Genomic DNA, 122,518 nt, shown 5'->3' on the forward strand with positions numbered 1-122,518 from the left:
AGAAAGAGAGAAAGAGAAAAAGAGAGAAAGAGAAAGAGAGAAAGAGAAAGAGTAAGAGAGAGAGAGAAGTGAGAGAGAAAAGAGAGACAAACAGGAGGAAAAGGAGAAAAAGAGAAAAAGATAGAGTGGAAGAGAGAGAAAGAGAAGAGAAAGGAGGAAGAAGGAGATCAAAAGAAAGAGAAAGAGAAAGAGAGATAGAAAGAGAAAAACAAATACAATGAAAATTAGTGAAACAAGAGATAAAAGAGCAACAAAGAGTACAAGATACAGAAATTGAGAAAAGGAGAGAAAAGCTACACGAACAAGTGAGAGTAAAAAGAGGGTGAGTGAGAGAAAGACAGAGAGAGAGAAAAAAATAGACACAAAGAGAGAGAGAGAAAGAATGAGAAAGAGGGACAAAGCAAGAAATGGACAGAGAAAAGGATGAAAGAGAACGACTTAAATAAAGAAAAAGAAGAAAAGGAAAAGGAATGAATGAAAGAGAGAGAAGTGAGTGACAGAGAGCTATGAGAGAGAGAGAAAATAAAGAAATATAAAGAAATAAGAAAGAGAGAAAAGGGAGATAGTGAAAAAGAGAAGTATAGAAAGAGAAAGCAGAAGATGGACAACGAGAAAGATATAAAGAGAGAAAGAGCAAGAGAGAGCAAGAAAGAGAGAGACAGAGAAAGAGAAAGAGAGAGAGAGATAAAGAGAGAGAGAAAGAGGCAAACAGAAAAAGACCAAGTGATATAAAAAGAGAAAAAGAGAGGAAGTGAGAACAAGAGAGAGAATGATATGGAGAGAAAAAGATAACGAGAGTAAGAGGAAGAGAAAAAGAGAGAGAAAAGAAAGAGAAAGAAAGCTAGAAAAAAGAAAAAAAGAAAGCGGGATTGAGAGGGAAAGACAAAGTAAGAGAAAATAATGGCAAAGAGAAAAAAAATTGAGAGGGAAAGAGTGAAAGAGAGGGAGAGAAATAAAAAGAGAAAGCGTTTGGAAGCGAGCCATTGAGCCACTTCCTCCGCGAGCAGGCAGGTGCAGCCCCACCTCAAATTCCTCCTGACTTTTGCATCTCTCCCTGCCTTCTTTATGCAAAACTTTCAAGTTGTTTTTCTCGCCCAATCTCCTCCGGTTTTCTCTCCGCCCGCTCGCCCCCTCCCCTCATTCCGACCTCCCTCCCCCCTCTCTCCCCTCCCTCGGATGGCAGGTCAGCCAGTGAGCCGTGCGGGCTCGCAGGAGGTAAGGACGCCGCGGCGCACATTAATAATGAAAGGCCTCAGAATCCCCCCCACCCTCCTGCCCCTCTGCCCCTTCCCGCACACTCACGCACACACACACACACGCAAGTGACGCGCTCACGCACACCCAGACACACGCAGACGCACGCACACGCCCGCACACAAGTGACGCACTCTATCCCCCCCCCCCCCCCCCCCCCCCTTGCATCGCCCAGCGCTGTCATCAGTGGAGGTGGGGAGGTAAAGGGGGGGGGGGGGGGATTCTTTGGGCGAGTGAGAGGGGGCTTGCAGCCGTTCTCACTAACTCTGCTCGCCAAGCTGATCACGAGCTCTCGGACGCCATGCTTCAAACCCTCGCTACCTGCACCTGGAAGTAACTGACCAAAAAAATACCCCAAAAACATCCTTTTCTGCACCCTCGCTGGGGGCGCTGGAGCCCATCCCAACTCACTTCAGGCAGTGGGCAGGGGGGACCTCGAAGCAGTCAATGGCAGGACTCCTTAAAAAAGCCTCATATATTTCTGACGTAATTCGATGATTGCAATTCCCTTCTCTACGGCCGACCTTTAAAATCCCTCCATAAACTTCTGCGGGTTGTTAGGAATTAAATATTAAAATGTACCGATTACCAAATTGTTCTAATTAGTTATCTGACTCCATTAACCAAACACAACCTACATTCACCTAACAATGCGCGCTCGTTTCTTGATGGAAAAGACGGACATGAGACCGGCATTTCCACACGGGGGTAGATTTAATTTCTTAAACAATTTTACTACGTGAACTCCATCGAATATGGCCGAATTAGCCGAATGAGTGTCGCTCGAGTCTCTGTCAAGCCTCCTCTCTCGATCTTCTCGCTTTCTTCTCTCGGCCCACGTTTTTCCGCAAGCCGGTGTGCCGGCTCCTCCCATGGACATGCCAGGGAAGCCCCCACGTGGGCTCCACCATCTCGAAAGGAGTGCGTCCCGATGTCTGAAAAACTCAAAACAATGGCTGGCGTCCTGCGTCAGAGTCCTGTTATCAACAGAACTAGACAAAACATTCCGCATTCAGATCAGTGTGACCTGTCATTGAACTTAAGCGTACTCGGTGAAAATCTTCATTGCACTCAATAAATGTAACTTATATTCAATTGTACATAATCTCTTATAGTCAAATGTAGAAAATCCCTTATGGTCCAGAACTGTGCTGCCCGCATCATCTTTAGACAACACCTTCACATTAAGCAAAAATGAAGGTCTATAAGAGGTACATGAGTTTGAGTCCTTGTCTTTCTTGAGAAGAAGATAATTTTGCCTTATGTGAAGGTGGGTGGCAGTGAACCACATTCTAAGGATTTCTTGTACACAAACAAGAGCAGTGGTGCCAATTCCTCACCAAAATTCTGTCTGGTCCCGGAGATTTATTGGATAGCATTGCGCCGATTCCATTATTTTAATTATTCCAGCAAAAGTGGAGAGTCCATTTGTTCCGCAATATACAGATAGTTAGATAGATAGATAGATAGATAGATAGATAGATAGATAGATAGATAGATAGATACTTTATTCATCCCCGTGGGGAAATTCACACTTCCAGCAGTATCCTTTGTTGTTTACAACCAGGATGGCCTCGGGGTGCTGTGTTGTAGTTTAGCCACAGCGGAGTGGAGTCACGTGCTAGGCCAAAAGTTCGACGTCCCTGCAGCAGATGGGAATCTTTGTGCCCAGGGTTACACCACCTCGTGTTCACGAAGATAGCGAGTCCACCTCCTCTCCGCTGCCCGCAGGTTTTTGTGTCTCTGTCTGTCCTAACAGCGCTGAAGCCGAGTAGCTCCGGGTAGCTTCACGTTAGCGTCCTGGATGCTAGACGTGAGCCACGTTTCCGTAAAACCAACCGGTCCATTTTAAAATAATCTTCAGGAAACAAATTTGTATAAAAACAGTAAATTGATTTAAATGTAGTATTCATTCGGAAAGGATTGGTGATGATTACATTAGTGCTGTCTGCATCATCATCAAAATCCCCTCTCGCCCTGTACTTCAAGAACTCCTCCTACAAAGTCCTTCTGGAGACCTTTAAGGCCATCTATAAGCTTGCCCCTCCCGGCTTTTTCCTACCTCCTTAAATCTTCCTCTTCCCTACATGTCATCGTACCTGATGCCTGTCTCAGCTCCATGGAGGGCAGAGCGTTCAGCCGCTCTGCCCCCAAGCTCTGGAACTCATGACTACCTCACCTCTGCAATTCCACCCTGTCCATCTTAAAATTCACACTCCAAATCCACCTCCTCAGACTCGCCTATCCTTGATAATCTGCATTACATACTCACCCCCGCCCCTTCCCCGCCTTTTTAACTATTCCTTGTTTTTATTATTGTTTATTTTATTCTTAATTATTCTTTTATACCCCAGTTCGAGACTGGATGGAAACATATGTTGGCCTAGAGAGGAGGGGTGCGGCACCAGGCTGTACTTGCCCAAGACACACAACAGGAAATGGTGCTCCTACAACCCTAGTGGTTAAGGTGTCCTACCAACCGACCCAACCAACCATTCTATGTACAGTGACCTGGGGTGTCCTGAAAGACACTTTGAAAAAAATGTATTATTATCATTATTATTCTCAGTATCCCCCTATGTTCCTGCTTGAAGTCTCCACTTGGAAAACGCTGGTCTACCAGTGATTCAAAGAGCCAAAAAGAAATCCGCAGGTGCAAGAGCATTCTCCATTCAGGCCCCAGTGCTGTGGAATGCTCTTCCCCCTGAGATTCGCTCTGCAATCTCAGTGGAACTGTTTAAATCTTAGCTTAAAACACGCTTCTATTCTATAAATTTTGAGTGATGTTGACCTCATACTCTTGAAGGGAGAAGGATGAGCACAGTGCATGCGTTTTTATTCATCGTACCAGCACTTGGACCCAATGTACCCCATGATCTAGATTCTAGAACTGTGGTCCTCAAATGGTCTGATTTGAGGACCCACTTTCCCAGCCTAATGACAACCTGCAACCCAAATCAAGAAAAGGATACTATAATGTACTGAAAGAAAGGATTGTGCAGTTTCAAGCAGAGATGGTAAAATATACCTTACAATTTTTCCTTAAACAAACTGACCAGCAAAACCAAAATGACTTCAAGTCATAATATTCCTGTCTGTTATTGCTTTATTAGCTGCATTTTGAATGAAATCAAAAATGTTTGTCTAATCTTTGTCTCATATTCTCATGCTCAACATGCTTTAACAAATGTTAGGGGTCTTTTTCTGTGGTGTCAAATAGCAGGTGTCAACTTGCATCTGCAGGGAATTATTGCCATCTACTGTTAAGAGTGTACTTATGGGGGTTTTCTTAGCATTTTTTTGCTAAGAAATAGACTGAAAACAGGTTTGTGACCCACTTTTGGTTTCCGAGCCATCAGTTGAGAAGCACTGATCTCGAACCTGCTGCATCAGTCAAGGTTTTGGGTTCGGTAGCTATCAACTGGACATTCTGTTATTAGCTATATTTCATGTTGATGATGTTTGTGTATTGTCTGATGATGCCCTTGGAATATCCATTGCAGGCTGGTCATCCTGGAAGCTGGTTTACCTCATGTGCGGTCCCTTCTCAAAGTTTTCTTCATCTCACATTGAGGTTTTTGAGTTTTTCCTTGCTCTCATGTAGGTTTCAGATCAGGGGATGATGTAATAATAGTCTGTAGTTTATCAATAATCTGTGATCTGTGCAGTCCTTTGAGACTCCTTGTGATTAAGGGCTATGCAAATAACAATGAATTGACTCGCTCATTCACGCTTAGGGACAATTTGGACCTGCCAATCAACCTGCCATACATTTTTGTTTTTGTTTTTAAATGTAGGAGGAGTCACAGTGCCCATAAAAACCGACACAAGCATGGGGAGAACATGCAAACTACGCACGTGGAAGCAAGTATCGGAATTGTGGCGCAAACATGTTAACCACTCATCTGCCATGCCGCCATAAAAACATCAGTAGGATATGGAAATTCACTGGAGAGGCGTCACAATTAGACACAACGTTGATTGAGATTGGAAAAATATTCTTGTCCGGAGCCAGATTTGATTTTTTTGGACTCCACTGATAGATCCAGGGTGTTATACTAGTGTTTCTCAGTGTTTTTTTAGCCAAGGCACATCTGTTTTATTAAGAAATTTCTAGGCACACCGTCCAAAACTGTTGATTTCACTGTTTTTATTTGTGTATAACATGCGATTGTGTACAATGTGCACCTTTAATTTTGAATTAATAAACAGTATTAAATCATATTTACTTAATTTTGATTTATTATTTATGTGTGTGTCCATAGAAATGGACAGAGGTTTGTTTATGGACTTAGGTCTCTACTGACTGTGTACTGTTCCTAATTGATTTTAGGTAGGGCATTTTTATTTATTTTTGTACGAATCCACAAAATGTTCAATAAAAGATTATTTAACTTATCTTTTCAACAGTAGGTGACTAACTACTATTAAAATAGTTGTTAGTTGCAGCCCTAGTTGTGACCAATGACATGCTTTTTTCCAAAAGACAAAATTGGTCAATTTCCTGCGGCACGCTTCACAAGATCTCGGGGCACAGTAGTAGACCCCGGCACACAGCTTGAAAAACACTGTGTTAACGCAACACCGTGCTTGGACTTCCACAACATTGTCAAATCGATTGAAAAATGCAATTTTAATTTGTGTGGGTATTTAGAAAGACAAAAGATACACCGCCAATACATGCATGGATCTTTATTCACAAAAGCAGTCTCGTTTTCTAAACCAATACAAAGACGGCTTCTTCTTAAGAGCTGCAGCTACTCGCCAACGTAACCAAAACCATTAAAATCAGAGCAGTCCACAAATACAAAAAAAACAAAGTCTTCTCAGTGCGTTTTCAGTAGACTCGGAGCAAGTGCTGTTCTTCGGCGCTCACGGAGCGATAGCACGCTACTGCGCGGATAGCACGCTATCGGACGGATAATTTGCTGCAGCACGGTTAGCGAGCTATCAGACAGATAGCATACTACGGATAGCGCGTTATGGAATGGATAACTGGCTACCGTACGGTTTCAAGCTACCAGACGAAAAGCGCGCTATTGCATGGATAACATGTTATCGGATGGATAATATGCTACCGCAGGGTTAGCAAGCTATTGGACGGATAGCGCGCAAATGCACGAATAGCATGTTATTGGTCCGATCGCATACTACTGCACGGATAGCGCAATATCCAATGGATAACTTGCTACTGCACATTTAGCAAGCGATCAGACGAACAGCATGCTACCGCACGGATAGCGCGTAATGGAATGGAAAACTTGTACGGTTTTAAGCTGTCAGACGAATAGCGCGCTATCGCATGGATAACATGTTATTCGATGGATGATATGCTACCGTAGGGTTAGCAAGCTATCGGATGGATAGGGCGCTAGCGCAAGGATAATGCATTATCGGATGTATAGCGTGGTGCTGCATGGTAAGCAAGCTATCGGACGGATAGCATGAACAGCATGTTATCGGACAGATAGCATACGACTGCACGGATAGCGTGCTATCAGATGGATAAATAGCTACAGCACGGTTAGCGAATGATCAGACGAATAGCATGCTACTGCAGGGATAGCGCGTTATGGGCTAGATAACTTGCTACCGTACGGCTTCAAGCCATTGGGCGAATAGCGCGTTACCGCGTGGTCCGTCCCGATATGGGACGGATCATGTGCTAGCGCAAGGTTAGCGAGCTATCGGATGACTAGCCCGCTACTGCAAGGATAATGTGTTATCGGATGGATAGCATGGTGCTGCATGGTAAGCAAGCTATCGAACGGATAGCGCGCAAATGCACAAATAGCATGTTATCGCACAGATAGCATACTACTGCACGGATAGCGCGATATCCAATGGATAACTTGCTACGGCACGTTTAGCGAGCGATCAGACGAATTGCATGCTACTGCACCGATGGATAACTTGCTAGCGTACGGCTTCAAGCTATCGGGCTAATAGCGCGCTGACGCATGGATAACACGTTACTGAGCGGATAATGTGCCACTGCAGGGTTAGCGAGCTACGGGATGAATAGCGCGCTACGACAAGGATAATGCGTTGTCAGATGGATAACGTGGTAACTGCATGGTAAGCAAGCTATCGGACGGATAGCGCGCAAATGCACGAATAGCATGTTATCGGTCAGATAGCATGCTACGGCACATTTACCGAGCGATCAGACGAATAGCATGCTACTGCACGGATAGCGTGTTATGGAATGGATAAATTGCTAGCGTACGGCTTCAAGCTATCGGACGAATAGCGCGCTACCGTCTCGATATGGGACGGATAATGTGCTAGCGCAAGGTTAGCGAGCTATCGGATGGATAGCGCGCTATTGCAAGGATAATGCGTTATCGGCTGGATAGCGTGGTACTGCCCGGTTAGCAAGCTATTGGACGAATAGCGTGGTATCAGACAAATAGCCTGCTACTGCATTGTTAGTGAGCTATCGGAGGGATAGCACACTACTGCACGGTTAGCGTGTTATCGGACAGATAGCTAGCTATCGCATGGTAAGCGGGCTATCGGATAGATAGCGTGCTACCTCACGTTTATAGCGCTACCTCGGGAGGGGCATGCTCAGCAAGGCGTTGCCCGACAATCGAAGGGGGTGATTTCATTTTGCGTCTTCCGCTGCTTTCCCAAGCTTATGATCTCCACGCTTGAAGGCGAAAACTTTGAAATGAGCTGATTGTCCGCACGTCGTTCCCGCTTCCGACATTCCACACATCAGTGTTGAGAAATAGAAAGAAAAACAAAAGGCGCTCTATTGTACCAAAACGGAAACATAGAAAAGGGAATGAAAGTTTCTGCAGATGCTTGGTATTTGGTTGGAGGAATGGATGGGCGCATCCGTCCATCCGACGGTCGGTCGGTCCTTTCCCCTTTTTTTTTCTGTCGTTGTTCGACGAGCCAGTGTTTGCTTTCCCGAGAACATCCGAGAGGTGGCATTGCACTTGAAGGCGAAGCTTTGGGCACAGGACGGCACAGGAGGAAGGTTCCTACTGGAACCAGCGGAACGCCGCTCCGGTAGGGAGCATCACCTTCTTGGAAAAACACACACAGTAAAGGGGAAGGGGAAGGATAAGGAGGGGAAAACAAATTACTCAGGAATCTTGTCAACTTTACTTTACAGAGTAGTTTACTTGACAGTCTCAATTTCCTTGCCCCTGCCTTAATATGTAATTAGAGCTTTTCTCAACTTCTTAAACATGCAAAATATAAGGACATAAAGCATGGTTTTTGCATAAAATCTATACATATTTTGTGGGAATGTTCCAATAATTTGTCTGAGATTCTGCATTTTAAAGACAACCCGTCTTTTCTTTGTCATGCTGAGCTGTGACGTCATTGGAGGAACACCAGCACCCTAGCAAGCTAGTCACCATATTGTTTTTGTGAATTAGTGCAAGGATTCCGTTGGACATTTGTTAAAAATCCAAGTAGTGTTTCCCAGTGGTAATTTGTAACAGGAAAAATTCCTGCAACTGAAAATGTAAACTACATATTGCTGTCATTTTTACCCAAAACCTATAAGAGAGGGGGTTTGTAGTCTCAATTTACTCAACATCTAAATATCATGAATTGATAAATGCACACACAAGTTTAAAAATCCCACATGTAAATCGCAGGAATGTTTGCAAGAAATTGTAAAATTGGCTAGAAAATTCCTCAAAAATGACTTGAATTTGGCCATTAACAGTTATACAAACCCTGTTAGATTTAAAGCATTTGATAAACAGCTCTTTTGCCATTTTAGCCTTTGAGCTATTAAACCAGTAAAAGGCTTCACACAAAAAGCAATAGGGCACATTTATTATTTAGCCCCCTTTAAAGATGACGCTGCAAGCTAGAGACGTGTGTTTCACTAACAACAGCCAGAAAATTTAAAGGCAATCCATGCAAAATATGAAAAGGGAAGTAAGGCAAGCAGACCATTTTTTAATGCTTCGTTTGGTAATTTAGCCGTTGTGATGACCAGTGTTTCCCATAGAGTTTTGTGAAACCCTGGAGGTTGGACAGTCTTGGGGTGTCAATGGGCATACCCCAACGAAAGAAATTCCATTCATCCATTCATCATCTGCACAGCTTATCCTTAGTTGGGTCACATGGGTCCTGAAGCCTATCCCAGCTGTCTTCAGGCAGTGGGCAGGGGACACCCTGAACTGGTTGCCGGTCGCAGGGCACACAGGGACAGAGAACTCACTCGCTCATTCACACCTAGGGACAATTTGGACCGGCCAATTAACCTAGCATGCAGGTTTTTGGAATGTGGAAGGAAACCGGAGTGCCTGGGGGAAACCAACGCAAGCACGGGGAGAACCTGCAAACTCCACACGGGGAGGTTGCGGTAGCTGGACTTGAACCCTGAACCTCTGCACCTGGGTGGTTAGCGCGGCGGATGGGTGATTAGCGCACAGCCCCACGAAAGAAAATGTGGTAAATATTTAATTCAAACATATCGATTTTGTGCATTTTCGAGCAAAATTTAAGAACCTAGGTCTATGATAAATGTGTGCCCTTGTATAGTATTGGGTCATAAATACACTAGTTATGAAAGGCAATGACACAGTAAACACAGCCATAAAGAGAGAGTTTAAGGCAAGAATTAGGTGCCCTGTTTATTCACAGTAAAACAGACAATGTAGAATAAAAAACAATAATAAATAAATGTTTGATCTCGGATAATATTTCTACCAGTGACCGAAACGAGCCAGAATAGAGCTGAAATGGGCAAGGTGGGATCAGTCTTCCAAAACACCTTCTTTTTTTTTCTATTACTTTTTCCTGGTACAAAAATTGTTATATGGCGTTCACAATTTGATATATTCAAAAAACTTATAAATTATGGGGAGAACGTATAAGTTGACAGGTTTGTGATTGTAACTTTTAAACAAGCGTCCAGCTCTTTCAGCTCAACTCCGCTTTAACCGATATATTCCCAATAATAATGTAACGTTATGAGATCGTTTTCCAGCTGGGACTCATTTTTTAATTTCATTTCTTTCTTTTTGTCCTCTGGATTGCACTCTACTGTCCTGACCCTTTTCCTGTGCTCACTTGTGCTGTGCCACTGCCCCCCCCCCCCCCCCCCCCCCCTGCTTAGCGTACAAATTAGCGCAGCGACAGAGAAGAAACTACCCATATTAACAATCCACCAATGGACCAAAAGCGAATGAGAGGACACAAAAAAGGGTGCAAGCCAGCACACCATCGCTTGCGTGATCTTCGCTAAAGAAGATTTCTTAGTTATTTTGTTAACGTTTTATATTAAATTTAAAAATGTATTATCCATCCATTGTCTGCACCGCTTATCCTCATTAGGGTCGTGGGAAATTGTATTATATTTTTTCATTAACACAAGATAATGAGAGGGAGGCATGGCGGCTGAGTGGTTGGCGCGTCTGGGGCTCAGTTCTTAGGTCGTGGGATTGAATCCTCCTGTGCGGAGTTTGCATGTTCTCCCTGTGCTTGCGTTGATTTCCTCCCGGTTTCCTCCCACATTCCAAAAGGTTAATTGGCCGGTCCGAATTGTCCCTAGGTGTGAATGAGTTGTATGTCCCTCTGTGCCCTGCGACTGGCTGGCAACCATTTCAGGGTGTCCTTTGCCCACTGACGGAAGCTAGCTGGGATGGGCTCCAGCACCCCCGCGACCCTACTGGGGATAAGGGGTGCAGATAATGGATGGATGGTTGGATGGAAGTTTATGAGACTTTGGTGGGACCAGTTAAACCCTGGTGTACCGCCAGAGACTTTCAATGGTATGGAAGCAATTAGCAGGGAGATACCAAAAACAATTGGCGGCGCCGACGTCAAAAAGCCGCAAACGTTCCGGATTTACGCAGTGGGAAAAACACGTTAATCAGAGGAACTTTAACTGCCGTATTTCCTCATTAAGCACACACAATCGATTGCAAATGACCGCAAATAGGAAAGAGAAAAAGCTGTTTTTTTCGCTGTGCCTGATTACGTCGGTTCAAGTCGACGGCACGTGCCGTTGTGAAGTAGCCAATCACTACAATCGACGTTTTTTTTGTCTCTAAACGAGATGAACACGTTTATCTTAACAATTTGTTGAGCGTATCACATGACAAAGGACGTGATTCTGTATTGGCCGCTTTAATCGCTTTTACTGACATTTGGCTGTCGACTCGCTTTGAAATTCCCAAAAGCCGAAATGAAAGCGGCCATCCGTCGGATTCACGTTGAACGGAAAACATGCAAAACAAATAAGCAAACGAAAAAATTATATTTCGATGACATTTCCCCCAAATCCTTGAGAGTGAAGGAATATTTTTGTCACAATCAAAAAGCCAAACCCGACTTAACTCTTCAATTACGAAAACTTAACAGTTGGGTGAAGTTCGCAAACAAGCGGACTTCTATATTTAAGCATTTAACCAGTCACATGTAAACTATTACTTGTTGCCAGGGTTAGTAATCTGCCCAAAGATGGCATTTACAAATACATTTTTTTACTACTGCACCGAAAGAAAAGGCTAATTGGTGAATGCAGCAGCAACCGACTAGTGTCATTCGTGAACGAAACGGCTCTATGAGATGGCTCTTGGAAGTGAATGAAGGGAGCCGGCTACCTACCAATCAATAGCTTGTTTTGAAAAAATCATTTTTCCTGTTGTTGACTTTATATCTGTTGAGCATACAAAAACCTTAAATATTTTGGTAATTTATTGTTTTTGGTAAATTTATTTTTCCAGTGTTAAAGTGTTTGTATAAAAATTCCAGGTTTATTCTTTTTTGTTCTTTTAGCTTTCCTTTTTCCTTTTGTTATTGAATTTTTCCTTTTCTTTTTTCCTTTTCATTTATTAAACTCACGTTTAAATTGTTACTGCTTATTTTTTTATTATATTGTTTACTGTTTATATTTGCTGCATCTCAAATGTGGAATAAACCTGTTGCTGGTGAGGCACAACTACCTGTTTGTTTCAAATGACTCAAATACTGCTCAAAAATGTTCAAATTCTTTCACATACGACACAATGTTTTTTTAAAGTAACGGAGATAGGTATTTTCCCTGGTAACTAGTTACTTTTACTTTATGGTAATTTAGCTAGCAACTTAGCTATTTTTGGAAGAAGTAGTGAGTAACTGTATCTAATTACTTTTTTAGTTGTAAGTAACGTTCCCAACACGCTTAGGCATTCTGCACAAAAACTTGGCCCACAAAACTTGTGACCTTTTTGACTAATCAACATATAAAACAGAATGGCGGCTGGTTGCTAAGGTGCTGGTGTTCCTCCTATGACATCACAGCTCAGGATGACAAAGTCAAGACATGCTGTCTTCAAGATGAAATAATCGGGATACACTGATGATATATACACAAACGCATGCATTATTTCCTCCCATTTTGCATGTTGAAGACTTTGGGATTACTTTAAAGTCGGATCTCAGCTCCTTCCTACGTTTCTCCTTCAAACGTCGCCTTCTCATAATAAACGTTCCGCGCCAGCCGGCGAGGTGGCGAAGAGAAATCCTGCCAACTCCCCCTCACTCGCCCATTTTCCGAGGCTTCGTCGACAGCCTTTAATGAAGCCTCACTTGCCGGACGCGGCTTGCGTATCGACTAGACCCCCCCTTCCTCCTCCTCCTCAGGGATGTCAGGGTAAAAAACAACCTCAAGCTTAGAAACTAGCATGACATCGGGAAGCCTTTTTCCAGTCTCGGTATTTTACCAGTTAAGATCATCCGCGTCACTTAGGCGAATGCTTATTTTAGCTCGTTTTCCTCCGTTAAAAAAAGTGTATTTGTGAATTAAGGTCTCGGGACCGTTTTTTGATGAGGCAAATCAATGAGTTACGGGTTAGCCTTAAAAAGGACATAATATGGAAATGTGTATTTTAATTGCTTGGCCACTAACAGTTGGCTCTCCGAGGTGCCAGCTCATCCATTAAAGTCTAATGTTAGCGATTCCTACAGTCCGTACTGAAATGACAATAACCACTCGTTTTGTGGATTTTTACAAATAATTTGAATATTATTCGTCCGTGTAAAGGACCATATTTGTCCTTGTGTTTGCTTTGTTTAAGTAAAACTATCTAAATTTGTTTTGTTAAAATGTCTTAAGAAAAAACAGTTTAAATGATTAAATTGTACTCCTATTTTATGCGTGCTTACAGTAATTGCTTTGTGAAGTTGCGAGTATGGACTTGGGTATGGGTTTTGAATTAATTTTGTCCTTGAGTGACACCGTAGCTCTGGAAGAAGGAGACAGGTGCTAGGGTGAACCTGATTCTGCTGCAAGTAAAATAGAGAACACCTTAAGCATCAGTCGAGACTCTCTTTGGGATCCAAGGGCTGCTACAGTCAGTATTACCACCACTTTTTGTCCTTAGCGCACGCTAGAAGTTGTTTGCACCCAGTTTCTTCTCAAAAAGGATTCTGAGTGCCAACATCATGACTCCAATTCAGCACTAGTATGCAACCAACAGGCTGCGGACCGAAACCAGGCTTCCCTTAATTTTGGATTATACCAAATGTATCAGTGAATACACACGTATTTTTTCACTGGACGCTAAAAGTTTGGATCCGTGTTTACCAAGATTTTACGATAGTATATCACGTGAATCGAGAAATCTATGATCAGTCAAATGAAATGAAATGATCTGCATTTCTATAGCGCTTTTCAAGTCAATGACTTCCCAAAGCGCTTTACAGTGTGCTTCACATTTCCCAATAGCGGCCTTGTATTGCAGCCATGTAAGACGCTAACCTGGTTATTGGGGGTATTAGGGGTTCAGTGTCTTACCCAAGAACACTTCAACATGTAACACGGACAAGCCGGGATTCAAACTCGGATCCCTTGATCCCAAGACGAGCGCTCTACCTCCTGAGCTACTGCCGCCCAACAATTGTCACTGAATTTGTTTGCTCAGCAACAGAAGCAACGGGTATCAAACCCAAAGCAGTGAGAGCAAAAAAACTTTTGTTTTTTGAATACTAGGAAAAAATACATAAACTATCATACCTGGGGTAATTTTTATAAAAACGTCATAGGTCGATAAATTTGTATTTCTTTTACATAACGGAATCTCTACCTACAAGTTGCCACCACGTTTGTCTGGCATCTTGCTGCCAGCTGTGCTCTTGGCACTGGTTTTTGTTCGTACACTGTTATCTAATGGTCAAATATTACACTCTGAAATATTAAATATTACACTCTCTGTTATTTCCTTTTATTTCCTCAGTATTATTTCGCCGATGCAAAGGCCTGCGATCCACTGAAAAAGGCTGCGCCAGCCACTTTTGGGTCCTGACCCACCACTTGAGAACCATCGCACTTAAGAATCGTTCTGCTAAGCGATGAAATGAAAAGGCAACATATGCCGGACGGGTGTCGTCCAAGATGATGATAAACGGCATTTCCATGAACGTCCATTTGTGTAATGAAGGAATAAGTGGCCGTCAGTCTGCCAGTTGGGTGACTCGGCGGCGTTATGATATCATTAAAGTGGATTTCGTATCGTCGAAACGAGCTTTCGTGAATATTCAAAAGGGGATTTTTTTTGTTGCTTCGGCGCCTGCAGGGCGGAACCCATGTGTCTTTTATTGGAGTAAACACGTCACTGGGAATGAGGACAGAATCCAGTCAAATAGATGTACGGCACCTATATCATGGTCAAGGCCCGGAAGTTTTCTACAGTCTTTGGGATAATCTTAAGGCATTATCAAAATCAGACCGCAGATCTTATAGACGCATAAATACTACATTACACAGGCACACTGTGAAAAATATACACCGTGTTTTATCTAAAAAATAAGTTAAAGATTGGGTGCGCTTAAACACAATTATCGTATTTGTGCAATGATTGATGTGTCAAAAATATGGCCGACCGCGATGGCAAAGCCAATGGATGCAACAGGAAGCGAACCCGGGTTGCAGAGGCGAGAGTGCCTGATCACAAGGGGATTATTTGTTCAGTTTTTAGAAGGTTCGAATAGCTTTGCAAGTTGCATTCACGGGAATTATGAACTCCATGGCGGATGGTGAAAGCACCTGAGTGGACGGCAGTTAAATATAGTATTTGAATAGGCAGTTGAGTTGAAACAAATATCAATAACCACGGCAGATGAATATAACCCTGACTTTTTACGATGGGGATACCTTTCTGTGTGGTGGGCTGCGCAAAACCAGCAAGGTTCTAAGCCCAATTTGGCATTCTATCGTATTCCTTCAGATTAAGAAAGAAGACGGCGATGGATATCTGAAAAAGGTCGAAAGGACTGGATGCCAGGATTTGCAGCAATACAAGGTCCAATTTTATGTATTTCCAAGCAATTTTATATCAAGAAGTTACAAGTCACGTCAAAGACACTCAATGTAGCTATAAATAAGTTAGCTTGTGCAATTGTAGCTGAGTGTGTCTGCTGTCTGCTGTGTAAAACACATTGGCTGATTCAAAATTACAAACTATTTGATCAGCTTTTGGTTACAATAGATTTAGGGTACCCTGGATAAAACATATTAGCATACACAGCAAACGTTAGTGTCTTACCTTTACCATAATGAGGTACCCCCATGTCAGCGCAGCAACACGTATTGGTAACCCAAACAGCTACGAAGAACTGGTTAGCACCCAGATTTTTAAAAGCTTTTAGATCAGCACCGGTGTATGGGGATACTCCATTAAGGTACAGATCATTTGGACTGAAGTCAGGCAGACTGGACCATTTGGTTAGATGTGTGAATAAGTCAGAAGGAAGAATAAATGGGTCAGTAGCCACCCCTGCTGTCTTTAAATGGCTCTCTCTGTGGAAACCACCCACAAAAGTGAGATTCTGAAACAAAAACGATTCCATTGGAAGGCTTGGGACATATGAGTTGATTCCTGTGAAATGATTTTGATGGTATTGGTGGAAAACTCGTTTGTGTGCTTGCCACAAAACTGAAAACCAGCTCCGTAAAGTGAACAGCCTGTTGAAAAAGAGCTCAATCGCAGAAACTATTGTTAAAAAGAAGTACTTCTAAAATGTTCCTTTCCTGACCAACCACTCTGAAACGTTTGTCCACACATCCAAACTAAGGAACAGGCTACTCTCAATGTTGATATGTCTCTATCCTTTTGCTGTATAACAAAGTAAGACGTCCTCTCATCAAGAGATAGGAGCGTTCATTTTCTCTGGAGATTGGAACATCTGCCAAAATTAATTTCATGATCGCTCATACTGTCACCGCTGCCAAACTAGCTCAAGCCTCGGAGAAAGAAAGAAAAGAGCAGTCGAGGTAAAGGAAGGGCAGCAGCAGTGTTTTTTTTATAATACCGTTTTTTTCAACACTATAAGCCGCGACGGATTATAAGGCGCGTCCTCAAAAATTTGTCTTTGTATAATGCACATTGATTTAAAACTACAGTAAGAGCTAGGGTTGCATTAAAAACAAATAGGTAAAATATTATTGCAGTGATTGAGTGGTTAAAATATATTACTGATCATGATTAAAAATTTTGGATTCAGCAGGAATCAAGACATTGCAGTCCCGGCGAATGTTGGATTTGATCTACTCTATCATGAGGAATACAGACAATGTACAAACGGCATTATGTTAAATGTTGTCATCACACTACAGACGCTGCCCTACTTACGAACGAGATTCCGGACGATTATTCGTAAGTTAAATTTGTTGGTAAGTTGTGTCAGTGAAATATTTGGTATGTTTAAGGCTCGTATAAGTAACCTGTAATGTTTTGTACTTAAAAATAAAGATAAATAGTTAAGTTTAACTTACTTTTGGAAGATAAGCTGCAAGAGGTCCTCCTCTGTGATAAAAAGTGCCCGAAAAAAGCGTTCCGACCATTTTCTCAACCGCATCAAGCTTTCTTATTCCACTTTCATTTCAAATGAAACGGCTCGCCTTTTCTTTACACTTTACGCCAACCATATTGAATGGAGGCACGAGATATGAAACAATAAAAATGTCAAAGATCGCGCGCTGGAGATACAGTATAGAATGTTTACACACGAACTAGGAAGATGAAGCGGATTTCTTCTTTGAGTGGATGCCGGATGACCTTTCACAGCGCCACGCCTCTACTCGGAAAAAGGTGCACAGTACAAAATGTAACTTACAGTAATGTCGGTACATTTTTCGACATCCCGAAAAAAATGTTCGTATCAACCGTTTCCCGCAAGTCGAATGGTCGAAAGTAGGAGAGCGCCTGTATTTTTAGTCATGGTACCATGTTGTTGATGTTGTTATTCGGCCAGGCTGCAAGAATATTGTCATTAAACTAGTTTGTAGTACAGAAGAATCTGGGGACCACTGAAATACAGAACTCGCCAACTCGCACAGTCTTTACACCCAAGATTCTGAATTGAATGAAGAGAGGGGCATCGTGGGAAGAAATTCGGTCGTCCCGAAAGATGTAAATAAACGCATGACTGCTCGTTTTCAACAATTATAACTTACAAAGCTTGGTTTGAGTTACGAAAAGGTAAAACAAAATTTTTATAATTTTTTTTCTGGCAATGACTAAAAAATATTGTGACAATGATAAAAGACTTATTATTTCCTTACATCATCTATGTGTTTAGTGGCATGGTGGATAAGATTATGCGCTTCTGCTATGCAGGTTCAATACCCACTACCACTACGATTGTTATGCGATTATGGTAAATATCAATTGATCAATAAATGCACAAATACAATGTAAACCAGTGGGTCATTTTTAAATTTATTCTGTACATAAAGCATATTGGATCATAAGGTGCACGTTCAGAATTCTGGTAATGGTTATGGAGGTTTTGAGTACGCTTTGTCATCCATAAAATGGTGTATTTTCTGTTTTGGGCTTTTCAGATGAGTGCGAATGTCACCAGAGAGAAGGACAAGGGCCAGCGAAAGGGGGTGAAGGGGGGGGATCGGTGTGCCACGCTGACACCTGGTGCCCCAGATGACGGCGCCAAGGCCAGATGGAACGTATTACGTGTGCACGCAAACGCGCCCACGCATAAAAACGTCCTGTACACAATCCCCATCACGCTGCCAAGGAAGCCCACCGCTTTTTTTAATTCTTCAAGATATTAGCGTGCTGGAAATGAGGGCAGCCTGTTTTTCAGCCACTCTGTGAATAATTGAGGAGATGTCACAGTTCTGACCTCAAGATGACGTCACCCTAAGTTCTGCTTTGGATTGGTGATGCACGAATGCCGGTGATAAGATCATTCTGTTTTTGATATTTGAGATTTCACTTCTGTATTTTGACTGTATTTTTTTTAGGGGGATTTCCCCCTGATTTTTAGTGAGAAGATGACCAAACCCCGCAATTCAAACCCCTAATGCCGAACTCTAAGCAGGAAGGCTATTGGTACCAATGTTGCAATTCTGACTTTGCTGGGGCTTGAACCTGTGACCCCACAGTACCAGGGCAGGCACTCAACACTGAGACCACAGAGCCAGTTTATTTTGACTATTATTGCGCTCTGCTGTTCTTTTCACATCATTGGCGCTATCAGCCATTCTTGTATCTGTTCTATGATTTCCACACTCTTTAGGGCTGATCTTGTTTTTGTAACCTTAGATATTTATTAAAAAGAGGAAGCTCATGGGCGGGCATCTAAAGTGGGGAGTGGAATGCTCTTATCTGAAGGCTTCTCTCCCTGGTTCCTTGCAAATTCAAAATCCATTGATGTCTTCTCTCCTTAGTTTGAGTGTCTACTAAAGTTTAAACTTGACAGCCCTTGTCACTAAAATACGTCAAAAAATGAAAATCCCTTCAAACGATATATTTTTACATTCATTCTGAAATCTTTGGAGTTTTAGATCACATTTTGTGTAGCAAAGTTTATAAAGAATAATTGAGAACAGTGAAATGTTTTCATATGCGCTTTTCTTCAAGAAAACCAGTTTTGGCCCAGCGATCTGTTTGTTGGACCCCAAGTAAATGGAGTTTGAGACCCTTGCTCCAAACAAAATGACCAATACTGTTTTGTGGAATGACCCAATTTACAAAATTTGAAAATATATATTTTTTCAGGAATATCTTGTGCAAAAAAAAAACCTGAAACATTACACCAAATTTATGTGGCGGTTGTTTCTACAAAACCACACAGAACGCTAGGACAAATCAACCTGAGAATACGGTTGGTCTGTTTTTGAGACAATCTTGGGCTATTTTAACACATTTATGTGCGTGCCAAATACCTTTGAATACGTCAAAAAGTTGAAGATCTTGAAGCTCAGCACCTTAAAACAATAATTTTTTTAGAAGACTTTCTACCTTCGTCTGACATTTTTCTACACCCGAGAACTATTCCGTCTGCCGTTTTCTCAAACAAAAATTTTGTTCCGTGGAGTCGAGCGAGGACGCGACCTTTCTTACCTCCAAAGCAGCAGAGGGCTTCTTCTTGAGTTCCTCACATTTGCGAAACTTGCAGATCTGATGTCCCGTCTTACGATTGCGGCAACTGCTGCACTGTTCGCAGTTAATCCGCCGCCGGCAGGGCTGGCACATGCCGCAACGCTTGCGTTTCTTCTTCCCCGAGTGGATTGCGGACGCCAGTTCGTTGTGCGCCGGGTACTCGCCCAAACCGGCCATGTGCAGGGCGCTGTCGGCCAGGAAAACACCGGCCGGCGTCATGATGAACAGACCAGGGTTGAAGGGGAAGCCGGCCCCCAGTCCGTACGGGAAGTCCGTGGCGGCCCCGGCAGCGTCCGTGACCGAAGCTACCTCCGGGTCGCCCCCGTCCCCGACGCTCGCCGCCACCCCGGGCAAGAGCATGTGCTCCATCCCGGCCCGCTTCAACAAGGCGGCGGCCTGGGCAAAATGCAGCAGGCCGTTCTGTCCCTCCAGAACCTGCTCCAGGGTCCTGTCCAACTTGGCCGAGACGGCGGGCTGGGGTTGAGCCGGGGTCGGCGGCGGGGGCTTGGCCGCCTTGGCCTGCCCCCCATCTTTGAGTCCGGTGCCGGAGGAAACGGCCGTGTACTGCGAAAGCGTGCGCGAGTTTTTCAGGCTCCGGTTCAACGGCGCGCTGATGATGCCGCTGCGGTTCCGGCGCTCGGCGGACGGAGTCTCTGGTCGGCAGCTGCCCCGGTCCGGGTCCTCCGTCCGGGACGGCCTGACGGACATGGTCCCGGCGGATGAAGGGGGGACGAGCTTCTCGGGGTCCGGTCCGTGCCCACCCACCACGGGACGCCTTCTCCCAGCGCGCCGGCTAAGCCCTCATCCGCCTTCTTGCGTCGACCATCTGGAACCTGAACACAGGGACAGAAGAACGCTTGTTAATCTCGATTGTTAAACCAGCACCACATTAACACGTCGCTAGCGACTGACATTTTCAACGCTTTGGTTTTTGAGGTCTTTTTATCCTTTTTGAAGTCTGAATAGTTGCCGTATTATTCGTGTAGAAGCATAATTGCCCGGCGTTGCCAGACCCTCTACTAGTTGTTGGGGCTTGGGTTTGTTGAAACGTGTACACGAGAAACATTTGCATCAATCAAGGTGTTAGTTCCGATAGAATATTGGATTCAACTGCTTGGAGTGGTCGTGTTCAGGAGCTGCAATACCCAATTCAGCCGCCAGTGAGTGGTAGAGACCCCGATAAAGCAGACCACACGAAAGTAGATGTTTATCCATTTTCTTGGCATTTATTAGGGGTACATACCTAGCTAATGACAATTGTGAAGGCCTAAATCAATAGGAATTAAAAATATGACTGGATGGCTTGACTTGCTGTTAGCACAGTAATATGTTAGATATTTTTCTTATTCATAATGTTCTGAATATCATGTGAAAATTCAGCAATTAGCTTACTGTTAGCTTGCTAATGCTATCGCTAACTCTATGGGTGGGCTTAGGTGTAGGCCAGATCAGAATCCTCGCTCTCGCTATCGCGGAGGAGGAAGGCACCTAACTCTTTCAAAAGTAAGTTTAACTTAACTTTATTTATCTTTAACGAGCATATTATTTTTTTTAATTTTTATTTTTTAGTACAAAACAATGTAGGTTACTTATACAAGCCTTAAACATACATATACAAACCTTCAACATACAAAATATAGCACTGAAGCAACTTACAAACAATCATTCGGAACGTAACTCATTCGTGAGTCGGGTAGTCTGTACTCAATATTGAATATCGATAATAACGAGGCATGAAAATGGATCAGGGTTTGAAAATACGAGAAAGGTGAAGAGGAAATACCGTATTCATTTGTGTATAACGTGCACATTTTTTTATTAAGAATCGGGATAAAATTTTGTCCGACTTCTCCTCGGCTCAAACTAAGCATTGAACGTGACAAACATTGAATACAAGCGGCCATGATTCAAATGATTTATTGACAACTATGAACCCAATACCAACACAAAATTGACAATGGATTTATTTCATGTCCTTCAAAGTCCGATTCATCATCAGATACACAAAAGAGTCGTTCCCCTCGTCGTGCTTTTTTTGTGTTTGTATCTCTCAGGACGACTTTCTGTTTTTTTTTCCACTTTTGAACATTTGTCTCTGGTAGCGTGAATAAAAATGGTGGGACAATGAGATCAAATCGAATGTGCGATAGACACAGATGAACACAGTACTCCTGCCCGTGCAAACTACACAGATTCATTCAAACGCACCACCTAAAAAGCCCGATTGACTCTGGGAAATCTCACAGTAGCCCCCTATTCACCTCAAAATATTGTCTCATCTCATCTGTAGAAAGTGATGGATTTTCATGCCCGAATAATCAAAGTTTTTGCAGCGTTCCTATCCTCTAAACGGGATTAGCCGGCAGTTTGCAGGGCAGGCTACGCAACAGCGCCTTTGAGATTCCTGCGGCCGCCGGTCTGCCAGAAGACAAAGTAGGACGCTCGCAGCCTGACCTGTCCGCACTCACAAACAAGCGCGCCGCCTCCCACAGAAAAGCCGAGGAAATGGCCGGGCTATTCCTTATAAGGGAAACAAAAGGAGAAGGAGGGCGAGCGGATGAGGAGGGGGTTCGTCTGTGCAGCGTGTGGAAATTGGAAGGCCAGAATTAGTGGGAGGTAAAGCTTCAAAGGCGAGAGCGCAGCCCCCACATTCTCGCCGGCTCAGGGGGACGTGGCGCCAGCGCTTGCGGCCCCTCGCCTTTCGCTTTCTCCCAGCGCGACCGAGAACGAATTCCCGACAGCGTCCCGCACTAATCGCACCAGAGAAAACACAAATTGAGCCGCCGTTTCCCAAGACTTTGCCTTCATTGAAGGCAAAGAAGTGCTTGGTGAATTTCCCACACTGTCGAGGTGGTAGTCGACCGGAGTTCTTGATAAACCGAGGCCCGGTGTTCTGCAAAAACGTCCTACCCTCTTGAGACGTCCTACCGTAGGCTAGCAGCAAATGTGTTTTCTTGGTAATCAAGTTGGTGTGGAAGTCCAGGGTTCAATCCCAGCTGCTGAGCCTCCCCCGTACGGAGTTTGCATGTTCTCCCTGAGCCTGCGTGGGTTTCCTGCCTCCCACATTCCAAAAACATGCATGTCAGGTTAATTGGCCGGTCCATATTGTCCCTAGGTATGAATGAGAGAGTGAGTTGTCTTTCCCCATGCCCTGCAACTGGCTGGTGACCAGTTCAAGGTTTCCTATGCCCACTCCCAGAAGATAGTTGGGATGGGCTCCAGCACCCCCACGACTTTACTGAGGATAAGCGGTGCAAATAATGGATGGATGGACGTAATCAAGTAAAGCCAGCAACAAAACAAGGGTTGGCAAGCATACATACGCTGCGTGATTACCGTGGTCAATAAACACCATGCGAGAAATCTACTGGAGAAAATAAAACAAGGCTTAAAAGCTACGTCAGAAAACAGTATTTTGAAGCAGTAAAATACTTCAAGACCGGTGGAAACATTTATTGGAGATGGATGGGGGCCACCAGGCTGTACTTGCCCAAGAAAGACCACAGGAAATGGTCCCCCAAGACCCTAGTGGTTAAGGGATCCAACCAACCAACCAACCAACAACATAGTCAAATAAGAATGAATACAAACGAAAATCATAAGTGGTAGAATGACTCCAGGGATAGGAAATAATTTCACTACACCGACACAACATCTGACTCCGGTCCAGCCACTGCTTGGAAATAGATCAGAGAATGAGCATGACATAGTTCTTTTCTAAGGCTGGAACGATTAGTCGACGATGTCAAAATTTTGTCGATAAAGGATCCATTGACGACCATTGTCGACAGACACGTTCTTCCATCAGAGTGAGGCATCTCTACATGGATATCATCTCTGCTGAGAGTCGTGCATGCGCAATAGCATCTCTGTCTGGAGCGGTAACAAAAACATACAGAAATGGCAGCGTAAACATCAACTACGCATACGAAAAACCTCTAAAGTTTTAGAGCATTTTAGCCTGGATAAAGAAGACCATGCGTATCATGGCGGTAGCTCGGTGACACATGAACATTTAAAGAGCACGTAGGACAGTTGAACAAAATGGAGTCTGAATCGCCTTATCAGGATTCAGGTTATGTTCACAAGAGGATTTCTTCTTCTTATGTGGCAGAAAATAATTGAGAAGCTCTGGTTTTCAGGGGAATTTTGTTTTTACTTTATTCTAATTAATTATTTATTGTCATGTCCCTAAAAAATGGACAACGGTTTATATATATGTCTACTTACTGACACATATGCCAAAAAGATTTTGGATAGTGCATGCTTATTTAACTTTTGTACCAATCTGCAGCATGTTCAAGAATGCAATTTTCATTGTACCCATTTTTCTTGTGTTTATTATCATTTGCCACATAATGAAATAAACTTCATTTTAGAAAAAAATAACTAAAACTGGTTATTATATATATAATTTGAACAGTCGGTGACTAGTCGACTGTCAAAATAGTATTTAGTTGCAGCCATATTTTTTTTATGAGTATCGGTACATCAGGCTCGGAGATAATATGACAGGCTGCTAATTTTTTACTATATCTTCAAGTTTTAGTGGATGTAAAGCCAAAGCAGATTCAATTATATTATATTATATTATATTATATTATATGATATTATATATATATGGTAGGGTCACCCATGGCAAACAGGTCCTAGGTGAGTGGCCAGACAAAACGCAGATCAGAAGACCCCTAATGATGAGAGAAAACTTTGGTCCTCGATTTCCCTCGCCCGGACGCGGGTTACCGGGGCCCCCTTCTGGAGCCAGGCCTGGAGGTGGGGTCCGCTGGCGAGCGCCTGGTGGCCGGACCCTTACCCACGGGGGCCGGCCGGGCACAGCCCGAAGGGACGACGTGGGACCCTCTTCCCATGGGCTCACCACCTGTAGGAGGGGCCAAAGGGGTCGGGTGCGCAGAGAGCTGGGTAGCAGCCAAGGGAGGGGTCCTTGGCGCGACGATCCCCGGCTACAGAAACTGGCTTTTGGGACATGGAACGTTACCTCTCTGGCAGGGAAGGAGCCCGAGTTGGTGCGTGAGGTTGAGAAATTCCGACTAGATATAGTCGGACTCACCTCTACGCACGGCTTGGGCTCTGGTACCAGTCCTCTCGAGAGGGGTTGGACTCTCTTCCACTCTGGAGTTGCCCGTGGTGAGAGGCGCAGAGCCGGTGTGGGCATATTAATTGCTCCACGGCTCGGCGCCTGTACGTTGGGGTTCACCCCGGTAGACGAGAGGGTAGCCTCCCTCCGCCTTCGGGTGGGGGGACGGGTCCTGACTGTTATTTGTGCTTATGCACCAAATAGCAGTTCGGAGTACCCACCCTTCTTGGGGTCCTTAGAGGGTGTGCTTGAGAGCGCTCCCCCTGGGGACTCCCTCGTACTGCTGGGAGACTTCAACGCTCACGTGGGCAATGACAGTGAGACCTGGAGGGGCGTGATTGGGAAGAACGGCCCCCCTGACCTGAACCCGAGTGGTGTTTCGTTATTGGACTTCTGTGCTCGTCATGGTCTGTCCATAATGAACACCATTTTCAGACATAAGGGTGTCCATATGTGCACTTGGCACCAGGACACCCTAGGCCGTAGTTCGATGATCGACTTTGTCATCGTTTCGTCGGACCTGCGGCCGCATGTTCTGGACACTCGGGTGAAGAGAGGGGCGGAGCTGTCAACTGATCACCACCTGGTGGTGAGTTGGCTTCGATGGTGGGGGAAGATGCCGGCCCGACCCGGCAGACCCAAGCGTGTTGTGAGGGTCTGTTGGGAACGGCTGGCAGAATCTCCTGTCAGAAGAAGTTTCAATTCACACCTCCGGCAGAACTTCGCCCATGTCCCGAGGGAGGCGGGGGACATTGAGTCCGAGTGGACCATGTTCCGCGCCTCCATTGTCGAGGCGGCTGATCGGAGCTGTGGTCGCAAGGTAGTCGGTGCCTGCCGCGGTGGCAACCCTCAGACCCGTTGGTGGTCACCGGCGGTGAGGGATGCCGTCAAGCTGAAGAAGGAGTCTTATCGGGCCTTCCTGGCCTGTGGGACTCTGGAAGCAGCTGGCAGGTATCGGCTGGCCAAGCGAAATGCGGCTTTGGCGGTTGCCGAGGCAAAAACTCGGGCATGGGAGGAGTTTGGCGAGGCCATGGAAGCCGACTTCCGAACGGCTTCGAGGAAATTCTGGTCCACCATCCGACGTCTTAGGGGGAGGAAGCGGTGTGCCATCGACACTGTGTATAGTGCCGATGGGGCGCTGCTGACCTCGACCCGGGACGTTGTGAATCGGTGGGCGGAGTACTTCGAAGACCTCCTCAATTCCACCGGCACGTCTTCCTCTGGGGAAGCAGAGCCTGAGGACTCTGGGTTGGGCTCTCGTATCACTGGGGTTGAAGTCACCGAGGTTGTCAAAAAACTCCTCGGTGGCAGGGCCCCGGGGGTCGATGAGATCCGCCCAGACTTCATTAAGGTTCTGGATGTTGTGGGCGTGTCATGGTTGACGCGCCTCTGCAACATCGCGTGGACATCGGGGACAGTGCCTCTGGACTGGCAGACTGGGGTGGTGGTTCCCGTCTTTAAGAAGGGGGACCGGAGAGTGTGTTCCAACTACAGGGGAATCACACTTCTCAGCCTCCCTGGTAAGGTCTATTCAGGGGTACTGGAGAGGAGGGTCCGCCAGGAAGTCGAATCTCGGATTCAGGAGGAACAGTGTGGTTTTCGTCCTGGCCGTGGAACACTGGACCAGCTCTATACACTCTTCAGGGTCTTTGAGGGTGCATGGGAGTTTGCCTGTCCGGTCTACATGTGTTTTGTGGACTTGGAGAAGGCATTCGACCGTGTTCCTCGGGAGGCCCTGTGGGGGGTGCTTCGGGAGTATGGGGTACCGCACAGTCTTATCCGGGCTGTGCGGTCCCTGTATGCCCGGTGCCAGAGTCTGGTCCGCATTGCCGGCAATAAGTCGGATTCGTTCCCGGTGAGGGTTGGGCTCCGCCAGGGCTGCCCTTTGTCACCGATTCTGTTCATAACTTTTATGGACAGAATTTCTAGGCGCAGCCTTGGCGGGGATGGAGTCCGGTTTGGGGGCCTCAGCATTGCGTCACTGCTATTTGCAGATGACGTGGTGCTGTTGGCTTCCTCAGCCCGTGATCTTCAGCTCTCGCTGGAGCGATTCGCAACCGAGTGTGAAGCGGCCGGGATGGGGATCAGCACCTCCAAGTCCGAGGCCATGGTTCTCAGTCGGAAAAGGGTGGTATGCTCCCTCCGTGTCGGGGAGGAGGTCTTGCCCCAAGTGGAGGAGTTCAAGTATCTTGGGGTCTTGTTCACGAGTGAGGGTAGGATGGAACGGGAGATCGACAGACGGGTCGGTGCAGTGTCTGCCGTCATTCGGACCCTGTACCGGTCTGTCGTGGTGAAGAGGGAGCTGAGCCGAAAGGCAAAGCTGTCGATCTACCGGTCGATCTACGTTCCTACCCTCACCTATGGTCATGAACTTTGGGTCATGACCGAAAGAACTCGATCCCGGATACAAGCGGCCGAAATGAGTTTCCTCCGCAGGGTGGCTGGGTTCTCCCTTAGAGATAGGGTGAGAAGCTCAGTCATCCGGGAGGGACTCGGAGTAGAGCCACTGCTCCTCCGCGTTGAGAGGAGCCAGTTGAGGTGGCTCGGGCATCTAATAAGGATGCCTCCTGGACGCCTCCCTCGGGAGGTGTTCCGGGCATGTCCCACCGGCAGGAGGCCCCGGGGGCGGCCCAGGACACGCTGGAGAGACTATGTCTCTCGGCTGGCTTGGGAACGCCTCGGGGTCCCGTTGGATGAGCTGGAGGAAGTGGCTGGGGATAGGGACGTCTGGGCTTCCCTTTTAACGCTGCTGCCCCCGCGACCCGACCTCGGATAAGCGGAAGACAATGGATGGATGGATGGATATTATATAATATTATATTATATTATATTATATTATATTATATTATATTATATTATATTATATTATATTATCTCTCATTTCATCTCATTAGCTGCACCGCTTATCATCAGTAGGGTCGCGGGGATGCTGGAGCCCATCCCAGCAATCATCGGGCAGTGGGCAGGGGACACCCTGGACTGGTTGCCAGCCAATCGCAGGGCACACGGGGACAGACAACTTACTCACTCAGTCACACCTAGGGACAATTTGGACCGGCCAATTCACCTGAAATGCATGTTTTTGGAATGTGGGAGGTAACCGGAGTGCCCGGAGGAAACCCACGCAAGCACGGGGAGAACATACAAACTCCGCACAGGATGTCTGGAAGTGGATTAAGCTCATTAAACAATGTATGTTCATTGTTGAGACAGTTTATGACGAAAACCCACACAACAAACTGTAAACACCCGAATAGGCCAGCCAAGCACCCAGAGCAAATGATTGCGTGAGCTGTAGGAGTGGGATGGATCTCTGCACTAATAGCGCACTCCCCTTTATTTTTCACCTAGCGCCCTCTGCGCCAGGTATAGCTTTTTTTAAAACAATTGTGCTGAACTTTGGAGTTGAGTTAGGGGTCGCTAGAGCTAGGGTCTGAGTGAGGGTGGGCCGATAAAAAGCACTGATAAATACATTCTCCTGTTCTTAAATGGCTTTTAAAATAATTCCATACAAAATAAGTTATAATATTTAAAACTTTAAAAATCAATTCACAAATCAATCAGTAATAAATGAATCCATAATCCATCAAGCTGCACTTAAAGAGACAGTGTGTATCATTTAGTGCCTCCTATTTGTCCAAAGCATTTACTCATTAAAAAATAACACCTTTGTCTCTTAAAGGTTGAAGAGAAACTAGTTACAATATCTTCAAATAAGTAACAAAATTGACAATTTAAAAATTGCCTTGTTAAAATGATCATCCATCATGTTTTCTGGTCCAGAAGGATCCGTCATAGGTTACACTGCCAACTAGTGGCCTGGTGCGCGTACTACAACATTCACCTCATCAATTAAAATTGTGACCTCGTATGAAAAATGTATTTGAGTGGGTTTTTTATTAATTGCAGACGACAGTGACGAGCCGTCAAGGCCTGCAAGGCTTTCTCTGCTGGCCTTAATAATATCTGAATTCTGTGATTGTTTACAAGTTGTTCATGAATACATATGAAATAATTCCAAATTGTCTGCTAACTTCCGTTTTGTTCCTTTTAATCTGGTTGTGCTTTCTTATTTAACATTTAACTAATCACATTTCAGCCATTACGTGTTGTTCGGTTCAGAAATCTACCCGGAGACCCTCATAATCCTTTCTGCCCTGAGACATAAAATAAGTGTTGGGTTAGCCAATCAGATGTCATGTGTGCAGGCCAGGGCCTTCTAGCAGGCGTAAGGAAAAAATTAACAGTTTCACAACGAAAAGGTGAAGAAAAATATCCCCGTGTCCACTGCTTCTGTTAAAAGGTAGAAAATAACTTTTTGATGGAATTTAGACCCACGCATAATCTGTACGACAGACTAATTGAAATCTTCTTGATGAAAGAAAGGTGGATTGATTTTTTTTGCTGAGTAAATAGTGTTTATATTCCTAAATAATATTGTACTTTCCGAGTTATTATCAATGTTTTTTAATACACGTGTCACAGCTTTAGCTGCAGTAAATGTTTTATAGCCATAAAATATTAATCGAAGGTTGGACTGATTCCAAAGTAGCACCACTGAAGGCCTAGGTGTAAAATGCACAGCCCGCCACTAGCAGATGACTGCAATTGTTATAACGTTGAGCATGTTCGGACGCACTTCTTTGCTAATTCTGCATGAAAACCTCCGACCGAGCACGGTAACTCCGCCTACCAGCCTGGGAGACTCCATTATCCCTTAGCCGAGGACAGACGCGTCCGTTTTTTGTGTGCCAACACATTTTAGTTGCCGTGCAACCGCCGACGGCTCCCGGAACTTCCTGCTGGGCCGAGAAATTCTTTGCTCCGGTCGATTCAAAAAGCAAGGCCGCCATCTTGGAGTGTCCCAGAAGAGTGATATATATAAATCCATTTTGATTAGTTTCACAGGGTCAGACTTAGCTTGTTACATCTAGGTTATTACTATGTTGTTACTATGTTATTGCCAGGTTGTGAGATTCAAGTTTCAAGTGTTTATTGTCATATGAACAGTAAAGAACCACGTTTCCCTGCTCAATGAAATTCTACGAATATTAGAAGATAAAAATACAAGATTAACTCAAGATGAGTTCAGGCAATAAAGATAAAAAAATAAAGATAAAACACATAGTTCCAGGAAAATCACAATAACCACTCACGGGTTTCAGAACCTGTCCGCGGCCTACTCCCATGTTGTGGAGGGATACCCGGTACCCACGGGCACTACATTGGAGACCCCTGCACTGGAAACACTTGTGATAAAATTAAGAGCAACCCAATAGTTGTTCCAGGTTGTTTTGTTTAAGCCAATCAATTTTTTCTCATTTGCATTTAACTGCACAAGTTGTATATTATTGTCTATTTGTTTATAAAGGGACCAATTGTTTTTGAAACACAAAAAAACATAAGAATTATTATATTGATTCAAGAATAAAAACTTTAAGATTAATAGCAAGTTGTTATCTCCTTTCTACTAAATTTATTATCATTTGCATTTCGGCGCCGTCACGAATGGCAGCCACTCCAGCAGCTCCCGTGTTATTTTCGATTGTTCTCAGCTCAGGGATGCTGCTGGAAAAGTGAATTTCCCTTCGGGGATGAATAAAGTATCTATCTATCTATCTATCTATCTATCTATCTATCTATCTATCTAAAAATTAGGGCTACTTCAAGAGTTTTATTACATGCTTTGGCGACATACAGTGGACATATTAAAAACTGCACGTCAGTGTTTGACTGGAGGCAACTCTTTTTTTCTCTTATGCTTCTCTGAGCATCATCTCGCGGGCCCGATTAAACCGGTTGGTTAGCCTGACACGGCCCGCAGGACATCATTTGGTGATCTATGGTTTAAAGGGACAGTGTCTATTATTCAAAAATATCATTAAAACAAATGGATTTAGAAAAAAATAAACATAAATAGTTGAACTTTGATTGTTTTTGAACTACTTGTAGGTCGAGAAATTTCCATTTTTTTGACCATAACACGGCTAGTTGTCTGCCATGTTGCTGCTGAAGGAACCCTAAGAAAACAAAAACGTTTTTTTCTGCTTTTACTTTTTCCGTTTTTCTTTCTTTCTCTTTTTGTTGTGTTTTTTTCTTTTTTTTTTGATGTTCTTTTCATTTTCTTTTTTAATTTTCCCCTTTCTCTTCTTCTTCTTTTCTTTTCTTTATTTTTTTTCCTTTTCATGTTTTTATTTTTTGTGAAAGGCTAGGCAAAGGAATGAGAAAAGAAATGCTGCGTTTTGGTTACTTTAAGTCTCCATAGGTTGTTTTTATCCTTGTGCTTTTTAGCACTCGTTTTTGACTGCATGACACAATACGACGTCTGAGTGGTTAAAAAATACACACTGTACATTTGATGTTAGTGCAGCCCACGACCCCCAAAAACTTATTCCTATGTTACTGATTGAAGTTTTTGGGTTTTGTTTTTTTTTAGACCCTAATTAGTGTCACATTTTTTTTCAGAGGTTTTCTTATGGAAAAACTCGATTCGCCCCATTGTCATCCAGACCTTTGCTCTGGCGTCCCCCCAACTAAACTAAGTTCAGGACCCCTGTTCTAAATCAAATGACCCATGCAGTTCTGTATAAAATGACCCAATCTGAAAAAAAAACTATGGTTTTTGCAGATATCCCTAACTAAAACATGACACCATTTTTGTGGCTGTTGTTTCTACAAAACAATAAAGAACGTTGGAGAGAATCAGCCCCAGAATTGGGTTCGTCTTGGGTTTGTCCAATTAGTAATCCAATTTTGAGCCAATATTGGATGATTTAAACCTATGACGAATCTTTTTGAGCGTTGGTCTGCAACCACCGGGCTGCGGACCAATACCCGGCCTTGGGTCAATTGGTACCAAGTCACACGGAAAGAAAAATAAGCCTTAATTTTTGCTGATACCGCATTTATTCGTGTGCACACACAATATTTACTCACCAGAATAAAAACTAGAAATTTGGGTGCACGTTATACTGAGGTATTACGGTAGTATATCACAGTTAGGGAGCAATGATCAGTCAACAAAAATCAATGACCTCATAGCCTCAGCATTGCAGAGTATAAAGGAAACGGCAACAGATTTGATCTCATCATTACACTATTTTAACTCCTTGTGCCACATTGCACAACAATTTAATGGAGCATTATGGGAAAGAGTTCAACCTAAACAAATTTTTACAATGTGGGTGGATCCCTTAACCACTAGGGTTGTAGGGGCACTATTTCCTGTGGTGTGTCATGGCCAAGTACAGCCTGGTGGAGCCCATCCCTGTCCAGGCCAGAATGGTTTCCTCACGGTCTCGAACCAGGGACCTTTAGCATGTTAGGCGAATGTGCTAACCGCTGCACTACGGAAATATAAAATATGTGGGTGGGGGCTTCCTTTAACCACTAGGGTCCTAGAAGCACTATTTCCTGTGGTTTGCTTCGGTTAGTACAACCTGGCAGTGCCCATCCCTCTCCAGGCCAACAAATGCGTCCACCCGGGAGTAAAAATAGTGCATGCCTTTTCCTATGTCATCAAGATGTCAAGTAGTCTAGTATTTTCATAGTGAACGTGGGCTTTTTTAATGGCCAGCAAATGTTTTTCTTTAATAAATGAGTTACTGTGTATCACAAGGCCAGAAACTGATGTACAGTAAGTTCATTAGGAAGTGTTCTACATAAACATTTTGTGTTTTATCTTTCGGTTGAAAAGAATAGCAAATTAATGCTACTTTCATGTCGCCACAAGTTCTGCAATCTGGTTGTCATCAGTAGTCTTTCACAATAGCTGACGGGACGGTTGCATGTCCAATCAATCTCCATCCATGTTGAAAGATTAACAAGGCAATGCAGAACGTTTCTAAAAGTGTTTATATCATATATAAACAATTATACCTTGTCATTGTTCGGACAGAAGGAAAGATTATGCACTTTATTTTTCTTAACTTTTCGGCACATGGTCTTAATACTTTGATGCATGAGTGGGGTCAAATGTGACCCCATGGGTTGTTATTCTTCAAAATCTTTAAAAAATACAAGTTGTTATCATATTATTATCATATCCCATGTATTCCTCATAAAAATGTTTCTGAGCATATAGCATGAGTATTTTTTCATTTTCACTATTTTTAAGAAATTGCAGTTTTTCCAAGAGTAACATCAAAAATGACCCCAAGCATTTCCAATGGAATATCCTATGATATTTTGTAGCTTAGCAACAGTACCTGTCAACCAAATATGCACTGTCCCACATACACCCCAGATTGCAGTTTCACAACCTAGGAGGTCATTTTTACACAAAAACAGGCATGTAAGTGTTATCTCTACTGCGTTTACGATCCAAATTATGTTATGAATTCTTATGATCAAGAGTATAATGTGTTATCAAATTGGCCTACTTTCTTGTTAGCCAAAAGTATGTTAAGCTAATACAAACACACATACATATCAGTGTCATGATTACCCAATTGCCCTCATGCTCACTCGTTCAGCCCCAGCTACCACTCGTTCCCTAATGGTCCTCCTCCTATTTAAACATGTCATTCTCGTTCACTCCTTGTCAGTCCATCTGCGAACTTTAGCGCATGCAAGGCACTTTTGACTCTGGCTCCCGTTTTGATCCCGACCTGTTTCCTGTATCGATCCTCGATCCAAGCTCAGTTCTCCTGTCCCGACTACCTGTATACTGATTCTGTTTCCTGTATCGATCCCCGATCAAAGCTCCGTTCTCTTGTCCTGGCTACCCGTGTTCTGATTCTGTTTCCTGTATCGATCCCCGATCCCTGGCTTCCCGCTCGTCCCGGCTATCCGACTTGTTCCGATCTCCGACCACGCGTCGTTCGCGAGGGCTTCCCAGATCCCTTAATAAAGCATTGTGTGAAACGTTACACATTTGGGTTCTCTGCTTCTACTGGTTGTGACAATCAGGAACAAAGTAAGCCCTACTTAGCTATCTCCAAAGATGGCTAATGTTATATTAGCTGGTTTAGCAAGGTGAATTTCCCTTCGGGGATGAACAAAGTATCTATCTATCTATCTATCTATCTATCTACTATTTATTTTTGTGGACTTATCCAGTGTGCCTATTGCACTGGATCTCCTGGAGAAGGGTCCGACCATTGTGGAAATCTGGCGATGGAATAAGTCAGACATCTCTCCAGTCGTTAAAGCTAACAAGTCCAAGCAGGTCCACAGTACTGAATTTGGGTTCAGTGGCACCATTACCAGGATCAGCATTTTGATAAACAAATGAAAGGGGTTTTTTGCTCTTTTGCACAATGCACCACAACAGGATGGTGGATGCAAATAGCTAAAAAATATAGAAAGGATCCTTTTCTACAACCATACCGAAGGAGGAGGATCCTGTAGACCAGATGGTTGGTGCCACCACCTGCAAGCGCCAGACACAGAGGTGGCCCATGGTGCAAGATGATTGATAATGCCACTATGAATGCCGACTCATTATTCAGGGGCTGAGCACCCTAAATTCTACACAGGTAGAACCAATGGACAACAACACTTTCTTACAGAGCTCTCAAAGGAGCTGGCGACTGACCGCAAATGAACCCGATACTACCAACTGAAGTAATGGGAGGGTGTGGAGTGACAAAAACTGCAGCAATCCAACCACCGGGGAACACAGGACCAGCAGAAGAAGAAGAGGTGTCAAACCAAGAGCGTGAAGCCAACAATTGCTGAAATGGAGTAATGCATTTTGTGCAATGGCTAAAAGCCAGAAGCAAATAATTTATGACAGCTGCATACATTGAAGGAGGGAAGATGTTTTGTATGTGTACATATGTATGGACTGTGTTATGGTCCCTGAACCTACTCAATGTCAAGAGGCAATGGCCCACCTGATTGATTGTTATTTGGTAAAATGTGAATAAAAAGTTACAAACGAACAGGTCAAAAATTAAATGACACTCTCGTTGATCAAAATATACTATCTTTACCTGAGATAAAAGAAATGTCTCAAGTTAACTGCAAAAATAAATTGATTTCATGGAAGAGTGGAGATACTGGTGGCATCCAATAATTAATGCATTGTAATGTACTTTTGCTGTTTTCACCATCCAGAGAAGGAAATTAGAGTGTTTATAACACATCTACTGTGGTCAGGGTCCTTTGGTGGTTTAGCTCGGTGTCATATTATGGACACTACAATCATTATTGTTATTATTATTATTATTATTATTAACGTTATTAATGGGCCATACTGCATTAAACCGGTCCGTGGTACAGAATTAGGTTAGCGGACAATTGCTTATGAAAATGACAAAAAGTTAAAGATCTTAAAGCTCAGCAGCTCACAACGTCGCTCATAATCACGATAGACTTTTCGGAAGATGTTCTACCTTTGTGTGACATCTTCCTATTTTGTTTAAATCCTCGATTTCCATTATCCCCCTCCCCCAATATTGACAACCCCAGCTGGCGTGGGCGTTCGCTCGATGACATGCTCGACTGATCAATAAGCCACGAAAGGACACGCTTGCGTTTTTATCTTCCTCCTTTTTGGGCGACAGACGCTCAAACGATTTCACGGCGAGCATCAAATTCATCGCTGAAGATAACAGCACTCGCCTTTAAAGGGACACTGTGTAACATTTGTGTAATATTGTGTCATGCAACCAAAAATCGCAAGGTAATCCTGTCAAATCACAGTAATCCCTAGCTATATCGAGGTTCACTTTTCATGGTTTCGCTGCTTTGCAGATTTTCATCTTGGATTGTGTTCTGCATTCTGATTGGCTGAATAGTCTCTGGACTTATTGTTTTTTGAACAGTATTTTATTGTTTAAAAAAAAAAAAAAAAAAAAAACTAAACAAATTCTTGAGCTTGTCAAAAGGGTTTGTTCTTTGGTTTTGTCTATAAGTAGTATTTAATTGACTAATAATGTAGATCTACTTCAATCATTTGGCATATCTAGGCATCTTTTTGGAGCATAACATAATTATAAATAAATAATAAATGAGACTCTTGTACTTTTTTTTTTTTTTCTCTCCTAGAGTACAAAAAAAAACTTCAAAATTTGACCACGATATGTCTCTGTATTGAGTCATGCAACCAAACCAAAGTGCCACAAAGCACAAGGAAGAATACAAACAACGGAGACTTACATTAACAGGACTGCAACATTTTTCTTCTCATTTTCTTTGCCTTTCACAAGCTTTTCTGTATTTAGGGGTACCCGTAGCAGCACGATGGTCGATAATGATGTCAGCTTCTTCTATGTGAGTCGCATGTTATGTCAAAGAAATACAAATTTCTCGACCTATGAGTATCTACTAAACTGGTAACCATTCAAACCAGCACAATTTGTTTCACGTAGTGGAGCAATGCCATACCCAAAAAAGCCCCAGCCTGAGGAGGAATGGGCGCCACCGGGCTGTATTTGCCCAAGACACACCACAGGGAGTAGGTTATCCTACTGGCAGTTAAGGGATCCGTGAACTCGGAATATAGAAGATCCTAATATTGACTGCTGGGGGTCATCTATTATGACTTAAAAGGACATTATGTATTTTTTAGCGCCTCCTAGTGGTAATTAGAAATATTATTGATTTGAATAAAAAGCAAAAATAAACAAACTATCATGTAAACGAGTATCTTCGTTCTATGGGTACCCTCAAATCCCTAAAACCTTGTGAAAGGGAAAAGAAAAAATGTGCTTGTTTTGGTCTCTTTGAGTCTTCGTGCTTTGTCATACTCATTTTTTGGTAGCAATATAGCGACATCTAGTGGTCAAGTATTACTAATGTCCCTTTAATAAAGACGATAGAATGGTACTCTATTTATCAATATATTTGAATATTCAGCCCTGCGACTGGCTGGCAAACAGTTCAGGGTGTCCCCTGCCCACTACCCGAAGATAACTGGGATGGGCTCCAGCACCCCCGTGACCCTACTGAGGATAAGCGGTGCAGATAATGGATAGACTGATGAATATTCATCCAACTAGTGGCCAATAAAGCTCCTCCATGGCTCCAGTCTCTTGAGCATTGAGCCGTAAATGGGAGAGTGATGTCATTACGGGCGCAGGTGGCTATTTTTCGCAGTCAGCGTTTCAAAACAAAATAACCCTTGTGCAAGGCAGTAGATTTTCGGATTATAAGGCGTACCCCAAAACAATAGTCTTTTGTGATATTTTTTCATATATAAGACATCCGGACTGTAAGGTCCATGGCATGGGCTAGGATGGCACTATAATTGAATAAATATGAGAGATTTGTCCATTGATTGATCAGTGGAACCAGAGGCATAAGCAAACTAAGCGGCTGCATAGGGCCCCGCAACCACTAGGGGGCTCTAAAGATCGGTTAACTTTTTTGGTGCCAACTTCGTCCCCATTGTCACTTTCGTGTGTCTACAAACAAAAAAACTTCTACAGAAATACTACAATACTATTTTGCTTTCATTCGGAAAAGAAAAAATAGTATAGAAATACTACAAAAATAATATGATACAAATACTACAGAAATGTTACCCCAGAATGACTACAAAAACACAACTAAAGTAATATTACAAAAATACAAAGAAATATGACAAAAAAATACTATGAAAATACTACAAAGAAATTACAAAAATATTACAATAATACTGCTTTGGAAATACATTAAAAATACGTCTAGAGAAATACCACTTCATAATATAGTACTATAATACAAAACACTACCAGAAAAATATTCCTACAGAAATACTACTACAGAAGTATTTCAACAGAAATACTGCAAAAATACACCTACAGCGATACTACAAAAATTATACAATGGAAATACGACAAAAATACTACTAAAATAATACCACAGTAATATTTTACCACAGAAATACTACAGATATACATAACATTTTGTACTATGGAAATACTACCAAATACAACAGAAATATTACAAAAATAATAATAGAATATTACTACAAAAATAACACTTCATAATTCTATAATACAAAACACTACCAGAAAAATATTACTACAGAAATACTGCTACAGAAGTATTACAACAATAATGCTGCAAAAATATACCTTCAGTGATACTACAAAAATTATACAATGGAAATGTGACAAAAATACTACTAAAATAATGCTACAGTAATATTTTACTACAGAAATACTACAGATACACAGAACATATTCTACCATGGAAATACTACAAAATGCATCAGAAATAGTACAAAAAATAAAAAATAAATATTAATAGAGTATTACTACAAAAACACTAAATCATAAAAGTACTGTAAAACTACAGACCCACAATTAAGAATCTACTATCGTAATACAAAAAAATACGACAGAAATACTACTATAGAAAACTTACAAAAAAACTACTGCAGGAATAAAACTAGAGTAATACCACAAAAGAAATACTGAACTTCAACAAAAATCCGAATCCAGAAATACTAAACAATACTTTTAAAAAGTACAACTACCGTAACGCTGAAAACTAAATATCAAATGAAGTGCTTAAAATAGGGACCTTATATATTATTTTGCTTTAATTGGGATCGTTTCAAAACGAATTTGATGAGACTAATCTAGTTCCCATGTAAATGTCTGCATGTACATTTCTTCCTAGATTATTAAACTGGATCTATTTCCAAGATCGGCCCCTTGGCCAAAACTTTTGTACCCGATGCGGCCCCTAACTCCAAATTATGGAGTGAGTTCTAGTAGGTATGCAAATAATAAGGTAATAAGGGGCCCAAAATCAATTTTGCTTAGGACCCCATGAAAGCTCGGGCCAAGCCTGAGTGGTACTATATCGCAACTTACAATTGCATAACATTGGATGCAATGGGAATTGAACCTGGATTGCGGCAGGGAGAGCAACCCTGTTAAACTCCTTTCATATAGACCCATACTAAAAGAAATTTAAAATGTGAATAAAGCGGAGCCGGCTCCCCACCAAAGAAAGCCGGTTCCCTTCGGGGCGCTTCTTACTTGTTTACTTTAAATTTGTTGTTTAAATTGACCAGGAAACTGTCAAAATGTCACAAGAAACAACCCCCCAAAAAAAATTTTTTTAAAATTGAAATAAAGATTGACCAAAAAAAAATACAAAATACAACAAGACCAGGAAACGAAAACAAAACGACCTAATAAGTGACCAAAAAACTCAAAGAAAATGACAGGAAATGAGAAAAAAATGACAAGAAACAACCTAAAAGTAAAAGTAAAAAAAAAAGACCAGAAAAAAATACAAAATACAAAATACAACAAAACCACTAAACGAACAAAAAAACGACCAAATAAATGACAAAAAAAACGCAAAAATTGACCATGAAACAACAAAAATATGACAAGAAACAACCCCCAAAAAAGGAAAAAATTAACTAGAAAAAATACAAAATAAAACAAGACAAGTATACGAATAAAAAAAAACGACCAAATAAATGACTCAAAAATGCACAAAAATTGACTAGGAAACAACAAAAATATGACAAAAAATAACCTCCCAAAAAAGAAAAAAAGAAAAATTGACCAGGAAAAAATACCAAGTATGACAAGTCCGGGAAACAAACAAAAAAAACGACCAAAAATGACCAAAAAACACACAAAGATTGATCAGGAAACAACAAAAACATGAAAAGAAACGACCCCAAAAAAGTCACCAAAAAATCAAAAATAAAAAAATTACAAAATACAACAAGACCTAGAAACGAACATAAAAACGACCAAATAAATGACCCAAAAAATAAAAAATACGAAAAAAAAAACCCAAGTAGTGACTAGGAAACAAGAAAAATATGACAAGAAGACAACAAAAATAATTGTTTGCTTAAAAACGTTCCAAAAATGAAAAACAAATGGACCACCTAACGACTTGAATATGACTCAAAAAATACATTAACCAAAAGACCAAAAACCAACAAAAAAATTTTACCCAAAAAACAAACGAAAAACCTGCCTCAAAAACAAAAATTGACCCCCAAAAAAAAATTAAAAAAAAAAAAAATATTAAAAAAAAAAAATATATATATATATATATATATATATATATATATATATATATATATATATATATATATCAGGAAAAAAATCAAATATGACAAGAAACGACCAAAAAAGTGTACTTGAACACCATTTATTTATCTATTCAGTTAATTAAGATTAAGATGAACAGAAAATGGTTTACCAGTATTTTTACCAGTATAAAAAGTAACTTGGGAGCCATTGTTATGGGCAGAAAAGGGAAATAAAACCAACAAAATCAAAACAAAATGAGATGTGTCCCTCTCAAAAGCGCTAATTGACTTAACATTTATTAAGGAGTGTAGTTTACCCTTGGTTTGTTCTTCTGAGTATTATTTTGACGGGGAAAAGTCCGACGAGCCACTAAAAACGGGTCTGCGACCCACTTTCGGTACCGACCCACCAATTGAGAAACAGTGCACTATACCCACAGGGATACAGGAAACACATGAGAAGGCGTTGGGTTTTATCTCATCCTCACAGTATTTTTAGTCGCACTGTTGACGCTATTATTGGACAGGCCCGCGAGAATATTTTCAGGCATTAGATCGGTCCGTGGTACAAAAAGGTTGAGGACCACTAAAAACCGTGAATACTCAAGTATTGTATCGCCAACTTGCAAAGTCTTTACGGATTCTGAACTGAATGAAGGGAAGGCCATCGTGAGAAGTAATTTGGTTGTCCTGAAATATATACATAAAGCCATGGCTGCAGCATCTGTAAGGTTAGTTTTCGCTGAGAAAGAAAGAGAATCACTTTCTATCTTCTCAATTCTTCGAAATTGGTACTGGTACCATGACTAAAAATAATGTAGTTTGTGGTCACCTAATGTCTTTTTTTGTTATATAGTTAACAGTAGTGGCCTGGTGGTTAAGATTTAATGCTCTTACTCCGGCTATTCGGGTTTGAACCCACCATTGTTATGCAATTGCGGTCAGTCACAATAAGATCCCAGTTCACGGATCAAGACATATCACTTCCTGGATGTGGTGTGTCTTGGGCAAGCACAGCCTGGTGGCTGTCATGATCACTGATGTGACTCAGCTGTACCCGCTCATTTGGCGCAAGTTCTGATTGCCTCCCTGTCACTATTTGAACTCGGTCCTGTCAATCCCCTGTTGTCAGTCCGTCTGCGAACATCAGTGAATACTAAGCAAACCTTTTTCGACCCTGACTCCCACCTGTCCCGTTTTTGCTCCTGTCTCCGGTTACGACCCATTTTGATCCTGACCACATCTTCTCTCCCGTCTCGACTTACGACCCGTTTTTGATCCCGACCACGTCTGCTCTCCTGTCCCGACTTAAGACCTGTTTTTGATCCCGACCACATCTGCTCTCCCAGTCCTGGCTTACGACCCGTTTCTGACCCCGACCACGTTTTTGCTCACCTGTCTCAGCTATCGACCTCTTTTTCCGTCCTTGACACCGCCATCGCTCGCTATGAACTGACAAAAGGGGACAGGGTTCAAATGCTGATCGGGAGCCAATCAGAACCAGCAGTGGGCGGCGCCAAATGAGTGGGCACAGCTGAGTCGCATCAGTAATCATGACAGCGGCACCTAAACCTCTTTCGGCTGTTTTTTGTGTAGGGGTTTGCTCCCCCACATGAAACAGATAGTTCTGGTTTCTTTGGCTAAAAAGCAAGAGAAGCCAACCGATCTGACTCAGATACGGCACCTTCATCATCTCGCCGTTGTTTTTTTTTTTTTTCATTTCATTTCACTCTTTAGAGATGAGAACAGTGCTATTTGAGTGATAATACTAAATCCTAAATCACTGGGGAAAAAACATTTTGTTCTGAAATTATGAGTATCACATTGTGCATACCTTTTCAATTTTCTCAAAATATAAGGTGCACTGGATTATAAAGTGCATGTTTCAATTTCTGGCCAATTTGGAGATATTGGGTGCGCTTTATAATCCGGAAAGTAGTGTATTTTACGCGTGAGCGGCGCACATCATGCGACCTTATAAGAGCGTGACGTTTTCTATTCCTCTCACCTCCTGCGCGCGCACACGCAGGCAGAGGAAGTTGAAACAGCATGGTGACAAAGATAAGCCGTTTCCAGCATCCATCCGGTAGACCCCTTCCACCAAGCCCCTCCTGCATTTTGCGCAGGCAAAGTTGGAGGCGACCCACTCGGAAGGTGCACGCCGTGGTGCGCGCGCAAGGACACCTGAGAGCTTGGACGAAAGCCCGCTGCCATCTGGAACGCCGAGATCTGCTTTTACGCGTCATTACACTTTGCGTTTCAAGAGGGAGAAGACGACCAACTTGTTTTTTTGTCCGGAGGGGGAGAAAGAGCGAAACGACGCAAAAACGAAAAAACCAAAACAAACAAAAGGACAAAACGAAAAAAAAACTAAAGAAAGAAAAAAACGAAAAAGAGAGAAAACGAAAGAACGAAAAAAATTACGTTTACTTGTACATTTATTTTGAATGGTATTTAATCATACGCACATATTGCAAATAATATATGCATTTTTTTGTTTTCAATGGATGGGAAGAAAGAGCAAGAAAGATAAAGAGAAAGAAAGAAAGAAAGAAAGAAAGAAAGAAAGGAAGGGAGGAAGGAAGGAAGGAAGGAAGGAAGGAAGGAAGGAAGGAAGGAAGGAAGGAAGGAAGGAAGGAAGGAAGGAAGGAAGGAAGGAAGGAAAGAAAGAAAGAAAGAAAGAAAGAAAGAAGAAAGAAAGAAAGAAGAAAGAAAGAAAGAAAGAAAGAAAGAAAGAAAGAAGGAAGAAAGAAAGAAAAAAAGAAGGAAAGAAAGAAAGAAAGAAAGAAAGAAAGAAAGAAAGAAAGAAAGAAAGAAAGAAAGAAAGAAAGAAAGAAGAAAGAAACAAAAAGGAAACAAACAAACAAACAAAAAAGAAACAAACAAACAAAAAAGAAAGAAAGGAAGAAAGAAAGAAAGAAAGAAAGAAAGAAAGAAAGAAAGAAAGAAAGAAAGAAAGAAAGAAAGAAAGAAAGAAAGAAAGAAAGAAAGAAAGAAAGAAAGAAAGAAAGAGGGGAGGGAGGAACAAAAAAAGAAAGAAAGAAAGAAAGAAGGAAGAAAGAAAGAAAGAAAGAAAGAAAGAAAGAAAGAAAGAAAGAAAGAAAGAAAGAAAGAAAGAAAGAAAGAAAGAAAGAAGAATCAAACAAAAAAGAAACAAACAAAAAAGAAACAAACAAACAAACAAAAAAAGAAAGAAAGAAAGAGAAAGAAAGAAAGAAAGAAAGAAAGGAGGGGAGGGAGGAAGAAAAATAAGAAAGAAAGAAAGAAAGAAAGAGAGAAAGAGAGAAAGAAAGAAAGGAAGAAAGGAAAAAAGAAAGAAAGGGAAAAAAGGAAGGAAGGAAGGCAGAAAGAAGGAGAATGATGGAAAGAAAGAGAATGAAGGAATGAAGGAAAAACTGACAACATTGAAGAAAGAAAGGAAGATAAAAGAAGAAAAACTCAGAAAAACAAGGAGAAAGGAAAAACAAAGGGAAAGAAAGCAAAAAGAAAGAGAAAGGAAGAGAAAGAAAGGGAAAGGTTGAAAAGGAAAGAAAAAGAAATAAACACAGAGAAAGAGAGAGGAAAAAAAGAGAATTAATAAGAAAGAAAAAGAAAGAAAGAGAAGTGAAGAAAGAGCAAAGTGCGCGCAGCACCTTGACAACGCACCGGGAGTCGTTGGCTAATGAGCGCGCTTTTGTCTGGAGCGGCGCCGGACCCCTGACGGACCCCTGACGGACCCCTGACGGACCCCTGACGGACCCCTAGGAAACCCATCCCTTTCCCGCGGTGCCATCCCGGGACAAAGCTTTTCTTCTGCTTCGGAAGAACCGACGCAGAACTTTTCCTAAATGGAGTAGCAAAGCAGGCTGGCAGCGCACTTGCCGGTTCCTCTTATTTGTAAACACAAAACCCGTTTTTGTTGGCACCTACCAGAACGGATCCGAGAAGAGGACGGGAGGTGAGGAGGGGCGAGGATGGGTGAAGAGGGGTCAGGAGGGGGGGGTGGGAGTCCTCCCACAGTCCGAGTCTTTCGCCTCCTCTCTGCCTTTTCGTGCGTAACGGTGACCAGAAAAACAACCCAAAATCAAGCCAGCCCAAAGCGGGAAGGGAAGGCAGGCGCGTCCTCCCTCCGCCTCCTTCCTTCCACAAGTAGCCTACGGCAAGCGGCGAGATAAATCCACGACTCGTCTGGTAAAGAGGGACTTTTCCACGATCTCGGGACGCGTGGGTTTCCCCCCGAAGCCAGCCTGCCTTCCTGCCCGCCTGCCTTCCTCGTAGCCTCGCAGCCTTCTCCGGTACTGTGTGAGCCCACTCGCCGACCCACGGGAACACGCAAACACGGTTCATGGATTTTGGGTGAGCGCGCCAAATCCTGGAGTGGAATTTCCACGACGCGGAATGCCGAGTGCCCGGTCTTGACCAATCGCTGCCTCAAATTTAGCGAGGTTTCCCTTGAATATATTCTCATTGGGAAACACATCATGTCATTTCCAGTCAACTGAAATGTATTTCATATCATTTTGAAGATAAGTCAGAAAGTGTTTTGAGACTTTCTCTGTAATTAATTAAGGGCTATACTCTTAGGGTCTGGTTCGCCCCCTTCCACCAGGGGGCGCCGATCGAGCATGAAAGTGGACACGGGTGTCAAATATCCACCAATTATCCTCAGCCTTTATAACAAGGGTGTCAAACTCATTTTAACTCGGGGGCCACACGATAGAACAAACATTCTCTCGGGGGCCGGACTAGTATATTAGAGAGAACGAAAAAGAGAGAGAGAAATAAGAGAAAAATAGGGAGAGAAAAAGAGAGGGTGGGACAAAGAAAGATAGGAAGGGAGAAAGAGAGGAAAGAGAGACAGAGAAGGATAGTGAGAAAGAAAAAGAGAGAGAGAGAGAGAAAGGGATAAAGAGAGAGAGAAAAAAAAGAGAGAGAGAGAGAGAACGTGAGAAATAAAAGAAATAAAGAGAGAGCGGGGGTGAGAAAGAAAAAGAGAGAGAGAGAGAGAGAGAGAGAAAGAAATCCGAAGAGAAATAGAATAAGAGAATGAGAGAAAAGAGAAGGGAGATGGGGGAAAGCAAAATAGAAAGAGAGAGAGATAGAGAGGTAAAAGAGGGAGAAAAAGAAAAAAGGTAAAAAGACACAGAGAGAGAAAAGAGACAAAGAGGAACAAAGAAAAAGAGAGACAGGTAGAGTGAAAGAGAGAGAGATAGAGAGTGAGAGAAAAACAGAAGAGGAAGAGAGTGAGAGAGAGAGAGAGACAGAGAGAGAGAGACAGAGAGAGAGAGAGAGAGAGAGAGAGAGAGAGAGAGAGAGAGAGAGAGAGAGAGAGAGAGAGAGAGAGGAGAGAGAGAAAGAAACACAAGTACAGCGTGTGTGAGAGGCACCTAGCTTTGGCAACATCAGGTGGACATATTTCAACCTGCAGCCCGTTTTTCTCTAGCGCTTCTCTCAGGGTTGTCTCGCCGGCCAGATTCAATCCCTTAGCGGGCCCGATCTGGCCCGCAGGCCGCCTTTTTGACAACCCTGCTTTAAATATGGATATTGTAGACAGCACAAGTGGTCAGGTCATTTTCATGCCACTTCCATGCCAGGTCAATTCTCTTTTTTTTTTTTTTTGGACATTTAGTTACTGGTTTAGTGCCCACGTGTTAGTTTGTTACTTTGTTCCTTGCATTTTTCCATTCTTGGATTTTGGGGATTTTTTTCTTCGTTTCTAGTTTGTACTTTGTCAGGTTTTGTTTTTTTGTACATTTAGTCTTTTTGTGAACCTTTGTTTTGTCATTGAATGCAGTACCTCTTTTCAAGCACCCCTGCCTCCAGATCCTGTGATTTCTTAATGGTTTCCAATGCATTCCTTATAACGCTCATATAAAGCTTTTATGTATTTTTACGCCTCCAAAAATGTTTTATTTTTAGGTCCAATATAGCACTTTCAATATTTTGGGTTGCCAACCCTTGGCTTGAACTATGCCTATCCTTCTTTCGAAACCTGAGAGGAAACTGGAGGTCCCAAAGGCACAGGGAGAACATGCAAACTTCACACAAAGAGGCGGGTAGCTAAAATTTGAACCTGGGAACTCTGAAATGTGAGATGGACGTGTTAATAGCAACACACTTTAGTTCGTATTGTAAGAATTAGCAGAAAATGTCACGGCGATCCACGTTGGATAGTGTATAAAGATACAAACTCACCAAATGAACCAATCCTGCAAAAACCTGAAAGGCATGATGTGGTCTCTGTTGTGTTCTCTGCTTAGGGTCCCATGCTTCCTCCAACTTTGCTGCGAATTTTTTTTATGGCAGCACATTTTTTTACGTTCTAGCACGCGTAGTTTAGTATTCTCCATTCCGATTGGCTAAAAGCGGAGGAGTTCGGTTAGATTCATCTTTGACTGTATCTTCGGCAGGCGGATATCCTTGTTTCCAACAAGACTGTAGTACCAAATTTAGGGTTTTAAGTTCCGCCGTAAGGTCTAGAAAATAATGCAGCCAATACACGTGAGCTTAAAGGAGCTGTTCAGAATTTGGAACTTTGCGTTTCTCTGTCGCCATCTCCTGGCCTAAAATCATGATTGCAGCCTGTTCATGATTATTTCTGTGCATTTCTTATTCACGCTCAAGTAAACTCTAGAAACATGGGTTTACTTCCGTTTACTATTATCAAAATAAAACGGTGGAAAGAGATGACATCTGCCACCCATTCCTCGAACCCAATGAGTTCCGCCCCGAACAGCTCAGCTAAAAGCAGATAGGTGTAGGAGAAAATAAAGCATAATGGCTTTTTAAATTTAGTTAAGTATTGTTAATAAGAAAATATTGAAGACTTTAAACCACGCACCCTCCTTTTTTTCTCATCAAGTCTTCCTGTTCGAATCTGTTGTCCTCCTTTCCAGAAACTCCGGTCCAAAGAATCCAATCCGGCTTTTCGGACCACTCTGCACGCTTGGCAGGCGTTCAGCCCAAGTGTGTGGACATGACACCACCAGGGCGGCACACATTTGCTCTCTTTCTTTCTCTTTTTCTCCCTTTTCCCCCTTTCTCTCCTTCCCCATCGCACGCCGCCTGACATTGGCTGGAAAGTGGAGCAGCTCGTCAGGGACAATCGATGAGAATCGATCGATGGAGCGAACCGCGCGGTGGATGGAGGCTCCAACCGGCGCACAAACGCAGCGGCTGACAGGGGGAGGGCAGGCGGTGGGTAGGGGAAGGGGGGCTATGTGCGACGACCGGCCGTGTCCAAGCGCGCTCCCTGCAAACAAATATTTTCTCCGCGTCTCGTAAACATGACACTCACTTGGAACGAGTGAAAGTCAAAGGCCAACCAGTGCGTAATTACGCACGTTGGCGTCGCTTGGCAAACGCCAACCGAGTCGTCTCACCGTCTCTCTTTCCAAAGTCGGGCTGGCTTTTGACTTCCGCGCTCGGCTGCTGCTCTAAAGAAGCGAATCCTCAAAGACGTCTTTCTTTCTTGACTGTTCGTGGACATTAACGCACGTTATTCCAAAAATCCCATACCAGTCCATGTCAGCCAATTGGAATTTCCCTTATTACGCAATAATACACCTTACAAACAGAGCAAGATACCCCATAACTCACATCAGGGCAGACTATGTAGAATATCTTTATTTTATTTCCAAAACGAACAACACAAACAATTATTTCAGCATATTTCTTAGTTCTTATTTCGCAGATGTCATGGGGTTCTTGTCTTGGGGCCGAGAGTTCTGAGAAGCTCCACCGAGTTAAATGTTGAAGTGTCCTTGGGCAAGACACTGAATCCTAATGCAAGATTTAGGCGCTTTGTGTAAGAGTGAAGCACATTGTAAAGCGCTTTGGGGGGGTTGTCTGCTACGCGTGACCGAGACTTTCCTGTTAGGACCAAAACGGAAACAGGACCCAATTGCGATACGTTTCTCACAAGTTTTATTGGAGGAAAGAGAGAGGGCTAAGCCCACGATCCGGTGTTCGCTGGACGCGTGAAGCAAATCGCTCTTGTACTCTGATTGTGCTCCGAACGCGGAAGTGTACCTTCCGTAGCGAGCGATGATGGTCTCAGGGAAGGAAAAACTGCTCGGTAGCCAGGACTGGGAGAGCAAGGCGTGGTCGGGGTCGAAAGCGAGTCGTAAGCCAGAACATGAGAGTAGACGTAGTTGGGGGACAAAGAGAGATCGTAAGCCGGGACGGGAGAACAGACATGGTCAGGAGCAAAACAGGTCGAAGCCGGAGACAGACGCGAGCAAAAATGGGACAGGTAAGAGTCAGGGTCGAAAAAGGCTTGCCTAGTATTCACTGAGGTTCGCAGACGGACTGACAACAGGGAGCAGACAGGGTTCAAATACTGACAGCGAACCAATCAGAACCCGCGGGAGTTGGCGCCAAATGAGCGGGCACAGCTGAGTTGCATCAGTAATCATGACAGATCCAGGTTAGAGCCAAAATTTGGCAAAACGTGATCTGTCGAACAAAAAAAAAATAAGTTAAAAGGAAAAAAAACCCATACAAAAAATGTTATACTGTGTACACAATTTCAAATGATCAAAAAAACCTATACAATTCAGGGAAAACCTATAAGTCAGGGGTCAGCAACAAGCAGCCCTTGAGCTGCATGTGGATCTTTAGCACTCCCTGGTGGCTCACTGGTGTTTTTTCTAAAATGTTTGATAATGGAAAATGATATGGCTTCGATAGTAGGTCAAACATGACTCAAACATGATGCTAACAGTCTTAATGTTTTCCAGTGAATATGAATATATACAGGCGGCACGGCGGATGAGTGGTTAGCGCGTCCGCGGCACAGTTCTGAGGTCATGGGATCGAATCCTCCTGTGCGGAGTTTGTATGTTCTCCCTGTGCTTGCGTGGGTTGACTCCGGGCACTCTGTTCTCCTCCCACATCCCAAAAACATGCATGTCAGGTAATTGGCCAGTCCAAATTCTCCCTAGGTGTGAATGAGTGAGTGAGTTGTCTGTCTCTGTGTGCCCTGCGACTAGCTGGCAACCAGTTCAGGGTGTCCCCTGCCCAGTTCAGGGTGTCCCCAATAAGATGGCTGGGATGGGTTCCAGCACCCCCGCGACCCTATTGAGGATAAGCAGTGCAGAAAATGAATCGAATGGATGATTATATACAGTATGTATTGCCTTCCTTACGAGGCGTATACAAACCTTTTTTTGCTGCTTCAAACACGTTTTTTTATTTTGGTCCAGTATGGCTCGTTCAACATTTTGGGTTGTTCACCCCTGATATAAGTCGACAGGTATTTTTTTTACTCCTTTTTGTTTTTTTATTTGTAGAACTATTCAAAATGATTTCAACTTTCCAATTTCAAATTCTCAACCATTCCCCTGAAAGTGTGAAAACATTGTTTTTTGCTTATTTTTGTCGACCGTAGGAGCAGGTGTAGTGAAAGGCAGACACGCCTATCCACTAGATGGCAGTAGGCATACCAAAAAAAAACTGTATTTATTTTTTGAAACCCAACTTCTCAAGTGCTTTGTATAATGTCTTTTGTAAAATATCAGTTTCATCAACACAACCGATTTACAAACTCAAAAACTCAAAGTCTGGGTGTTGTATTGACAACTAACACTACAGACCTCATTTGCTCAGCATCAGGGAATCGACCCCTAATTACCGCAGTGGGAGTGCTGAATCCTAACCACTGAGCCATTAGAATATTTGTCATCATAGTTAAAAGCACTCGATTTTATTGCATCATCTCAGTATTTTTACTCACGTTGTAACGGAGCATTATGGGAAAGAGTTAGGCCAAAACAACATAATACAATTTGATTGGTTGGATCCCTTGACCACTTGGGTCGTAGGGGCATCATTTCCTGTGGTGTGTCTTGGGCAAGTACATTCTGGTGGCGCCCATCCCTCTCCAGGCCAACAAATGTTTCCACTTGGTCTTGTACTTTGAGTAAGTAATGTTGTGATGAGATCAAATCGAATGCATTTCTTAAGTCATCTAGAACCCTAGTGTCATGATTACTGACGTGACTAAGCTGTGCCCGCTCGTTTGGCGCCAACTGCCGCGCGGCAGTCCTGATTGGCTCCCGGTCAGTATTTGAACCCAGTCCTGTCTGTCCCCTTTTGTCTGTCCCTCTGCGAATCTCCTTGTATACTAGGCAAGCCTTTTTTGACCCTGACTCACGTCTGTCCCGTTTTTTGCTCCTGTTTGACTCCCGCTATAGCCCGTTTTGATCCCGACCACGTCTGCTCTCCCGTCCCAGCTTACAACTCGTTTTTGACCCCGACCACGTCTTGCTCTCCCAGTCCTGGCTACCGACCAGTTTTCCGCCCCTGACACCGCCATCGCCCGCTACGGAAGACTCACTTCCGTGTTCAGAACACAATTTGAGTACGAGAGCGACTTGCTTCCCGCGCCCAGCGAACACCGGATCGTGGGCGCAGCCCTTCCTGTCTCTTTCAATAAAAGTTGTGGTAAACGTCATGCGAGTGGGTCCTGTTTCCGTTCTGGTTCCTGACACCTAGTAGATAAAGAGTGGGGTTTGACTTATTATTATTATTGTTGTTGTTGGTATCGTTATTATTAATAATGTTATAATTGGACCCGGCTGAGAGAGTTTTGTCAGTCACTCTTTTTTTCCCCTAAATCGCCTTCCAAACACTTTTTCAAATATCAACAAAAACATAAAATCGTGATGGGAGACGAATATTTGAGTTTAAGACACCTTTATCTTGAAGCAAACGGTAAAAGTTTGCCACTTCTGGTCCTAAACAAGCATGGTTTTGCTTCTTGTCAAAAAATTCTACAGGAAGCACTGCTTGAAAACATGCTGCGAGACGCAGGCTAGTTTGGGGCAAAAGCTTGCAAAGTATTTCTTTGAAGTTCACTTTCAGTACTTCCTTTGGGACTTTCCAGAGTCCTCCGCTAGGGAATGAGAGCTCGTGAAGGCAAAATGAGGTGACGACAAGCGAGTCGGAGCTGCGAAGCTGGCATGCATTGTGCCGTCGGCCCGGCCACACTCGATCCTTTGTTTTTTTGGGGGGGTGGGCTGCGAAGCGCAGTACTTTCCTGAGCCGGGAAGCGAGATCGCTAAAGCGTGTCCTCGGCTGAACACGAGGATATACCCCAAAGGACGTCTTTTTTGGTGTTTTTAGTGGGTGCTAGGCCTTTGCCTTGACAGAATAATAGGAAGAAAAGAAGTAGGAGAGAGGCAATGACACTCCTTAATGGTAGATGGCGATAATGCCTTGCAAATGTGAGTGGACACCTGCTATTTTACACCACAGACAAATATTGTTTTTTTTGTTTACACAGATTAAGCATGGCTAAACACAGATACAAATACGAGCTATGCATTTTATGATATTGAAATCAGAGCTGCTCAAGTGAAGCGTTTAGGATTTCATTACTTTAGTACATATGGGGGTAAATCTACCACTAGATGTCGCCGTATTGTGTAGTGCAACTGAAAACAAGGAAGCATACAAACTACGGATGTCATGATGACCGATATGCTTCACCTGTGCCCGCCCCCTTGGCTCCAACTTCCCCGGACTCTGATTGGCTCTCTGTCCCTATTTAAACGCACTCCTATCTGTCCCCTTTGGTCAGTCCGTCTGCGAACCTCAGTTATCACTAGGCAAGCTTTTTTCGACCCTGACTCCCACCTGTTTTTTGCTCCTGTGTGTGCCCCGGCTTCGACTTGTTTTTGATACTGACCACGGCTACTCTTCCGTCCCGGCTCTCGGCCTCTTTTGTCCCCGACCACGTCTTCTCTCCTTTCCTGGCTTACGACTCGCTTACGACCCGACCACGTTTTTGCTCTCCTGTCCCTGCTACCGACCCGTTTTTTCGTTCCCGACACCGCCATCGCTCGACACGTAAGATCTACTTCTGCGTTCAGAGCGACCTGCTTCCCGCGTCCAGCAATCACCGGATCGTGGGCGCAACCCTTTCTCTTTTTTCCAATAAAACTTGTGAGAAACGCAACGCAAGTGGGTCCTGTCTCCGTTCTGGTCTTGACAACGGAGACTAAAAGTGACCAAAAAGCAGCTTTTCTGTTTCATCTTTTTGCCCAACATTTCACGGAAGAAAGACCAGGAGGCCAGAAAAAAAGAATGAAAAGAAACGTGAAAAAAAGAGAAAAAAAAGAACAAAGAAAGAAATAAACTAAAGACAGGAGAAAAATAAAAAGAGAAAAAAGGAGGAAAAAAACAAAACAAAAAAAACGGGGGGAAAAAAAGAAAAAAGAAAAAAACAGAAAACAAAGTCAAAGAAGAAAAAGAGAAAGGAAAAAAAGAAAATACATACAAAAAAAGAGTAAAACAAAGAAAAAAGAAGAAAAAAAGCAAAAAAAGTCAGATTTTTATGTACCTGTTGCTCAAGATGCCAGACAATAACGCCAAGTTTATTTTTTTTCTTGATTTTGGTTGCAAACACAATTCCCCGACACATATCCTACTTACACTTACTAAAGCATTTGTCATTCAATTATAAATAAACCAGTTCGCCACAACTTACAATATATGAAATGGACATCACAAACGCGGACATTCCTAATGGTGTCCTCGGTCCAGTCAGTTATTGAACTGGCTTTCAGCCACAGACTGGGAATTGCAAAAAAAATTGTGTTGCCTAAAATTGTGACTTTTGCACCCCTACACACAACAGCTGGGGATGTTTTTTTTTGTACATCATGATTTGCAACTCGGAATACAAATCTTCCCTCGCTCTATGCAAACTCATACTCTCTTGATTCTGTGCTGATGACGTAGACTGGAAAGGGTTCTGTCCAGTAAAGTATTCGTACTTGGGACACAAAATTGGACGCCGAGGTGTCGACAAATCGGCAAAAGCGCGGATCGTGTTTTCCTTTTTATTTTCTTTCTTGTAAAAACCCCAGGGCGCAATTCCGTGCTGGAAAGCGCCAAGGCCGTGCTTGCAAGTCAGACTCCGTTTGTGTCGATTTATGACTCATCCTCGCGCTCGTCACATGTTGGCCTCCCGCAAACTCGGCCACATAGAAGCCAAAGTAGTTTTCCCGAGATGAAGAAGGAGGACAATGGTTGTCTGTGGCTGGTAAGGAATAAAATGGAAAACGGCGCGGTCTACCAAAAGATGGGGGAGCTTAAGGCCTTGAGGCTTCTTCACGTGAGGAGAACAGAGCAAGGGTGACATCAAGCTACAAGTCTGGACAACTGCAGTTTGGGTGCTCACTCCGCCGGCTTTGCTAGCTGGTGCTTGCTTCTCTCATATAAATGTTCAGGGTTGGGTAGGGTTACTTTAACTGGATTACTTTCAATGACTTTTGGATTACTCCAATACCAAATATGCTAATAAAAGACAAAAGAAACTAAATATGAATAAAATGACTCAATTTTGTGCAGGCTTGGGGAGTAACGGCAAAAATGTTGTTGGCAAGCTGTTTGGATTTATTTTCATTTTGTTTCTGTCGCATTTTATGTTAGTTTTGCCGGAGATCAAGGAAATCAAAGCCAGGAGAGAAAGCTTACCGCGTGTTGTGAGTCGTAATTGTATTCCTGGCAGGTAGAAAAATAAGATCCATTATTTTTTACTTCTTGTTATACTGACACTGCTACGTTTCAGACTGAACTTAAACCAGGGCTATCAGGTGGTAGGCTGGATTCAAATCAGTGTAGTTTGCAAGGGCGGGCACAGCGGGAACTGCCACGTTGGAAACAAGGATTATCGCCCAAGATTCAGTAAAGGATGAATCAAACCAAACTTTTGTGCTTAATGTCCTGGCAGGTAGATTATTGTGACGTTTTGCAATAGCAACCAGTGTGTGTTCCTAAAAGAACGTCCGCCTCACAGTTTAGAGGTCTCAAGGTTCAACTTCGGCTCCTTGTGTGGTGTTTGCATGTATTCCTCCAGTTTCCTCCCACATTCTGAATATATGGCTGGGATGGGCCCAGGACCCCCGTGACCCTCGTTAGGATAAGCAGTTCTGAGAATGAACGAAAGGTATTCTGGTGTGATGTTACAAGGACATCTAAATGTTCCACATGATTACACAGTGAGTTTACGATCATTATTAACATTAATGTTATTATTTTTATAAAAATCATCATTGTTGTTTCTGTTATCTTCATTATTATTTTAGAAAAAGTACATGTTTAATGCCGCTTTGCTTTAAAGGGTCAGTGTCTATTATTTGCCCGCTAGATGTTGCTGTTCATTTCATTTTGTAGAGAGAGAGAGAGAGAGAGAGAGAGAGAGAGAGAGAGAGAGAGAGAGAGAGAGAGAGAGAGAGAGAGAGAGAGAGAGAGAGAGAGAGAGAGAGAAATTCAAGTACAGCATTTATGAGAGGCACCTGGCTTTGGCAACATCAAGTGGATATATTTCAACCTGTAGCTATTTTTCTCTTGCGCTTCTCTGAGCGTTGTCTCGCATGCCGGATTCAATCCCTTAGCAGGCCTAATCCGCCCTGTGGCCCAACTGTTTGTCACCCCTGCTGTAAGGTGTGGTAAGACTATAAACATGTGCTACAAAGCACAATAAAGTATTCAAGCTACCGTAATTTCCGCACTATAAGGCGCACCGTGTTATAGGGCGCACCTTCAATGAATGATATATTTTAAAACTTTTTCCATACATAAGGCGCACCGCATTATAAGGCGCTATAAGTGCATGCTGGTTTAAGATCAGGTAATTGTGCAATTTTGTAATTGTAATCCTGTGCAGTCCTTCGAGACATTTTTGTGATTAAGGGCCATATAAATAAATGTGACTTGACTTGGCTACAGTAGAGGATGTAGTTACGTTATGCAACCATTAGATGGTGCCGTGCTAAAGGGAATGTAAACAAAACAGTCAGATAGGCCAGTCAAACTTTATTAATAGATAACAAACAAGCTTTACACAACTTAATTCACTCCCAAAATGAATAAACAGCTGTTTTATTATTTTCTCTGAGGTAAAGCATTTTCTTGACCCATCTCTAACATCTTTGATCAACAGCAAGGCATAACATTTTACTTTTCCTCCATTTAGTCAACACGCAAAAAAACGTCTGATACTGTTATGGTAAATTAAACGTTAGTGCAATCGCAATATAGTGACACTCGTAATGTGCAAAAACAATAACAAGTGCACAACAATAACAATAAAGCAATAACATAATAATTGTAAAATGTAAAACGTAAACAGCTCATCCTCATGCTTCTTCCACTTCCGCAACATCGTTTCCATAACGTTAAACTCTCTTGCTGCTCTATTTCCGTGTTCTACTGCGTGACTGATCGCCTTGAGTTTAAACTCTGCGTTGTAAGCGTGTCTCTTAATAGGAGCAATTTCAGGGTCTTTATACAAACGCACAAATAAAAGAGAATCGTTGTTTAATATTTCCCAGTATGCACAGCATCTTCTACGCGAAAAATGGAGTCGGTGGCTGCTTCTCTTAGTTGCGAGACCTTGCAATTCAATATTGATCCATATATAAGGCGCACTGGATTATAAGGCGCATAGTCAGCTTTCTGAAAAAAATCTGATTTTATGTGCGCCTTATAGTGCGGAAAATACGGTAGTTTGTTTTCTTGCACGATAGTGCTGTTCCAGTGAGTTCTAAGGACAGCTTGTATTATTTGACCACCAGATGTCGCTGCGTTGTGGTGTGTAACTAATAACGAGAGTTAGAAAGCACAAGAAAGAATACAAACAGTGAAGACTCAAAGTGACCCGACCGCACATTTTTCTCCACGTGTTTTTGACAAAACTTTTGCACGGTTTTGGGGGGGAGGGGTCCCAAAAGTGGGTCGTAGAACCTATTTTCAATGGGTCGCAGGACTTTGCCTTGGGAAAATAAAGAAAAAAATAATAACTGAGGGTCAATTAAAAGTAGATGATGATAATGCCCTGCAAATACTAGTTTACGCATGGCCATTTTATAACGAAATACCGGTGAATTTTGTTTTCTTATGTTGAGCATGGCCAAACACAAATACAGCAACGATAATATGAAATATATATTTCATTATCCGGAGGAAAGTATTTTGGGTTAGTAATGTAGCCAATTGAGCGTGAAAGGGGATATTATTGCCGTATTTTCCGCACTATAAGGCGCACCGGGTTATAGGGCGCACCCCCAAAAAATAGGTTTTGGTCTTATATTTTCCATACATAAGGCGCACCAGATTATAATGCGCTACAATGGGAACGTCGACAAAACAGTCAGATAGTTCAGTCAAACTTATTACCCCCTTAAAATTCCGAAAGCTTGCAAAGAAGCAAATACGTGTGTCAGATATGTACGGAAACAGTGTCTGTACGATGTCACCAATCACTCAAATGCATCGTTCCAAATATCATTCGGAAGGTTAAAGTCTTGGGATTCAAGAAATGCCAAACATTTCTTAGTTTCCATTTTATTTTTTGCTGGCAACTGTGTGGACAGCAAAGTAAGAATTTTATTGTGCAGGGAAACGTGGTTCTTTACTGTGCATATGACAATAAATACTTTGAATTGAATTTAGTTTGAAACAGACTCATCACAGAAACATCAAGATCGTTCTAAAACAAGATACCAGGAAAATATAAAGGCGCATAGCTCACCTAAGTTCTCTTGCAGCCATCACGTTCAATAATGATACGTAACCATGGTCTCCTTCCAACCGTGAGTGTCGTAAATCCAGGAGAGTAAAATATTTACAAATACAGAATAGTAAAAAATGTTTTCTCTATGCCGTAGTGCAACCCAACGTGTGATTCACATTCATCTTTTTCGGTCAATTGCAGGCTTTGTTTTGCCCCTTTAGCTTATGCGAGCCTGTAAATGATAAAAAGGATCCGCCCCCTTTACCTCCGAATAACTTTAGCCAATAGTGACTGATTCAAATGATGATTGACACATTGGTTAGGAAATGAAACACCGGTATATAAATCCCAGCATACACCGCGGGACTACTTCGCCTTCGGGGGAAAATCTAGTCGGCGGCTGCTTGCCCTAGTTGCAAGACTTTGCGACTTAATATTGATCCATATATATGGCGCACTGTATTATAAGGCGCATGGTCAGCTTTTGAAAAAAATAAAGGCTTTTAGGTGCGCCTTATACTGCGGAAAATACGGTACTTTAAGTCGTTTTGTTTTATTGGGTCATTTTGTTTGTCAAACAAACGTGAATATATTCTACTATTTCTGGTTCAAACTCCGCAATCCTTTAATTCCACGTATTTGATTTAGGTTGCAGCTTGTACTTAGGTTGGGATGTAGGGTCCTGAAGTTAGACCAGTTTAGAACCACTGGTTTTAGATACTGTTTTAGAACATCAGATGCGTTCAAATGGGGACCTCTAGCGGCGACAGTTGGAAATTACAAGCAGCAGAAAGATTTAAAGGCGCAGTATTGCAGAGTTCGATCAAAACAAACCTTAAAATCATTTCCTTTTTGTTGTTGGTTTTTTAATAAGTATTGTGAACTGCAACACTTGATTATTCATCAATTCCACGTCTAGAAGAAGTGAAATTGAGAAAGTCACATGACGCTGTCTCCCTGATTTCACTGACAGTTTCCACGTTGTGCAAATTTCTTTTTTTTCCATTTTAGAATTGCATACCCTTGAATATTAGGATGTAGTCTCTGAAATGCGCAAAGAGGAGCTGATGCTTGGGGGCAGCCCCTCGCTTGCAAGACGATGGCTGCAAAAAAGCGTGGGAGTTCCCTTCGAAGCCCCCTCCCTCTTCCCCAGCTCGCCCTCCTCCCTTGCTGTACATCCTCCCCCACAGAGGCTGCAGCTTAGCCCGCATCCACTTTTGTCCGCCATCCTTACATCTTTTCCATTTTTGCATCTTTAGCATCCCTTGCGTCCATCCGAGGGAGTCTGAGAAGGAAGGAGGGGGAGCTGTGGAGGAGGAGATGCAAGGGGGGCGCATCCTCTCCGTGCGAGTGATGCAGAGCTGAAAGTTGATCTCCAATTTTAGCGTCTCCGGATCGGCTTCGACGCGCAAGATGTCCGGCGCCGATGCGCTCCAGAACGTCGCCGATCGGGTGGTTAAATGTGAGTAGCAACACCACAAGATATTACATAACATCTTCGCTTCTCGTGCCATGGCGTGAATGTGGCCTGCCTGGAGATTTTTTTTTTCAGTCAGTCGCGCGACCGTCAAGTTGGTGCGCGTTCCATTTTCTTGGATTTCTCATTTCGAAAATTGATTGTGTTTTGGTGCACCAGACAACTCCAATGGGGGGGGAGGTTCAGCCGTATGAATTTTGAAAAGGTATTCATGTATTTTTTATACGTTCTCTCAGCTGTCATCGTTCGAATGTGCCTCAGCTTTGAGCTGGGTAGGGGGTGTGGGGGTTGGGGGGGTTGCTCGGATGCTGAGCTCCTGCTCTAAGACGGGCCAGTGATGCAGCAGGATTCCGAGAAGAAGAAGACTGCTTGCTTAAAACGGCTGTAAGGAATTTGGAACTTTTTTACTCGCAGCCGCCCTCTCCTGGCCTGTGTCATCATTGCAGCCTCTGTCAGCTTGTTCATGATGCGCGTGCAAGTAGGTGCATTTCTTCGACACGCTCGAATAAACTTGACATTTTCAGCTTCCTTGGGGTTTGGATTGGTTGTTGGAGTCTACTTGAAAGAAGGCGTCTTCTTACATTCAACATTTACCTGCTAAACTAACAAATAGAAAAGGCACTTTCCAAGACAGGGCAGCACGGCGGCGCAGTGGTTAGCGCATGTGGGGCACAGTTCATGTCATGGGAACCTCCTGCGTGGGTTCAAATCCAGCTCCAGTGCTTGTGTGGGTTTCCTCCGGGAACTCCGGTTTCCTCCCACATTCCAAAAACATGCATTTCAGGTGCAAAATTGTCCCCTAGGTGTGAATGAGCGTGTGAGTTGTCTGTCCCCGTGTGCCCTGCGATTGGCTGGCAACCAGTTCAGGGTGTCCCCTGCCCACTGGGATGGGCTCCAGCTCCCCGCGACCCTAACGAGGATAAGCGGTACAGCAAATGAGATGAGATGAGATGAGATGAGACTTTCCAAGACTTGGCCCCACCCCCCATTCCTCCTACATAATGTATTCCGCCTCAAACAGCATTCCTAAAACTAAGATAAAAGCCGATAAGACCTTTACAGATGCAGAGCATCATTTAAGGTTTCCTTAAATAGTTGAATGTTAAATATTTTCCCCTTAAGTCTGTGTTTACAATATCCAACTAAGTTCAAAGATATCTTTATTCTCTTGCAGAAAAATACATAAAAAGGAACAAACTATGATTTCTAATGGATATCCAGTTTGATGTAGTGAGTTTTATTATTATTAATTTGTATTATTCTTATTGTTGCAATGGAATCTTACTTTTCTTATACTCTGACGGTTTCTTATTTTACAATTCATAGTGCAACACGTTTTCCTGTATGAGTTAAACCATTTGACCTGATCGAGGTGAAAACAAACTGTGTGAATGGGTAAGTGTGAAGCACATTGTAAAGCGCTTTAGGAAGTCTTCAGTGACTTGTAAAGCTCTATATAAATGCAAAACATTTACCATTTATTTTTAACCACACCTATCGTCTTTTATCCTGCTTTTAGCAAAGCTGTTCGGGTAGAACACTGAAAGAAGTAAGAATGGGGTGGGGCAGGAACAGTAAAGAGTGACTTCTTGCTCGCCCCCTTGTTTTTATTTTTGTTCCTATTTGTTTGTGGAATTTGAAAATGGTAAAAGTCAGAAAAGTCCTGCTTCAATTAAAGTCCAAACACCAACCCAAACACCAGGAAAGATGATTATTCCATTATTTTAAGCATGTCTAAGAAATGCACCTACTTGCTAGATATACTCACTACCGCTTTACGTGTTTGACTATCAATTTTCTCCCCTTAACAATGGTTGCGTCATTTAAAGTGTCCTTAAAAAGTTGAAAGTAGAATATTTTCTTTTTTAAGTATGTGGTAACAATTCCCACCTCTGTTCAAAGAATTCCTTATGCTTTATTTTCCACTGCACCTGTTTTTATTTTACTTTTAGCAAAGCTGTTTGGGGCGGAACACATTATGACAGATTACATATGAGGAATTGGGAATTGCGGAGTGCCTGAAAGTGGCATTATTCCTATTTGACAGTGTAGCAGAAAAATGGTGAAGGTTTTACATAGTGTCTAAACGCCAACCCAAACCACAAGAAAGATGAAAAAAGAAGAGTTTATTTGAGTGTGTCTTACAAATGCACATACTTGCACGCACATTATGCACAAGCTGACTAAGGCATGCAGGACATGTGGCACTTGAGGACCGTAATGCCCAGGTCTGCATTATAAGGACTGGTTGGACTTCATACTGTCATTATCACATTGTTTTCCTGTTTCATCCTTGTTGCTACTGCTCTGTGAGGTTTTTGTTTCTAGTTCAGACGGTCGTGTTGTTGTTTTTGACATTTGTTTGTCCGTTACTTTGTACCTGTGTTTTGCTATTAAACATCATCCTTTTCTGACCATTTGGGTCCACCCGGAAATGTTACAGAGGGGAATTAGCGGATGTTGACAGGTATGAATATAAAGAAGGCTATTCTGCGTTTTTAGGAGGGAGACCAATCTAGTTTTGTGCACTGGTCCAACAGTCAGCTTCTGCTGTTTCCAGGCAGAGTCTGAAACTGCTTTCATCTCTCTTGCGGGTTTATTGCAAGGCCAAATCACACGGAAGTTGTTTTTTATGCACCAATCGCGAGACTTTGTCCAAAAAGTCCACTCAGGATGACTTACGTTTTGCCTTACTAATGTGTAAAAACACACTCTCATTGCCAACTCTGATATTTTGCTGGTGCAGACTTTTACTTTTTTTTAAAGCTTTTTATCAGAGTTCATTATTACAGATCTGTTGAAGGAGCTTTAGATGCTCCAGATACATTTTGGAGGGGCTGAAAGTTGTTCTTCATGCAGGGATCGACTCCGGGTCCAAGAAACGGCCTTTTCCCACGTACCATAAGCATCTCTCCAACCTTTCTGTAGCTCACAGTTTGTTTGCTGGGTGATTTTTGTGCTTTTACCGTAGTCATCTTTTGCTTTAGCTCTGTACAACATTGCTGTTTCCCAGTTTCCGCTGCTGGTGGGCCTGAGCAGGAACAGGATCAATATCCAGATAAGAATCAAGATCAGGTTGAGCATGTGAAGATGAGCAAGTCACCTGCAGTCTGTCGCTCTTTGAAGAATGGTTCTTAATGAATATGAGTTGTGGAAGAAGGACTGTATCAGGTATAGTTGGAAACATGGGCATAGGTTTGGTCTTGCATTGGTGGACACAGCGTATTTTCCATTTATTATCTGCACGGTTTATCCTCAGTAGGGTCGTGAGGGTGCTGGAGCCCATCCCAGCTGTCTTCAGGCAGTGGGCAGGGGAAACCTGAACTGGTTGCCAGCCAGTCACAGACAGAGCACTCACACGTTCATTCACACCTAGGGACAATTCGGACCGGCCAATTAACCTGACATGCATTTTTTTGGAGTATGGGAGGAAACCTGAGTGCCTGGAGGGAACCCACACAAGCACAGGGAGAACATGCAAACTCCGTACAGGAAGGCTGGTAGCTGGATTTGAATCCATGACCTCAGAATTGTTCTGCAGACGCGCTAACCACTGAGTTGCAGTGCCGCCCAACAGCGCATTTTTTAAGTGATTTAATAATATTGGTAGAAACAAAACAATGATTGCCCTTTACTGGTGAGGACACGTCCCCCTTCGTCCATGCCAAAACTACGTCCTTGGTTGTCAGACCAATTTTTGGTGCATTACTGAAAAACAGTAACAGTTACTATTACTAGTTACTACATCTAAAATGTAACTCGGTTACCTTCCGGATTACTGACACAAAAAAGTAGCCCGTTACTTTGAAAGTAACCATCTAGTTACAAATTACCAGGTATACTCGCATAGAAGCCAACCCCCCAAAACTAATAATGGAAAGAAATGGAAGAAAACATGTTAGCCAACCAGTGGAAGCAGTGAAATCTTCTTGTTTCTAGGCTTGTGCAATCTTGAGAGTTTGGGTATATTTTGCTGAAAAACTCCATATCCATTTTGTCACTGGTCTTCAAACCACTCCAAGATCTCCTCCATTTCTGGATTCTGTCTTAAAAGTTTTCATTTATTTTCAAAATTCAAGTGGTTGGGCTTGGGCTTAAGATCCTACCTCTGCAGAGGAGTTAAAAACTTTAAAAATGCATATTAAATTCTAGTAAATTTACTGTGTGCCGGTTATCCATCTGAACAAGGGTATTCAGAGAGCGTCCATCTTGATTGGATTGCGGTGCTGTGTGTCTCCAGCCGTCCCCTTCCCGCTAAGCCACCGTCTCAGCATGAAAGAAGTGTTCGACTGCGAAGGGAAACCTCGCGTGGACCTCCTCAAGGCCCACCTGACCAAGGAGGGCCGCTTGGAAGAAGCTGTAGCCTTGCGGATTATCAACGAAGGGGCGGCCATCTTGCGCCAGGAGAAGACCATCTTAGACATCGAAGCACCCGTCACAGGTAACACTCACGTCTGATGCCTGCAGATGCGTTTTAATCAAAGCAAGGTGTTAAGTTTCAACTTTAGACGAAACTCAAAATAAGGAGAGAAGACATCAATGGATTTGACAAGAGACCAGCGAAAGAAGTCAAGTCAAGTCATTTTTATTTGTATAGCCCTTAATCACAAAGTCTCTCAAAGGGCTGCACAGGTTATTGCAGAGACTATTATTTCAGACTATTATTACACCATCCCCTGATCTGAAACCAATATGAGGGCAAGGGAAAACTCAAAAACCTCAACATGAGGAAAAAGAGAAACCTTGAGAAGGGACTGCACATGTGGTAATCCCCCTTTCAGGATGACCAGGCTGCAATGTATGTTGCAAGTACAAATAGTACAGAGATATTGTCAACAAAAAATATAGGTTATTCATATGCTATAGAGTAGAAGTGTGTTTTAAGCTTAGATTTAAACATTTCCACTGAGGTTGCAGATCGGATCTCAGGGGGAAGAGCATCCCCACAGCACCAGAGCCCGGATGGAGAACGCTCTCGATCCTGCGGAACACTTCTTGGCTCTTGGGATCACCAGTAGACTGGCGCTTTCAGAACGAAGAAGCCTGGAAGAAGCCTTCAAATTTAAGGGATTCGCATTCCCCATTCTGAAGCCCTCTCCTGAGCCACCTGTTTTTAGTAAATCTTCAAGGTTACACAAAACAGATCATCCCCAGGTGGTGTGGATATCAAAGAACAGCAACATGATTGGCCAACAGCAACAATGATGAAATAGTCAAAAAAAAAAAATGACAAAAAGAGCATTAATAGTCAAAATAAGTATCGGGCATCCTAAAAAATCCCTTTGCCGTTGTCCAATATTAAAACCAGAATAAACTTATCACAAAGCAAATGTCTTTTTCTCCCAAATAAAAGTATCAGTACCAGTCAGCAGTACCAATGCAATTTCAAAGCCAACGAAAGGTGTCCTCATCTTTGCCTTTTTAAAATTTTCACAGTTTGCGGGGACATCCATGGTCAGTTCTTTGACCTGATGAAGCTTTTCGAAGTGGGAGGCTCTCCAGCCACCACACGCTACCTGTTCCTGGGGGACTACGTGGACCGCGGCTACTTCAGTATTGAGGTGAATCCGCCGACCATGCACAAGATGGCGCTCAGAGAAAAACCAAGCATTTTTTTCTGTCTCCGCAGTGCGTTTTGTATCTGTGGTCGCTGAAAATCCTCTATCCAAAGACTCTCTTTTTACTGCGGGGGAATCATGAATGTAGACATTTGACGGAGTATTTCACCTTTAAACAGGAATGTGAGTATTTCTCAGTCTTAAGCTTTTTTAATGTAACATACTAATTGCGCGAATGTGAACATGTTTTTCATCATTCAGTTACATTTCCCAGCCTTATCAAAGCATTTCATTTTCAATAAGTTCCATTCGCTTTTTAGTTTAATAACAAATGTCCATATTTCAACACTTTGTGTAATGAACTTGCTTAGGATGGTACAAAAGCACAAGCACAGGGCAGTGTCTGTTGTATGGAAATGCAGGCGGCGAGGCAACAGTGTTCAGAACACCAGATGCAAACAGGCGTTACTGAATAAACAGGCGAAAAGTTCGAAGATCCAGTTCAAGCCGCATGGTCGAAAGTCCAAAAGTTCATCAGGTCGTATTCGAAGTCTCGGAGATCAGCCAGCGATTCGTACTCTGGGGAGATAATACGGCTGTGACATAGGTGCTTGGAATGTGATGAGAAAAGCAATAAACTAGCAAGGAACCCAGAATACAGAGTACTTATAAAGGGAAGAGAAAAAGTCATGATATACAGAAAAAACAAGACCAGTGACAAAAGCTGTGAAGGGAATAATAGAGCCCAGAAGTGAGTAACCAAATTAGGTAACGGATGCAACGTCTTTGCCACAAAGTTGTTTTCTCAAATGGTAAATGTTAGATGGACTGCATTTATATAGCCCTTTTCATGTCACTGAATACCTCCAAAAGCGCTTCACAATGTACTTCACTTTTACCGATTCACACACTCACACCCTGATAGAGAGTCAGCCATGAAGGTGCCTATCTGGTTATCAAGGGCATAAGGGGTTCAGTGTCTTGCCCACGAACACTTCGACATTAAAGTCGGAGGAGCTGAGAATCAAATCCGGTACCTGCAAGCGCTCTGACTCCTGAGTTACTGCCACCCCTAGTATGAAAGCCAAGGGTGATGCAACGCCTACGAAAGAGTTTTTCCTCAGTGATATAAGATTTGGTATTAGTATTGTCACACAATGCCAAGATAACAGGATGACGTTTTACAACAAATAAAAACAGCGACCAGATGATAAAGATGCTGTATCTGAGTCAGATCAGTAGGTTTTGAAATTATGGAAATCGGTTTCTTGTGGGGGAGCAAATCCCTACCCTAAAAAACGGGCTGAAGAGGCTGTATTTGCTCAAGACTCACCACAGGAAGTGGTGGCCCTACTATCGCGGTTTAGGTATTTGTGAACCGTGAACAGGAACTAGCTACAGAGAATGAAAAACATGGACTGAGGCGAAATTTAGAGTGCAAGATCATGACCAATGTTCCCTCTAATCTTCCACGGATTTGAACTTTCACACAAAGTCGGTGAGCAACACTTGAAACAACAGTGAGCAACCATAATCCCAAATGTGGCAAGATAATTAATTATCAAACATGTCCAAAACTTGACATCAAGTTACATTTTGCGGAGTTTCCGGCAATGCAAAATGATTTTTCTCTTTTGAATGAATTGACTCATGTACTATTGCAAAGGTTTACGGCCTACAAACATCGTTTGTTGTTACAATTCTTTCACAAGATATCCATTTCTTTTTATTTCCTGATATATTTTGTCGCATAATATTAACATTTTTGGGGGCTTATTTAGTCGAATGTAAGATACAGAACTGTACTTAATCACATTTTTAGTGGAAGTACAATGTTGGCAACAAGATTCACCTGTCATAATTGGAAATTTGTATTCTTTTTTCGGTGTTTTTTTTCTACTTTTGAAAAAAAATTCTTTTATAAAAATCTCATTCTGTTTATTTTTTCCGAGCTGTTACTTTTTTCTTTTTGTTCTCTATTTACTTTTTTCCTACATTTCTTTCTTTTCTTTTTTTCTGTTTTTTTTTAAATACATTTTTCCTTCTTTTTTTCTCTTCCTTTTGTTTCTTTTTTTCTCAGCTTTTGCCTACTTTTTCATTTCAGTATTTTTTTCTTTTTTGTTCTATTCCCCCCTTCCTTTAAGTCATTTTGTGCATAATTTTACATAATATTTGGTCATGTTGGGATTAAAGAAGCAAAAACAACCAGAAGAGCCGTTTAGGACCCGAAAGAGCCGGTTCCTTTTTAGTGAGCCGAGCCAAAGAAGCCGGTTCTCGACATACTCTACTAACTTTACTCAACTTCGTTCGACTTCAAAATACCGCATTTAGGACACAACGTCAGGGGAACCCGTGTATTTTTACCTTCATGCACTGTAACTTTGACATAAGTCACCTCTTAAAAGGTAATTTTGAGCCCTCATTTTTGTGCCCTGGCTAGATTTGCTTGTGTGCCGAGAATGTGCGAGCAGTGCGCAATTGAGGAATAGAGGGAACACTGATCGTGACCTTTACTTTACCCGTTAAAATGTCCATTTGTTTCCAATGAGACGTCCAATAACTCATTCCCCATTTTTCAACATCAACATCTTCTGCTTTTCATGTGTTCTAGTCTGTTTTAAGCCCAGCAGAAATGATCTCAGACGTTATCTCATTCTTTTTCCAAATGGATCCAATCTTGAAATCCGCTTTGTGGCGATTTTCCAGGTAAGATCAAATATTCGGAGCAGGTGTACGACTCGTCCATGGACGCTTTCGACTGCCTTCCCCTGGCCGCTCTCATGAACCAGCAGTTCCTGTGCGTCCATGGTGGCCTCTCGCCGGAAATTCACACTTTAGACGATATCAAGAAGGTAGGAGTGCCGTTCTGACCCGGATCTAGATAGGATCTGAGAACGCCGTGTTCCATTCAGCTGGACCGCTTCAAGGAGCCGCCTGCATTCGGGCCCATGTGCGACCTGCTGTGGTCGGACCCTCTGGAGGACTTTGGCAACGAGAAGACGCAGGAATATTTCAGCCACAACACAGTGCGAGGCTGCTCCTACTTTTACAGGTGAGTTTTACGCCGACGGCAACGGACGGGCTTCCTTTCTTGTCCCCGTAATACGGGTGGCGCAGAGGCCGTTCAATAAAAAAAGAACAGTTTGCATAGCATTTCTCAGGCAACCAACTGCAACTCAAAGTACTGCATGAAATTAAGTCAAGTCATATTTATTTGTATAATAATAATAATAATAATAATACATTATACTTTGAAGCGCCTTTCAGGACACCCAAGGTCGCTGTACATACAGTAACACAAAACAATTAAGCAAGAATAAATCCAAAGTAAAACAAGCCAGTAGTAAATAGCTAATAAAACACATTATAGTTAACTTTAGAAGGAGCCCACAGACCGCAGCAAGCCACCAGAGATGGTGAGAGAGATGGAGAGATAAATATAGAGAGATAGAGACAGAAAGAGAGTGAGAGAGAGAGAGAGACTTGGGGAGAGAAAAAGAAAGAGAGGCTTAGCGAGAGGGAGATAGCGAGAGAGAGTGACAATGAGAGATATAGCAAGTGAGAGAGATAGATAGAGGGAGAGATAGGAAGCGACAGATAGCGAGAAGGCAAGAGAGGGAGCAAGAGAGTGAGATATTAAGAGAGAAAGATAGCAAGAGAGTGATTTAGAGTAGAGAAGAGAGGGATAGCGAGAGGGAGAGAGATTCCAAGAGAGCGAGCCAGAGAGAAATGGTGAGAGGGATAATGAGACACAGCAAGAGAAATGGTGAGAGAGATAGCAAGAGAAAGATAGAAATAGCAAGAAAGGAATTGGGAGGGAGAGCAAATGAGAGAGATAGCAAGAGAGAATAAGATATAGAGTAGGCAAATAAAAGAGATAGACATAGAGAGAGAGAGAGAGAGAGAGAGAGAGAGAGAGAGAGAGAGAGAGAATGAGAGATTGCAAGAGAAAGTGAGAGAGTAGGACAGCGAGCAAGAGAGAGATAGCAAGATAGAAAGAGATATACAGGAGGCAAACAAGAGAAACGGTGCAAGAGAGAGAGAGAGAGAGAGAGAGAGAGAGAGTGAGAGAGAGAGAGAGAGAGAGAGAGAGAGAGAGAGAGAGAGAGAGAAAGAGAGAGAGAGATTGGAAGGGAGAGAGACAAATAGAGGGAGAAAGTGGGACGGACTTAGGGAGAAAGAGAGCTAGACTTAGGGAGAGGGAGCAAGAGAGTGAGATAGCAAGAGAGAGAGATAGCAAGATAGAGAATTACCAAGAGAGAGAGACGATAGAGAGAGAGAGAGAGAGAGAGACGATAGATATGGATATAGAGTAGAGAAGAGAGAGAGATAGTGAGAAGAGGGCGAGGGATTGCAAGAAAGATAGCCAGAGAGATGGTGAAAACTAGAGACGTGGCAAGATAGAGGGAGAGGTAGAGAGAGAGAGTGAGAGAGAGAGAGAGAGAGAGAGAGAGAGAGAGAGAGAGAGAGAGTGATAGAGATAGAAAGAGAGAGGAGTCTTGATATTGTCGTTCTCTAGCAATGTCCTCCACACTGGGTAGAGAGCAGCCCATGATTTTCTGGTGTGTGTTGATGACTCTGTGCGGTTACAAAAATGGACTCGTCTTGTTCAAAAGTGCCTGTTTCGTTTGGACCGTTGATTTCGGGTGAGCAAACAAGAAAGTTTTCAATATCTTTGCAGTTTCTTGACTTTTCTTGCCTGTTGCTGTTACAGTTATCCAGCAGTGTGCGAGTTCCTCCAAAGCAACAACCTTCTCTCCATCATCCGAGCGCACGAGGCCCAGGACGCTGGGTACGTTTTCCAGTTTTCTGTTTTTTTTGGTTTTCCGGTTTCCACGCTTGAAAACTCATCGGCGCCACCTTCTTTGCGCTTCCCCACTTACAGTTACCGGATGTATCGGAAAAGTCAGACCACGGGATTCCCGTCCCTCATCACCATCTTCTCAGCGCCCAACTACTTGGATGTTTACAACAACAAAGGTCTGTTATTATTACATTCTGGGCCCACCAACCCGGAAAAATTGAGTTGGAGACCCTTGCTTTCCTAAGTTTTTTTTTAATTTGGTCTTTTTACCAATCTGGTCTCGTGAAATGTTGATAAAAGCAGTAGTCTGCAACCTTTACTGTTCCAAGGACCAGTTTAATGTCCAATTAAATTCTCTTGGCCCGGTCCAATAATAACATAAGCAAAAATTAACGATAACAGCAATAATAATAATGATAATTAGCCCGAATCCACTGTGTATCCATGAGATCACTCCTGTTCTAGATGACTTTAGAAAAGGCATTCGATGTGATCTCATGATCACCCTGAACTCTTTCCCCAATTGCACCATTCCCACATTGTACAAGGTGGCACTGAGAATTACATTAGTTTGATGATGGAATAAAATGAATGAATACATTTTCTTATGTCATCTACAATCCAAATAACCTAATCAATGTTTATTTCGATAGCACTTTATCACAAAGGTCTCAAAGGGCGGCACGGACTGGTGGTTAGTATGCGGCGTTCTCATCGTTGCGATCCGGGTTTAATTCCGTTTGCATCTAATGCCGAGCAAAAGTCATGGTATGACGCGTACCTTAACTTTGAGTTTTTTGATGCAAAAAAATGTGTGTATACAAAAAAAAATAAGGTATAAGCCAAAAATTTAATTTCTGCACGGCCCGTAACCAAACGACCCACCATCCAGTACCAGTCCACAGCCCTGTAGTTGCAGACCACTGGATTAGAACACATTGAGGAAAAACATTCCTCCCACAGACGCCATCTACTGGTGTTATTTTGTTTTTGCAGGGAAGTTTTGCCTCCAAATTGGTGGTCACTGACAATAGTCAATTTTTTTGCCTTGAAATGTAATCCTGAATTCTTAACCATGCAAAATGTGAGGAAATAGTACATGTTTTTTGCATGGAATCTATATATATTTAATCGGTTTATTACGATCATTTTCTGAGATAATGCATTTTGAAGGCATGTCTTGTCTTTGTCTTGAGCTGTGATGTCATCAGAGGAACATCAGCACCCTAGCAAACCAGTCGCTGTATTGGTTTACGTGTTAATTCACAAAGATGTTTCGAGTGTTTCAACCGAAGTTTAGGTAGTTTTTGTGGTGAAGCCCTAGGCTTGAGCGTTGTGTGGCAGGTGGATGCAGTAATGGTACTACAAAGGCCGAGCAGCCAAAAAGGGGCGTACTGGCCAAGAAAACAAATGGAGAGACCCCAACAAAAATAGACCAAGTGACACAGCAAAACTGGAGCTAACACCAGGCTAGCCGGCCAAACAACACATGGTTGGCAGCCAACGAGTGCCACCCGGGAGCAGACAAAACAGGAAAACAGGGAGCTAGCCGGACCAAATTATACCAATTGCGATACATGGAGCAAAAAATAACAAAGAAAATCCACCATCGCCTATCTCTAAGGAGAAATGGGCTAATGCAATTGCAGTTCACCACAATCGCCGTCTGTTTCGGAGCTGGCTTCACATGTTGTGTTAATGTTGATGTTCCTTTAATGACGTCACAGCTTTAGAGAAAACAACCTAGTTGAAGTAACTTTGAGTCAATTTCCTCGAGTCCCCTGACGCCTGGAATATTTTGCAACATATTTACATGACTGCGTGGAAGAACACTACATGTTCGGTGTCTAGTTGAAAAACACATTTATTTTTCGTAATATTTTTACCTGAGAGCAAAAACATCTCATAGAGAGAAATTATTGTTATCTTTTTCACCAGGCATTGACTTTGTGCCACGCTCTTTTTACAGCCGCCGTCCTCAAATACGAAAACAACGTGATGAACATCCGACAGTTCAACTGCTCGCCGCATCCCTATTGGCTGCCCAATTTCATGGATGTTTTCACCTGGTCGCTGCCATTCGTGGGCGAGAAAGGTAGGAGCCGCTTGATTGGTCGTCTCGGCTGCCAATGAAACTCTTTCGTACTCCCAGTCACGGAGATGCTGGTCAACGTGTTGAGTATCTGCTCTGACGACGAGCTCATGAACGATGAGGATGAGATCTTCGACGGTAAAAAAAAAACAAAACTTGGCATCCAGATAAAAGATGTCAGCCAATGACTATTTCTTTTAATTTTTTTACCAGCCAATGCAGCGGCGGCACGCAAAGAAGTGATCCGAAACAAGATCCGCGCCATTGGGAAAATGGCTAAAATGTTCTCTGTCCTCAGGTGAAGTGCTGTTGCTCATTTTTCCATGGCATCATTTACCCATTATTTTCTCTTTTATTTTGGTACATAACGGTTATTGTGCTCCAGAAAGTCACTGATTTGCCCACTATTCTTTGCTTTTATTTTGGTATCTATTAGTGATTCCACTGCCCATACCTCTTTTCTTTTATTATGGTAAATGACAGTGATGATTGTGCAGAAAGGCCGTGATGCTCCTACACCTCTTCTATTTGATTTTGGTATCTAACAGTGGTTAAACTGCAGAAAGGCCCTGATTTGCCCATACCTCTTCTCTTTTATTATGGTAAATGACAGTGATAATTCTGCAGAAAGGCCCTGATGTTCCCACACCTCTTCTATTTTATTTTGGTATCTAACAGTGATTACACTGCAGAAAAGCCTGATTTGCCCCTACCTCTTCTCTTTTATTATGGTAAATGACAGTGATGACTCTGCAGAAAGGCACTGATGTTCCCACACCTCTTCTCTTTTATTTTGGTACCTCATGGTGATTACACTGCAGAAAGGCACTGATTTGCCCATACCACTTCTCTTTTATTTTGGTATCTAACATTAGTTGCACTGCAGAAAGACCCTGATTTGCCCATACCTCTTCTCTTTTATTATGGTAAATGACAGTAATGACGCTGCAGAAAGGAACTTGTTTGCCCACACCTTTTCTTTTTTATTTTAACTGATGCTGCAGAAGGGCCACGATGTGCCCAAACCTCTCCTCTTTCATTTTGGGAACTGATGCAGTAGAAACGCCACGGTTTGCCCAAACCTCTTCTCGTTTGTTTTGGGAACTGACGCTCTAGAAACGCCTGAGTTGTTAACTGATGGTGATGACATGTTACAAAGGGCCCAGATATCCCCTAGGCTCTTCTCTTTTATTTTGGCGACCGATGCTGAAGAAAGGACACATTTTGCCCAGACATCTTCTCTTTTATTTTGGAAACTGGTGCTGCAGAAAGGCCCTGATTTTCCCATACAACTTCTTTTATTATGGTAACTGACAGTGATGATTCTGCATACAACCTTTCCCTTTTATTTTGGCGACTGACACTGCAGAAAGAACCCGTTTTGCCCACACCTCTCCTCTTTTATTTTGGCAACGGACGTTGCAAAAATGCACAAATCTGCCTACACCTATTGCTTTATTTTGGCAACTGACACTGCAGAAAGGCCCCGTTTTGCCCACACCTCTTCTCTTTCATTTTGCTAACTGATGCCGCAGGAACGCTACAATATTCTGCACCTTTTCTCTTTTATTTTGGTAGGGAGGAGAGCGAGAACGTGTTGACGCTGAAGGGGCTGACGCCCACCGGTATGCTGCCCAGCGGGGTCCTTTCTGGGGGCAAGCAGACGCTGCAGAGTGGTCAGTACCCAAGTCTCTGTTTTTCCAATGGGGAATGATCCCAAAATTTTGATGGCTGCATCAATTTCTGATTTCCTTAACGATCAAATGATCAGAATGACATACCAACAGCAAAGAAAATATTTGGAAGCCTTAAATTAACATGGCTGAGCAGATTTCTCTCTGTCTAAGTACTGCGTATTTTTTCAGTATTGCAAGCTTTTCTCTCTTGTTTTTGCAGTATTCACAAACAGAGGTAAGATTAGGCCTTAAAAAAATCCAGCCCGACCCGACCCAGGGCGGCAGATACTAAAGCCCGATCAATTGACTTGATTTGCAGATACCACCCCGAAGTTAACGCTAAATTCCATATTCTATTCGTGAGGACTCGAAAGGAAGATAGGTGATTTATGATAACACATTCAAGCCTGTGTTTTGTAACAAAATCTATGTTAAACAAGACTGTATAAACATTTACATAAATTTTACTGAGTCTACAGAGGTTACATTAACAGAGAATTTGACATTATTCACAGATTTTTTAAGAGTTGACAGGAACGATTTAAGACCATTTATAATTTTGACGGGTTGAGGATTGGGCCATAAACCACAGCAGCACATACTTAAGAATCTCATGTGCCACTTTAATAGAATAGAATAGAATAGAATATACCTTTATTGTCATTGTTACAAAATGGGTTAACATATTGTGACAACGAGAGGCAGAGAGACAAAGAAGAATGACAGGTGGATACTAATAAAAAGAAGTCAGCAAAAGAGAATCCAGGCCCAACCTGAACGTAATGAATGACATAATGGGTCCAACGCAGACCGTAATTTGGGTCATGACGGGCCCGGACTCGGGCTTGAACTTAAGATCTTACCTCCATTCACCATCGGTCTACTTAAAAAATCTTGTCTGTTGTTACTGAGTTCCAATACTCCAAAATAATTTGATTGGCCACAAAGAGTGGAATACATCCTCAGCTTTTTGCTAGCTGTGCCGTTTTCTATTACACAATGTTTTAATTGTATGACAAGCATAATGGCCTGGTATTGCCAGGCATTTTAGGTGCGCGAGGTGGTTAGGGTCATGGTTTGTTGAAAAAGTGCCAGGGATGCACAAAGCAGTCCCAAAGAGCCACATGAAGCTCCAGAGATTCTTGTACACGAAAGCAGATGTTTATGGATTTTGTTGATGTGTATTTGGGGTGCCTTGACAAGAAACATAGCTAAAGGAAATCGCAGAGGGCTAAAATACAAATTTGTGAATTTTTATGAAAATACGGTCAGCCATTTCGGAGCCTATGAGTCACACACACACACACACACACACACACACACAAATCAAGATTTAATATATGCATTGTCATTCCATCCTTACTTCACATCAGACTGCTGCTTTTCAACCGCCATTTAAGTTTGGATTTTGAATGGTTGCAAGTGGTTTTCGTTTTTGAAACACACCCCCATCTCAAATGCATGGTGCTCCATCCACCATTTTCAAACCAGGGGCTGTTTGCATGGCTTTAACCTGCTCCCCTCCTCCTCCAGCCACCATTGAAGCCATCGAAGCCATCGAGACCAGCGACGAGGACGGAGAAGGTAAAAAAAATAACTGCAGCAGAACACAAATTATGCCTATATCCCCCACCCTCTTAGCGGTGTTGGGGTCTCCTCCTTGCACCACAAACGTTATTGCTTAAAACCTTGCTGGAATTGAGTCAGAACATTCGAAATACACAAGGCTGTTTCCATGGCAACGTGTTCCAGCATCTCACTCGAAAACACAAAGGTGGCTTTTCTTCTTGGCTAAACTTGGAAAGGTGCTGTAAGCACAAGTACACCGTCAAAAACAGACAACATAAACGCTTGAAAAGGACTCAGAAGCAAAAACACTAAAAAGTAACCCAATATCGGTTGAGAGTGGACCCGCCCACTTATTCCAAAATTTGGGTCCTTTGTTAAAGGGACAGCGTATATCATTTGGCACCTACGACCGGTTAAAAAAAGCTTTGTTCATTAAAAGAAATCTTGCCGTCACGTGTGTTCACTGCTGCTACCGTGAACCGTGCACACATGCGCTGTACTTGTCAAAAGGAACTTGAGAAAAAAATTACCGGTATATATATTTTACAAAAACAAGAGAGTATCTCGAATTTTTTTACCGATGCATTAGCCTTAAATCCGATTTACCCTAACATGCTTCCCTCAAATTAATCAATCTCTGACTTCTTTTGCTGATGCACATGCGCATGAGAGCGAATCAATGCAAAACAGCTAATTTTACCATCCCTAGTATGCAGCAGGGGTAAACCAGTGAAAGCTGTCGGGCCCTGCTATTGAACAGAAGAGTGTGTTGTGTCACCCTGACCCGAGTGACATGGCTGCTTTCTTGTGTCCTGTTTCATCTGGAAGGACGAAAGCATGACAAACTTATGTGCCGAGGTGCCTAACTTGTTTGGGTGTTTCGGCATTTGGGTTGGCCATGGTTCAAATAATTTTGTGTGTGATTTTTGCTATTTTTTCCCCTTTTATATTTTCTTTGTTATTGTATGTGTTTGTCTTGCTGTCAGTCACCCCTCTCGAGGGATATGACCAAGGTAAATTAATAGATAAAATAGTATGCAGAGATCCGCCCATATCTCCCGCTCACCCAATCAAATTGCTCTGTGTACTTGGCTGGCGTTTTTGGGTGTTTGCAGTTGGTTCAGAGGGTTTTTATCATGATGTGTCTCAACGGTGAACATACATTGGGCTTCCATATACAGGATTCCACAGAAATGTACCACCAAAACGGGTCACTGTCACTGTAGAGTGTAGTTGGGAATCTGCCCTATATATTCTGGACCGAACCAATGAATGTTGCATTGCTTTGGCTTTGCATACACTAAGATTGGCGTGATATAAAGAAGATTAGCATGGCCCTTATTTAAACTCCGGGCCAGATGTACTCATGAAAAGAGCCATAGATGGCTTGTGAGCCATATGTTACAGACTTCTGGGTAACAACCTGATATTCAAAACCGCCCCATTTGTCATTTTAAACAAACGCTGTGTGTACAAAAGGACCCCATTTTTACCCCGACCCAATTTGTCTTGATTTTTGTTATTTTTTTCAGTATTTTGGGGTTAGGTGATTTCCTCACCCGTGCTTTTATCTGTCTCCAGCCATCCGCGGCTTCTCGCCCCAGCACAAGATCAGGAGTTTCGAGGAAGCTAAAGGCCTGGACCGCATCAACGAGCGCATGCCCCCCCGCCGGGACCACGCCGCAAAAATCAACGAGGCAAACGGAACCGATGACAACAAAAACGTCCAGTAACCGGGACTGGGGACACCTGGCACGTCCCCATGGGGACTTGCAGGCCATTTGCTGCTTTCTCTGCCCAGGGAAGGGAGGCCGTACTTCAGTCTGCCCTGGAGTTTCTTCCAACTGCTGGATTACAAAACGGACCAAGTCGGTAACGTTGGTGACCAACCAACAAGCGGCGTCATTTCAGCATCCGTGCCAAGGAAAAGGGTTTTTTCCCCCTTTTTTTCAGGTCGGTTTTCAGATTCCGGACGCTGGTTTGCAAGTATTATGACAGAAATGTCCTCCGACGATTGAGTAGCCCTTTAAACATGGAAAGACAGACTCTCCTGTTTATTTTAAAGGTTGGGTGCACCATCTGAGGTGTCCTTAAAAAGTCAAATATTTTCTCTATTAAGTATGTGTTGACAATGCCCAACTGAGTTCAAAGAGCCCTTATGCTTTATTTTCCACTGATTTTATCTTACTTTCATCAAAGCTGTTAAGGGAGGAACATATTAGGTAAGAGGGATGGCGAGATGGGAGTGGGGTGGAAAGTAATTTAATGCTTGTCCCCAAGTGTTTTTTTTTGTTTCTAATTGTCAGTGTAGCATGAAAATGGTGAAAATAAGAAAAGGCCACACTTCAAACGTCCAAACCCCAACCCAAACCCAACCCAGATGAAGAAAGAAGAGTTTATCCGAGCGTGTCTAAGAAATGCACGCACTTGCATGCGCATCATGAATGAGCTGACTGAGGCTGCGATGACGACACAAGTCAGGAGATGGCGGCAGAGAGTAAAAAAGTTCCAAAATCTGCACAGCTTTCATTTGTTCTCCTCATATGGAGGAGTCACTGCAGTGCAAGATGAAAGCCTCCATGCGAGTGGTGGTCTCCTAGCAACCAGGACGATTCGAGGACGGACACAAAGTGGGGACGGGAGACGTCATCGTCTTCCTGTCTGTAGAGAATGGGAAAATGTTTTATTGTATTTATTTTTGTTTCTTTCTTTTTCATCAGTGGTCCCCAAACTACGTTCCGCGGGCCGGATTTTTAACCTAAAACAGAGCTCAAGGTCCGGGGTGTACGTTTTTGGTTGTAGTAGGATCCAATCCCAGGGAGCAATGGTGAGAGTACCAAATTACTACATAAGAATAGGCATTGGGTTTTATATCATGATTACACTACTTTTGGTCACAGTACCAGAGAGGAATGTAGATTTTGTTTCACATGTTAGAATGACAAAATGTAGTGGTATTCTAACATGTGAAACACACAATGGTACTGCGAGTAAAAATAGTGTGATAATGAGATAAAATATAAGGCCTCTTGGCAAGTCATCTATTCCAGTTACATGCCTTGACACAAATTAAGCAAACAAATGACACATTTCAAATTTATTGATTGAATAGCTGACATCATGTTGGGCCATCTTGCTGCCACGGGTACACTAAATACTATTTTTATCCCCCCTTTTTTCTTCTTTTTTTCTTGCTTTTGTCATTTTTCTCTTTTGTTTTCCCCCTTTTTATGTGTTTTCCTTTTCCTGTCCTTTTTCCTTTCTTTTTTTCTGATTTCATTTGTTTTCTTTAGTTTTCTGTTTTTTTCTTTTTTCTTTCTTTTTTATGTTTTTGTCTCTTCTTTTTCTTCTTTTTTTTTCTTTTTTGTTTTTACTCTTCTTTCTTTTCCGGGCTTTTTTTCCTTTGTCTGTCTTTTTACTTTTTTTCTACAGATTTTTCTTCTATTTTTTGGTATCATTTTATGTATCATTCATTCTGTATCATTTTCTACTTTGTTTTGCTTCTTTTTTTATTATTCTTTTCCTCCCTTTTTTTCTTTTTTTTCTCCTGTGACCCACTGAAAACGGGTCTGCGACTCACTTGTGGATCTCGACCCACCATTTGAGAATCACTGATTATTTCCAATTCACTGGTGGTCCAGTGCTCTGGCAACTAAGCTGATCACGGACCTGGTAATACTGTGCACGGCACAATAGAGAGTTTATGTTCCTTAGACTATTTTTTCTTTAAAGACCCTACACACTGTTATTGAGTCATTATTTATTTCATAAATAATGTTATTATTTATTTTCCGAATTGTTCTGTGAAGAATCCAGAAGGGTTATTTGAGTGTGGCTTTCTGGAAAACAATCGTTTTTTCTTACATTTAGGGGCTCCTGAAACCGTCCCACTTTTTCAATCGAAACCTGACCCCAACCTTCATCAGGGAAGGGAAAAGTGGGGCCCTCATAGGAAAAAGTTTGAGGACCCCTGATGTAGAGAAAGTGAAAAGGTTTTATTCTATTTATTTATTTATTGCATCAAGGCCGTCCTCAGGGGGACATTTTTTACCTTCCTTTGTGCATGACCTAGCACATTCAACATTTCTGAAGGAAACATAAAAGACACTGGAGCATCTGGAGAAGCTTACGGATGAGATGAGAGTTTTTTTTGTTTTTTCGAATTTTGGATTCCATCCTGCACACAGGTGCTGTCACTCAGGTGTGCATTCATTTCATCTTGGCCCACATTTTAGTTTCAATTAGCTAATTGGTTTAATTCAAAGGTTTTATCCTTAGTTTTTCTTTTATCATTGACAAACCTGACCGTGGAACTTCACTCTAAGGCAGGGTTGTCAAACATGCAGCCCCCAGGCGGGATAAGGCCCCACAACAGATTAATATCTGTCTCTCTTTGTCCCTCTCTTTCTTTCTCTCTTTTTTCTCTCTTTCTTTCTCCCGCTCTCTAACTCTCTCTCTGTCTCTCTCTCTCTCTCTCTCTCTCTCTCTCTCTCTCTCTGTCTTCCTTGTTTCCTTTTCTCTTCATTTGTTCTGCAATCAGTATATATTTCACTTTCCGTTTCCCCTTTCCTTTGTTTTTTCTCTCTCTCCTGCTCTCTTTCTCTCCCTCTCTCTCTCTTTCTTTCTTAATCTACTACTCCCCCGTGAGAGTTTTTTATTTCAACTATGTGGCCCCCAAGCTAAAATGAGTTTGATGCCCCTGCTCTCAGGTATCCACACTGTGATGACATTTTGTAAAAACTGAAATTTCAATCATTGTTTTTTTTAACGGATTTTCTCGGATAGGAAGCGGAAACATACGAAACGGATTCTGAGCAGATGATCCTGAAGGTCGAGACAAGGTCGTCGACAGCATCTCGGGTACGGAATGCATCGATGCATGCAATTCGGTTCCTAATTGTAACGTGAGATCGTGAAACTGTATTCGTGATTCAAATAGTACACTGGAATTATTTTGTAACTTGGTCGGTCTTGTTTTATCCTTTTTCTAAAGAGAGGCTTCCTTCTTGGGGTTTTTTTTTTTCGTTTCGGAGCATTGCTTTTATTTTGAAAATGGAGGGTAGCTTGACATTGTTTACATTTTTCTCGTACTGATATTTAATAGAGTGAATGAAATATAACCTGAATGAAAAGCTCCTTTCAGGCTGCTAAAGCATGTTCAAAGCATGTTTTTGAAGAAATTGGGCACCGAGAAAGACAGACCAACAGGATGGCTGATATTATTGTTACAGTTTAATCTTCTTTTTCTTGTTCTTGTACATGCATATTTTGACCTATGTAATGGATTTATCTTGCAACATTTTCTTTTGATATCTGGAGAGATTTGTTCTGGTATTTGACTTCTGAAATGATACACACATTGTAAGCATGCCCTATGGGACAAATATTTCATTTTTCTTTTGTTTTTTTTACTCTTGATTAAAATATGCATGAATAAAATCAAGTCCCGTTATTTCTTACTCGGCAAATGACTGCTTTTTATCATTATTGTGCTTGAGAAATTGATATTTTTACATTGCATAAAATACAGTTCTTGTCAGCAAATAAATCTTTAGCAATAATAATTTTAATTTTGAAAATTAGAGAAATATTGACGTTCATTATAGAGCCGGAAGTGACGTCGTTGATCACTTTTTACCTTTAGTCTCAGTATTAAGTGCAATGTGGTATTAGACTGGCTTTGAATTTTAGTGTACAATTTTTTTACTCTTGAATAAAATATGAATGGATAAAATCGAGTCCCACAGTTTTTTTGTGGGGCAAATAGCAACTGTTCATCACGATTAAGCAATTGTAGCTTGAGAAATTGACATTTCACCTTGCATAAAATCCAGGTTTTGTCAGCAAATATGTCGGTTATTTTAAATAATAATTGTAATTTTAAAAATTGCATAAAAATAGTGCAGGGATGTCTTTTATTTTTCTTTCGTTGTTTTACTCTTGAATAAAATATGAATGTACAAAATCCAGTCTCGTTGTTTCTTACTCAGCAAAGAGCTACTGTTCATTATGTAGCTTGTAAAATATACTTATAACATTGCCTTAAATTTAAAGGTCTTTTCAAGTAATAATTCATTAGTGATGAAAAAGATAATGATTTGAAAACGGTATAAAAATAGCGCAAATAAATGTTGACCTTCTTTTAGGCACCGGATGTGACGTCGTGGATTCAGGCTCACCTTTCATTTTCTGTCACAGTTAGCTTTGAGTGCATTTGAAATTATTCCATTATGTTATTGAATTAAAGCGTTTTTGCATTTAAAAATGGGCGATACAGTTTGACTGAAAATGTGTCGAATTCTTGACCTTTCCCAAGCTGTCGACACTGCCGCTGTCAGCTGCTGGGTTAGTCCGCTCCTAGCTAGCGAGTTAGCTATCTAACTAGCTAACTCCGCCGCTGTCATTCGGTCAGCTAAAATAAGATAAGCCAAACGTGGCCTTCAAGGTGGCTTGTCCCATTTCAGCGCCCGAAAAGCAAACGAAAAAAGCAATTGATGGACAAAAACGAAGCGGAGCGGCTGATCGAGAAGGCCAAAGTACTGTTGCGATCGGGGCGGAAAGCGGAGGCGCTGCAGCTGCTCTATGAAGCCCAGAAGATGTTCCCCAGCACCCGGGCTGCAGGTAACCTCACTAGGCTGCATGCGACGGACCCTTCTACTCATTTCATGTTTATTTGGGGCTGTCAACTGCTTTATTTAGATGGAGACTTCGTTATGCTGCGTCAACGCCCACCTCTGCACTTTGCATTGAGTTACAAATATTGTGCATCAACTTTTGCATTTGACATATGACATTGACATCAAGCAGTGTTTCCTAGAGCAGCAGAATAATACTTAGCGGCACAGGAAATTGATGGATGGATAGTTAAGTCATGTTTATTTGTATAGCCCGTAATCACAAGAAATCTCAAAGGACTGTACAGACTACATTGCTCCATCTCCTGATCTGAAACATACACGAAGGCAAGGAAAAACTCAAAAACCCTAGCATGAGAAAATTGAAGGAGCCACACATGAAATACCGTAAATTCCGGACTATAGAGCGCACCTGATTATAAGCTGCACCCACCACATTTTAAGAGGAAAACGGATTTTGTACATACACAAGCCGCACCTGTACATAAGCCGCATGCGCCCACATTTAAACATGTAACACAAACACAAAATTAACCCAAACCCGACTTCAAGTCCCGCGATTGAAACTAAATGTCCTTCATTAAAGTCCACAGTCCAAAAATCACAGCCGGCAAAATGAACGGAAAATGATACTGGTACTTAAGATTTGATGCAGACCTGCAGAGTCCAGGTCCCGTTGAAAGCAATCCAAGGAAGGTATATTTCCAAAGGTAAGGGTGGGAAAAATATATCAGATGAACACATTTACTCACGCAACTCCTTTTTCTTTAACCAACTTTTTACCCCCTCTTCTTTCCTTGTCTGTCCCTCACCTTTAGCGGTCCCCACTTAAACTCGGCACCCCGCGTTTGTTCCGCCCCTCATTTTTCGTTCACCCGTGCAAAACATATCAGAATTAGTGTATAAAATAAATAAAAATAAATACATTAGAAAAATATACAGTTGCACATACATATTATACATGGGTTACACATATTTACAAAGAAAGACGGTACACCAAGAGAATTTTCAAAGCTTTAATAATAATAATAATATAGCTTTGACAGGGCAGTTAATGGTAGCAACACTCGAGCGCCGCTAGCGGCCGTTAGAAAAATTACATAAATTGGCCGCATCACTGAATAAGCCGCAGGGTTGAAAGTTAGGGAAAAAAGTAGCGGCTTATAGTCCGGAATTTACGGTAATCCCTTTTTCATGATGACCAAGCTGCAATAGATGTTGCAAGGGCATCAACAGACAATACAGACATCAACATTAATTATAGGTAATAACAGCTTCCTGTTTCAAAATCTTGACTTGTACAGCAGGTTCTAGATGATGGCGTACTTTAGGTCCAAGTTCTGGTACAATGGCTCGAAATACATACACCATGCAACAACCAGGGTTTTCCTTCTCCCTCAAGGACATACTATTACTTTTAACTTATTATCTTAAACTGTAGTATTTTGTCAATAACAATGAATTCCATTCTTACCAGTTTTTTAGCTAAATAGTTCTGCATTTGGGTTAACTTCCAAAATCAAGATGCCATAATTTGATGTCTCGCATTTGGTGTGTGTAGTTCTGATTGACGCCATCAGTAAAAACGGAAGCAGCAGCGCCGCCCCAGAAGCCAACAACGCCTGTCCGCCCAAAGGATGGAGAGACGAGGACGACGAAAGTGCAGAGAAAATCCACGTTGGTGGTGATGACAAGAAGAGCTACACGGACGAGCAGCGCCAGGGCGTCCTCAGGTTCGTCCTGCTAACGCAAAGCGTGAGCACGATAAATGTTCAGGTTTCAACGGCCGCCACGTCCGCAGGATTAAGAGCTGCAGCGACTTGTACGAGGTTCTCGGCGTTTCCAAGGATTGCGGCGATGAAGATCTCAAGAAGGCCTACAGAAAGCTGGCCCTCAAGTTCCATCCTGATAAGAATTTTGCTCCCGGTGCCACGGACGCCTTCAAAGGTAGATGATCGTGTTGAGCTGTTTTCTTATTTTCACAGGTTTTACCTCAAAGTATAGCAACCAATAATGTTTAAGGAGCCATAACAGGTTAGAAAAAAAAACTTTCCGGACTATAAGGCACACCTAAAAAACGAATCCAGTGCACCTCATAGACTAGAAAATACGCTTGAATAGATTTTGAAATACACCATTTCAATGAAATGTTATGACATACTGTAACCATTTATAAATGAACACAATCGTTATAGTGGTGAAACCAGGTTTCAGAATCTTAATTATGTTCTATGATATACATTTTGTTTGATTCTGAAAATAGTTAGTTCTTACAACAGTTATAATTTCATGCACTCAGTAGTCAGGTCCGCCTTAAAGGGACCGTACGGAATTTGGATCTTTTTTACTTGCGGCTGCCATCTCCTAGCTTGTGTCGTCATTGCATTGGAGCCTTAGTCAGCTCCTTCATGATTCACGTGCATTTCTTTGATGCACACAACTACACTTTTTTTTTTTTTTCTTCTTTTTTTTTTTTTTTTTTTAAATAAATCTTTTATGTTTGGCATTTGGACTATATTTTCACGCTGCACTAAAAAATAGAAACAAAAAAAAACCCGCATGGATGAGCAATACATTGCTCTCCAGCACTCCCCTCACCCCTATTCCTCTTACCCATTGTGTTCCACCCCAAAAAGCTATGCTAAAAGTAAGATATAAGAAGATGGGCACAAAAAAAAAAAACATAGGGGCTCTTTGAACTCAGTTGGGCATTGTTAACACATACGTGATATACTAAATACACATACTAAACACATACATTCTACTCATACTAAATATGGAAAAGGGTTCACAAAACATGGTATATTTCTCTTGCATCTTTTTTTATAGTTTTTTATATTTTTTTAAAAGCTCCAGGGAGCCTCTAGGGCGGCACCTCTAGCCCAAGTCAAGACCATTAAGTCAAATGGATTTGGAAGAAACTTTAGCTGTTTTCAGCTAAGACATTTCTAGCTTATGTTGAAATTACTTTACTGCTCTCCAGTTTCTATTTTCTTCATTGTTGCGGTCAAACTTTCCCCCCTGCAGCAATCGGCACCGCCTACGCCGTGCTGAGCAATCCGGAGAAGAGGCAGCAGTACGATCTGTACGGCAAGCAGCCGGCACCCGATAGCCCCGCACACCACGCCAGCCACCATCGCCATCACCGCAACTTCCACCGAGACTTTGAGGCAGACATTTCCCCCGAGGAGCTCTTTAACATTTTCTTCGGAGGACGTTTCCCCTCTGGTGAGTGTGTCCCTCGACACGGATCTTGTCCTTGCTCTTTTTTCCCTATGTGTTCTTTTATAGCTGCGGCTATCCTCTGGTCACGATAATGGCTGCAATTAATGACGATTTTAACATATTCCGTGCCATAATGTGTAATAACGTTTTAGAAGCATTGTCCCTGAGTGCCAAAATCTAAAAATGTCTGTTTTTAATTAAAAAAATCTTTTACAAAGGGTTTAGCGCAACTCATCACTAAGTATCAAGCCTCTGGGAATAATTTGAGCATGATAAATCAACATTAGATAGCAGGAGTGGCTTTGATCAGGTGTTTGTCCACAAATCAAAGAAGTTCGCACTTCCTAGTTTTGCTTTCTGTATCCAGCAAAACTATTTCTATTATCGATTTTTGTTAAAAACATGGACTAAACGTTGCAAATCTAGTCACGATTTATCCGTTTCGTCTCTTCCTCAGGAAACGTCCACGTGTACAGCCACCAGGGAGGGGCCTCCTATTCGCAGTTTTATCAGCCTCGTCGAAGACGGGCTTACGAGAGACGCGAAGACGTGGCAGAGGACAATCCCAGTCAAGTTCGTCACTTGCTGCTTTGTGCATGAGTGTCGTATTCTTTGACTTTATCCCAGGCCGAGAAGAAAGTCTGTAAGCTGGATAAGCATTCTTATTACTGCTGCTCTAAATGGCTAGTTAAGAGGGGAAAAAAAATTAATTAAACAAAAACAATATTACTTTAAATATTGAGCAAAAACACATTAACTGTTATACAAACTTGATATTTTAGAAACACTGACAAAATTAATCGCCATCTTTATGCAACGCGTACACAAAAACTTTAAAAAGCCTGGGCAAATAAATGAGAAGTAAAATTCTGCATTCAGGTCACTTTGAGCCCCTGTGGTTTGTATGCTCCTTTTTTAGCACTCGTTTTTGGTTGACCTCCACCATACAGCAACTTCTAGTGATCAAATAATACACACTGTCCCTTTAACTTGACAGTTTTGGGATTTTCATTTTCAAAATGGCTGAGTTTTCACGTATTATGGAAATATATTTCATATGTTTTGTATTACTGTGCTGACTCTGCCATCAGGCAATAGAATGCCGTGCCACACTCGGCATCTGCAGACGCTCATGCATTAAAGCACTCTTTAAACTGATTTGGCATTACAAAAACACCCTGAAAAGTTAACACTTCTATCTTAAGATAAAAATCAATTGATAGAAAGGAAATGGAGAGTGGATTTCGAAATAGGTCACATGGGAAACAAAGTAATATTAAAAAGTATATTATCTTCCTGACATTCTCACAATACTAGACTTGTATTGGGATCTCACTTTGCATATTGCATCCAATAAATTAACTTTAACAACACTCGTGGGTCTGCAGATGCAGGGTGAGGCACGTTATTATCTTGCTTTAGGGCAGAGTGCGATAGTAAGCCAAAAGATTCTGATTTGGCTCAGCTGAGCCACAAACTATAGAATTACTGATGGCATTCGCAAGCTATCAGGAATTCAAGCAATCCAGTGTTTTGTTTTTTTGTTGTTTCATCATAGAGGATTACTGCATAGACTTCTTTAATAAGTTAAGACAATAAAACTTTTTTTTTTTTTTTTTGATGCTACGGTTTATATCATGTTTTCTAACTCTACCTATCAAATGATGAATACAATGTAGATTAATTAATTTTAAATCTGACTGTTCCTCACCAGTGATTAGAGATGGGAATTCTAGCTCTGTTTAAAGAACCGGTTGTTTTGGCTCAGCTCACTAAAAAGAGCCTTGTTTTGGTCTCTTAAAGGGCTCCTTTTTGTTTCCATTAACATTAAACACAAAATTAATTCATGATTAGTTTGAAAGTATGTAAATTTACAACATTATAAAACCTTTTTTTTTTCACTCTACAGTAAACTTTTAATTTGGAACATTTGAATTTCTTTTACTAAGCAACTTTAATGTCTAGCCACACACAATCCCTGAAGAAATAGGAAATTATTAACTCTTCAGTGCTATAAATAAACTATCAAATAAAGGAACTTTTAACTATTTGCAATTCAACTTTTAACCTATTTACTGAAACGACACGGAACCTCTGAAAAACACGCCAAAATAAAATGTGTGATTATCATTCAAATAAGTCTGAATTTGGCTACTTTTCCTGCTTTGACTTATTTCTTTTTGATTATCTTTATTTTTATCTTCTTTATTTTTATCTTCCTTATTGTACTCGCTTGAAATCAGAAATGACACCACACACATTGACCAATCATATACGCCTGGACACATCACCATCACACACAGACCTCACTGCACGTCACTTGATGATTTGTATTTGTGTAGCCTGGGGTGGCACGCTAACAACAAGCGAAAGCATTGTAGGGCCTGCTCCATCTAGGTGATAGATGTCGCTGTGTTGTGAAGTAGCTCTGTCCTCAGTCCATCTATGAGACTTCATTCCATGTGACTCTGTGCCCTCAGAACACCTTCACGGCCGTGCTGCAGCTCCTCCCCGTCCTGGTACTGATCCTCATCTCGGTCTTCACGCAGATGATGGCCACCAACCCTCCTTACAGCCTCTTCTACAAGCCGTGAGTTTTCTCGCAGGTTCGGCGTTAGCTTACCCGAGTTAACGCCTCGCTCTCGCTCGCAGGGGCTCGGGCCTGGTGGTTTCCCGCCATACGCAGCATATGGGCGTACCCTACTACGTGGCCAAAGGATTCCAGGACGAGTACCCCGGCGATGCCCTGGACGAGCTGGAGAAGACCATAGAGAGCGACTACGTGGAGTACTTGCAGAGCAGTTGCTGGAAGGAAAAGCAGCAAAGTAAGTTGACAGAAGCGCCTCGCGACTAGGGCTGCAACTCACAGCTAGATGAATAGTCGTCTAGTCAGACTATTGAAACGATTAGTCGAATAATTCTGTTTTTCCAAGATTTAGCATGAAGTTGAGTTCATTATGTGGACAATGATAATAAACATGAGAAAATTGGTTACAAAAAAATGCATGTTTTATTGAACATATTGCACAAATTGAATAAAAATGCACTACAGTAATCCATGTTTTTTGTGGGGGTTGCGTTTGAAAAAGGCTCCATGATACTCAAAACCCGCATAGTATAAATCTTTTAATTATTAGATATCTGTAACGTATACGACAGTGACAAAATAACTACAAATCTTCAAATTAAAACACATAATTACAGTGGAATGAATGGTCTTTATTGTCATTACACAATAGCAAAATTGAAGGGATTCTCCTTTTAGTGTATGAAAGCTATGTAGAGAGTGGCCAGTTAGTTGCACAATGGCTTTAGGGATCTTCTCGTTGAGCCAGGTCTCCGTGGTGATTAAAATAGAACAGTCACGAATGTAGCGGTTAACCACGAGTTGCTAGCTTGGCAGAGATTGCTAAAGAGAGTTGTTGTGTAGCAATAGGCCAGATCTGCAGCCACGCTTTGCTTCAACTCCCAACGCCGTCCCAGTCTCTATCCGGACCTGATGAAAATCCATAATTAGCATTTCTTTGCACTCTTCTCACTTTTTTCAGAGTCCGATTTATTAGCGAATTTCTTTTCATTGCAACTAGCTGCTAAAATAATAGCTGTCACCTTGCTACGCAATTTGTTTTAGGTGGGCAACTTGTGCGCCCGCCCATCTGTTAGACTGACACCATACACCACCCTATCAAGGTTGCGCGCACAGTCACTCCAACAACACACAAACACAAAGCTCTCCCACACCTGGCCCCGTGATAGCATTTGCTGTGTGTTGTCTGCTGCAGAATGCAATGCACGGTGAAAATCCGCTTAATATCGAAGCTGCAAAAAGTCAACCACAAGGGATTACTGAAGTATTTTTGTTCGCCCTATCCAGGCTAAAATATAAGAATAAAATCACACTTTTGTATTGAAATTTACGTGTAAAAAAAAAACAAATGTCATCAAAACCATAATGGCCGGAATCTTACTGAGCCGAGTCAGACTCCAGTTTAACTGTTCCATGTGTCCTTTAAATGTTTGTGCATCACCTATCTACCGCCGTGATACGGAAGCTCTGCTTTGCAAACTTTGCGAGGCGTCTTTATATTTGTAGGATCCAGGCTTAAATATAAGAATCAAATAACACTTAAATATTTAAATTTACGCATTGTCATCAAAACCGTATTGTCTTAAATGTTACTTGAATATTACTGAGGCGAGTCAGACTCCAGTTTAACTGTTCCATGTGCCCTTTAAATGTTTGCATCACCAATCTACCGCCATGATACAGTAGCTTTGCTTCGCCAATTTTTTTTTTTCACAAATCCGGCCTACAATAAAAGGATAAAATAACTTATTTTGACATTTTAGCGTACAAAATATACAATGATTGATTGTCATCCAAACCTTCTTGTCTTAAATGTTACTTTGATATTACTGAGGCGAGTCAGACTCTGTTTTGTTCAACTGTTCGACATGCTCCTTAAACATTTTTGCATTACAGAGGTAGTGCCATGATCCCTAAGGTCTACTTTGCAAACTTTTCACGTAGTATTTGAATTGGCCGTATCCAGGCTAAAATGCTCCAAGACTTAATAAGTTTTGGCACAGTTACTTGATGTTGACGCTGCCATTTCTGTTACCGCTCGAGACAAAAATGCTATCGCGCATGAGCGACTCTCAGCAGAGATGGTAATCATGTAAGAGGCCTCACTCTGTTGGAAAATCGCGTTTGGCGACAATAGTCGACAATTGATTTAATTTTCAATTGTATGATTGAATTTTGTCTCAGAATCGGACCTAATGAACCTTGGCCAGCTGTACCGAGACGATCGTCTAAAGCAGAAGGCCGAATCCATGAGGTTAGACAACTGTGACAAGCTTCACAGGTTGCTGGTACGCCAGCGGGGAAAATGAAGGTAAAACATTGTCTGAATCCATGGGGGGAGAACGTGCCTTCCCTATCCTGGAAGAGTAACTCTGCACGCTCCTTTTTTAATTGATGAGGTCGTCAACACTACGTGAATGTTCACGGGTTTTCTTGATTTTTGCTGTCGGTTCCGTGCCAAAATGTGTGACTTGAATTGGGGAGAAAACGGCATTATTTGTACTGTGACATCATGGACTTTATTATTATTTATTACATTTAATCATCGAAACAAATCACACTTATACGAAAATGACTGTTTCTTTTGATAGCTGTGCTTTTGAAGGCCAGATACTTGTTTTTATGACGTCCAAAATCAGATGTCTGCCGTGTGAAGACTTTTGTAACTTCAGGCTGTACAAGATGATATCTTTTTCAATCAAAATGGACTTTTGAAGCCAGAAACAAAAATGTGAATTTAGTTGACACTGTTCACTTCAAGCACATACTAATTATTGTGCCCAAGTTGCATGAAGCCCATGTTTCCCTATGCTCTGACTTCTTTTTAATCTTGTTGACTTCCAACTTGGATCAGTTCAAGGTTATGTTAACTTTAAAGGTACAGTGTGTAATATTTAGTGCCTCTAGTGGTACAAAAAAAACTTTCATTCATTAAAAAAATCACATTGATTTGATTACTACGCAAACTACATGAACTCCTGTACCGAAAAATATGTATTTCTTTTACATAGTGGAATCCATATCTCAGGTCGTCCCATGTTTGTCTTGCTGCGGCACTGGTATTTGTTTGCATTAGACAACAGTGCAATCTAGTGGACAAATATTACACACTGGAGCTTTAACATCATTGATGCAGTTGAAAACAAGTTTTTAAACAAAACTAGCAGGGAATTAAAAGGAAAAGTGACTCGTTTCTTTTGTTTGTGTCATTGATTGTCGTGATTGTGTATTACTTTTTAATGTCGGACACCTGCAAGGCGATCTCATTGGACGCCAGTTCGTTACTTTGTCTATTATTGCCCACTGTTGTTCATTAGTTCGACTTTTAGATCATTGTCACTATCAACCAATCCCGTTGCCGTTTTTTGGTAACCACACCCTGTAGAGCGAATCTGTTTTTAACTGGGAGGTTTCTTACCTGAAGGGTCTTCTCACTGTCCTTGCAAGTTTGAAATCCAATGATGTCTTCTCTCCTTATTTCGAATGTCTACTAAAGTTTAAACATACCAGTCATAAATTGATAACAAAGCTCTTACTCGACAGCAGGTAGCCTCAGATAGCTTTACCCACTTGGCTCATGACTTTATGGTCGTTTTTAATAGAAAAATATTTGACCCTTTTGGAAAGAGATATATAATGACCATCGTGTGATTATGTTACTCCTCAAAGATTTGGAAGCAGTAGGAAATGCATGGAATAGCTGCTGTTCTGTGATATTTTGTTTTTTTCTTTTTGGTGATCTGTCCTTCGATAATCAGCCAAACTACTTGCCTGCTTGACCCGCTTCGATTATCATTGGTAAAAGATCTTTTTGGGACCTTCAGTTGAAATATTTTGAGCATATCGCTCACTTTGGTTATTGTTCCAGCGAGTTTTAGGTCTGCTGTCATTAAACCTAGGCTTAAACGACCCAACCTTTACGCGGACAGCTTATGTAAAAATAGACCTGTTTTAAATCTGTTGTTTCTTTCAAAAATACTTGAAAAACACTTGTCCCACAGCTTTCCCTCATGCAGTTTTCATATCAGGGAATATTGTAATGGTGGTCTGTGCAGCCCTTGGACTTTTTGTGATAAAGGGGCTATACAAATAACCGTGACTTGATTCATATCCGCTAATGGAAGAACTCAAGAGCTGCAAACAAGATTTTATTTTTGAAAAGTCAAGTTTCCGTCATTACATCCACCAAACACAGTGATATTAGCACAGTACGGTTGCACAAAAATAGACGTTTAAAATGATTGAAAGGACAAAGTTAAGGATTTTTTTTTTGTTTGAAGGTAACGCAGCAAAAGTCCCGAGTCTTTGGCCTCTGGTGTCCCACAACGTAGTGCATTTATTATGTAGCCCCTGCCCCGTCGTATGACGCAATCCATCTCGTCAGATGAGTCGATTTTTGAGGCTTGAGAGATGCTCGCACAACCCGATGTCGGACGAGCGATGTGCAGCCGTCGCAGTCTTTGACCCATACTCCTGGAATCCCCTTTTGTAATCCCAGATTACTTGTAATCCATTTCTGCAAGATGGGAGCTTCCCCAGATCGCCGCGAGAGGGGATTACGCTGCACACATGACGCAGTCGAGGGGGGGCTGTCGTGAAGTAAATCGTGGAGGCATTAACACTCGCACATGACGCAGAGAGGAGAGAGGGTTATAAATTAAATCTCTGCGACTTTTCAGTGCCAGACAAATGATTGACCCCGTCATTTCTTCATCCTGAGGTCGGCTTCCATGGCACAGCGGCGCCCTCTGGTGCCTCCATCCTGCATAAACATACACAAGAAAATGTTGTTGCGTCTCACTACCATTGTTGGGAGTAACATGTTACGAAGTAACTGCGTTCCTGGAACGCAATTACTTTTCCTGGTAACAAGTACTTTAACATGTCAATACATTTTTTCTAACTGAACATGTTACAATGTGTGTAACTCCGCTACTTCTTAAAAACAGCTCACCAATTTCTACATAATATAATCTGTACCTGTTCCCCTTTGCTCAAGATGGATTAATTAACCCTTAGTCTGTCAGCATCGCCTGCTTATCACATCACAGAACTAAAGTTGGTGTTTTTATATGACCCTAAAAAGTACAACTCAATACAGTCGTGGCACCATCTCAAGCACAAGAGAACAAGAATTTCTCTATTGATATTCTCCCTACTGTATATACTTAAAAAAAGGTTCCCAACTCCTGCTTTACACAATGCCTGGAAAAAAGAAAACATCTTGGACAGTACCCAGAAATGAAGATCTTCGAGTGGTTTAAAGCCCATAGATAAAATGGACATGGTGTGTTTCGGCTGTTTGTTTGCAAGCTCTCAAGATTACACAAGACAAGAAACATGAATTGTTCACTAATCCGAAAGGTTGGTGTACATGTTTTTTTATATTTCTTGTATCTTGTTGGTATTTTAAGCAGTTTTAGGTGGTAGTCTATATACGGTAATTTGTGACCAGATAGTACCTTCAGAGTAACTTGCTACATTTGGGGTTCAGTAATTCTGGGGGTTAGACAACAAGTTTTTAAATAACTCGTAACGATAACAGTTCCTTTTTTCAGTAACACACCCGACACTGCTCGCTGCACACTTTTTGTGTCTACTTACAAAAAGGGAGAGCAGAAAAGCAGGAGAAGACATGGAGAAGGCGTCCTGTAAGTGAGAGAATTGTACAACTTTTTACATTCCTGTCGTCATCCCATTGGAAACGGTATTTTTTTGTATGCCTGCTGGCCCACCTTTTCGGCGGGCTCCTGCCGCCGGAAGCCCTCGCGGCCCCTGGGGCCCTTGGTGGCCCCCCCGGCTTCGGCCGTCTCCATGATGAGCTGCGTGGCCAGAAACTGCTGGATGTGCTCCAGGACGTCGCGCTGCATCTCCACGGCCATGTGGTGCACGTCGTGGTCCAGGCCGTTATACATGACGGCATTCTGGAACATCAGCATCATGTCCCGCTGGAACTCTGCGGTGGTCCGTGTGGCGCCGCTCTCGATGTTCTTTTTGATGCTTGCCAGGTCCATGGGTCTGCACCCAAAAAGATGTAAGAAAAAAAAACACTTTTTGATGCACAAACCAGCTTAGGATGGTACACTTTGTCATTAAATAATATATTATTCATAACCTCATGCAAAAATGGCACTACTGACACTTTGGTTACAAGAAAAAGGCTAAAAACTGTTGCATTTTGAAAACGGCCTTGTTTCTTTAAATCCACTATTGATTCGTCTTGTCCTACTGTAGCGTTGTGAGATATAGGCTTTTACAGCAAATATCACAAACTTTGTCTAAATGTATTGTTTATTCCCTATTGAATTGCAGTTTTTAGTGTATTTGTGATTCTTTTTAGCACAAGACTTTTTGTAGTGACAGTGAAGGAGTCAAGTTTCCCCGAACTGCTCACAACAACACCCACTGTTGCACGCGGTTCAATTCTCCTGTGTCAGTCGGGATGGAAAACAGACAAGAATAGAATAAATATGGTTCAGCAGGATATAAAAACTAAAAATAAAACTTGTACGGTGCTTGACATCCTTGAAATTTCTTGAATTTTAATGTTGTGTTTTCAAGGATCTAAAAGTGCTTGAGTTTTAGGGGAAGTGCTTTTAAAAGCTTTAAATTGTTGCCACTTTTTTCAACAAGTCCGCTTAAAAATTACGCCGGCACAGCCCTCTAGTGGCTATGATTTGGTATTGTATTTCCTCCCTCGGGATTAACAGCAGCTGGCATCAGTTTGTATGGGACTGTCCTATGAACTGTCATCCCCCCCTGCGGGACAGGTGCATGCTACACAAAAACAGGACACTATGAAAGGTGTATTAGTACAAGGATTACATATCAACTAAGTACGAGTCAAGCAATAAAATGAAGGTACTGTTCAGCGGTTATTTGTAATCGGAATAACTTCCTGCAACTGAAAATGTAGGCTACATATTACCATCATTTTACCCAAGATTTTTATGGGGAGATCTTTGCTTAAAAAGTATTCATAAACCTATTTTTTAGACCCACAAATATATTTGCAAATTACTCAAGATCTAAAAATTTGTCTGGATGAATGCGCGTAAGATTAAACATTGCAAATGTAAATCAGAAATGTATTTGTAGTTCTGCATAATACAAGATTCACCGCGGATTTCCTTCATGCTAGTGGAGAAATTGAAAAATTGGCTTAAGTCCTTTAAAATGCTTTAATCCGCACAACATAACATTTGCCAAAACAATAGCTAATTGTTACTTTAAAACATGTCCGTGCAATTGTGGTCAAAACATTTACAGATTTCTCATGCAATCATGGCCTTACCAATATCTGATGAACGTTTAGGAAACATTTACAAAAAAATACTGGATTTCATAATATATGCAATAATTGGACCATTATTGCACAATAGATATATAAGTACGGTAGTTAAGGCCAGTATCGCATGTCACCAGTTCAATTATGGAATTTATAATAATAATAATTCCAATACTGGAAAGTTAATAGAAAAAAAGAATAACTGAGACTGTGTTCCTCCCTCTCACGCCTAAAACCAAAAATCTGGAAAATTCAGTTGTGCCATTTTTGCATTAGGTTAAGATATCGTGGGCGGTCCCAACATTAATGTGGGCGGTGTGGGGTGGGCGTCTAAATTTCGATTATTCGGGCACTTTTTATACCGCCCATGATATACCGAGCGAACTTCAAAGAGACCCGGCATCCTTGTGGACAGCTATTCCTCTTAAAAAACGGCGGCGGCGGCCCCGTAAAGAAAGAAAACAGAAACGTGGTTGCCGTGCAGGTAGATGTGTGAAGCGTGTGAAGTCCAAGCAGCAAGATGGACGCGAGGATGTAACTAATTCCACCATTCATTCCTCGCCGGACAACCGACGCTTTGAACTCAGCGCTCACGAGCGGCCACAACGCCGGGAGCTTTTGAAGATCTCGACAAAGACTACAAAGAGTTCAGCTAAGTCAAATGATTCAGCAAAGCTGAAATTTGGTCTGTTAAATATTAGATCGCTTGCTCCAAAAGCTTTACTTGTTGATAACATTATTCGTGATTATAAACTTAACTGTATGGGTCTTTGTGAAACGTGGTTACGCCCGGATGAGCACTTAGCGCTAAATTATGCCTCTCCCCCAGACTACGAGAGTAGTCATATAGCACGCACGCTGAAAAGGGGTGGTAGTGTTGCGCTAATCTCTGAAAAATCGCTCAAATTTAATACACGTACCTCTAATAATTACAAAACGTTTGAGGCTCTTGTGATGCGGTCCCCTCAATTGTCAATTGATGTAATAACTATCTATCGTGCACCTGGGCCATACACAACTTTCTTAGACGAATTTGCTGAACTTTTGTCTGAACTAGTAACCTATGCAGACAAAATTATAATTATGGGAGACTTTAACATTCATATGAACTCCCCACACAGTTCACTTACTATTGCGTTTAGTTCTCTAATTGATGCATTTGGTTTTACTCAACTGGTTGACTTGCCAACCCATAAAAATGGGAACACGCTAGACTTGATTCTGACTCGAGGAGTTTTAACCTCAAACATTATGGTGCTACCGTGTACTACTGTTATCTCTGATCATTATTTAGTGACATTTGAGGTGCTAACTAAATGTAAAGTTAATAAAGCTGAGGGATCTAGCGGACGCAATATAAGCACTGGCACAGTTTCTGAGCTCTTTGAACTCCTTCCTGGAGCAGTTGCGTCCTTTCCTAAATACAATGGCTCGATTGACTCACTCATGAATGAGTTCAATACCACCCTGACTAGTGTGCTGGATTCAATAGCGCCCATAAAACTAAAATCACGTCCTAAAAGACGCACACCTTGGTTTACTGAGGAAACTAGAACCCTTAAAAAAGAATGCAGGAAATGGGAGAGAAAATGGCGCGCTACCAAGCTTGAGGTTTTCCATCAAACCTGGTGTGACAGCTTGTTAAAGTATAAAGCGGCCCTTGCCTCTGCAAAATCGGCCTACCTTTCGAAGGTGATTGCGTCTCAAAAGAACAACCCCAAAGCCCTTTTTGACACTGTAGCATCGCTTACAAGGCAACAGCCTATCGCAGACAGTTCGACACACTCTGCTCAGGACTTAATGGTCTTCTTCACTAAGAAGATTCAATGCATACAGGAAGAAATTGCAAAAGATATTGTTAGTACCACACGTATTAAAGGACTGAAATTTACAGATGCACGACAGGGTGGCTGCCCTGGGAAAATGGCCGGTTTTAGTGAACTGTCACTTGATGATCTCAAACAAGTGGTGAATGCGGCCAAACCGACAACTTGCCAGTTCGACCCGCTCCCAGGTTCACTTATTAAAAGTCTTTTTAGCGTCCTTGGGCCTTCAGTTCTAAATATTATAAATACATCACTCTCCTCAGGTGTAGTTCCAGCAGCTTTTAAGTCCGCCGTTATTAAACCCACACTGAAACGACCCAACCTTGATCCAGAAATATTAAGTAATTACAGACCTGTGTCAAACCTACCTTTCCTCTCTAAAGTACTCGAAAGAGTAGTGGCACAGCAGCTGAATGCTTTCATATCGGAGAATAACCTTTTTGAATCCATGCAATCAGGATTCAGGGCTAACCACTCTACTGAGACAGCTCTGATCAAGGTAACAAATGATCTCCTAATGTCAATGGATTCTGGCGCTTCATCACTTTTGCTGCTGCTGGATCTTAGTGCTGCTTTTGACACAGTGCGCCACAATATCCTACTAGAACGGTTGGAAAAATGGATTGGTCTCTCAGGAGCTGTCCTCTCGTGGTTCAAATCCTACCTCTCAGATAGGACACACTGTGTTAAATATGGTGAAACGACATCTGAGCCCTTTAATGTTACCTGCGGTGTTCCGCAGGGTTCAGTGCTCGGCCCCCTACTTTTCAACATTTACATGCTTCCGTTAGGTGATATTATTCGCAAGTACAATATCAGCTTCCATTGCTATGCAGACGACACTCAACTATATCTTCCGTTGGAGGAATCTTCCACACTAAACTGTGGAAATTTGGAGGCCTGTCTCACTGAGATAAAAGAGTGGATGTCACTCAACTTCTTGCGTCTTAACTCTGAAAAGACTGAAATGTTAGTCATTGGTCCTTCTAAATGCCGGGACTTATTCTCAAAAACTGCTGTGAACATTGACAAATGTCACATCACACAGAGTGACTCAGTTAAAAATTTAGGTGTCATATTTGACCCTGAACTATCCTTTGAGATGCATGTAAAACAAATTACTAGAACTGCCTTCTTCCATCTTCGCAACATTGCTAAAATCCGTTCAATACTGTCTCAGTCTGATGCGGAAACATTAATTCATGCATTTGTTACCTCCCGTCTCGATTACTGCAATGCACTACTCTGCGGTCTCCCGAAGTCCAGAATCAAGTCTCTTCAGCTAGTACAAAATGCCGCAGCGAGGCTCTTAACCAGGACAAAAAAGTACGATCACATAACACCGATTTTGGCTAACCTGCATTGGCTCCCAGTTAGCCAAAGATGTGACTTCAAAGTTCTCTTAGTATTGTACAAAATCATACATGGACTTGCTCCCTCTTATCTTTCAGATCTGATCTGCCACTATGTCCCGGGCCGAAGCCTACGATCTGAGAGTGCTGGTCTTCTGATGATCCCGAGAGCAAAGAAGTCTTCTGCTGGTTCGAGAGCGTTCTCCATCCGGGCACCGGTGCTGTGGAATGCTCTTCCCCCTGAGATTCGATCTGCAACCTCAGTGGAAATGTTTAAATCTAAACTTAAAACTCACTTCTACTCCATTGCATACGAATAACCTACTCCTCTTGTCGGTTGAAAATAGTTTGTGTAATATAGTGTAACAATCTGTGAAGCCCTTTGAGACTCTTCGTGATTTAGGGCTATACAAATAAAAATGACTTGACTTGACTTGACTAATGTAGAAATTAATAAATATCAGCAAGTCTATATCATGTAAAGAAATTAACATATAGACAAATCACATACCTAAATATATCGCACCCATATGATTTATTCATTTACACATTTTTCTTTGTATTTTGACATTTATTGTATCATTTATTTTATTTATTTTTTTATGTATTTTCCTCCCTCATTCATTTTTAATCAACCAATAGGTGAAATGCTCGGGCAACTGGGTCGCTTCCTCATTTGAATTATTTTTTGTTTTGACAATATACATGACAGAATCAACGACAAGCAGAAAACAACAACAACAATTCTCCACAAAATAAATAAAAATATACCAAAAAAGGTACCAAAATCCCAAAACAACCGATGAAATAATAGATGACAAAATAAATGACAAAAACATACCAAAATCAATAAATGACAAATTATACGCTTACATAAATGACAAAATACGCTGCAAAATAAACAAATAAACAATATAAGACACAACCAATTATAGGACAAAATACACTAAGAAATAAATGACAAAAATCAAAATCAATAAATACACAAATACTGAAATGGATAAATGGCAAAATACATGACAAGATCACGACAACAATAAAATGCATAACAGAAAAATCAATAGATGACAAAATCCACAACAAAAAAACAGAATACCTAAACTAATAAATGACACAACAAAAAATGGCATCTATTTGTAGCTATTTATTTCTACATGTGGCAGAATGGCTCCTCCATAATCAATGACCCCAATGAAGTTCCCCGTTACCTGTGCACGATGCTGTGATAGCCTGGCGCGATTTCTTCTGTGACTGGCTGCAAGAAAACGTTCGCATACCTGCAAATATATGCCCATCAAAAGATGAGAAACTTGTTTATTTAAAAAAAAAAAACCTCTAGAAATTAGTTTTAAACTGTGCTTCCCAATATTGTTTCAAACAAAATGGGGACTAGAGAGGTCCTGCCTAGTGTTACAAATAAATGGCGTTACTGGAATGCAATTACTTTTCTCTATAATAGCTGTGTAACATGTTAATACATATTTGTAACTCTTCGGTTGTTACCACTTGGTGCATTGCCATGTTACTCTGCCACTCTATAAATGCAGACCATTCATCATAGTTGAGTTCTCTTGCCTCGCTTACGTTGTCGCATAGATCCTTCGACTCAAGGTTAATCAAGATGGCGGCGCGTCGGGTAGACGCTGCGGCTCGGGCTCCAGTTCGTCTTTTGTTTTTCAGTGTCCCCTGATCCCTCTTATTTTCTCTTCGACTCCCTTCGCATTTACAATAATATCCACTACATCCCGAGGGATATACAGAGACCACCGGATCTCCCTGGAAGATTTGCCGCCTGCCGACAATGACAACGACGAAGAAAAGGCTGAGCTAAGCTAAGAAGGTGACCACACAGACCAGCGCTCCCAAGCATGTTCAACCAACGCCAGATCCATCCGTCCACAACGAGTGAATTGAGTTGCGGATCGCCACCAACAACGTCCGGAATTGGAGGACTTTTTTTTGCCATCACGGAGTCTTGGCTTTCCCGACGCCGCATTACATCACCGGCTCGAACGAGACGAAGACTCCGGTAAAAACAGGGGTTGGAGACTACGCGCTACAATAATAGCGGAACCATTGACACACAATGCTCACTCGATATGGAGTTTCTAGCTATGTACCGGGAGAGTTAACTGTGGTCTTTGTGTTTGCTGTATACTTTCCACCGCTAACAGTTTCACCAGATGCTAACGTTAGCATAGCGCTAAATCTCCTGCCCGCTGCTAAACATCAGCTTGCACTACCCCAACGGAGCTTTATCGTCGACGGCGACTTTAATCGGGCATGTTTATTGACTGTACTCCCAAATCCTTTCAATTGTGGACTCCCAAATCTACTAAATTGTGGACTGAGCAATTCGGAAAAACGCTGGACTGTGTAATGTAAGATCAAACATTCGGTTGTGTCCGGCAACTCTGTTTGACCCTCACAACCACCCCCCGAGGACAACAAAGTCAGTTAGTTCTTTGTTCCTTTGTTTCCTTATCCTCACTGTAAATGTGGAACTGGAGTCGTCCAATTTCGTTGTCACAGCCTGTGGTATGGAATTCGGGCCGCATCTGCCGTCATGCAAGGCACAAGACCCGGGACCGGCAGTCGAATCCTGTGGTGGTTACCACTAAGGTGCAAAACTCGCGAAAGGTTTCAGCTCAGTCCACAGTGCTGAAGCTTGGCCTTCTTAATATTAGATCACTAGCCTCCAAAGCTTTACTTGTTAATGACCTTATTAATGAACACAATCTTAACCTTATTGGCCTTTGTGAGACCTGGTTGAAACCAAATGAGTTTGTAGTGTTAAATGAGGCTTCTCCCCCTAACTTTGTGAGTGCGCACTTGGCACGACCATGCAAAAAAGGTGGAGGTGTTGCTCTTATATCGGAAAATAGGTTGAAATTTACTTCTAATACCCCTACTAGTTTTAAAACGTTTGAAGCACTTGTTATGAGGTCCTTAATGTCAACACCAATTTATGTAGTTGTTGTGTATCGCCCACCTGGACCATACTCAAATTTTTTGGAAGAATTTTCTGATTTGTTAACAGACTTAGTTACGTATGCGGACAATGTTGTAATTATTGGTGATTTTAATGTTCACATAAACTCCCCATCAAATTCACTTGCAATTGCATTTAAGTCACTGATGGATACATTTGGTTTCAATCAAATAGTTGATGTGCCAACTCATAAAGATGGGAACACTCTAGATCTTGTCCTGACCCGTGGCGTAGTAGCCTCAAATGTTACAGTGTTACCGTATCCTAATGCCATCTCTGATCACTATTTTGTTAAATGTGAGGTGTTGTTTAATGTTTACTGTGATAAGGAAAATATAGGCTTTAGCAGTCGCAATATCCGCCCTAAAACGGTGTTAGCCTTAAAAGAATTATTACCTACGGTAACTGCAGCCTTCCCTTCGTACACTGGGTCTGTTGACTCACTTACAAACAACTTCAATACTGCTTTGGTAAATGTTCTTGATTCTGTGGCGCCCCTAAAGTATAAATTCCGACCCAAGAAGAATACACCTTGGTTTACTGAAGAAACTAGGTTACTCAAACAAAGTTGCAGAAAAATTGAACGAAAATGGCGCACTACTAAGCTGGAGGTTTTTCGACTGGCCTGGTGTGACAGTTTGCTGAAATATAAAGTAGCTCTTGCCTCAGCTAAAGCTTCGTATTTCTCTAAGATTATTGTTGAACATAAGAATAATCCAAAATTTTTATTTGACACAGTGGCGAAACTTACCAGACAACAACTTAACCCAAATGGTTGCACTCATTCTGCTAATGACATTATGGAATTTTTTAATAAAAAGATTCAACTAATCAGGAATGAAATTTTAAAAGAACGCTCTGTTTCCTCCTCCTATATCAAAGATGTGGAGGTGCTAGGTATGGACTGTGTCAGCGGTTGTTTAGAAACATTCTCCAGTTTCAATGAATTGTCCCTTGATAATCTAACACAGATGGTCAGTAGGGCCAAGCAAACTACGTGCCTGCTTGATCCGTTTCCAGCTTCACTGGTGAAGGATCTGTTTGAGATCTTAGGACCATCAGTTTTAAATATTATTAATATATCGCTATCCTCGGGTATTGTTCCTATAGCCTTCAAGTCTGCCGTCATTAAACCCACGCTTAAGCGACCTAACCTTGACCCAGAAAGCCTAGGTAATTATAGGCCAGTGTCAAATCTGCCATTTCTTGCGAAATTACTTGAAAAGGTCGTTGCACAGCAGCTAAATGACTTCATGTCAGAAAATAACCTTTTTGAAACTGTCCAGTCAGCATTTAGAGCAAATCATTCTACAGAGACAGCCCTTGCAAAAGTAACCAATGATCTCCTTTTAACAATAGATTCTGGTGCCTCATCAATGTTACTGCTGCTGGATCTCAGCGCTGCTTTTGATACGGTCGACCACAACATATTATTGGTTCGTCTAGAACGCATTGGTATCTCAGGAACTGTACTCTCGTGGTTTAGGTCCTACCTGTCAGACAGGATGCAATGTGTTAACTATGGCAATATGACCTCTAAACAATCTAATGTCCCTTGTGGTGTTCCTCAAGGCTCTGTACTTGGCCCCCTTCTTTTTAGTATTTATATGATCCCGCTTGGTGACATTATCCGCAAGTATAATATTAGTTTCCATTGCTATGCAGATGACACTCAACTGTATGTGCCACTGGAAAAAACTGGACATTTAAGTTTTAGAAATCTGGAGGATTGCCTTACTGAGATTCAAAGATGGATGTCAAATAATTTTTTACGCCTTAACCCAGAAAAAACTGAAATGTTGATTATTGGTCCAGCTCACTGTCGTCATTTGTTTTCAAACATTACCCTGAACCTAGACAAATGTAATATCACCCATAGTGACTCGGTCAAAAATCTAGGTGTTATATTTGATCCTAATCTGTCGTTTCAGTTACACGTGAAAAATATTACTAGAATAGCTTTCTACCACCTCCGTAATATTGCGAAGATTCGTTCAATGCTGTCCCAATCAGATGCAGAGATTTTAATTCATGCGTTTATTACTTCTCGGCTTGATTACTGTAATGTATTGCTTTCTGGTCTCCCGATGTCTAGCATTAAAAGTTTGCAGCTGGTTCAGAATGCGGCAGCTAGACTTTTGACTAAGACTAAAAAGTTTGAGCATATTACACCTGTATTGGCCAACTTGCACTGGCTCCCAGTCCACTTAAGATGTGACTTTAAGGTTCTCTTATTAACATATAAATGTTTGCATGGGCTTGCACCCTCTTATCTCTCCGATTTGATTTCCCCCTATGTTCCTTCACGGAGTCTGCGCTCGGAAAATGCCGGTCTACTTGTGACTCCGAGAGCCAAGAAGTCTGCGGGCTCGAGAGCGTTCTCCATCCGGGCCCCGGTGTTGTGGAACGCCCTGCCTCTGGAGATAAGATCTGCAACCTCAACGGAAGTTTTTAAATTGAGGCTTAAGACACACTTCTATTCCAAAGCATATGATTGATGCCCACCTCGTATTCTGTTTTGTCCTGTCTTTTTCTGAGGCCTGCCTGGCTGATACGAAGGAGAAGGATGATTTGGGATGGGTCAGCGGACCGGCGTCTGACCTGCAGCATGTCAACCCCTGCATTTACCAGCTGGCGTCGTCGTTGATGTCATGCTCTTTCCGGACATTTTCAACATCTTACCTGGTGTTTACTATTCTGTGTACAGTAATGCTAATTGTAATTCACCCTGTTCAATCCTGGAAGGGGGATTACCACATGTGAGGTCCTTTCTCAAGGTTTCTCTTTTCTCCTCACACTGAGGTTTTTGAGTTTTTCCTTGCCCGCATGCTGGTTTGCTGGTTTAAGATCAGGTAATTGTGTAATTTTGTAACTGTAATCCTGTGCAGTCCTTTGCGACATTTTTGTGATTAAGGGCTATATAAATAAATTTGACTTGACTTGACTTGACAGCATATCCCATGTTGTAACAATGACAATAAAGGCATATTCTATTCTATTCTAAAACCAGGAGGGTATTAAAATTTACATATCCCCTGCCCCTAAAATGAACAGTTATAATGGCACTGTCTCTAGCACTACAAAAACGCTGAATTCCCCTCATCCTACATATCCACATTTCTTGTGTAAATGTTGTGTAAATTGTAACCTTATCTTTGTTCCTTTATCTTCTTTGTTTTCTTTTATCCTCACTGTCAAATGTGAACTGGAGTGCCACGTCCAATTTCGTTGTCACAATATGTTCAACCCATTTTGTAACAATGACTATAAAGATCTATTCTATATAGATATTCTCCCTACTGTATATATTCTCATCTAAGCCTGTAGATCAGGGGTCTCTAATGTCTTGGCAGTAGAGTAGCGAAGGACAGCTGAGATGCTCGCAGACCTCTTCTTGACTGAGTCTATTTAACCCTCCTTCCAATAATTAATGTTATTGGTAATACATAGTAAGAATGTAGTTATTACATTTAGTTAAATAGAAATTAAAAAAGTAATAAGTAGCTCTCGGCTTGAAGGTTGTAGACCACTGCCAATATATTGTTAAAATAGGTCACTCAGTGTGTTGACACCGTAACATGAGTTTTCCAGCTATATTAAATTTATTATTTAATTATCAGAGAATTACTTCATCAATAACATTATTCGTTTAGTTGTTATTAATGCATTTATGTTCATCCACATATTTGAATGAAGTATGCACATACTGTATCCTTTCATATCAGTACTTTCCCAGCATTGGTGTTCCGATGAGTCGGCCTTTATCTTATCATACAAACTTGTAGATTCAGCTGTGTGCAGTTACAACAAAAGTCTTTTGTTCGTTGAGGTCCTTTTATCTTGTAAGGTGAGTTCCAAGGATAGCCTGTTAGTTTCTATTCCGTTTTGTCAAATCCGCGCCTTTTTCCTATAAGACAGGGGGAGAAACATTCTTGCATGCCTTTTGGAGGAAGGGTACTCCTAGGCTTTTGCGAGGGAGATGCGTCTCCATCGATTGGTCCAGAGTGCACTCTGATTTGATCTTTATTTTGAAACTTTGTAATAAATGTCCTTAACTGCAATGTTTTTCTCCAGCTTTATTTTACTCGCTCTGGTCTCAGACATCAGATTGAAGATAGGGGCTTGGTTTATTGACCCTATGCACGTGACAGAATGAGAGCCATTCCTTTTTTTTCAATAATGCGCCAAACACCGGTCCTACCTGTGATTGGCAGCGGCTCTCCAAACCAGCATGATGGCCTTCTTCCAGATCTTGTGAGCTTGTAGTGCCTCCAGGTCCTCGCTGCATAAAGAGCTGCACCAGAAAGGAAAACGTTAAAACTGGATTGTGACCCGAGGATAAGCGACGGACGCGCACAATTGCGAGGAAGCGGGGCTACTAGCGATGGAGTCGGCCGTGGCGGTGAGAGGCAGCGAGGATGAAGCGGTGTAGAGGCTGCAAGCGTCCTCGCTCTCGCTGGCCGCCATCTCCGTTTCCGTGTCCAATCCCTCCACGCCGTCCTCCTCTTCTTCCGCTTCGTTGACCTCCTCGTCCAGATTTGCACTCGAGGCCTTTTCTGGACGCTTTTCACTCTCGTCCTTCGTCTCCTGCAAAAATAAAAGGGAAAGGTGGCCGATTTCTGACAAAATCTGACAAAAGGAAGCAGACCGATTTACCTGCTTTGCATCATCGGTCACTGCGAAATCTTCCGATTCTGCAGAAGAAGAAAAACAACAGACTTCCTTTACACTGTCAAGACTATTTCCTTCGCATTTTTCATGGAAATGACAACAAGCAGAATGGCCTGGCGTTCCTGCACGTAGGTTCAATTGCATCAATCAAATAGTTGGTTCCAATAAAAGATTGGATTCTGCTGCCTGGAGTGGTCAATAATCGGGAGCTGCAGTACCCAACTTGGCCGCCAAATGGCATAAGAGACCACACAAAAGCAGATGTTGTCACGGTTGTCATGACGCACAGTTGGTCCCAGCCGGGTGGCGCTGGATTCTGTCACGGTTGCCAAGGCGCCCAATTGGCCCCGCCCATGAACACCATCTGAGACACATTGACTGATTAATCTTTGGCAGTACTTAAACGTGCTCCTTTGAGCCGTTGTGAAACTTCTGTGATACTTCTGTGAACCTTCTGCAAGACTCCTGTTTAACCCTGAGAAATGCCTAGCCTGTAAATTTGCCTGCGTTTGATCCTGTTTTGTTTTTTGGCCTGATTTGTTTGATTTTTACCACGCTTTTGTTTGGATTTCTATCCACTTTCGCGACCATCGGTCCCCGGATCGAGCGTGCGCGCCCTCCTCCTCTCCCCAATAAATTGTGAGTACGTTAAGCTATTGGGTTCTTTTTTCCTGTTTCCTGCCCTGGTCCGTCCAGCCCAAAAATACAACTATTTAAGTTTTCACAAAAATGGGTTCTCTTACTTCACCTATAAAACACGCACAAATTGGGAATTTTAAAGCAGTTTAGATTAGATAGATAGATTATATAAAGACAATCCTGAGTCTTGAAAAAGATGAGCTCAAGCTAATAGGACAAAAACAAACCGAAGAGCCGTTTGGGACCCGAAAGAGCCGGTTCCTTTTAGTGAGCCGAGCCGAAGAAGCCGGTTCTCGAAAAACTGCACGCGCGCAGCTTAGAAGGAACACTGCCCCAAATGTAGGCATTTTTCTTAAAATTCAAAAGTTTTTCCGGATTTCAAGCACCCGTACGAACCTTGATTGTTATTATTATCATTGTTACAAATGTTATTATTGGGCCGGGCTGTGAGAATATAGTTAGAAATGAAAGGTTTGCCCACCACCATTCACTCACCTGGATTTTGATGTGGTCTTCGTTCTTGGCTCTCTTCCTGAGTCACATATCTTTGAGGCTGAGCAGATGCTCCAGTATGACAGAGCGCTAAGCTCCCGGAACTGCAGGAGGAGCTTGGCGGAAGGGGGCCCGGTCCCACCGGCGCTTTAGACTTTTCCGAGAGATCAGCCCGAGTTTGGCCCCTGACTTGCGACTCGTCTTCCTGTTTCTCGGGGGAAGGCTCAGTTTGCCATGCGCCCGGTAGAGTATGTCCGTTCTCTTCGCACAGGAACAGGGCGGCCTCCACTGCAGCTGCGTCCAGAGCGTCTGCAGCCTGTTTTTTTTTTTTTTTAAACGACAGATAGAAATTACCGTACTTTCCGCATTATAGGTAACACGGAACACTAAATTAAGAGCGAGGGTGGCACAAAAAAAAAAAAACACATCGTATGAGAGCAGTGATTGACCTGTTGGGACATATCACTGATCACAATTACTAAACCTTAACTCTAAGGCCTAGAATTGAACTATAATTAAATAAATACCATTAATAAATGTATTTGCGCATTGATTATTTAGACGAAATGCGTCGCTGATCACAACATTAGATGCAATGAGAATTGAACCCGGAACGCGGCAGGGATCTCGCTGGATCCTATCCTCCAGACCAATAGGGATACAGACGACACTAGAGGTTTGTGGTTTGATCGAAATATCGATATTATCAATTCGAAGTGAGTCCTTGGATATGATTGATACTACTATCCTAGGATCAATATTTCACCCCTCCAACATTGTGCTCAAATCACCACTTCTATATGTAGATTACACAGTCCTTCTCACTCCTTGCACCCTCGGCTCTTTAGTTTTATGATTTGTTTGATTGACTGACAGGCACACTACTAGCACCTCTCCCTACCTGGCCTGCAGCTGCATGCCAGGCGAATGAATACTGAAGTACAGTATTGTATCCCTAACTCACAGACTTTACGACGCGCATGAGATTCAGAACTGAATGATGAGAAAGGCATTGTTGAAAGTAATTCATTTGACATGAAAGTTATAAATAAACTCATGGCTTTCTCTTGACATATCTGGTATAGTAACTAAAAATAATGTGATAATGCGATAAGACCTAAAGCTTTTTCATGTGTCGTATGTTTCTCTATAGGTCTAGTGAATGGAATCCGCCACGTTCCGGGTTTGATTCCTGTTACATCTAATGCTATGCAATTGTGAACAATCATCAATGTTTGATTCCCGACTCCTCCGTATTATATGTGGAGGTGTCCTTGGGCAAGACACTGAATCCCTAATGCCCCCAATAAGCAGGTAGGCGCCTTGCATGGCTGACTCCCTATTGGTGTGTGTGTGTGTGTGTGTGTGTGTGTGAAGCACATTGTAAAGCGCTTTGGGAGGTCTTCATTGACTTGAAAAAGCGCTCTATAAACCATTTACCATGTTCCTAGAAACCTGGTTAGGTTTCAATAGTCTTACCAGTTCAATCCCTTCGAATGTATCCACTGATCTCTAATTCCACTACTACAAATTTTGTCTGCATACAAGATATACCGGATAATAATGTGCACATTTCAATTTCTGTCCAGTTTGGCGTTTTTGGGTGTGCCTGATAATCAGGAAGATACGGTAACTGTTGGAATGGTTCTCCTCTGCCAAATAATCACCTTGTCCTCAATGATGGCTATGATGTCCCCAACCGTCTTCAGGTCCAGTTCATCCGTTATGTAGGACACGTCCTCCTCACTCATGGCCTGGGGGGGAGGCTGGCCCTCAAAGGAAGCTGAAGGCGCCATTGATCCCATCTCTGGCAAGCAATTGCACATCACTATCCCGGGTAAGATCAAGCCTAAAAAATGTAGCCTGACCCAGACCGAGCCTCGCAAATTAATTTGATTTGCAGGACCTAACCCGAAGCAAACCCCAAATTATGTATTTGATTTCTTAGGAGAGGTGATTTATGATAAATTAAAGCCTGTCTTTTGTAACAAAATCTAAGTTAAACAAGACTGTATATAAACATTTTCATCTTTTATATTTCTATGTCTGCAACAGGCCACCAGAGGGCGCTAGTAATAATAATGGAACATTCGCTTTTAATAAGGCATGGACGAACTACGACCTGTTAAGCTTTTTCTGACTCACCGAACAAAAATCAAAAAATATAAAGTACAGTTTATAGTTTCGCTACTTGGCAGATTTTCATTGCGTGTTGTGTTCTGCATTCTGATTGGCTCAAAAGTGAACCCGCCCCTTTCTGCCTGTGTCTGCCTGTGTGTCAATCACGTTGCGGTTTAAGTTGTACACGTACGTAAGACAGCTTGTCGAACCTACATTACGTGCGTCCAAATACATTTCCAGTTTCTTTAAAAGACACAAAAACATTTTGGACAGACGAAAGGCTTAGTAAGATGATTCACACCAGAGTCAAATGTAGATAAACAAAAACAAAAATCATCCTTTTTTTTTTACCTTTTTCCAGATTTGATCAAATGTAGTGCTTAAAAACTAAACATGTTATATAATTTACTTTATTCATACTGTTTTAAAACTAATTGCATGACGTATATCAGATCCACAGAACGGCAGCGCAGTGATTAGCGCGTGTGCGGCACAGATCTGAGGTCATGAGATCGAACCTTCCTGTGCGGAGTTTGCATGCTCTCCCCATGCTTGCGTGGGTTTCCTCCGGGCATTTCGGTTTCCTCCCACATTCCAAAAACATGCATGTCAGGTTAATTGGCCCGTCCAAATTGTCCCTAGATGTGAATGAGCAAGTGCGATGTCTGTCTCTGTGTGCCTCTCGACTGGCTGGCCCCTGCCCACTGCTCCAGCGCCCCCGTGACCCTACTGAGGATAAGCGGTGCAGATATTGGATGGATATCAGATCCATGCTCTCTAATGGCAGATACTTAATACAAATCGATGACTAGAACAGACATGAGTACTCCAGTCCTCGAGGTCCGCAGTCCCTACATGATATTTTCGGTTTGTCTGCTTCAATAGAGGTCATTCCAATCACAAGGATCATGAATAAATTTCTGCCAGCCTGCTAACAAGCTGATCATTTGTATTCCTTGAGTTGAAGAAGAGAAACCTCCAAAATCATGGACGTGTGGCCCTGGGGAACTGGAGTCCCCAGGTCTGGACTAGAGGTTATTTCAAAGAGAAACATGAGATCTATAACCGTTCTTGCAGCTGACTTGCATATAAAAGTTTTAGGACCTGAAGTTGGCGAGGCGTCAGAAGAGGGCAATGTCGCGCTAGAGAGCGACTGCGCGCTGGCCGTGAATCCCAACGGGGCCGAGAGACGCGTGGGGCCCGCTTCGAGGAGCCGAGACAACATCGGAGCGCCTGCCGGAAACACGGACGTTTGAATACATGAGAAAGAGCATTGGAAGTATTGGAGTGGAATCTCTGCAAGTCGGTATGAACCTGATGCCGGCGAGAAGGGCAACGGCGGCTCCGGCGCTGCGGATGAAATAGCAGCAGGGACGTCATGCTCGCCGGTCTGGTAGGAATTCCCCCCCAAAAAAATTACCGCCATTACAAGGTTGAAAATCCATTTTGCAGGGTGGGCTGAAGACGTTATCTATGCGTTGTTTGCGGACGAAAAAGTTCCATGAGCTTATTCTTTGAAGTCAACTACCACAGCTGACTCCCCACCAATCAAGAGCCGGTTTCCTTCGAAACTTTTTGGTGGATTCCATGTTGTCAACTTCTAGATTTTTGAATAGCTTATGTTATTTTCAGGATTAGGTTCAAGTTTATTCTTGTATTTCGGTGATTTGCTTGACTTGCCTCAGTATACGATGTTTAAATGACTCAAAAGTACACTGTAGAGTTAAAAAAAACAAATGCTTTGAAATTTTAGTAAAGGAAATGTTTTTTTTTAATTATTTATTCATTTTGTGCATAATGTTATATTATTATGGGTAATATATCGATTAAAGGGACAACCCAAAACTTCTTTTTGTTTTCTATTTTGCTATTTTTTTTTCCTTTTTATTATTTCTCTTTTTCCTATTTTTTTATTCTTTTTGCTTTCTTTTATACCTTTTCCTTTTTTTCTTTCTAGCTTTTTACCCTTTTTTCTTGCAATATTCTTTGCTCTCTTTCATTTTTTTCTTGTTTTTTTCTTTTCTCTTGTTTTCCTAGCTTTTTATTTCTTTTTCATGCTTTTTTATTTTATTAGTTCTTTTTTCTTTTTTTCCTGCCTTTTCTCTAGTTGTTTGCCTTTTTTTCTTTTTCCTTTTGTTTCTTTCTTAGCCTTTTACTCCTTTTTTCTTGCTTGTTATCCTTTTTTCTGTCTTTTTTTCTTTTTTCTTTCTGCTTTTTTTCTTTTTCCTTGCTTTTTACTTCTTTTTCATTCTTTCTTCTTCTTATTAGTGCTCTTTTTTCTTTACTTTTCCTTATTTTTCTTCTTTCTAAGCCTTTTACTCATTTTTTTCTTGCTTGTTATCCTTTTTTCTGTCTTTTTTTCTTTTTTTTCTTCTGCTTTTTTCCCCTTGCTTTTTACTTCTTATTTTCGTGTTTTCTTTTACTCTCTCTTCTGCTTTTTCTCTTGTGTATTTTGTTTGTACATTTTTTCTTTTTTATATTATATCACTTATTTTAAAGATACATTGTGTTAAATGTGACCAATAGCGGCACTGTATTGTTTAATGAGAAAACCAGACAAACATGGCGGCAACTACTAGGTCTGAATTCTACTATGTAAAAGAAATACATTTTTTTTTTCAAAATATGAATATTTATAAAAATTAACATTGCTGAGATAGTTAATGCCTTTGTGCCTATTATTTAAATCAATGTTTGTTTGTTTTTACTGAATAAAGGTTCTTGTACCACTAGGTTGCACTAAATATTACTCACTGTCCCTTGAAGTTGTTTTGTGTATAAAGCTTCTTAATTAAAGTTATTTTTGGATTAAAGTAACAAAAAGATTCTGAAGAGCTGTTTGGAGAGCTGAAAGTGCCGGATCTATTTCGTAAGCCGAGCCAAAAGAGCTGCTTTTCTCAAAAGGAGCCGGAATTCTGATCACTGGAAGACGTTACCAGTCTGGAGGCCGTGGCCAAGATGTTGCCTTTCTTCAGGAGCTCGGAGAGGAGCGGGGATGGCGGAGGTGTTCCTCTCTGGGCCAGGATTTTGTTCTGGTCCTCGCCGAGCACTGAAGAATCTGCTGATGAAGAGAACCCGGTACGTCCTGTAGCCTGCAGAGGGGACAGACCAGCTAAAGATGGCACCAAAACTCTCTGGCAACGTGAAACTTACATCAGTCGCAGATGAAAGGTCAGTGCCCGATGAGAACTCTGAGCTGCCGGCATGAGAAGATGTTGGCGAATGCACGGCATCACGCCGAGGCGCGGCTTTGGCTACCTGTCTGGCTAAAGGAGACAGCGGCAAGTAGGGCTGCAACAATTAGTCAAAGTTGTCTACCAAAATTGATATTAGAAACAGTCGACTATTAACTCCATTGTGGACTATTGTCAATAGACACGTTTTTCCAACTGAGTGAGGCATCTTGCATGACTATAATCTCTGCTGAGCGTCACTCATGCGCCATGGCTTCTCTATCGCCACCATCAAATAAGTGTACGCGTACACAAACTTCTAAAGTTTGGGAGTATTTTTGCCTGGATACAGCCAATAATAAGACTATTTGCAAAGTTTGTAAAGCTAACCTTGTGTATCATGGCAGCATTTAGGTTCTCATACCTGTCCACCTGTATGTTTTTGCCGTACAAAGTACGTTTATCATGCATTATAAGACGTGTACGACGTACAAGAAAATCTATACGGAAAAATGCAAATTTGTCAATTATGGGTACCATCCGGTAAACACCAACTTTCACGAAACGGCAAATCAATCAAGTCAAACGAGTTCGCCGCGGTAGCCTCTATCTCGGTATCGTTTTTTTTCGTTGCAAACGGAGCGAGCGGTTTGATGCTACTGTGCGCGTGCATCTTCCGCCTGGGGATTTCCCATCATGCATCATTCCGTGGTAGTTGTGTAGTGAAAGGAAGTCCGTCTCTTTTTAGAGAACCGGCTTTTTCGGCTCAACTCATTAAAGAGAGCCGGCTCTCAAACGGCTCACCTGCTTTGATGCATTATATTGCGAATTATTATGTTGTATAAAGAAGGTAAGAAAAAAAGGAAGTATAAAAGGAGAAAATAAAAAAGACAGGTTTGTTGTTATCCCTTTAATCAGTATATTAAGTAAGTATAAAAGGAGAAAATGAAAAAAAAACAGGTTTGTTGTTATCCCTTTAATCAATATATTACCAACACTAATTTAATACAGAAAATGAATTCATAATTTGAATAAGAAAATGTATTATTCTACTTAATTCTATGTGCATGTATTTTTCCCTTCTACAGTGAACGTCCAAGCTACTTAATTTTTGAACTTTTTTTATAATAAACCTCATGTCGAGCAACTCAATACCTCACAACAAAATGTTAAATAACAATATATATGATATAAAGAAACACATGTACAATATAACATGTTAAATTACATAAATAAACACGTTTGAAAAAAATATATCTCATCAGCCACATCTCATCTCATCAGCCACACCGCTTATCCTCAGTAGGGTCGCGGGGGTGCTGGAGCCCATCCCAGCAATCAGTGGGCAGGGGACACCCTGAACTGGTTGCCAGCCAATCGCAGGGCACACGGGGACAGACAACTCACTCGCTCATTTACACCTAGGGACAATTTGGACCGGCCAATTCACCTGAAACGCATGTTTTTGGAATGTGGGAGGAAACCGGAGTGCCCGGAGGAAACCCACACAAGCACAGGGAGAACATGCAAACTCCGCACAGGAAGTCTGGAGCTGGATTTGAACCCACGACAGGTTCCCATGACATGGACTGTGCCGCACAAGCGCTAACCACTGCGCTGCCGTGCTGCCCAAAAAAATATATGATGTAAGATTATTTTGTAAGGGAAATATAACAGTTTGTAAGGGCATGGAGCCGTGGAGGTTGACAGGTATGGGTTCTCCACGAACATTTAAGGAGAAAGAATGTCGGACAATTGATCGAGTCTGACTCGCCTCTGTAAGATTCAAGTAACATTCGAGCCAATATGGTTCTGATGACATGCATAGTACACTTTAAAATTGTATATTTTGCTATAAAAGAGAGCTTGAGCGTTATGCCAGACTGTGCCTGACAAACGTATTTGAAATTAAATGCATGAAGTCGGAAGAACAAATGTCAGTTGTTAAAACTGTCAGGATCTGGTAGGCCACCTTTACCAGAGGGTGCCAACCAAGGAGGGTGGAACCGAGCACACCTGTGCCCAATCCTCCCACACTTGACCCTTTATAATGACTGTTTGACCATCACCCAGAATCGGGCCATTGCCATTTTTGTCCCACTTCCATCTTGTCTCCCGTTACCATGTCAGGTTTGTTTCTAGGTTGGACACTTTGAGAGTTTTTCTTAAGACCTGGTTTATTTGCGTTTGTTGTTCTTGTTTTTTTTGTTAATAGATCCCATTCTTTGTTGAGCACACCTGCCTAAATTCCGGTTTCCCCGCATTTGAGTCCACCTTCGAGAGCATGACAAAATCATTTAAAACGGCAAACGTCATCTTTGAATTCAAACTGTTGAGAATTTTTGTTTTTTTTTGTTCCAGACTTTGCAGTTGACCACTAAATGTACTTCACAAAATGCACAAAACCTTTATTTTATCACTGTTCTACTGCTGATAATGAGCCTGTTCAAGGCTGACTGGGAGAAAAATATTTACTTGATTTGAATGTATTATTTGTTTGCCTGTCCCTAAAATGGACAGAGGTTTATCTATGAATTTATGTTCCTACTGACTGAGCATTGTGCTTAATTGTTTTTTAAATTGGGCATTTCTAAAAAAAAATCCTCTGTATGTTTAATTAAATATGTATTTGTTATTGTACCAATTTATTCTGTGTTAATTATCATTTGCCACATAATTAAATGAAGGTGTTGCTTAATTTAAGAAAAAAAAAAGAAAGAAAATTAATTTTGGTGAGTAGTGGATTATTAAAATAGACATTACTTGCAGCCATAGTGGCAAGATCAGGACTTTTGCGTTCTCAGGTGTTGCTAGCAGACAATGTCAAGTGGTATGCATTGTCTTAGATGCGCTGATATGACCTCTGAACCTTTTAGTGTTACTTGTGGTGTTCCACAGGGCTCAATACCCGGTCCCTTTCTTTTCAGTATTTATATGCTTCTGATATCATTTGCAAATACATTATAATACGATGCTACCTTGGTAAGCGGTGGCCGTGACTTTTCTCTTCTGTTCAGCTTCCTCTCGCTCCGCTTTCTCTTTTCTGGCCCACACCAAACACAATCAATGTTTGTTGTTACGGTGAGCCACATTTGCAAACCTACCGCTGAATGTCCTTCCATAATTCTTCCAGTTTGGCATCCAGACGACCGGCTCGCACCAGCGCTGATTCTCTCTTCAGCGTCCTGCAAGTTGACAACGGAAAGTACTGGACTCCATTTTGAAGTATTTTCAAAATTGTCAAAATGTAATTGTTTGAGTTAAAGGTTTTCTGTAGAGTTAAAAAATGCTTTAATAATTTAGTGGAATAATGTATTTTTTTAATTATTCATTTTGTGCATATGGTTATATTATTATCAGTAATATATATGAATGGGACAACCCAAAACGTCTTCTTTTCTTTCTATCTTTTTAATTTTTATTTTTGTATTCTATTTTTTCCCAATTTTTTTATTCTGTTTTTCTTTCATTTTTTCTTTTGTTTTTCTTTTACCTTTTACCTGCTTTTTCCGTTTCTCCCTCCTTTTTTTTCTTTTGTTTCTTTTTTCAAAGATTTTTACTTTTTATTGATTTTAGCTTTTTACTTTTTTCTGCTGTGTACAATATAATCATCTCTGCCATCAGCTGATCGGCTGACCTGAGTCACCAAGCATTTTACTTTACTGTAGATTTGGGTCCTTACCCGAAAAACAGTTCAACTGCTGCCAAATACCTCAGGGACAGCGGGGACTTATATAATAAAAGCAAATCAGACAGATAGGAAAAACTAGTAAAAACACCTCTAAGTCTAACCCTGAAACGCACGGGGAGCCAATGTATCAGTTTCAAAACTGGTTTCATGTGATCCTCCCTCCAGCCTACATAAGCACACCTGCTGCTGAATTTGCAGTAGTTGCAAGCTGGCAATATTCTTTTTGGGGAGAGCAGTGCATTACACAAATCAACACGAGAGAATATAAAAGCATGCATCAGCACCTCCTTGTTTACCTGTGGGAGAAATGGGCCAACTCTGGCTATGTTCTCTAGATGGCAAACCTCTATTTTAGTTATATTTTGATCAAATTTATAACACCCACAGTTTGAAGGTCTAGAATCTTGTCCTTGGTGGGCGTGGTCAGGAACGGCTCACCTGTGCTCCTCCCGGGTTTTCCCGATCAAGGTTTTCAGCTGTTCCACCCGCTGAGCCGTCAGCCGACGCACGATGACGTCCCCCGCCGTCTCCTCCACTTCCCCTTTCTCGCCGCGCTTCCTCCTGCACGCGTATTTCACAATGTCACGGCAACATTTCGGTAGCGCACGATCGCTCGCTTTCACACCACTCACTTGGGGGCTTCCGTGTTTTCCAGGAGCTCGGAATACTTGGCGGCGCAGTGCTGGCGCAGAAAATGGAGGTCAATGACGACAGTTTGGCCCGGAAATGTTTGGACAGTAACATAATTTTTACAAGTTTCATTGCGACCACGGTGGGCTTGAAATGAAATATCTTGGCCAGAATTGAAAGGTGTTGTAAAAGGATAGTGGGATGTTTAGACGTGTTCTAAGGGATGGGCAGGGCACCCGTATGATGCGGCAGGGGTAAACCAGTGAAAGCTGTCGGGCCCTGCTGTTGAACAAAAGAGTGTGTTGTGTCACCCTGACCCGAGTGACATGGCTGCTTTCTTGTGTCCCGTTTCAACTGGAGGGAAGAAAGCATGACCGACTTGGGTGCTGAAGTGCTCAACTTGTTTGGGTGTTAAGGAATTTGGGTTGACCATGGTCCAAAAATCTTTGTGTTTTTTGCTACTTTTTCCCTTTTTTATTTTCTTTATTTTTGTATGTGTTTGTCTTGCTGTCGGTCACCCCTCCCAAAGGATATGACCAGGGTAGATAGATCGATAGATAGAATTGAAATGAAGACTGTAGTGTTTAATTCAAGTGGTTGAACAACGACATCTGACTGAAAACAAAGGAATTGCAAATTATTTTTTTCAAACACACCTTTTACGGGCTCAAACGTAATAGGACAATTAGGCTTCATCCTAAAAAAAAAAAAAAAAGATTTGTTGCAAATCCTTTGGAAGCAGTCACTCCCTGAAGTTTGGGAACCAATGGATAACCAAACGTTGGATTTCCTCCTCCTTGATGCTGTGCCAGCAGCCTTGTGTTTTTGCTGGTTTGTGGGTCTTTCCACATTAAACCTTGTCCTGAGCAAGTAATATGCATGCTTGATTGGGTTGAGATCTGGAGATTGACTTGGCCATTGCGGAATATTCCACTTCTTTACGCTAATAAACTCCTGGGTTGCCTTTGTTGTCTAATGAACTCTGCAGCATTTGGGTGGACCTGAGAAGAAAGTCTATCTCTTTACACTTTAGAATTCATCCAGATACTTTGACCCAGTGTGTATATATATATATATATATATATATATATATATAACAGGTGTAATAATAACTTTTGTTTTGTTGAAATTCCTGCTGAAATATGTTTGTATAGTTTGTGTATAAGTGTCCTGCAATGACGAGTCCAACAGTGCCACCTGCTGGTATGGGGTAAAGTTTAGTTTAGCCTCTGGTTTTATGACCGGAAGGCGGGTATTGTTAGCAGTCTCCAGCGTGCTGCTAATGATGTTGAGAACCAGCGGAGGTGCTAACCACATGGTGTGTGTATGTTGTGTCACTCATTGCAGTCTCCAGCGCGCTGCTAACGTAACTGAATTAAAAGCCTCATCATCCAGTCCAGCCTGAATGTGGATCCTTGGTGGGACACCGCAGTTACATGTATATCCACCATTTTTTTAAATTTGGATTCCTTTGAGCTATCTCTCTTGTGGATTTCTTCTCGTTTTAGTCTCAGGATCTTCTGCTTCAACTCTATTATGAACTTTTGATGTGTGTTCCAAACAACAGCTTCCAAATCAGCTCCAGACCCCTTCTTATGTTTATGATGTGGAAAGTGTCAAATTGCAGCTGAGATTGTTCACTTTAAGCCTGTATTAATTATATTATTGTCTTTCTGGATGTGTTTATGTCACTGTCCAAATATTTTCGTGTGTGTTACCATGCAGGCAATCATTCTATTCAGTGCTAAAGAACCACACGGAGCTCTAACCAGTGTCTGAAAAAACGGCTGCCTGGGGCGTGCATCTCTTACGTCGGGCGTACAACTTACACAACGTCTCTGCCCGGCTGGCCGACAACTTTTACAAAAATATATATATATATATCTTTATTTTTTTCAAATCAAACGTGTGCTTTATTCCGATTTCGAAATCTTCGTTCGGTTTGGAAATTTCGGAATTTTGGTTCGTTAGGCAATTTGCGTACTCGGCAGCCAATCAGAAGCCTACATCGAATAACTTTGTGCTTCCGGACTTTAAAGTCGCGCATTTGCCTATCATTTTCCAAAGTAGTCGCACAGAAAACACAAGAAAAATGGATAAGTGGTTAGGAATCAAGTCAAAAACCTCAGCCCCAGAAGATTCAAAAGAAGCTAACAAAATTTATGACGCTGCAAAACGTAAACGTATATTAAAAGCATCGTGGAAAGAGTTCACGTGGCTTGTAGCAGACGACGCAACGCAAACATTGCATGAATGAAGATGAGTTAATACAGGTACATACTGATGGCAGATGTCATATACATGCTATGAATCGTATAAGTAGATTTATAATAAACTTAATTTTAAAGTGTTGTTCTGTTATATATTCTGATTATCAATCCTTAATAGTTTGCAACAATGTTTTTTTGCGATGAGTCGTCTTATTGTGTTTCAAGTTGTGAAAAATGGGGCAGGCAACTTTTCAGAGTTGTCTGCCCTGGTGTCTGGTAACTCTTTGTCGTGAGTTTCAGACATTGCTCTAACGCCGCAGGTTTCTGACCCCCGGGCTAACCCATTTGGAAAACATTAAATCGGACTATGATGGGAATACTGGGAATATTCCCTTTGCGATCGGATTATTGCCTGTATGGAAACAAACCATAAAAAATGAATGGAAGGAAGCTCATTTTAGCATGAGACGGACGTACTTTTTGCGAGAACCAGTCAGGTGGGCGCCCGGGTTCCGCGAAGGGTTTGATGGCTCGGCTGACTGAGACCCTGAAAACCAAGAGTAAGGAGGGCAGATGAGCGCCACCAACTTCTACGTTGCAAAGAACCACAACCAAATATTTGTTTTTATGCAGACGGTGCGTCACGACATGATTATGGGGCACTCCATGCCAATCGGGTACCAGTTTCGGTCTCCGCTTTTCATGACCGAGGTTGCCAAACACAGCTTCTCCCGGAGCGACCACGGTTCCGTTGGGCCCATCACAAACGGCTTGTGATCTGCGGAGAAAAAGTCACATTGAGGAAGAGAGAAAGAGAGGTTTGCCATTTCTTTAGCTTCAGCATGCTAACTCGGTCTGCCATCTGAATCCCTTGTATTCTAATGAAAAGAATTCGGGCTCGTTTTAGAAAAAAACGGCTCTTTCGGCTCACTAAAAAGAGCCGGGTCTTCGGCTACCCGACAGCTGTTCAGATTTTCTTTTTAAATAATATACTGATAACTATGACACATTATGCACTAAATAATTAATTTGAAAATCATGTATGCTACTATATTATAAGAGTCTTCATTGTTTCACTATACAGTAAATGTTTACCTCATTTAAACTTTCAAATTGCTTATACTATTAAGCAAACAACACAGAGAAGACACCACTTATATTGACCAGATCAATAAAGGGAGAAAGAGAAACAGAAAGAGTGAGGAAGATGTGATGAAAACGAGAAAGGGAATGAAAAGGAGAGAGAGACAGTGAAAGAAAGGGAGAGGGTGAAAAAGAGAAACGGTGAGGGACAGAGAAAGAAAGAGAGCAGGCAAGAGAAAGACACAGAGAAAGAATGAGAAAGAAAGTAAGAAAGGGGTAAATGAACAAGAAGAGAAAAAGAGAGAGAGGAAAAAGGAAAGACAGACAGAGTAAAAAAGATAAAGCAAGAGAGAAACAGAGAAGTACTAAGACAGAAAATAAGAAAGAAAAGAAGAGAGAAAGAGAGGCGGAACAAGATAGAGAACAAAACAGAAAGAGGAGAACTAGAGAAAAAATGAAAGAGACAGAATGAGAGAAACAAAGACAGTCAAATAGAGGGAATGAAAGAGACAGACAGTGGGAAACGGCAAAAGAGAAGGGGAACCAGAGTGACCAAAAGAGAGAAAGACAAAGAAAAAGAGGAGAGAATGAAAGAGTAAGAAAACAAGAGAAGGAAATCGAGGGATGAAAGAGACAAAGTGGGAAAGGGCGAAAGAGAGAAAAGGAGAAAGAGTGACCGAAAAAGAGGAGAGAATGAAAGAAAGTGTGAGACAAAAGAAGGAGACTAAGAAAACAAAGGAAATACAGAAAGGGATAGAAAGAAGGAGACAGAGTGGGAAAGAGAGCGAGAGAAAGGGAGAGAAACGGAGTGATGGGGAGTCGGCTCTCTTAGCCGTTTCGTTCTTGAACGACACATCACTAATTGTGACTCACTTGTGATGCCGCTTGCCATGTCGCTGTCATCGCCGCGCGCCCCCGCTGCACATCCTGACACGCGCACGCGCAAACAAAAGCCTGTCACTCAAAACGTGCGTGATCTCCGAGCAGCGAAACACATGCACGCGCATGCGCGCTCACCTTTAGCAAGCACAAACGATTTTTTTTTACGTTAGCCGGCGCGCCCCATCATCATGACCATCTTCTTCATTGTCGCATTATGTCCCTTTTTAAGCGAGCCTCAACTCGAAACTCGCCCCAGCGGACCAGGTGCTGGGTTCGAACCCTACTCTGTCGACGTTTCAAAGCATAAAAAAAAAGATGGAGAGAAGAGAAAAGAAGAAAATGAGCCGAGCGAGCGTGTCTTCGTCGTCATTTGAAAGTAGCTAGCTGCATGCTGAATCTCGTGTGCGCGCACGACCGCGCACGCGCAGAAAGCTGGCTCGCAAGGAAAAAAGGGAGAAGAGATGAAATTGAGTGACGCTTGGTCGTTTTTCCGGAGTGCATTCCGAAAGAGCATGCGAATTCTGCACTTTTGCGTATTTCCTAAATGAAGGTTGAGCGAGTTTTTTTTGGACCCGAGCGTTTCTTCTTTGTTACCCATTAGTGCAAAGACTTTGCAGTTAAATGTACAATTTTTAACTCCCTCTTATCTTATTTTATACCTGTGAGCACCATCCAATTGCCCCCTTATTAATGATAGCAATTCCCCTTATAAAGCAAAAATAAACCTTACAAACACAACGCGGTACCTATTTTCTCACAGCAAGACACGCTATGTATCATAAAACCAAATATAATTTGTGTAAAAATTACCAAATAAACAACAAAAAAATTCAGCATCTTTCTTAGTTCTTCCCCTATGATGCTATAACCTCTGAGCCTTTTTGTGATTCCTGTGGCGTTCCACAGGGCTCAGTACCCGGTCCTATTATTTATATGCTTCTGCAAAGTGATAATATTCGCTAGTATAAAATCAGGCGATTTTGTATGGGGGGTAAATTTAGTGTCACCTATTATACATTGCAGATGAAAGATTTGAGACAAAATGGGCAAAACGAGTTCATTCTAGCAAAAAAGAATGAGTTTTGAAAAAAATCTTTCCTAGATTGTTATACAGCGTATACAAATTGAAAAAAAGTATAAAATACTGGGAAAACTTATACAGTTGACAGGTATGTTATCACAACGACATTGTTATTACTTAGGTTTTAAATGGGAAAAAACAGGAACCACAAAAACATTAAGAACAGGGTGTGACATATTCAGTAAAATCATTGGAATAATTCTGAAAGATGTACAGTGAGTATTCTCTTATTTTTTTTACAGGAATTGCATTCCAAAACAGTCCCTCATAGCAAAACCCTTGAAGTGGAAACTTTATTTATCAAATACCATGTTATACATTAAAACCAAAGAACAAACCCTATTTACAGGCTCAAGCATTTGTTCAACAGATAAAAGTACTGTAGTTTAAAAACACTTACAAAACACTTCTTTACTCTCAGATTATAATTTTAAAATAACCTCGTTGCTATACTTGTATTGCACTATTGCGTAGAAAATGTATATATTTTTTCGCCATCATGTGTTTGTGTGTGTGTATGTCACGACCAGAACAGAATCAGAACCCAAATGCGTAGCATTAACCACAAGTTTATTGATAGAATTAATTTTATTCATATTTAGTATACATATATATATATATACATATATATATACAGGGTTGGGTAGGGTTACTTTAACTGGATTACTTTCAATTACTATAAAATTATGACTCACAACACGTGGTAAGCTTTCTCTCCTGGCTTTGATCTCTTTGATCTCCGGCAAAACTAACATAAAATGCGACAGAAACAAAATGAAAATGAATCCAAACAGCTTGCCAACATCATTTTTGCCGTTCCATGTATTCCGTTACTCCCCCAAGCCTGCACAAAATTTAGTAATTTTATTCATATTTAGTTTTTTTGGGCTCCAGCACCCCCGCGACCCTACTGAGGATAAGCGGTGCAGCTGATGAGATGAGATAATATAATATAATATAATATAATATAATATAGGGCAGCACGGCGGCGCAGTGGTTAGCGCGTGTGCGGCACAGTTCTGAGGTCGTGGGAACCTCCTGAGTGGGTTCAAATCCAGCTCCCGGCCTAACTGTGCGGAGTTTGTATGTTCTCCCCGTGCTTGCGTGGGTTTCCTCCGGGCACTCCGGTTTTCTCCCACATTCCAAAAACATGCATTTCAGGTGAATTGGCCGGTCCACATTGTCCCTAGGTGTGAATGAGCGAGTGAGTTGTCTGTCCCTGTGTGCCCTGCGATTGGCTGGCAACCAGTTCGGGGTATCCCCTGCCCACTGCCCGATGATTGCTGGGATGGGCTCCAGCACCCCCGCGACCCTACTGAGGATAAGCGGTGCAGCTGATGAGATGAGATGAGATGAGGTATTGGAGTAATCCAAAATTAATTGAAAGTAATCAGTTAAAGTAACTTTACCCAACCCTGTATATATATATATATATATATATATATATATACCCAGTATACATATACTGTATACATATATTTCAGACCCATATGGTTAAATGTGATCGGTCAAAAATGTTTGTATATTCTTTTTAAATCGTTTCTCTTCCATTTATTAAATCTAGTCTTTGTTTTAAGTTGCAATACGCAATAAAATAATTCCTGACACACAGATGCAAATCAATAACACTTCTGGGTTTCAAATCTTTATTATACAGCTGGAGAGTCTGGTCACTTCCTGTGAATGGATTCTTCTATGGGTAGAGCTGGCTGTGGGCATCGTCCCTACACAAAACACGATGAAAATCCTCAAAAGCAGTGAAAAACCAAAACACAGCGAGGGATTACTGAGTTATTAAAGGGACAGTCTATTGTTTGACCACTATATGTGTAACCGTGGTGTACCTGTCCCACCAAAGATCCACATTCACGCTGGACTGGATGATGAGGTTTTTATTACAGTTTCTGCAGATGAAATGAGTCACAACATTAGCTTATCTGCTGGCTTTGATCTCTTTGATCTCGTTGGCAGCTCGCTCTGTTGACTGCCCAAAAGCATATCAAAGAGCTTTCTTTCCAATTTACATAAAATACATTTTAGAATATCACAATACATTTTACATCCATTTTAACAAGATACTTTTAACAAGAGATCGTTTTTTAACGTTTACAATGAATTCAACATATTTTTCTTTAGTCTGAATTTTAACCGACATCATCCTTATTATATATATGAGAGAATAGAAATAATAATTAATAATGAGGAGAAAAACTGATACAATTTACCTGCAGATGAAATGGGTCACAACATTAGCTTCTCTGCTGGCTTTGATCTCTTTGATCTCTATAAGGGGAATTAACATTTTAGCACAACAGAAACAAAACGAAAATAAATCCAAACAGCTTGACAACATCAATCACATTACTGTGCATGTTGAGAGATTTGTCAGCGATGGTTATAATGTTTAAAATTAACTTTTTTTTGTGGAGCACCAAAAGATGTGTCTTACTGTTGGCAGCTCGCTCTGTAGACTGCCAACAAAACCCCGCCTTCCAGTCACATGTCAAAAGCCAAAACAAACCCTACTCCATACCAGCAGGTGGCACTGTTGCACTCATCATTGCAGGACACTTACCAAAAACTATACACATAT

At 41.9% G+C, this 122,518-nt stretch overlaps 4 protein-coding genes across 7 annotated transcripts; 2 read left to right on the top strand and 2 right to left on the bottom strand.

Annotated features, from left to right (window-relative positions):
- Positions 1-5,931: 5,931 nt before the first annotated feature.
- Positions 5,932-43,960, bottom strand: cxxc5a (CXXC finger protein 5a). Of its 2 annotated transcripts, none has more exons than XM_088321583.1 (3): positions 43,577-43,960; positions 19,587-20,458; positions 5,932-8,291 (listed from the first exon to the last, which is right to left on the bottom strand). In XM_088321583.1, exons 2-3 carry the CDS (start codon positions 20,331-20,333, stop codon positions 8,250-8,252), a joined length of 789 nt encoding a protein of 262 aa, XP_088177709.1. In that variant the 5' UTR covers positions 20,334-20,458; positions 43,577-43,960; the 3' UTR covers positions 5,932-8,249. The 2 variants fall into 2 exon arrangements, with proteins under 2 accessions (XP_088177709.1, XP_088177708.1); XM_088321582.1 differs by having other exon boundaries at positions 5,932-8,294.
- Positions 43,961-57,360: 13,400 nt separating this feature from the next.
- On the top strand, positions 57,361-78,806 carry LOC148349336 (protein phosphatase 3 catalytic subunit alpha-like). 2 transcript variants are annotated; one of them, XM_088320963.1, is made up of 14 exons: positions 57,361-57,633; positions 61,889-62,089; positions 63,085-63,209; positions 63,278-63,389; positions 65,913-66,058; positions 66,119-66,258; positions 67,921-67,998; positions 68,092-68,186; positions 69,980-70,105; positions 70,163-70,240; positions 70,316-70,400; positions 71,681-71,778; positions 73,312-73,362; positions 74,929-78,806. In XM_088320963.1, exons 1-14 carry the CDS (start codon positions 57,585-57,587, stop codon positions 75,078-75,080), a joined length of 1,536 nt encoding a protein of 511 aa, XP_088177089.1. In that variant the 5' UTR covers positions 57,361-57,584; the 3' UTR covers positions 75,081-78,806. The 2 variants fall into 2 exon arrangements, with proteins under 2 accessions (XP_088177089.1, XP_088177090.1); XM_088320964.1 differs by lacking the exon at positions 73,312-73,362.
- Positions 78,807-79,502: 696 nt separating this feature from the next.
- dnajc18 (DnaJ (Hsp40) homolog, subfamily C, member 18) lies at positions 79,503-88,986 on the top strand. Its single transcript, XM_088321472.1, has 8 exons — positions 79,503-79,968; positions 81,544-81,715; positions 81,784-81,929; positions 83,010-83,210; positions 83,665-83,780; positions 85,688-85,797; positions 85,860-86,032; positions 87,979-88,986. The coding sequence occupies exons 1-8, from the start codon at positions 79,842-79,844 to the stop codon at positions 88,101-88,103; spliced, it is 1,170 nt and encodes a 389-aa protein (XP_088177598.1). The 5' UTR covers positions 79,503-79,841; the 3' UTR covers positions 88,104-88,986.
- Positions 88,987-89,929: 943 nt separating this feature from the next.
- Positions 89,930-119,270, bottom strand: LOC148349338 (bromodomain-containing protein 8-like). Of its 2 annotated transcripts, XM_088320569.1 has the most exons (21): positions 118,980-119,270; positions 118,836-118,889; positions 117,561-117,657; positions 117,357-117,426; positions 114,672-114,721; positions 114,478-114,600; positions 113,453-113,533; positions 113,327-113,391; positions 110,329-110,441; positions 110,112-110,267; positions 108,490-108,565; positions 108,280-108,408; positions 106,722-106,861; positions 105,058-105,370; positions 103,909-103,946; positions 103,610-103,839; positions 103,454-103,546; positions 97,469-97,537; positions 91,530-91,812; positions 91,399-91,443; positions 89,930-90,556 (listed from the first exon to the last, which is right to left on the bottom strand). In XM_088320569.1, the coding sequence occupies exons 2-21, from the start codon at positions 118,852-118,854 to the stop codon at positions 90,497-90,499; spliced, it is 2,250 nt and encodes a 749-aa protein (XP_088176695.1). In that variant the 5' UTR covers positions 118,855-118,889; positions 118,980-119,270; the 3' UTR covers positions 89,930-90,496. The 2 variants fall into 2 exon arrangements, with proteins under 2 accessions (XP_088176695.1, XP_088176696.1); XM_088320570.1 differs by lacking the exons at positions 114,672-114,721; positions 117,357-117,426; positions 117,561-117,657; positions 118,836-118,889; positions 118,980-119,270 and having other exon boundaries at positions 110,329-110,466.
- Between the last annotated feature and the right edge of the window lie 3,248 nt (positions 119,271-122,518).

Source organism: Urocampus carinirostris, chromosome 17, assembly GCF_059441175.1.
Source record: "Urocampus carinirostris isolate Australia breed hairy pipefish chromosome 17, RoL_Ucar_1.0, whole genome shotgun sequence".
Classification (NCBI taxonomy): domain Eukaryota; kingdom Metazoa; phylum Chordata; class Actinopteri; order Syngnathiformes; family Syngnathidae; genus Urocampus; species Urocampus carinirostris.

What these genes read in the sequence shown, in the direction of transcription:
- cxxc5a (XM_088321582.1), bottom strand. Translation starts at nt 20,333, where the DNA reads ATGTCCGTCAGGCCGTCCCGGACGGAGGACCCGGACCGGGGCAGCTGC. An exon ending in AGCCCTCTGCTGCTTTGGAG is followed by an intron (nt 8,295 to 19,586) that starts GTAAGAAAGGTC and finishes TGTTTTTCCAAG; the next exon opens with AAGGTGATGCTCCCTACCGG.
- LOC148349336 (XM_088320963.1), top strand. Translation starts at nt 57,585, where the DNA reads ATGTCCGGCGCCGATGCGCTCCAGAACGTCGCCGATCGGGTGGTTAAA. An exon ending in CTTTAGACGATATCAAGAAG is followed by an intron (nt 66,059 to 66,118) that starts GTAGGAGTGCCG and finishes TGTTCCATTCAG; the next exon opens with CTGGACCGCTTCAAGGAGCC. An exon ending in CAAGCAGACGCTGCAGAGTG is followed by an intron (nt 71,779 to 73,311) that starts GTCAGTACCCAA and finishes CTCCTCCTCCAG; the next exon opens with CCACCATTGAAGCCATCGAA.
- dnajc18 (XM_088321472.1), top strand. Translation starts at nt 79,842, where the DNA reads ATGGACAAAAACGAAGCGGAGCGGCTGATCGAGAAGGCCAAAGTACTG. An exon ending in CGGAGGACGTTTCCCCTCTG is followed by an intron (nt 83,211 to 83,664) that starts GTGAGTGTGTCC and finishes TCTCTTCCTCAG; the next exon opens with GAAACGTCCACGTGTACAGC. An exon ending in TACAGCCTCTTCTACAAGCC is followed by an intron (nt 85,798 to 85,859) that starts GTGAGTTTTCTC and finishes TCTCGCTCGCAG; the next exon opens with GGGCTCGGGCCTGGTGGTTT.
- LOC148349338 (XM_088320569.1), bottom strand. An exon ending in AAAAGCGGAGACCGAAACTG is followed by an intron (nt 117,427 to 117,560) that starts GTACCCGATTGG and finishes CTTGGTTTTCAG; the next exon opens with GGTCTCAGTCAGCCGAGCCA. An exon ending in TAGCCATCATTGAGGACAAG is followed by an intron (nt 105,371 to 106,721) that starts GTGATTATTTGG and finishes AAAAAAAAACAG; the next exon opens with GCTGCAGACGCTCTGGACGC.